This window comes from Aristolochia californica, unplaced genomic scaffold, assembly GCF_029961685.1.
Source record: "Aristolochia californica isolate CCGP_79_NKW_82.1479 unplaced genomic scaffold, dmAriCali1.0.hap1 SCAF_9, whole genome shotgun sequence".
Lineage (NCBI taxonomy): Eukaryota > Viridiplantae > Streptophyta > Magnoliopsida > Piperales > Aristolochiaceae > Aristolochia > Aristolochia californica.
Window position 1 is genome coordinate 29,625,755 of NW_027182290.1, and position 119,220 is coordinate 29,744,974.

The 119,220-nt window shown below is 38.1% G+C and overlaps 8 protein-coding genes across 11 annotated transcripts; 3 read left to right on the forward strand and 5 right to left on the reverse strand.

The window, feature by feature from the left end:
* Positions 1 to 1,767: 1,767 nt before the first annotated feature.
* LOC137941063 (ER membrane protein complex subunit 7 homolog) lies at positions 1,768 to 9,496 on the reverse strand. The gene is made up of 7 exons (XM_068786308.1): positions 9,273 to 9,496; positions 9,121 to 9,164; positions 5,530 to 5,638; positions 2,920 to 2,983; positions 2,722 to 2,838; positions 2,501 to 2,609; positions 1,768 to 2,120 (listed from the first exon to the last, which is right to left on the reverse strand). The coding sequence occupies exons 1-7, from the start codon at positions 9,359 to 9,361 to the stop codon at positions 2,038 to 2,040; spliced, it is 615 nt and encodes a 204-aa protein (XP_068642409.1). The 5' UTR covers positions 9,362 to 9,496; the 3' UTR covers positions 1,768 to 2,037.
* Positions 9,497 to 13,057: 3,561 nt separating this feature from the next.
* LOC137942206 (uncharacterized) lies at positions 13,058 to 14,204 on the reverse strand. Its single transcript, XM_068787909.1, has 3 exons — positions 14,145 to 14,204; positions 13,895 to 14,063; positions 13,058 to 13,267 (listed from the first exon to the last, which is right to left on the reverse strand). Exons 1-3 carry the CDS (start codon positions 14,202 to 14,204, stop codon positions 13,071 to 13,073), a joined length of 426 nt encoding a protein of 141 aa, XP_068644010.1. The 3' UTR covers positions 13,058 to 13,070.
* Positions 14,205 to 17,264: 3,060 nt separating this feature from the next.
* LOC137941495 (uncharacterized) lies at positions 17,265 to 22,400 on the reverse strand. The gene is made up of 4 exons (XM_068786937.1): positions 22,299 to 22,400; positions 18,710 to 18,770; positions 18,460 to 18,628; positions 17,265 to 17,819 (listed from the first exon to the last, which is right to left on the reverse strand). Exons 2-4 carry the CDS (start codon positions 18,767 to 18,769, stop codon positions 17,623 to 17,625), a joined length of 426 nt encoding a protein of 141 aa, XP_068643038.1. The 5' UTR covers position 18,770; positions 22,299 to 22,400; the 3' UTR covers positions 17,265 to 17,622.
* A 3,751-nt stretch (positions 22,401 to 26,151) lies between these two features.
* LOC137941446 (ubiquitin C-terminal hydrolase 22-like) lies at positions 26,152 to 29,737 on the forward strand. The gene is made up of 3 exons (XM_068786863.1): positions 26,152 to 27,342; positions 28,004 to 28,128; positions 28,356 to 29,737. Exons 1-3 carry the CDS (start codon positions 26,522 to 26,524, stop codon positions 29,108 to 29,110), a joined length of 1,701 nt encoding a protein of 566 aa, XP_068642964.1. The 5' UTR covers positions 26,152 to 26,521; the 3' UTR covers positions 29,111 to 29,737.
* A 2,318-nt stretch (positions 29,738 to 32,055) lies between these two features.
* On the reverse strand, positions 32,056 to 42,820 carry LOC137941150 (uncharacterized transporter C405.03c-like). Its single transcript, XM_068786439.1, has 8 exons — positions 42,523 to 42,820; positions 40,126 to 40,518; positions 39,163 to 39,380; positions 34,907 to 34,977; positions 34,687 to 34,788; positions 34,429 to 34,546; positions 34,207 to 34,342; positions 32,056 to 32,412 (listed from the first exon to the last, which is right to left on the reverse strand). Exons 1-8 carry the CDS (start codon positions 42,601 to 42,603, stop codon positions 32,350 to 32,352), a joined length of 1,182 nt encoding a protein of 393 aa, XP_068642540.1. The 5' UTR covers positions 42,604 to 42,820; the 3' UTR covers positions 32,056 to 32,349.
* Positions 42,821 to 48,427: 5,607 nt separating this feature from the next.
* LOC137942128 (VQ motif-containing protein 11) lies at positions 48,428 to 49,168 on the forward strand. The gene has a single exon (XM_068787814.1). It carries the CDS (start codon positions 48,600 to 48,602, stop codon positions 49,083 to 49,085), a length of 486 nt encoding a protein of 161 aa, XP_068643915.1. The 5' UTR covers positions 48,428 to 48,599; the 3' UTR covers positions 49,086 to 49,168.
* A 526-nt stretch (positions 49,169 to 49,694) lies between these two features.
* On the reverse strand, positions 49,695 to 73,639 carry LOC137940453 (protein S-acyltransferase 24-like). The gene is made up of 13 exons (XM_068785528.1): positions 73,133 to 73,639; positions 72,532 to 72,672; positions 61,055 to 61,167; positions 55,949 to 56,028; positions 55,671 to 55,834; positions 54,293 to 54,431; positions 53,767 to 53,866; positions 52,866 to 52,923; positions 52,248 to 52,325; positions 52,050 to 52,148; positions 51,858 to 51,936; positions 51,602 to 51,750; positions 49,695 to 50,324 (listed from the first exon to the last, which is right to left on the reverse strand). The coding sequence occupies exons 1-13, from the start codon at positions 73,382 to 73,384 to the stop codon at positions 49,881 to 49,883; spliced, it is 1,896 nt and encodes a 631-aa protein (XP_068641629.1). The 5' UTR covers positions 73,385 to 73,639; the 3' UTR covers positions 49,695 to 49,880.
* Positions 73,640 to 78,208: 4,569 nt separating this feature from the next.
* Positions 78,209 to 110,578, forward strand: LOC137940503 (uncharacterized). 4 transcript variants are annotated; one of them, XM_068785607.1, is made up of 17 exons: positions 78,209 to 78,311; positions 79,642 to 79,802; positions 80,835 to 81,124; positions 81,247 to 81,375; positions 81,632 to 81,839; positions 92,008 to 92,154; positions 94,082 to 94,156; positions 94,729 to 94,800; positions 96,304 to 96,375; positions 97,350 to 97,421; positions 102,875 to 102,946; positions 107,843 to 107,914; positions 108,068 to 108,139; positions 108,270 to 108,413; positions 109,487 to 109,558; positions 109,688 to 109,834; positions 110,060 to 110,578. In XM_068785607.1, exons 3-17 carry the CDS (start codon positions 80,927 to 80,929, stop codon positions 110,239 to 110,241), a joined length of 1,734 nt encoding a protein of 577 aa, XP_068641708.1. In that variant the 5' UTR covers positions 78,209 to 78,311; positions 79,642 to 79,802; positions 80,835 to 80,926; the 3' UTR covers positions 110,242 to 110,578. The 4 variants fall into 4 exon arrangements, with proteins under 4 accessions (XP_068641708.1, XP_068641706.1, XP_068641709.1 ...); XM_068785606.1 differs by lacking the exon at positions 78,209 to 78,311 and adding an exon at positions 79,126 to 79,536; XM_068785605.1 differs by lacking the exon at positions 79,642 to 79,802.
* Positions 110,579 to 119,220: the final 8,642 nt, after the last annotated feature.

The window sequence follows — 119,220 nt, forward strand, 5'->3', positions numbered from 1 at the left end:
ATAGTAGTGATCAGAGTACTGTCTAATAAAAAAATAAACTTTAAAAGGATTGGCTACCAATAAAATATGAAAACGAGAGAGTGTACTATCACCTGAATCCTGTCTCAGGTTTGCTGTGTTCAAAGGACCAAGGAAGTTAAGATAAAGGAAAGAGAAAAAGAAGAGAAAAGAAAACAAACTACGTTTGAATTATGGTTCTAAGGCAGGGATTAGAGAGGAGATGCAGGTCTTTAGGGAACTGTTCAAATATAAAAAGGGTGCATATAACTGATGTTGACAAGAAGAAGCTTATCCTGTTAGGAATTAGATGCTCTAATTCTAAATTAATGGAAACAATAATAATAAACATAAAAGAAAAAAAATGTTCACCTCAAGGTAGTCTTCCACTGTTGCAATAATCCACTATAAATATATAATAGTTTACAAGAGAAATCGTACATATTCATAGGTGTTTTTTTCTAACTTATCTCGGGCAGTAACTCAAGATCCTTCTCCATGATGATAAAACCCTAATAACAGTGCCCCAAATATAAAGAGAAAAAAACTAGGTCAAGCGTAATACAAGGTCGATCCGTGTACCGACTCAACGTAAGATATTGATTAGGTTTCATAACTTTAACATATATATGAAAAACGAAACAAGAGTATGATAACAAACTAAGGCTACTCTCAGTCACCCATTTTTAGGACAAAATAATGATAGAACAAAAGAAGAGAAAAAGAAAATAAGTTACGTTTGAATTATGGTTCTAAGGCAAGGATTAGAGAGATGCAGGTCTTTAGGGAACTGTTCAAATATAAAAAGGGTGCATATAACTGATGTTAACAAGAAGAAACTTATCCAGTAATCCACTATAAAGATTAAATAGTTTACAAAAGAAATCGTATATATTCATAGGTGTTTTTTTCTAACTTATCTCGGGCAGTAACTCAAGATCCTTCTCCGTGATGATAAAACCCTAATAACAGTGCCCCAAATATAAAGAGAAAAAAACTAGGTCAAGCGTAATACAAGGTCGATCCGCGTACCGACTCAACGTAAGGTGTTGATTAGGTTTCATAACTTTAACATATATATGAAAAACGAAACAAGAGTATGAAAACAAACTAAGGCTACTCTCAGTCACCCATTTTTAGGACAAAATAATGATAGAACAAAAGATAAATCAATCAGAAAAAATTAAGAAAAGAGATTTAATCCCTGTTACTCGAGTAACTATAGACATGGAACAAATGAACAGTAACTCTAAAAAAATTCTTTAAAGAAACATAAAAGTAGATTTTAAGAACCTTGAAAAGATAATTTTGAATCTTATAACTTCCGTGGAGAAAGGGTTGGAATCATTAGTTTAACCAGTTGAAGCAAAAATTGTTTTAACCAAAAGGACAACGGGAATTGGGAGCTCAAAATAGTAGCAGTAAATACTCACGTCAGTTAAAAGAACTCCAGCCACTTCAACCATCGCAAATCGGCAAGGTACATGGTCTGCCTGTAAATACCAACTTAAGCTTTCAGGATCCTCTCCTAGACTGCATCAAAGTTAGAAATTTCCCCCATTAAAGTGGAACAATCTGATGGTTGTAGCCTGTAGAAAAGAGGTAGTATTATGTTGGTAGAATTTTATAGGTCGAGCCACTCTCTTAGTTTTGTCAGTAATTCTTGGAAGTCTCTACTTTTGTGTAAATTCTAAATTTCTGTCAAAAAATGCTATGTAAATTCTATTGACCCCATTTAAGGGTAAGAATTTAAACTAACGAGAAGAACTCTTGAACCAAGTGAGAACAGGTTTCAGTTTGGGCTGTCAGATCTGTTTTCTGTCCGAACACAAGTTCTATACATCATGCATAATTATAGTATAAAGTAGACGGTTTCACAGAGGTTACAAACAAGCCAGGATTCTCTTATTTGACAATTCAAAACGGTTGCCCATGGTTACCTTTTGCAAGCAGTTAACATTGGAAGCATTAGGTTTCCAAAAGAAGCTATGAGGATGCCATGACACTGGTCATGCTCCGTTACAATAACATTTAAATGTCTCAGCTCCTTGGCAACAAACTGGAGAGCGATGGGACCCCTTGGCTTCTCATTTCTTCTTGGGCTCGTTTGATTTCTTCAGGATCTGACAGAGAAAACGAAATAGATCACTCTCAGGTCATCTAATATGACAGGAAAACATTGCCAGTCACAAAATGCTGGATCCAACTCAGAACTAACAAGGTATCTCAGAGAGCCACAAAGTGAGAAAAGATCATGATCCAAAAAAAAAAAAGGAAAGAAAATAGCAAATAAGTAGAACAAATAAAGGAGGAAGAAATAAATGTATAGCTATGAGGTAGAGAATGGTAAAACTGGCCGATTAAACCAATCTCTTTTAAGAAAAGACTGAAGAGGCAGTTGTCGACCAGGTGGGTGAACATTCTGCTGCACCCAGTTGAAAGCTATCATGGGTATGTTCAGTTAACTTCTGGAAAATGAACTCGAGGTCTTAAGAGTATATACCCATGTTCTCCATTAGCTTTGGCATGAGGAACACCACAATCAACATGAAACCCATCATCAGACCCATGGGACTCTTTAGAAGAGACATTAGGGAAAACGGTTCCCTTTTCTGTGAAAATAAGACGACAGAAAAAGAGAAATGTGAATCCAAAACAAAGTTAATGAATTAATATTATTGCCAACAACAGTAGACAGAGGCTAGCACTAAGTATTTGACTCACATCATAATATTGCTCTTCTCTCAGAGGCTCTAATACCAGCTCAGACAGCGTGTGTCTGTTCTCTGTTAAAGCTGCCTGAACCTTACCAGGGTTTCTAGCACTCAAATCAACCCGTACCTGCACAAATGAACAGACAGAAAGATTATCAGATCAAGCAAATTAAATTAATCTTAAAAAATACCACAAAATTAATCTCACCGGAGAAAAGAAATTCCCTATTGCAGCAACTTCAATCAGATGAGTTCCAGCTGGAACATTATGGCTTTAACAAGGTTAAGCAAAAACCAGTCACAATGATTAGAGCACCATTTTTAAATATATGAAAAAAAACTTCCACTGGATGCAAATTGAAGCCCGAATGAGGGTACAAGCAGGAGGAAATAGGAAAAACAAGGGCATAGATTGTTCACAAATCATTGTACTTGATCAAGATAATTGAATCCAATAAGACCAATGAAAAGCAAAACCTAGGATCATCTTTTATTTTTTGGCAACTACCATCCTTGCCTACCATAAAATTCTTTTCTCCTCTAAGTTATTCTTCTAAAAAAATAAAAGCCTCCAAGTTTTTTTTGAAGTTAGCAAAAAAGATTCATTAAAAAGAACAGAGCGAGATACATGAGAAACATGAATAGTAGACACTAAAAATGAATCCCAAAAGGTAGTCAAGTGAAAAGGTGTCTCTAACAACAAAGAGAGAAAGGCTGTTGTTGGAGACTCCATTCTGTACAAGGGAGCCAACCTCCGAAAAAAAAAAGAGCTTCATTCAAAATTTAATTTAACCACCCCTCATCTATAGAGATCCACTGATGGGCTTTGCCAACATGAGTGAGAAGAAATAACCACTAATCTCAAGTTGTCCAGAATAATTGCAATGGAGATGTAATGAGTTCAGGTAACTTACCTGTTCACAAAAGAACGTGGGGAAGGTTTTTTCAATGATCCCAGCTACAGTGCTGGAGCTTGCATATAAAGTATGCATGTTTCCTTCCTTCCAAATGGACCAGGACATGGCAGTAAAGGAAAGCTGCCAAAAGATCCTCTCATTATTGGGTGCAGGGCAATTGAAGACTTGTTGAATGGCATAAAAAAAGGTTGCAGGAAGGTAACAGCAGACACAAGGCATACATAAATAGGATCCTCAGTATAGAACAAGGCTTGCAAAGCCTGTCGTCAATTCTGTGACCTCTTTGGTTGAGTTGATAAAAGATGTGACCCTTAACAGCACACCGAAGAAAGTGGATGTTTTTGAGAGAACCAGGATTTCCTAGAAAGGATGCAAGGTTTGCTATTGATAAAGGCATAGGAGGATAGAGTGGAAGTACCAGAGAAATTTCATACCAGACAAGTTGTTCTTTTCCATGGCCACAAAGGTAATGAGCCTCGAGGTTAGTCAATAAGTCATTGAAACCTAAAATTTCTTCATCATCTAGATCATAATGGGTTTTAAGATACCAATTGACAAAGTTCAAGCCACAAAATAGATAAGAGCCATTTTCAACAGAGAGCAGAAGGACACAGGTACCATGGCACATTTTTCTTCGAAAGAGGCAAATTTCATTCAAAGCCAACGCATGAGAACAAAATTACAGATTTAAGGAGGGTCCCATTACAATGAGAGATTGGTCTGCTACATGGTGCAAATAATTGAGGAAAAAAGGATAGTGTAACAAGAAAGAAGCACAGTAATAGTACTATCCAGCAGAGAAGAATAAACATGAATTTCAATCTTCACATTAAAAACCAGAGTGCACTCAACAAGAGCAAGTGTTTGTATAGTGCAAATAATTGAGAAAAAAAGGATAATGTTATAAGAAAGAAGCACAGTAATAGCACTATCCAGCAGAGAAGAATAAATATGTGTTTCAATCTTCACATTAAAAACTAGAGTGCCCTCAACAAGTGCAAGTGTTTATAGATTATCAAATACAAGCAATAATAAGAGAAGACCAGTAGTCAAATCACATGTTTATATCCATTAGAAAATGTACAAGACAAGACTTGTAACCAGAGATATTGCATGTAGTATGTGATGCCAAAAGAATAACAAGGACCAACATTTGGGAGATCTCAGAAGCTCATCAAATTGATTTCTTCTTTGAAATCTCATATTGAATAACATGAAAACTGTCATGATTTTTGAATCCTCATCAGTTCTTGGAAAGGTCCAAAACCATTATTTTCTATCTTCAATGAAAACTACAAATGAGAAAGGTCCAACCCAAGTTCTTATACAAGGTTGTGAGCTACACTACTATCCATGTAGCACAATTCATAATGGCCCACTCCCCGTGTGTATTCGCTCTTAGTAGCATGTAAGATAGCATGAAGAAAAAGATCCACCTCAAGAACTCAAGCTTAGAGTGGAAAGAGGCCCAACCAAAGTTCTTATACTAGGTTGTCTCACTGCAGTACTATTTTCAACAATAAGGCATAAAGAGTACATGAGCGTTTATAGATATGATTGGCATGCCTGTATTTGGTTGGCATCTGATACCTTTGGTTAAGGTCAAGGTTCACAGACACCCAAACCAAAGCTAATAATGATCTTCTAAAGGAAGAGAAAGCTTTTGTCCGGATAATAGCATAGCTTAATACTTTTCGCTGCCTTTTTCTTTCTTATTGATAGAGATGCATGTACAACATGTGAAGATCCACTACATGACTGAATCTAATGAAGCCAAACAGGTAAAGATTCCAATTATAGAAAAGGGTTAGTAAATAAGCATAAAGACTCATTTCTCCTGGAAACAAGACACTCTCAATTCATCATGCTCAAAAGCAGAGTATCAAAGTGGAAAAGGATACAAAGAAAAATAACCATCAGGCCTAATAAAAGTAACCCTTTCGCCACCATTAAGTATGATTTTTGTATTTGTTAGTTTCCCAGGAAGACCAAGGCCTTCTGCTCCCACAGCTGCAAAAGCAAGCAGTAAGTTTAAATTATGCAACCATAACTTAAAGTGGGCAAAACAACCAAAAAACATAACTGCTCTCCAAAAAAGAGGAGTTATAGAAACATATGCATCAGCATTAAAAGAAAAGGAAGAAATATAAACATCAGGCACAAGTTTGTTAATGAAATCATAATGTAGTTTAGCAAAACTATCAATTTCCCTCTATCTAGAAAGTTACCTAGACTATTAATATGAAAAGTTTCAAATTGAAAGGTGCAAGGAGGAGGGAACATTGTAGTGAACAAAGTTGTAACGCTCCATCTAGGCCAAGGTAGGGACAGGGTGAGGAAAGAAATCTGAATTGGTTCAGGATGGAGATAGTTTTTCCTGACCTTGAACACAGGCTCTTATTGTCATATTACCCTTGATACAATCTTCTTCTTCTTCTTCTTCTTTATTATTACTATTAATATCTTTCCCTTCATACAAACTAAAAAGTGGCATAGCTTTTCATTTAAAAAATATAAATATATATTCTGAACTTCTAGAAGGGTCTATGAGGAAAAAAAAAAATATCAAAAATGTAATTATGCTTATGCCTTCTCTTCTGAAGAAAAGACCGAATTAAAAAAAAAAAAAAAGATAAACTAACTTAAATAAGGTTTTTTTCAGAAAGAAGGTTGGAATGGGCAATGGGTCAAGACAGCACAGATAGGATTGCGTCTCCAACCCCATCAAATGTTTTTCATGGGGACAGGTTTCATGTTGACTCATGAAGCAAGGTCGGGTTTTCAGAATCCCACCCAAACCCAACCTGATTGCACCCCTAGACAGATGCACGATTACCTAGAACAAAACCAATAACTAATAGGTTCTTATCTCCATGAGGGCATAGAGCTGTTCTGCACATTACTGGCCTTGTAGACTCATCCTCATAATGAGTTTCAGGTAGAGGATGTCAAGACTCGAGCACTACAGTACCCAAGTAGGAATACCATGCAATAGATAAGAAAAGATGGAAAGCATAAATGAAGTTGTCATCTTTATACAATTGAAAAGACTACACTACAATTGTCGCAGTATCCTACATGAATCATCATAATGAATCAGATCAATTAGATATATTTGATGTTTTTAAGAATCAGTTAACTGTATGCTGGAGCCACCCCATTTCAGTTACAAACTTTTGCTGGTGTCACCCAATCAATGTTGTGCTCATGCTCAAAGACATGTGTAATCATACTACTAACTAAATGCTGTGTCAATCTAGATAATTTGAACTGACAGTATCTGTATATCATTTCATCATCTGTCTTGTAACAACAAAATCTAAATTCAAATCCAACTTTCCATGCACATGATGCAAAACAGTAAAACATCTGGCACTTGGAGGAGGCAGGGGGAATGGATATTTCAGTGACTGAGGACCATGAATATGCCTAATTGGAACTGCTTCTGACTCCACTAATAGCATTAATTTAATCTGAGATCACGAAGTCTGACTCCTCCAGTTGGGTAGGCTCCATCTCAATTAAAGCCATGCACAGAGAAAAGGAGAAACACCCTACACCAAAAGGAGAACACTGTTTGCAATAAATGAAGAAGTTCCTGATTTTAAGCATTGTCTCATCCACAGAAACAATCATCTATTCACTTTCAGTAAACACTCTACACCATATCATTAACACCTCAAGTAAGACGAAGCTGTTCTTAAACCTCATCTTTCCTGCCTTTTTTTTATCATGAATCCAACATAATTTGCTACTACAAATAGTCCAACTTTCCGGTAAAACCTCTTGCCTTAGTGAGACTCGATTCTAGGACCTCATATTAGAAACTCCCCGTGTGACCATTGAGCCACAAGCACAATTTCCTAGGGAGATTATTACGTTTTTCTGAATGTTGATTACACAAACATGCTATTCCCCATACCCAGTTAGACTTGAAGCCACAACCTCAAATTAGAAACCCCTCTGCATGGCCATAAACCCAAGGTCCAAATTCATATTTATATTGCTAATTGTAAAAAATTGTTGTGGTTGGAAATTTGTTATTTGTCAAATTTCCCAAAACATGTAACCAATTTCCGGTATCATCTAGACTACGGTTATGGTCCTGCACCTGTGTTCACCTATAGCTATTATGCTGCTTATACTCCATCCTGATTGACCCATTACTATGAACTATGATCCTCACTCATGTATCCTGTGCTCATCTTCAAAATCCTTTATGAACTATTTCAGCCCATCAACCTCCTTTTGCATGTATAAGATATAGATCTCAACAAGTTGAGTGGCATCATACAGGACTCGGCACCTTGAGATGTAAAAGAAATCTTCATGTAACAAAATACCCAGAACATGTAGCAAAGTGGGCTAAATGTAGAACAATCACAAGAGCTCTTATCCTATTAATTATGATATCCACTCCACTAAAATCTCATTTCTATCTCACAAAAACACATAAGAATAAAAAGAATCACCTGTTGCTGATATCTCCTACTAAGTTTGCTTATAACAATAATATATGTCACATAAATACCTGGCTAAAGATTTTCATCTTGCTTTAGTGTATACAATGAAGTCTGCCAGCTCGCACCACCAACAGTGCAACTTGGGTACTTGAGCTTAGACCAAGTAATGTTATCATAGAAAAAATAATTGTGCTAAAAACATCTTCTGCCAAGTCAGCTTGTATCAATGAGATTGTTAAATGGATGCCTTATCAATAGGTTCCATCTTGCCTTTGAGTATACAACAAAATCCTCAGTTAGCTACTTTGAGTGTTTGCACTTCGCCAATACAGCCTACATCACTTAGTAGTGCAAGATGTAGGTTTGACCAACATATTTGGAAACTGAACTTCACCAGCTGATTACAATCGCAGACACTGGTTCCAAAGCAGTTAATTAAAGTGAACTTTTGGTGTAAATGACCAATTCATCATTTTCATGAATCACCTAAATGATATATCTGTCACTTAAATTATGACAAGAAACAACTATTATTAGTACGAACATCATGAATAACCAGATTCAACAACGAAATCCAAGCAACAGCATCAAGTGCCTCTTTCATCTTTAGATGTGAACTGTTATGCGCAAGGTGTTCATTAGAAGACCTTGAACGCGTCATCCTGATCTAGAAGTGACTTCTTACTTTTCATTCCAAGGTAGATCTCATTACGCGCAGAATAGCTGTGTGACTGACTTTTATTTGCTGCTTCAATGACCTAAGCTGGAAGACGTCCGTTTAGCTGTCTATTTTCATGGCACAAGACAAACGCTGGAACAAGTTAAAGTCAAACTTTGCCTTCAGAAACATGCCCAGAAACATGCCCATCATTTTCCCAACACGTTAAACAATTAACCAACTAAACCACCGAAGCACACCATGATACAGTGGATAAATTTGCTAGGGAACAAATGGGATTCATTTACTTGCATGAGAGCAACAAGAAACTAAATAAAAAATATCAAACGAAAGAGAAGAAAACGGCGTACCTTCAACCTTGATCCGACCATTAATAGTGCCACCTTTTCCATTCCTGAAACACCAAAAGAACGTGAACAAAATTTAATCATGTCTCGAAACCCTAATTCGAGAAGAAACGATTAAATCAAAGTCAATTCAAGCGGCATGAACGTAAACACACCCCGAGCAGGTTGCAGTGGCTGATGGAAGAAAACAAAAGCAGTATGGCAGAAACAGCAGTAAGTGTAGAAGCGCCATCCAATTCTCCATCCTCCGCAATAGCTTGAAGAGGTCAAACAATTAAGAGAATAATAGAGAACACCAATACTGTGGCCAGCCCGTCAACCAACCTGTTGTTGCTGCTAACCTAGTTGCCTGCGGATCTAAATTCATGTGTTACTAAAAAACGTTACGATGCATTAGAGGTTGTTGTCCCGCTATTAATGCCTCCTATGCTACATAATCCCTCGGCATGCCCCACAAACATGCCAATGTTAGAAAATCGGTTTGCTTGTGGCCAAACAAAGCTTGATGCTAGATGAATCTGTCAATATCATTTCCCTTGAAATGTTTCCATAACTCATTAAGATCAATATAGAATGGTGTCAAGATTAATAGTTTGACATTTAGCTCGAGCTCGATCAGAGTTTGATGCAATTGCTTTGGTGAAAATACTTGTAGTTTGATCCTTTGAGTGTGTTAGAAGGCAAAAATGGCATACTTATAATTTATCTTATGGTTTAGTCTATTTTTAGTCCCTAGGTTAAAAGGGCAATTATATAATATGTTAATTTTACTTCATTATATAAAGGTTGAGGGGAGGATTAGGGGATCACTTAAAAAATACTAATCACTTTTCACTCTTTTTCGCACTCGAGTTCTTCTCCTCTCTCCCATCACTTCGAACCCTCTTTGTTTTTTGCTTCTCTCACACTCAAAGGTTCGTTAAGGTATTCATAATGGAATCCTATGATTTAAAATGGTATCAGAGTAGAGGTCTTAGGATTACAAAGTTTGTTATGCTCAGTTTACGTAAAGTTGCATAAGACAAATAGGTGATACAAGGTTGGACTAGCTCAAGGTAGATAAGTACCTATTCTAATCCTTTGTTGTCTCTTTCATACTTGGAGTCTAAAATACACTTTGGCTTGGAGTCCGCTAATCAAACTTCCTTGCTATTGAAGTGATGCAATCCATTGTTAGATTCTAGGGTTTACTATGTATAAAACTTAGGTTTAAGGAGAAAAAGGAAGAAGAGAAGAAGGAGATAGGTGAGACTAGGGGACGAGTATGAATAGAAGGTGTTCAAGGTTTAGAGTGATCTCGTGTGTGTGAGCCTCCTCTCCCTCTCTTATTTATATAAGTGGGACAAGGATGCCCGAATACATATGAAAAGAAAACACTTACTCTTTAAACTAATTACAACATATGCAACTCATTCTCATAATTATATAAGATACAACTTATACTTCTTCAATACTCCCCCTCAAGTTGGTGAAAAAATATTAAATATTCCCAGCTTTGAGCATGTATTTGTGAGTGGTCCTATAGCAAAGGCCTTCGTGACGATATCTGCGAGTTGACTCTTGGAAGGTACATATTGCATAGATATAATCGATATGCTTGGTCCTTTCATGCAATACTGAATTGGTTGAAATAAGGATGGTTGCCTGATTATCACACTAAAGTTGCATGGGTTTGGTTGTTTTGAACCTTAGTTCAGTCATGAAGGATCTTAGCCATAATAATTCACTCACTGCAATTGCCATAGTACAACATTCAATTTTAGCACTTGATCTGACCACAACATTTTATTTCTTGCTTCTCCAAGTGACTAAATTTCTCCTAATTGTTGTGCAATAACCAGAAGTGGATTTTCTATCATCAGGGGAACCTACCCAATTTGCATCAGTAAAGCCTTTAATATCAATATGCCCATGACATTGTACAATATTCATTGACCTAGATTTTTCTTTAAATACCAGAGAATTCTTTCCAATGCTACACAATGGGATTGTTGAGGTTGATGCATATATTAATGATAACGTTAACAGAATAATATATATTTGGTTATGTGACTATAAGATAGATCACTTTTCCAACTAAGCATTGGAAGCGGCCAACATCAATATCACTATCAGTTTCAGCATAAAGTTTAACATTAGGTTCCATAGGTGTATCAATTGGTTTATATCCGAGCATCCTAGTTTCCTTCAAGAGATCACGTACATACTTCCTCTGTGATAGGAATATGTCATGCCTGGATTGAAAACCTTCGATACCTAAGAAGTATTTGAGAAGTTTGAGATCTTTTGTTTGTAAATTCATATTCAAGTCCTTCTTGACTTGTTGAATATCGCTTTAATCACTGTTAGTAATAACAATGTCGTCAACATAAACAACCATAAGAATGTTTCCTAGAATAGTATTTTATGTAAATATCGAGTGATCACTTTCATACCTTTTGAAACCAAGTCGGGTAACCAAAGTAGTAAATTTATCGAAACAAACTCGAGGGGATTGCTTCATCCCATAGACTGCCTTGTGTAATCAACATATTGTCTCCACTTCAACCAAATAACCAATTGGTTGACTCATATATATGTCTTTAAAGAGTTCACCATTTAAGAAGGCATTCTTTGTATCTAACAGGTGTAACTCCCACATAAAATTTGCTGCTACGGAGATAAGCACTAAAATTCATTTTGTAACGGGTGAAAAAGTCTCTTCATAATCAACATCATAGGACTATATGTCTATCCTTGAGCCACCAATCATGGTTTGTACTTGGCCCTAGTGCCATATGGATTATACTTGAGGGACAATACCCACTTGCACCCAATTGCCTTTTTATTGTGTGTAAGGGATATCAAAGTTCAAGTAGAATTCTTATACATGGCTTGGATCTCCTCATCCATGGTAGTTTTCCACTTTGGATCGCTTAAAACTTCTTCATAACTGAGTAGATAGAAAAGAAACAAAACTCGGAGATAAGCAATAAGGGGAAACATAATGGGAAATAGGGTGAGAAGTGGATGGAGGTCTAATAGTTGTTGAATGAAGCTATTTACAAAGAGCAATAGGTTTAGTATCATAAGGAAGTCCATAAGAAGGATCATAACATACCTCAAAGATCATCGAAGACTCCACGGAGGAGTGATCAACGGGTGGAGAGAGAATGAGTCTACATGTGGCTCCTCATGAGACTGGAGAAAATGGTCATTAAAATAATTGGTTTGGGCATCCCTTCAGAAGGTAGAAAACCAGGAGGAGAACTAGCTGAAAAATATGGTTGATCTTCAAAGAAGGGCACATCTACTAAAATAAATGTCTTATCTTAGAGTCGATCAATAACACACATATCCCTTTTTTTTTTTAATACCCTAGGAAGATACACATCTACTGCCTGAAGATTGAATTTATTCTAATGGGGACCTAATTTATGAACAAATCCAAAAATTCAATTGATAACTTCGTTTATTATCACGTGGCTTTGCATCAACCTCTACTCCCTCTCCTTTTCTATCCAAAATAGGGACCGCAAAACAATGTTTGTAATCAAACAATGAGAAAAAAGGAACAAAGTGCCCCTCTTCTAGCCCCATGTTTTTTTCTTTCCTCTCAACTCCTGTGGGGGGTCATATTTAATTAAAAAGTTATATTTATACTTTATTGACTCATATGCAAATGCAGTAGTTTTTTTTCTCTTACATCGTAAAATGTTTGTAGGTAACTAGTCAGTAGGTAGAAATAGTTCTTAAACATTATATGTCGCAATTTTCCGTTGCAATGAACATAATGTAACTCTTGGGGCAGGAGAAGCAATGTGAAATTTTTTTCAGCTCAAAACACGACGCAAATACAGGAATAAGAGAATTAAAAAGATCTCAAAGGATATGAAGAGGTCAGGGATAAGATTCACAAGAGTCTGAAGATGACGTAGGACTAATTAAGATGTACAAACTTAATTAGCCTCAGTTCATCGTCCCATTAGTGCAACACGATCTTTCTGAACAGCTTGTCCAAGATTCAGGTCAAAAAGCTCACACCTGATTGGCATTTCCATTTCATAAAAAGGATTTTTTAACACGTAATCTGTATACAGTTCATAAATGTGTTTTAGAAGAGCTCCCATGTGCTGCAAACCAGGCTCACAAACAACAAAGAACTTGGTTCCTACAAATAATACACAAAGAAAGAATGAATTCACAAAAATAAATTATAATCAACTGCAAACTAACAATCAGGGCAAATTGGAAAAATAACAACAACGGATATTCAGATGCAAGGGAATATTTGTGGTAACATTTGTGACTTAAGAGAATATTTGTGAGAACAATCAGCTCAAGTTGTGGGAACATTTTCATCCTACACAACAATCTCTACCAACCCCATCACAAAAGTGAATAGTGCAGTTTAACTGTACCAGAAGATACATCTGCGCCATAACTTCTCAGACCAACCATTCATCTATCTAAATACATAAAAAATTCAAACCTTAAAATGGGATATAAAATCCACCACCACTTACATAGAGAACAAAAGTCAATTACAGAGATTGTCACATAGAGAACACAAGTCAATTACAGAGATTGTCACATAGAGAACACAAGTCAATTACAGAGATTGTCACATAGAGAAAGATGTAAAATCCGTGCAATTGTAAGAAATAAGGTTTTACTCTTTAAGTTTTCAAAGCATACACAGAGCATAAAACATGTTAAATAATAATATGATAAATCATTCTGATTCTAATCGCCCCTAAGTAGCATATATTCATGTCTAGGGACTAGAGACAGTTACCAGTTAATGACTGAAGGCAGTGAAGATCAAAAGTATCAGCCTCAAGAAGTTCTATGCCAGTACAACCAGAAGTGGGAGGCAACTGCTGAGAGATTGCATGCATTGAATGCCACAAGCTAGCCACTCGCAAGCTATCATTCGTGTCCATGCGTCCAGCTGATCCATAATCCTGACATCCAAAATTAAACATAAGGCACCTTTACTCTCTGAATTAGAATCACACAAGCCACTAGTAAAACATTTGATTTACCTTATAGAAAATCAGTCCACCAGATTTGTTGATGATAAACAGACTGTAAATTGCAGCCATTCTGTTGTTTGGAAAAGAAAAAAAATGAATACCAATAAAATGAAACACAAAATATCATATACCTCGCTGAAATTTGGAAGACACGCTCAAACTGAAGGACTCTTTGGATTTGACACCATAAAGAAAGACTTCTCCGAAGAACTCAGAGGCTTGAAAAAGCTCATGCAATTGCAGTGAAAGAAAGATGAAGACATATAAAGAAAAATATTGTTAGGTAGATATCTGCTCAAGTATTAAGAAAGAAGAAATGGACATGATTGGGTGTTGTCAAATCTAGAGAAAGGAGGAAGAGGGGGAGGGGAATAGGTTTATCAAATCTTAATGGCTAAATTTTCAAATTCTAAATTCATTAAAACAGTCAAGTCATGCAATGAAACAAACTAACACAACAAAACACAGTAGATTTATAGTAGCTCACAACTCACAATCATGTTGCTATGTTCACTCCCAAAGTGTTTGCACCTCGGTTGAATCCACTAATCAATAGTCAAACGGCATCTATAACAGCAGACCACAAAAGTCTAATTACAACACATGTCCAACACTTAGGACTTATGTTCATAACCAACTAGATATAGGCACCTAGACCCACAAAGGGAATTTTAATAGTAGCTATTAATCAGCTTATCCAAGTCTCAATTGGTTAACAGCATAGCAAGGGTTATTTACTTTACAGTTAAGCTCAAAGCCCCTAATTCAAGCAGCACATAAAAGTATATTCAATCCTAGGTGATACTACCACAACACTTGGAAGTTCAATTCAATCTCAAACAAATGATCCAAAGTATATGCACGTTGAGATTTGAAATAAGCAGTAAATTTGAAAAGTTGTAGAAAGGACCTAAGAAAAGAGTCTCATGAGATAGATTTACAATCAAAGCAAAACTGAACTTAAATCAATTGATTTCAAAATAAGTTCAATCAAGTTCAGCACAAAAAATACCAAGTACACACTGAATTTTAAAATCACAGACTCGGGTACTTAGCTCTTTCGAGATACCTCCTTGCTTGGGAACTTTGAATTGTTTTGATAGTCACCAAGAACTAGGGATGCAGGGAGAGCTTTGTTTTCATTGCAAAAAACTTGGTGAACAGTGTAGGGCACAAAATCTTTAAGTAATTGCAATCAGACGGTCTAAAAACTAACCATTTGATATTTGTTTCTCCCAAAAAATGACACTTTGTCATTTGGCAAATATCGGCTAAATCAATTGTAAACTCTTCGAAAAAATAATGTAAATTCGTTATTGAACTACTAAACACAACGGTAGATACTTACAAAATTATAGTGACCTATATTGGTTAACTCATATCAGATATGCACCTTCTGCAATTTATGTTCAAGAGAGTCATTCGATCGAATAGGGTCTGGTCAATCAATCTCTATAACTTACTTCTTTCTTATTTCTTCAAGGCGGCCGATTACTAGGCCAAATGGGCACTTACAGTATCTTTTCTCTCTCATGTTGCAAGGTCAGATTTCGTCCGGTCAATTGGTCCTCTTTGTCATTCATTGTATCCTTTTGGCCTATGTCGCTCAGGCTGTTTGATCAAAGAAGTTCAATTGATCAACCTTCTCTGTCGCTTTACCTTCTGTATGCCTTAGTGTGTTGTGCTGATCCGGTTGTCCAAGCAAACTATTATAAACAAAATCTTTTCTCTCCTAACATTTGGTGGTATAACTGGTGGAAGGTTGGCCTTCATTGTTTCTCTAGATAGCTGCTCAGACTTTAGGCGTGCATCATGTGGTCATGCATGGGCTGATTGGACATATGTGCTACCAATTTTCTTTCCAAGACTTTTTTCACCTAAATTGCTCATTTAAATTTCACAGTTAGTTCCTAAACGTTTATTATCTTCAAAATAAACTTTGTGTGGATCTTTAGACCAATAATCTACCTCTTTTTTATGATAACAAAAACTTACTAATTAAAAAAAATATTCCGCTAATGAGTATATAATTGACTCATGAATCTGAAAATTTCCCCAGAGTTTTAACACTTAAGTCCTACATCGATTTTCTATTTTTTTACTTTTTTCAGTTCCTTCTTAGTTTGAATTTTTTAAAACCTTAAATTGGTTTGAGCTGAGATTTTTTGTTGCTCTGTTCTGGGATTTTCTTCCCCTTTTGGCTTCATCAATTTCATAGAATACAGAGTAGTATGACAAAAAAGAGAGATTTGTATTCCATTAAAAAAATTGTATACATGTTTTCAAGTACAAAGCAATCAAGTAATCCAGGGGACAATCATGTATCCTTGGAGATATCCTTAGTAATTTTGTCTATTTTGTTCAGAGTGTCCGCTAGGTACTGTGGATGTGCACGCATGAGAAGGGATTCTAGCACACAAATCTGTTCGTTTTTTTTTTTTTTTTAAAATGAACCATGTTCATATTTAACAAGCTAGGCTTAAACTAATGCGAAACAGCTCATCAAAGACACCACATTTGCTTGATCATGAACTTTGTCATAACTCTAAAGGCTTTATTGGAGATGATACAATGGAAGGTTCATAGACAAAAATTAACCCACTCAACCATTCAACATGCTTAAGCCTTCCATAACATAAACTTCTGTTCGAACATCTGAAGCAACTGATTCCATAACAATTTTGAGGTTCGTTATAAATAAGGGCATCCTAGAAAAAAGTCAATGCCGCTGCACTTACGACAAGCTTAAATGTTGAGATATCCACAGAGCTTCTACTGGTCGGAAAGTGTTTAACACTCCCAAACTTTCACAGTGTAGCAACAGGATCTAAATAACAGAAATGCCTAATGTGAAAACCCTGAGGAAGCACCGAGAAGGGCACATACTATGCAGAAATAGACAGAAAAGACTTTCGCTATCTTCTCAGATCTGAAATCCCACTAAAAAACTGTAAACACTAGACAGTGCGTCACCTGATGTGAGAAAACCACCTGCAAATTAATAGAAGTATGCTAACATCCTAAAGTGTAGCATGCACTACAGCAGAGGAATTGCTTAATCCAAACCAGCATAGGGCCAGAAACCGAATAAAGTAAGAAAAACCATGTTTTTGGTTCTCAATCAGATCAAAGCCAAAAAGAACTAGATAAACAATCAAAAATACCACAGTCAGCAACCTATCATACACTGTAGGGCCAAATTAACCATAAAATAACATAAAAAAAGGAAGAAAAAAAAGCGAAATGTGATAAAACATTGAAAAAAAAAACTGTTTAAAGAGCATACTCTACATGGTCCGTGGAATATCGTGTGCATTAAAATAACGGAGCGGTCAACTGAAACTTCACAGCTCAAAACACGACGCAAATACAGGAATAAGAGAATTAAAAAGATCTCAAAGGATATGAAGAGGTCAGGGATAAGATTCACAAGAGTCTGAAGATGACATAGGACTAATTAAGATGTACAAACTTAATTAGCCTCAGTTCATCGTCCCATTAGTGCAACACGATCTTTCTGAACAGCTTGTCCAAGATTCAGGTCAAAAAGCTCACACCTGATTGGCATTTCCATTTCATAGAAAGGATTTTTTAACACGTAATCTGTATACAGTTCATAAATGTGTTTTAGAAGAGCTCCCATGTGCTGCAAACCAGGCTCACAAACAACAAAGAACTTGGTTCCTACAAATAATACACAAAGAAAGAATGAATTCACAAAAATAAATTATAATCAACTGCAAACTAACAATCAGGGCAAATTGGCATAATAACAACAACGGATATTCAGATGCAAGGGAATATTTGTGGTAACATTTGTGACTTAAGATAACATTTGTGAGAACAATCAGCTCAAGCTGTGGGAACATTTTCACCCAATATTTTCATCCTACACAACAATCTCTACCAACCCCATCACAAAAGTGAATAGTGCAGTTTAACTGTACCAGAAGATACATCTGCGCCATAACTTCTCAGACCAACCATTCATCTATCTAAATACATAAAAAATTCAAACCTTAAAATGGGATATAAAATCCACCACCACTTACATAGAGAACAAAAGTCAATTACAGAGATTGTCACATAGAGAACACAAGTCAATTACAGAGATTGTCACATAGAGAACACAAGTCAATTACAGAGATTGTCACATAGAGAAAGATGTAAAATCTGTGCAATTGTAAGAAATAAGGTTTTACTCTTTAAGTTTTCAAAGCATACACAGAGCATAAAACATGTTAAATAACAATATGATAAATCATTCTGATTCTAATCGCCCCTAAGTAGCATATATTCATGTCTAGGGACTAGAGACAGTTACCAGTTAATGACTGAAAGCAGTGAAGATCAAAAGTATCAGCCTCAAGAAGTTCTATGCCAGTACAACCAGAAGTGGGAGACAACTGCTGAGAGATTGCATGCATTGAATGCCACAAGCTAGCCACTCGCAAGCTATCATTCGTGTCCATGCGTCCAGCTGATCCATAATCCTGACATCCAAAATTAAACATAAGGCACCTTTACTTTCTGAATTAGAATCACACAAGCCACTAGTAAAACATTTGATTTACCTTATAGAAAATCAGTCCACCAGATTTGTTGATGATAAACAGACTGTAAATTGCAGCCATTCTGTTGTTTGGAAAAGAAAAAAAATGAATACCAACAAAATGAAACACAAAATATCATATACCTCGCTGAAATTTGGAAGACACGCTCAAACTGAAGGACTCTTTGGATTTGATACCATAAAGAAAGACTTCTCCGAAGAACTCAGAGGCTTGAAAAAGCTCATACAATTGCAGTGAAAGAAAGATGAAGACATATAAAGAAAAATATTGTTAGGTAGATATCTGCTCAAGTATTAAGAAAGAAGAAATGGACATGATTGGGTGTTGTCAAATCTAGAGAAAGGAGGAAGAGGGGGAGGGGAATAGGTTTATCAAATCTTAATGGCTAAATTTTCAAATTCTAAATTCATTAAAACAGTCAAGTCATGCAATGAAACAAACTAACACAACAAAACACAGTAGATTTATAGTAGCTCACAACTCAAAATCATGTTGCTATGTTCACTCCCAAGGTGTTTGCACCTCAGTTGAATCCACTAATCAATAGTCAAACGGCATCTATAACAGCAGACCACAAAAGTCTAATTACAACACATGTCCAACACTTAGGACTTATGTTCATAACCAACTAGATATAGGCACCTAGACCCACAAAGGGAATTTTAATAGTAGCTATTAATCAGCTTATCCAAGTCTCAATTGGTTAACAGCATAGCAAGGGTTATTTACTTTACAGTTAATCTCAAAGCCCCTAATTCAAGCAGCACATAAAAGTATATTCAATCCTAGGTGATACTACCACAACACTTGGAAGTTCAATTCAATCTCAAACAAATGATCCAAAGTATATGCACGTTGAGATTTGAAATAAGCAGTAAGTTTGAAAAGTTGTAGAAAGGGCCTAAGAAAAGAGTCTCATGAGATAGATTTACAGTCAAAGTAAAACTGAACTTAAATCAATTGATTTCAAAATAAGTTCAATCAAGTTCAGCACAAAAAATACCAAGTACACACTGAATTTTAAAATCACAGACTCGGGTACTTAGCTCTTTCGAGATACCTCCTTGCTTGGGAACTTTGAATTGTTTTGATAGTCACCGAGAACTAGGGATGCAGGGAGAGCTTTGTTTTCATTGCAGAAAACTTGGTGAACAGTGTAGGGCACAAAATCTTTAACTAATCGCAATCAGACGGTCTAAAAACTAACCGTTTGATATTTGTTTCTCCCAAAAAATGACACTTTGTCATTTGGCAAATATCGGCTAAATCAATTGTAAACTCTTCGAAAAAATAATGTAAATTCGTTATTGAACTACTAAACACAACGGTAGATACTTACAAAATTACAGTGACCTATATTGGTTAACTCATATCAGAGATGCACCTCCTGCAATTTATGTTCAAGAGAGTCATTCGATCGAATAGGGTCTGGTCAATCAATCTCTATAACTTACTTCTTTCTTATTTCTTCAAGGCGGCCGATTACTAGGCCAAATGGGCACTTACAGTATCTTTTCTCTCTCATGTTGCAAGGTCAGATTTCGTCCGGTCAATTGGTCCTCTTTGTCATTCATTGTATCCTTTTGGCCTATGTCGCTCAGGCTGTTTGATCAAAGAAGTTCAATTGATCGACCTTCTCTGTCGCTTTACCTTCTGTATGCTTTAGTGTGTTGTGCTGATCCGGTTGTCCAAGCAAACTATTATAAACAAAATCTTTTCTCTCTCCTAACATTTGGTGGTATAACTGGTGGAAGGTTGGCCTTCATTGTTTCTCTAGATAGCTGCTCAGACTTTAGGCGTGCATCATGTGGTCATGCATGGGCTGATTGGACATATGTGCTACCAATTTTCTTTCCAAGACTTTTTTCACCTAAATTGCTCATTTAAATTTCACAGTTAGTTCCTAAACGTTTATTATCTTCAAAATAAACTTTGTGTGGATCTTTAGACCAATAATCTACCTCTTTTTTATGATAAAAAAAACTTACTAATTAAAAAAAATATTCCGCTAATGAGTATACAATTGACTCAAGAATTTGAAAATTTCCCCGGAGTTTTAACCCTTAAGTCCTACATCGATTTTCTATTTTTTTACTTTTTTCAGTTCCTTCTTAGTTTGAATTTTTTAAAACCTTAAATTGGGTTGAGCTGAGATTTTTTGTTGCTCTGTTCTGGGATTTTCTTCCCCTTTTGGCTTCATCAATTTCATAGAATACAAAGTAGTATGACAAAAAAGAGAGATTTGTATTCCATTAAAAAAATTGTATACATGTTTTCAAGTACAAAGCAATCAAGTAATCCAGGGGACAATCATGTATCCTTGGAGATATCATTAGTAATTTTGTCTATTTTGTCCGCTAGGTACTGTGGATGTGCACGCATGAGAAGGGATTCTAGCACACAAATCTGTTCTTTTTTTTTTTTTTTTTGAAAATGAACCATGTTCATATTTAACAAGCTAGGCTTAAACTAATGCGAAACAGCTCATCAAAGACACCACATTTGCTTGATCATGAACTTTGTCATAACTCTAAAGGCTTTATTGGAGATGATACAATGGAAGGTTCATAGACAAAAATTAACCCACTCAACCATTCAACATGCTTAAGCCTTCCATAACATAAACTTCTGTTCGAACATCTGAAGCAACTGATTCCATAACAATTTTGAGGTTCGTTATAAATAAGGGCATCCTAGAAAAAAGTCAATGCTGCTGCACTTACGACAAGCTTAAATGTTGAGATATCCACAGAGCTTCTACTGGTTGGAAAGTGTTTAACACTCCCAAACTTTCACAGTGTAGCAACAGGATCTAAATAACAGAAATGCCTAATGTGAAAACCCTGAGGAAGCACCGAGAAGGGCACATACTATGCAGAAATAGACAGAAAAGACTTCCGCTATCTTCTCAGATCTGAAATCCCACTAAAAAACTGTAAACACTAGACAGTGCATCACCTGATGTGAGAAAACCACCTGCAAATTAATAGAAGTATGCTAACATCCTAAAGTGTAGCATGCACTACAGCAGAGGAATTGCTTAATCCAAACCAGCATAGGGCCAGAAACCGAATAAAGTAAGAAAAACCATGTTTTTGGTTCTCAATCAGATCAAAGCCAAAAGGAACTAGATAAACAATCAAAAATACCACAGTCAGCAACCTATCATACACTGTAGGGCCAAATTAACCATAAAGTAACATAAAAAAAGGAAGAAAAAAAAGCGAAATGTGATAAAACATTGAAAAAAAAAAACTGTTTAAAGAGCATACTCTACATGGTCCGTGGAATATCGTGTGCATTAAAATAACGGATCGGTCAACTGAAACTTCACAGGTTTCCTATAGTAGAAAGGTGATTGGACAAAGAACTTGCAAGAAGTAAATCAAAGCTCCAGGATATAAATGGAAGCCGCATAATCACAACGGAATAGTTGCACAGAGGAAACAAAAAGATCAAATGCATCACAGATATAAGGACTGGATACATCGGAAAAGATGCGATAAAAATTGCCATACAGAGAGGAGAGACCAGTGAGTGAGAGAAGAGATCCCTGGGGAGAGGATAGAGGATGAAAGGAAAGTGTTACCTGAGCAGTCGACGGGAAAGATTATGTAATTCTCCGGACGGCGACGGCTGCTGTGAGATAAAAATCAGAGAGAGGAGAAAGCACAGAAGTTTTCGCGTCTTTCCCGACCGCTTCCAATTAATCACAAACGCACTTCGGCACTCCGCCCACTTAACAGGCCAAAGGCTCACGGCTCACGGCCCACGGCCCACGGGTGTAGGGACGAGCAGTGGCGAAAGGTTCAGGGAAAGTTAAGGGTAAAAATAACTTGAAACCCGTTAGTGCGCATAGAAAGTTAAGGAGAAGTCACTTTCACGCATTTGTTGTACTTCACTTTCTTACCCGTTTCCGTTGACCATTGACCTCCCCGCCTACTCTCTATTGCTTCTCCCTTCCCACCACTTTCTATTGTGCATATTAATACAAAAAAAAAAAAAAATTCATCGCACTTTCTATTGCATACACTAACACAAAAAAATACTTTTACTAGGTAAAATAGATATATATTGTAATTCACTTTCACTTGATAATCTACTTTCAAATTGTACTAACCCCCCTTTCTCCAAGAGGCGTTGTTCGAATTCTACAACAACATAAATTAATTTTCCCATAGAAAAATATAGAAGCTGCCTCAACCAAGATCTTATCTTTAACCACCGTTTTCTTAGGGTTTTTGCCTACAATAATAATGATGGTTGGGCACGAGTCACCCACCGTGTATATAATCCCTCCCAAATGCTCGGAGCACACCGACCCTCCCTGTCTAAAAATTCATTTTTGTTTTTACTAAATTTGTACCTAGTTTTCCATATTAGTATTGTCCACTTCATTTTATCTTTGGGCACTAGGGACGAAGGATTAAATTTCACTATGTTGACCGTAGGTTGACTCCTACGCTTTTGATGATAACAAAACTTGATTGAACTAATAACTTACAAATCTAAAGTATTTTAGATATTTCACCTTCAAAAACATCTCAAGGCCTAAAACGTCAAAGCCAAATTCAAGACATCAAGCACAATGGAAGAACATCTCTTGAAGAAGCACCCACAAGGAAAAAGAGAACAAAAAGACTCGAGTTCAAGCATTATAGACAAACATAAAAACTCAGTTATTTTTTGTAAGAGAGTATTCTAACTCCTACTTCTTAAGTACTTGTGAAATCAGAGCTTTAGGTTATAAATTACATATTTATGATCATTATACACATCACTTAGAAATATGTTAAAGCACTTGGAGAAAAATTCCTAAGCTTTACAAAATCCACATTTTTAAACTGACATTGGAATGATCCGTTAACCTTAGTTGATTGATCGATCATCCAGGACATGGCCAGTTCCTGCTATAACGCATGGTCGATCATCCCACTTGGATTGATCGATCATAGTTGTTCATGCAAGCAAAATTTTGATGAAATGATCTGTCATCCTTCCAGATTGATCGATCAGTCATAACCTTGCTAGTAAGGGACAATATTCTCCTTTTAGTTGTCCAAGCTTCCAACTCTGATGCATAAATTGAAGAAGATGTGTTACTTGTTTAAGAGTATGGAAAGAGAAAATTTGAGAGGAAAGGAAATAATTTGCAAAATGAGGATATCTTTCTCTCCAAAGTAGGCTTTGGAAGAATTTTCAAGAATAAATGTTTTATTTGTGTGGGCATGCCAATAAATGTTCATTAACTTCTCTAATGCATGTTTGGTGGGGGTATTTATAAGTTCCCAGAGCCAAACTAGTTACTTGACCATTTGTAAAAAACTGACATAACATTAATCAATCAATCTAAAGTAATGATTGATCAATCGAGTGTAACAACTATATTTTTAATTTGATTGATCAATATCTTCTCGTTGGGTATGACAACTTAAATTGATCAATAAATATGCTTGGAATGATCCATCAATTAGTTTTCCTACCAATGTCATTCATGTATGATCGATCAATACCATGGCAAACTTCTGTATGATTGATCAGTTTGAAGGATTGAACAATCATGCTTCATAGTTTTTCATTGCCTAGACACGATTGATTAATCCATAGGGAATGATCAATCATACTTTATAAAATATTTTTGCCAAGTTTTGATTGATTAATAATGATTTATATTTTTGGCATGTGTACTTTCTAGTTGATCGATCATTGCATTAACCTAATTATGTAATAGGTCATACTTAATTATTTATTTTAACTAATTATTCAATTAATTATATACACATAAGCTCATATTAGATTAACCTAACTCAATCAATATATAATGTGCATTAAAATGATCATAAAAATATTTATTATACTTTCATTAATTATAACTTAATGAGAAATATAAACTATATTTATATTAAAACTTTATATACTATTTTTTTTTATATTGTCTTATTCATATAAAGTTTATCCTTACTACTATCATTATTTTAAATTTCAAATCAATTAATTTTTATAATCAGATTTTATTTTTAAAATTTCAAGTTTAATTTTTTTTTTTACAATTATACTTACAATTTATAAACTATTTCAATTTTAAAATTTAAATTAATAAATAATTATTAAAAAATATTTCTAGGAATTTATCTCTTCATTTTGCAACCTTGAAGAGTAATATGTATACCACTATATAAAAATTAATTTTAAAAAACTTATTTTTTGAAATAGCCACCCAACCCTTAAGTAGAATTTATTTCTTGAATATATTACAGTTGATTATTAATCACAACAAAGTTCGTGATTATTAGATTAATTTTATTTGAATTTAAATTCAATATTTTTATTTAAATTAAATTTAAAAATATTAAATAACTAATTAATAAAATAAAAAACAATATGATTAATGTAAGTTAAATTAAAAATATAAATATACATATTAAAATGAATTAATAAGTGAATATTGAATTGCCCATTCAAACATATTTAACTTTATTTCAAATTAAATACAAACATTGAAAAATATATTTCATTTACTTGAATTTCATTCACTAAGCCATATATTATTAATAAGTATTAATAATTTTAAAGTTTATTTTTTAACAACTATATTACGTGAAAAAGTAAAACTAAATAATAATAAACTCAAACTAAAATGTGTAAAATTATATTTTATAGTATTTAAAATTAAACACATAATTCAATTAATTTTTTTACAAGATAAATTCCTATTTTATATAAATTATTTTAATTACAAATATTACAAATAAACTTGAAATAAGAAGTTTGAGTTGAATTTAAATTTAACCAAATTAATTTAAATAAGATTAAATTTAGACATAAAAATTATTAAATTATAAAATTGAATAAATTATTTATTTTATTTTATCAGTAAAATTTAACAGTGAATTCAATTCACTAAGCTATATATTTAATAAAGGTGAAAAAATTAAAATGATTATTTTTAAACCTTATTTGTGAAATAATAAATCAAATTAAAGGAAAAATAAATTAGATACACATATATTTTATTGAATTTAAATTAAAATATAAACATCAAAATATTACTTACATTATTCAATTAAATAATCTATTTAACATATTTTTATTTATTTAATAAATAAAAATTAATTAAAAATATTTAAAATGCAATAAAATATTTTCCCCCTAATATTTTCTATTGGAAAAATTATATTTTATCACCAAATAGTTATAATTATATTTATCAAATTAATTTATTGCTAAAAGTTTTGCCGTCTAAAGTTATTTTTTAAATCCATGTTTGCTAAGAATTCCGAGGGAGCGAGAGGAGTTGCCATGTCAGCAAACTCCGAATTGGAATTCCTCTAAAGTCCTATTGGCTATTTATATAGTAACCGTGTGTATGAGCTACGATAGCTCGCGATTCAAATTAAGCTCCTTTGTCGATTCGCTCCTCTATTTCTGGATCCAACGGAGAAGGAAAAAGAAAAAAAGAAAGAAAAAGAATATAGCAGCGGCAAAGAGTAACGAAGACCGGAAGGGGAAAAGAAGCAAAAACCACACAGAGCCTAGCTCTCTTTCTTCTTCTTCTGCGTCTGTTCTCTGTTACTAGGAATGAAAGTATAACGAACAACACAAATTAAATCGCTGAAGGGAACTATGTTGATTTACTCGCTGAGAGAAAATGAGCATTTGAAAATCGAAAAATGAAGAAATCGCCTTCACTAGGAATTCGGCTGAAATCAAGAGAAGGAAGATTTGAATAGCCTGATCGCTGAGAAGAAACTCCAAGAAATCTCCTTCGATCGATGAAGCTTGTCTTCTACAAATCTAGGGCAAACAGTCCAGATGAATCACCATCGTCAGCGGTTCCTGCCGCAGTCTTGTTCTCATCTCTCGGCCTTCCGATCGGCACACGGACCCAATCCCTTCCAATCGCTCCAGCCTTGCCTCAAGTCCAGGCCCCTCGGTCCTACGTCCGTCCGGCGGGAGCTCAACGACGCCGTCCCTCGATGCTCCCTCTGCTCCTCTTCCGCCGCCTCACATCTCTACGCATGCCTCGCATGCCCCGCCGTCTCCTGCTGGGCCCCCAACCTCCACTCCCCTCCACACGCCGCCGCCCACGCTGCCGCCGCAGGCGGCGGTCACGAGATCGCCGTCGACCTCGACAGGGCCGAGCTCTTCTGCTGCCTCTGTCGGGACCAGGTCTACGACCCAGATTTCGATACAACCGTCGTCAGGGCCAACCGCATCTTTCTGTCCCTCCCTCCGCCCGCTTCGCATCCCAAGGACAAGAAGAAGCGGCGAAGGGCGGTGGAGTATCGGCCATGGTCCCCAGACCCGCACGAACGGATATGTATAGCTCGAGGGTCCAGTCCATTACCCCCCGATTCCACCGCTGGATTGAGAGGCTTGAACAACCTCGGAAATACGTGTTTTATGAACTCTGTCTTGCAAGCATTGTTGCACACTCCGCCGTTGAGAAATTATTTTTTGAGCGATCGGCACAATCGGTATGAGTGTCAGCACAAAAGAGTGAAAATTTGTGCTACTGATAATGCCAAGAGTATGGCTGCAAGGCTGTGTTTGGCATGCGACATGGACGCCATATTTTCTGCTGTATTTTCAGGGGACAAAAAGCCTTATAGTCCTGCTAAATTTCTATATAGGTGGGTTTGTGAGGCTATATCTTGATTCTTTGTTTCCTATTTTCTTTCTCTCAAAAGTAAACTGTTTAGTTTAAGATATGGAACTTCTCTTTGGCTCCTGATTATACGTGAAACTGATTAAAACTTCATACATATTCGAGTTGGGATTTGAAACTTGAAAGAAAGTTCTTCTGTTCTTGAGGATCAAATTGTATTTCAAATGCAGGTTGATTAAGTGATATTCCCATCTCTCTTATAATAGCTGGCAAATGTCGAATGGTCTTTGAATGAGCAGTTGTAGATTAATAGTATGTCTTAATCAAACCATGCATGTCAATGGTCATGGAGTCTTCTACTCTGAAAATATATTGCTTCCAAACGTTTCTTATTAGACCTCCAGATCCTTGTACATCCCTCGTATTTCCCAAATGATTAAAATGTTCCTATATGATAATGTACCCTAAATTTCGCATTTCTAACTGTTGTCCAAGTATGGGCCGTTCATAATCTGTTTTAGCCAATGTTTATGAAGTTTATGCATAACCTTTGTATTTCCAACTTCTTTAGCTATTTTCATTCTTACTAGTCCATCTGCTAGTAACTAATTCTTAAATAGGTACTAGGTTCAGATTGTTATTGTTCTCAATCAGATATTTGAAATCCAATATTTGCTTTGGTGCAGTTGGTGGCAGCATGCAGCAAACCTAGCTAGCTACGAACAGCAAGATGCTCATGAGTTTTTCATTTCAATGCTCCATGGCATCCATGAAAAGGTGGAACAGGAAAAAGGAAAGCCCCAAACCCAAGGTGATTCTAGCTTGCTTCTTATTGCAAAGTTAAGAGATAGATAATGCTTCTATGCTTTTCTAGGTTCAAATAAAACTACATTAAATTGTTTAAATATATTCATGCCATATCTTTTTCTTATTCATGGTGTCCATAGCATGCTTTAGGCAATGGGTTTATGTGCAGTCAGTTTGGGAGTTACTATTCTGTTTTAAACTTTTGACAAGCCTATTTGGTTGGCAGCACAGGCAGTGGAGACTGTTGTATTGCCCACAGAGTATTCTCGGGAGTTTTAAGGTCCGATGTCACTTGCACCATCTGTGGTTTCACATCCACCACATATGACCCTTGTGTTGACTTTTCGCTTGACTTGGAACCAAATCATGGGCCTGTGAAGAATAATACCACAAAAACACATTCTTGCAATGGCGAGATGGAGTCGATGGTATCAGGCCAAGGTGCTGGTGTATCTACTCTGATGGGATGCTTAGATCGGTTCACAAGGCCTGAGAAGTTGGGGTCTGACCAGAAGCTCTTCTGCCAAAACTGTCAAGTGAGGCAAGAATCTCTAAAACAGTTGTCCATTCGGAAGCTTCCCTTGGTTTCTTGTTTCCATATGAAAAGGTTTGAACACTCTTCCACTAAGAAGATGTCCTGGAAGGTGGATAGGTATTTGAAGTTTCCGTTTTCCTTGGACATGGCACCCTACCTCTCATCTTCTATACTAAGGGGTAGGTTTGGAAATCGCATCTTTGCATTTGATGGTGATGAGTCAGATAGCTCCACAGAGTCGTCTTCAGAGTTTGAATTATTTGCTGTGGTTACTCACACCGGCAGGCTAGATGCAGGCCATTATGTGACCTACCTACGGCTAAATAATCAGTGGTATAAATGTGATGATGCCTGGATCACACAAGTAAGTGAAAATATTGTGAGGGCCTCTCAGGGATACATGATGTTTTACGTGCAGAAGGTACTTCACTATAGAAGGAATGAAAATTAGTGCTCTCTGGATCATCAATGAATGTTGAAGCATTTGAATTCTGCACCAGTGGTAATCAACGAGGCCAACTTTGATGAGTTCTTTCCAAATCAATTGGTGCACATAATGAGAAGCTTAAGAAGCTCTCCGAGCCCATGCATTTGTGTGGGTTGATATATCATTTCAATTTTGAGGGTAATGGGAGCCTAAGTTTTTGAAAAGGCACTCCTTCGGCAGATGAAAATTTCACCATGGGAGCTATATGATTTTTCTGTTAAAATGGTAATCTCCATTTCATAGAATGCGAGTTGAAGTGTTATTGGCCATTCTTTTTTCTACAGATCTTCAAAAAGCTGCAACCTCTACAAGTTGTAGTTAGCAGTGTATCTAATTGAGCACTGCAGATCAAATCTTCGTTGTCTGGGTTGAGTTTTTTTTTTTTTTTTTTTTTCCCTGTTCTTTCCATCTTTGACATAGGATTTGACAATTACAGTTTATACGAAACATGCAGCAATTTAGAGGGTCATAGACGAAGTCAAAAGTAGAGCAGGAGGGGAAAAAGTAAAGAGAGAGAGTGAGAGCAACAATGAAAATCGGCATCCAATGTCAGCTGGAATTTGTTAATGGCAAGCCGCAAGAGGCTGCATGCATATGGTCCTTGCACGTCTGGAGGAACATCTTCTCTAGGACATTAGATTGTGAGTTTTTAATAATATTGGTCATCTAATCAAGTGTTGCTTTTAATGTTTGGTCATGTTGTTTGTTGGACATCAGAGAGTAAGGAAGTGAGAGGAGAAGCTTGTGAAATTACCCTTACTCTTATTTTACCCATTCGCGGAAAATGTTGATACTGCCATAGCTTTTCTTCCTTTTACTCCTGAAATGTCAGCTCTCCTCCTTTCTTTTCTTCCCACTACCAAATCGAAGAAGGGAAATTAGTGAGCAATTAGAGAGGTTTCCAGTGAGAAAGAAGAGTTTGTTCGTGTAAAGAAGAAGAGAAGAAGCTGGCTTCCCGCTTGCTCTCTAAGGTCAGTTTCTTTTAAAATGGAATTCTATAATTGGTAGATGCTTACAAGGGGAATTAGAAATTGCTCGGACCCTCGACTAGAAGTTACATAGACGAGTGGTTTTTGTGAAGAATTGTTTGTAATTGTTCTAAAAGAGGGTGTGAATGCACGTATTATTTAACTCATCACTTGTGTATATTTGCTCTAATCAAAACACCTCTCTTCTCTTCTTTCCTCTCCTCTCCTGCCTAAATGGGGAATTTCTTCTCTTTTCTCCTTCGAAGATGGACCGTGTCTTCTTGTCATTGTTCTTGTTGAATATTTAGGCACAGTTATCAAAATGAAAAAAAGAAGAAGATAAAAATAGTAAATACAAAAGATACAATATGAAGACAAATAAATGGGTAAACAAATCTTTGGTCAAACCTGGGTAATGTAATTGGGTTCTACCATAGAAATCATTTTTTTCCCATATTTTGATAGATTTTTTGTACCTAATTATGTGGTTTTGTTGTTTCTCTTGAATTTTTATGCTTATTCAAATTACCTGATATTATGATCAAGTAATTTAATGAATCATTGAGTTCATATATTATTATGTTAATAAAATAACTTAATTATTACAACTAGTTCAGTAATTCAAATATAAATTAATTCTCAATAATAAAATATAATAAATTAATATTATATTAAGTCAATTTATACTAGATATTAAAATATTAAATATTAAATATAATATTAAGGATAGGGAGACATGATGAAGGAGATAATAGTAGTACCTCTAACTCTTGCAATTAACTGAGCCTCTATCTTAAAGGAATACTCGTCTTTGTCTAAGGTATAGGAACCACCGTTTTGTAATGTGTTTTTCTTCTTCTTAGTGGTTGACATACTATATGTCTAGTGGCCATATGATAGTGACTAGTTGTTCTAGGCCACTCTAAATTTTAATTATCCACATTTTTAATTTTATTCTTCAATTGTCATGATGATGCATTCAATTTATATTACTATTTTGTCAATTTAGATTAGTAAAAAATTGATTATAATTTTAAAGCATACAATTGTCATATATATTATAATATAAATACTTAAATTAAATATTCACCTAAAGTTTAAAATAAAGTATTTATAATTTTACTTAATATTATTAGTTATTAATAACATAAATAGACCCACTCTTTAGGTAGGTTCCGTATGATTAACCTAATGCAATCATGTTATAGTAAAATTTTGTACATGATTAAACAATCAAACCAAGTTTTCATTTTTCTTTAGTTCCGTATGATTAAATATAATTTAATAAATTTTCATTTTTCAGAAAAATTATTATAATTCATCAACTATTTCACATATAATAATGCTTTAAATTATTTTCTAAATATAAATTTTGATTAAGTTTTAATAATAGTAACTTCTTAATTATCATAAAAAAATTCAATAATATGCTACATATGAGCATAACAACTACTATAATAATTATGTTTCTAAAATAAAATCAAGTTTTTAATTTAAAAGTAAATTTTTTAAAATATATTTTTGTTATTAAATTATCTAAATGTACTGGGTTAAATTCAGAAACATATTTCATTAATTTAATTAACACTTTATTCAACTTAGATCAATATAAAAGAAATATATAAAAAATATTAACACTGTACAATTTTAAAAATTATTCAAATAAATTATTAATGATTATATTTTATCAAGTTTATAATAATTTCTTAATAATAATTTATTTATGATTGAAAATATTATTGTATTAATAATAATAATAATAATACAAATGTATTATTATTATAATTATAATTCAATATCTTAAATTTACTATATATAGTTAAGTAATTTAATATATATATATATATATATATATATATATATATATATATATATATATATATATATATATATATATATAATCGAATAAATAAACATAATAAAAATAAGAATCTTGCCCTCTTTACTCTCTAGAGCTTACACCCTTTTTCACTCCTTTCTAGTACCTAAAAAGAATGAAGGAGAAAAAAAAAAAAAAAAAACTTGAAAGAATCCTTTTCCTTCCTTTTCTCCAATAATTTGCATATCTAGACAAGCTCCTGCCTCACAAGAAGAGAAAAAAAACAAAAACTCAACTTGAAAGAATCGTTTTTTCCCATTCATTTGGAAAATAAGAATACACTGCAAGAATCACTAGAGGTAAAGAATGCAAACATAAAAGAATGTATGTATTCCACATCACCAATCTTTAAAGCGCTATAATCCCAATAGTTTTGAAAACCAGTCTGAAAGATTAGCAATTACAAAACCAGCAAACACCTGCAGCGTGACATGTACCCACATAAGCGTATAATAATTGTCCTTTCGATTATTAAGTGAAAGAACAAACTGCTCTTGTTTCATCCGGTGTGGTCCATTGCACTGAGTGTAGCAAACAGTTTTCAGTAGCCTGTTCATGAGGGTAAAACCATGGCCAACACAACACAACAACTGCACATTCTACTGATCCCCATTCTTCTCAATGTGAAGAGGTCTTACCCATGTTGTTAAACTGCAAATTCTGTCTTATGGATCCCCATTCTTCTCAATGTGAAGAGGTCTTACCAATGTCGTTAAAACCGAAGCTGTCATCAAACTGATAGGATGACTCATTTTGGTCCAATCGGGTTAGCAGGATTCAACCATTGGTTGGACCAGTTCCGATTAGCCCACCTTATTTTTTGTATACATATTATTTTGTTGAAGTTGGACATGAATCAATCTTTGGTCAGTTGATACTACCTTTTCTGTTCAGGTACTTAGATCATGGCTTTGAATCCTCTATCTAGTAAAAAAACTTTCACTATTTTTTCATAACAAATGATTGAACCAGACCAAATTAACCAGTCCAGTTCAAGATCAGACCACACCAACCAGCCATGTATGCATGTTATAAGCCAAAAACAGTCTACTTTATGTAAGAACTGGAAAAGGGTCCAATTCCAGTTTAATCTGGTTGAACGAGCTGGTCCAGTTTTAACAACACTGGGTCTTACAATGAACGTTTTCAAATCCTCTGCAAAACCACACTTTAGTGGCGTGGAATGAATGTTTTTAAATCCTCTGTCCATAGACCAAATAAAAGTAATTTGTCCTTATTAATGTTGCCCAAATTCACTCGGAGAGGCAATCAGGGCAATCTAGGAATATCCCGGAGTGAATTTGACATAGTTCGCAACACTTATTTAACTAATTTCTAAACATCAACTCAAATTTAACAATGTAAGCTGTCAGATAATTACTTGTAAAAGTCTTATTCTTGGCTTCGGTAACAAAAGATCATTTAATACTTTCTGAAGCAGGAAGGCCCTATGCACCATAACTAAAACTATTTGTACGCCTCCTTTTTGTGTTTTTCAAAATCTTGGGCCTTAGATAAATCCATGTGGCAAAATAGTCCAGGTCAACAAGGTTCAAATGCATGTTCAGAATATGGCTAAGAATTGATCATCAAGATGGTTGATCTATTAGATTCCTGAAGAGTAGATGCTGACCTGAGTGAATCCAAGCCCCAAATACATGTGGTTGGTGGTGCTTTGGGAGCAAATTTAAGCAATTGTCAATAAGAGAAGTTAGAAATAGAAGAGATAACTTTCGAAAATCTTGGAAACATTAGCCATGAAGAATTTAATAGTTATGGCATGTTGGACTAGGAAAAAACTCAGTTTCCAGATCTTTTGGTAATCTTATTGAAATGGTATACATATGCAGGCTCTTTTGAAAGTTGTTTTAAGTGTCCAATTACACAAATTACACTATTTCATCTTTTGATTGTACTTTTATTTCATCTTCTGAAAAAAATAAATTTCATTCTTAACATGTGTAAACGGGGGATAAATTAAGGAAGTAGGAAAAAATATTGAATTTTTTTAATAAAAAGTAACATTAGTGACAGCTTAAAGGCAGACCCCCTAGTCGATGATACAGGCATACCCACATGTCATGATACACTCAATGCACCTCTGGTCACACCTCATCTGATAATGTTTAGGTCATGTAAATATATTTTGCAACTAAAGAAGTTGAAAACAAAAGTTATCATTCAAAAGAGTAAAAAATAAAAAGCTTTTATACCTGAGCTGAACCAAGAATATAGACAGCAGAATAGTGGCGGCCATGAATCACCATATCAGCAATCATAGCAAGCGGTATGGTGAGGGACATGCCTAAAGTGGCTACCAACGGTGTAGTCCATACAACACACAATGCCCTATACATGAGAAAACATGTAAGCCACAACTGAATTCATTACTTCAAGACAATAGAGTGCAAAATTCATTAGCTTTTGATACTAACCAGAAGTAGTCTGAAAGTACACTTCCAACAAATCCATTAGCCAATACAACTTCATCCATTTTAAGTGAACGAGGAACCTTGAACTCAGGTTCAATTCCTGAGGCAGTCAATGGCCACACTGAAATGCAAATATTTCATCATTCAATCACTCTCAGCTTGCCATAGCAAATGTGACACATTGGAGCAACTACGTTAGAGGCCATGAGAGGAAGCCGAATATGTAGAAAGAAAAATTCGAAAATAGAGATAGGCACCTACCAAGCCACCAAAGAGCAACAAGTGTAAAAAGTCCTATATATCCAAATAATTTCTGCACATCTATCCTTTCTCCTTCAGCCCCAGCAAACTTCTTCAAAAGCACTGTGGCATCATTAATTTCAAATAAACATTAAAGGGAACGAGCACCTAAAAGCAAAACATTTTTAAATAAATGCAATTGCCTAAAAGGAATAGTATAGCACAAAACCAGAAATCTGACCAGTGAAAAGACCATATGTCATAGCAGAAAAAAGGCCAAAAAGATCTCCCACAAGAGAATGCTTTCCATTTCTGTACAAGAGAAATACAAATGAACACTACGAGCATATAAACGATATTACACAAAAAAATAAAATAATAATGGAATATACAACATACGAAAAGAAATAATAAACATGTATGATAATTAGAGTAATATACTATCTAGTTAAGTCTCCATGCTGCAATCAACTAGACACAACCTTTATAATTTTGGATTTTATAGTTTATTAAGAGTTTCCTCACCATGAGATGGCAGCAGTTAACAGGAAATCCCCATCCCACACTACACTACTCCACGAAGGGATGGGATCCTACTCTTATCCCATGGCTAGGAAAAGGTAATTCAAAAAATCACTGCAAGAGTTTGAGGCAGAGACAGGTTTTGCCGAGTCCATGTAAAGATGGATCTTTCCCAGCAGAAAAGGAGAAAAGGGGGAGGGCCCACCTCCCCCATTACCTCTCTCCTGGGTGCAAGAGAGAACAGGTGCCACCCTTGTTCTCCAGCCCTCTTTTGTTTTACACTAAAAATAGGAGGCTTCACTTGTCTGCATGAGAAGAGAAGCTCCTCTTCCATGCTCATGCAAAGAGCTCTTGGAGAGAGCTGCAGAGGAAGCTCTTATCTCACCTTTTCTGAAAGGAGCCTCTCTTCTATTCCCATGCTCACAAGGGAAGCCTCTTTTTTTTTTTTTTAAATGATGATGATTTTATTACTAAGGAAAGCAAAAGAATACATCAAGGGAGGCCTCTTTGCTCCGCTCTTCAGATTAGGGTGGAGGCAGAGCACGGGACAGGGCTACGATGGGGATGCCAGGCAATGTCAGGTTTTCAAGAACCTACCTTGATCTCAACCCATTGTATTCACTAGCCCACGACATAGTTGAAAAGTCTCACGTTATTGCCATCTCTAGCCCACTATAGCTTACGCAAATATCTTGTTCATGGTTGTCTGATTCACAAAGGCACCTCACATCTGACTATGTCCAAGATGAGTCAGAAGGATTGGCTCGGATCCAAGACAATCCAGTCTCAACATAATACAGAAGTCCATAGTTATCGTTATACTCATACTAGAGACATTAATTTACTGTTGTGCATTTTAAAAAATTAACTTGATGAAACATTATATAATGCCATCATAATTTTTGTTAACTAGATGAAACATTATATAATGCCTTCATAATTTTTCCTGCCTACATAAACTAAAACTAAGGTTTTAGTAAACGTGTCTCACAGTGAGCTTATATCTTCCCTGAACATTTCTTATGTTACAATATACAAGAAAATATTATTGAAATAATTCCAAAGATGTTGTTGAGTAAACCAAACCACCAATACCAGTAAACTTGTCTCCAACTAAATGATCTACTTAAGTATTAGAGCCAGTAGACTTGGTTACAGCTACAATATATAGTAAATATACAGACTGAAGCAAAGATTGTATACACAACATTTTAGTTTTCTTAAAATTCGACTTTAGATTTGATAAATGTGGGACCTTTTTTTGAATGGTGAATGTAGGACGAATATGATCAATAGGTCAAGTTTATTTTTTATTTTTTCAATTGTATTTTACCTTTTGACAGTTTTTTTTAAATAGTCCTGACAGCTTTTTTTTTTTTTTTAAATGTTCTGACAGTTTTCTTAGTGATGTTTAGTATCAAGTCCAAGAAATTCGTTTTTTTAATTATAAAAACGGCACAATTCATTGAAGACCAAACATAGAAAAAACAAATAATTGAGGGGGACCCCTTACTCCAAGAAATTTGTTTTGTTATGGCCGAGGCATTTCCAGATTTGGGTACCTTAATACAACAAGTAAGATAGGTTAGAACAAATTTGATCATGGCTAGAAAATGGCATCTCTGCCTCATTATCTTTACCGGCAGTTTTACAAACAAGCTACCTTCAAAAAAATGAGATAAAGATTCTTGTACAAGGAATATGAAACAGATATGTTACTAATCATCTAATGGTGGCCTATAGAGCTGTCTAGCTGCAGGGATTATGGCAAAAAGAAGTCTTTGCACCAAACTGGGCTGCTTTATCTCACACAATTGAAGATGAAGAAGTATAAATGATCCAACATACCATATAAACAAGGAGTGAACTAACTTTAAACTGAGACTTGAGAAGTTAAAATTTTTTACCACTATTGACTATCAAAGACAAGCAAAAAGTTATGGCATGGATCTGGGCAGATCCTTTGCCCCATTGCTCCCCATTTGTTCCTTGCAAAATGCCATGATTGCTGACTTCTGGACCTCCCTTGGATGTTGGAATTTCCATTTTCGGCGTGGGCTCTATAATCCGGAGGCTATTTTAGCTTCCCAACTCTTGTTTGACCTTCAAGACATGGATATTTGACCCACCACCTAGGATAAAATCATCTGGAAAATGATCTTAGAAGAAGAGGAAGACTTGAACTTCAGCCTCTTCATATCACCTCTATCGCTTGGAAGATAGTGACTCCTCCAAAGATTCAATTCTTTCTTTGGTGTGCCCTCTATGGCCGGATTCCCACGGCGAATAATCTTAGAAGAAGAGGAAATTCTGCTCCCTACACCCTCTATCCTTTGTGCTCCTAGGCTGATGAAACTATCCCGCACCTACACTTATACTATCATTTCTCTTGGAGAGTTTGGTTCCAGATCTTGCAACGCATAGGCATTACTTTGTGTATGCCTGAGCAATTATCTGATATTTGTCAATTCCTCCAGCATATCTCCCTGCCCAAGCTGGGTCGGATGTTGGCCTTTCCCTGCCTTGGATACATTCCTTGGCTGCTTTTAGCAAGAGAGGAACAACAAGCGGTTTAGCTCAAAGTCCCTCTCAACCGATGAGATCACCGATTTGATTGTTGGGCACATTTTTTAATGGCTCCCCACAAAGGATTCCTTCAGCACCTTCAGCGGTACCTCTTTGAGAACAAATTGGCATTGCAACACTCAAATGATAGGAAGCCACCGCCCACCAGCCTGTATTCCCTAGTCCCCCCTCCCCAAGGGGTTTTAAAGCTAAACTTTGATGGAAGTGCATGGGGAAACCCAGGCCCGGCTAGGTTTGGAGGCGTTATCAAGGATGCCTTTGGTACTATTCTGTTCTCCTATGCTGGCCTGATGGGCGATTTGGATTCTTCTGCTGATGAACTCCTGGCTTTATAACATGGGCTAGCTACCTTTTGCGAACATCTTCGAGGTCCCCTCATTGCTGAAAGTGATTCCAACATTGTCATCCACTGATGCTTCATTGCTACTACTCCATCTAGGAAACACAACATATTTATCACCGCGTTTCTGACCTCGCTGCCAACCTTACTTGTACCTAGTCTCATATTCCCCGTTCAGCCACTTCTTTGGTAGACGGTCTAGTTAAACACGGGACCTTCCTCCCTGCTCTTTTTGTAACAGGAGACCCACTTATTATGAAATCTTTCTCTTAATATTGTGAAGTTGGGTCCAAGGTCCATCCCAAAATGACTAGCCAACTTAGGATGCCTCTTTCCCAACTAATAAACTCAAGATTTTTGTACTCACTAATCCAAGTGGGACTATTCCTTAACACTCCCCCTCACATGTAGGCCCTCTTTTGTGGCTCTACGAGTGGATAATTTAGGTGTAGGCCCTCTTTTGTGGCTCTACAAGTAGATAATTTAGGTATTGGCCCTCTTTTGTGACTCTACAAGTGGATAATTTAGATGTAGGCCCTCTTTTGTGGCTCTACAAGTGGATAATTTAGGTGTAGGTCCACATATGAGTACCTAATCTAACACCATGTGAAGTTGGGTCCGAGGCCCATCCCAAAATGACAAGCCAACTTAGGATACCTCTTTCCCAACTAATAAACTCAAGATCTTTGTACTCACTAATCCATGTGGGACTATTCCTTAACAAATATATCATCACTTTTATCCACAAAAAGAAAGTTATGAAGCCACAAAAGTTTAGTTTATTTCTCCTACAATGTTTACTGTCTTTCTCTTTTTCCTTCTAATAAATTGTCTCACTTTTCAAACAAAAAAGCTCACCGCCATTGCACATCTTTCTTAGAAATTAACTCACTTAAAACACTAATTCACATAATGTACAACAAAAGATAAAAGTGATTTGTTCTTTCAATGGGGGAAAACAACTGCATTATGTCAAAGAGAAAACAAAGAAGGGATATCCATAAAATGATGCATTTTAAAAAGGTCAGTTATAGGAGAAAGAAAAATACCCAGATGCATTTAGTTCTGATTCATCAGTAGCCCAAGTCTTCCCAAAAGTTGTCATGACAACGCCAGTGATGCTGACAAAAACAGCTAGCACTTTTGCAATGTTTAGAGTGTCTTGTCCCAGCATAACCCCAATAAAAAGAGTAAAGAGCCCAGACGTTGAAGACAGCACAGTAGTGCTGGCAACGCTTGTACGTGCAAGTGCAGCATTTGATAAATACTGCAATTATGCCAAAAAGTCAAAATAAATTAGAACTCAAAAACTTTCAAGGATGTAAATGCAATGGCACAAACAGACATATGAAAGTTAGAACTATTCGAAGGAGAAACAAGGTCTACACTTACTAACATATTATAAAACAATAAAGGTTTTGCCCACCCCCTATGGAAAAGGAAAAAGTAATGCCGATGTTAAAGTTCGGTGCAGGTCCATCTCAAAATCACGACTAGTTGAAGTCAAGAGACATTTTCTTAACACTTAACTATACAGAACTATTCCTACTAATAACTTGTTTCTGTACAAACCAATAGTTTTCTTGTAGTAAAGAGATAAAATTGATAACTATCTCAGGATGTAAAAATAACAAACATGTTCCATGAGATGAAATAGATCTATTTTCAACTTAATAAAAAAAGCAATGTTTTAAAATTCAGCTACTCAATTATTGAAAATATGTGACTTAAACTCTTCCCTCAAACATGAATATCTGCCAAATCTTTAAAATTTGTCACACAACTTAAGTCAAATACTAATTTCAGCTTACAAGAACTCAAATAGAGATGTACAAATAAAACAACCGAAAATAAATTTGAAAAACAAATACCATGAGGTTTTGAGATGTCAGTTATTTTAATATTTTAACTCAGGATGCTTTACGCATTAGAACCAAATCCAGTAAATTGGAACTTTTGGATGTACAAAAAGTACTAGAGAAATAATAATGCACAAAAAAATCCCAGCTCACCTCTGTTATAAACCAAATAGGCGCAATATAAAAGCCATATTTAGCTATCTCCCCTGTTGAAAGCTCCTTGTTCTGTTTCATCATATCCACATCTTTAGAAATAAAGGAACTTGCCTCTTCTTGAGCAGAGAGGTCTGATTCACTGTCTTTTCTATTTAAGGAGGCATGCATTTCCATTTCCAAGACTATTTGCATTCCATTCAATTTTATCGGAGAATTAAGTCCAGAGGAGGTCTTATCACCAGTTTCTGCCTTTTTACCACCTTTAGAAGAGCGTTTTCTCAACAACCTACATAACCAATCCTTAATGAATGCTATAGGAAGATAAACTACCATAAGGGAAGCTCCTAAATAAGTGACTGCAAAGGGTTGTCTGTAATCTGTAAATATACCCTGCATGAAGAACATCAAAAGTTTCACAGTTAAAACATGGCCAGAGATTTCAAATTTTCATATTTATTTTTAATACAAAAATACAAATCAGATGTTCTTTCTGACAAAAACCACAAATCACTTAAAGTCTGTATACTACATGAATGGGAGAAAAAAAAAATGTACTTGAGAAAAGATATACATCTCAGGAGCATCTTCCCTTTTTAATCTTCTTTTGATGGATACCTTAAGAAAATTACCCAATCCAATAAATTATTCTGTTCAAAGCATAATTCTAAACATTAGCCAACAAAAAAAAGGATCACTATTTATATTGAAAAGGTACCTGCAGTAGATAATATGAATGTGGCATCATCAGTATCACATTCAATGCAGCCCTTCATTTTTTTTATTTTATTTTTTGAAAATGAATACAGCACTTCATATTACATGAAGAACTTTAATGGTATTGCTATAAAACCTAATGAACAATGTACAGCTAACAAAACTACCATCAATACTCAGGGAATGTATAAGAAAACTGAAATACCAACCAAGAATGATAATATGCAGATGTATGGAGTCCTTTCACCATGGAAGGCCATTTCATTCAAGAAATCTTGTAAAAAGGGTTGACAGCCTAATCCCTTCTTCAATTTTTTTATCCAACCCGTTCATCTCAAAGGTCATACTTTGCTTTTCATATTTTTGAAAGGATGGAAATTTTATTAGAAACAAAGGCCAAGGCCCAACTAAACAGAGTTTACAACAAGATGTTGAGCAACATCCATCCTTAGAAAAATCATCAGTCATACCATTAAGTAAAAAGGTTGTACTTTGACTTACATATTCATCACAATAAACTCGTGGGCAGTTACATTCACATTAACATTTAGAGGCTCTTCCTTAAGGAAATGGCATAAGAGAGTAAAAAATCAAAAGCAATGCTCCCATGGGAAGTTAGCAGGTAAGACTAAAACAGTCGTCTACAGTAAAAACCTATTTGATTCACATCTTTTTTATTCTTATCAACTGCCATCAGAAAAGAAAAAACATGTTTCAATTTAAAGCAATAGTGAAATCAAATCACATGGTCACTACATGTACATAGTTTCATAGAAAGAAACTTCACTGAGAATAGAATTTCAAAAAAGAAAAAAAAAGGCCCATCAGTGGCAGCAATCGACAGTGCTTAAATATGAATTTTTTTTATCATTTTTTTATATTTATTTTCGAAACCCACAAGAGCTAAGGTAGATACAGCCCCCACAGACTAGATGTCTTCTTATTTTTCTTTATTTTTTCCATAAAATTTACAGAAAAATGACAAAATACATTTCTCTCACTTATAATATTGATGATCTTCTAATATACAGCAATAGTAATGGATTTTCAATAGAACATAAGCTGAGCTCAAGGTTAGGTCATTCATAGGTTGCATATGCTTCTGAGTTAAATGGATTTCGAATGATTTTAACTAACAAGATTATGTCGACTTCAGTTTTAAAAATGATCCATAAAATAATAATAGAAGAGACTCTGTTGTCTCATGGCTCCATACTAACTCTGAGAGGAAAAAATAATCCCAACTTCCAAGGCTATAAGCTAGTCACCTAAAATAGATCACAGCACGTTACACATTCAATCTAATGAGAAACTCGTTTCTCGAATTTAGGTGCAGCTGAAAAATCAACTAATGGTTCAAGAGTAGTAGTCCTGTGAGCGTGTAAAGAAAAGAAAAGCAAAAGGAAAAACAACCGAATGAAACATAAATAGAATGATTCAAATAAAGAATTCAAAACCGAAAACCGAAAATCCAAAACCCACAAAGGAAGTGGTAAAAAGTAAGCAGCATTCCACGAATGCAAATTTCAGCAAAAAAACATGTCATGTTATTAATACCAAACCGGAATTCTCATTAAAAGACTTCAGAAATAAAGTCAAGCAAATCCGCAGCAAAATAGAAAAAATAAAGAAAAAAAAGGCGGAAGCAGATCAAGGATAGGGAGTATGACTAAGACTCACCTGCGTGACCTCCGCAGAGGAGACCCATATGATGACAACAGCAATAATGAGGAACAGTCCAGCTTTATATCTCCGACCCATCACAACCCAAGACTAGAATGAAGAGAGAGAGAGAGAGAGAGAGAGAGAGAGAAATAAAAAATCGAGGATCTCCCTCAGATATCTATTCAACTTGCTTCCATGTTGGCCGATATCATGAATTCATTCGCAGCTAAAGAGAGGAAGGGAGACGCAGAGCGCAGATGTAGTAACAATCTCTCTTGTCTAACTTTGGGGGGAGAGGAGAGGAAATGTCGGTCACAAGGTTTTGGGGTTAACACATCCCGCTGTAATCAACTATTTCATTTGTCACGCAATTCTTTAACTATCAGTAGCTCAATTAGAATTGAGATCCTCCGGACCTAAAGATATAATGTAAATAACAAATAAAGGTCTAGGCCTATTAAATAAACATTAAATACACTAACCTTGAAACATATATTGCGAGAGCACCAACTGCAATTGCCTTCATGAATATATTTACAAATTGATTCTTTGAAGGATGTGGTGCATATTGATGACATTAGCTTGAATTTATCTAAACAAAATGACAATCAATTTTAATGTGTTTAGTTTGCTTATGTAAAGTCAGATTCGTTGCTACATGAATAGTTCATTGGTTGTCACAATTAAGTTTCATAAACCTTGTCATTGGAAAACAAAGCTCAATCAACAAGGATTTCAACTACAACACTCTCTCGCAGTATGAACCATATCTCAAGACTTCGCTTTCATGCTCGACTTTGTTATAATACTTTGTTTCTTACTTCTCCGAATGACTAAATTTCCTTCAACCATGGTACAATAACCCAAGGTTGATTTTTTTGTCATTTGAGGAGTCAACCCAACCTACATATTCAAAATCTTCTATGTTATTATGACCATGACATTTATATAGTAGACATTGGGCTTTTCTTTAAATATCGAAGAATTCTTTCCAAGACTTGTAATGATTTTGTTGCAACTAATGCATTAATTGACAAATAACATCAATAACAAAAAAAATAACATGTCTTGTTATAGTAAGATAAAATGGTTTACAAGCTAGAGATTGAAACTTTCCCACATATCATTACCCATTCCAACACATAGTTTGACATTTGGGATCAATAGGCAGTCTACAACCAAACATTCATGTTTCTTCTAAAAGGTCCAACACATACTCCCTTTGAGATAATACGATGCCACGATTAGATTGTAACATTTCAATCCAATATAGTATTTCAATAAAGTGATATCTTCAGTTTGAAATTATTTACCCAATCCTTCCTTTACTTATTTAGTGTCATATTTGTCATTACATATTTACAAATTGATTCTTTGAAGGATGTGGTATGATCGATCAGGCCTTACATTCTTTCAATGCCTAGACAAGTTTTCACTCTGGATGATTGATCATTATCAGATAATGATGGATCAAGCCATAGCCAATTTTCTAAATTAGGCTTTTAAACATGATAAAAATGATCCTAAGGGTTTCTAACAAGCTTAAAACATTGATATGCATCGAAAAACCATGTTTTGAATGAAATATGTCCTAAACCTCCAAAAACTCATTTGTACCTCAAATTTGAAGTTTCGGTGTTATCCTCTTACATGATTAGACTTCTTGAGACTTTTCTATGCAACTTAAACTTTAATTTCAATTCTCCTTTCCTTCACTTATGGGTGCTTCTTCAAGATGATTGTACACGTGTATCTAGCTTGAGGTCTCGAGATGCATTTGTGGGTTCTTTTACTAAGACGTTGATTTTTGTGTCTCTTGAAGGCAAAGTATCTAAAATACTGAATTTATGATTTTTAGAACTAATTTTGTTATCATCAAAATATGAATGTGCGTAAACTCTAGGTCAACAATCTCCCTTTTTTTCTGAGGACAAAACTTACTTATAAAAAACAAAAATAATGTTATTCATATGCAAAGGAGTTTTAAAATTTATCAAGTGATTGAATTCAATTTATAATTAGCTCCCTCTGAATTTATGTATATAAGATTTATAAATTTTAGTTTTAGGCATAATTGAGCGTTCTTTCTCTCCCTTTTTTTTGTCATAAGCAAAAATAAGATATGAAATTGAATCAAAAGGTGGCTCAGGCCATTCATTTCATAAATAATAATTTTTATACAAATTTTGAATTGATTACAATAAAATTACCAAAATCAGATACAAGTATCAACTCTACGTAAACCTGGGAGTAGGGAAGGTTGATCCTAATACTGAGGTGGAGGAGGATGCGCTAGCAGGCTAATGACATTCTCGAAAAGAGACGGAAGCTCAAGTTGTCCCTCTTTGAGTTCTTGTTGACCAACCTTGAGTCCCACGATATCGCCCTCAACCCATTGAAGTCGGTCAGATGAGGCATCAGTTCTATTCTTCTTCATAAACTAAAATCGGTCTTCCTGAAACCAATCAGGCTCAACTCGTCTCCAACAATGGTCCTTCTAAGTCGGTCCTTAGGGACCTATCTTGAGGGGATACATAATGAGTCTAAGTATAGATCTATATGTGGTGTTTGTCCTGATGATTTTAAAGTATCCAAGCACATAATAATTAGTAAAAACTCTCTAAGTATAGATATGGATTTCAAAGAAAAAGTCCACAATGAAGTAGAATCAATTCCCCCCGCATTACATAGTTCATAAAAAATGGCGTTAGTGTAGAAAGAATTGAATTGAAGTGAGATTACACCGTTTCATTCGCTCAGGCAAAAACAGGGGAAAGTTGATTCCTACCTATTTTGCAAATCACAAAAATTTTCTCCTTATTCGTTGTTCTCCTCTCCCGACGATTTTTTGCCTCATCTTCTTCCTCTCATCTTCGCTCTCTCTCTGCTCCCTCTCGGCCTCTGTCACAGAGCACAGGAGGTTGATCCTCTGTCGCAAAGCCTCTCGGCCACCCAACTTCTCTTCTCCACCCCCCCCGTGTCGGCCTTCCTCCCTCCTCTCGGCCTCCGTCTCCTCTCCCTCTCAACCTTCGTCGCAGAGCACGGGAGGCCGACTATCGCAGAGCCTCTCGGCCTCCTGACTTCTCTTCTCTCTCGACTTCACTCTTTTCTCCCTCTCGACATACCGTCGGAGCGTCGCCTCCGTCGCCGTTGCCCACTGACTCGCCGTTGAGGAAGACGACGCACGCTAAGGAAAACGATGTTTAGTTTTTCCTAAGTTAGGAAAAATTAAACCATCATCATAATTGGTTTAATTATCCAATTAATTAAATCGTTAAATTTTCATTTTTTGTTAATATATTATTAATTAATAATATGTAAAATAAATATTATGTTATTGATAAATTAATATATTTATTTATTTATTATATATTTTTATTTTGATTTAAATAGTGAGTTTTTAATGTTAAACTATATTTTATGTTATTACAAATAGTTTATTTATTTATTATATTCACTTATGTTATTTTTAACTTTAATTATTTATTTTAAATAATTTATTCTAGTCACATGTAATTATTGTTTTAATTTATAATAAACTATAATCATTAAGTAATATAATATAGTTTTTCATTAATTAGGATATTAATATATTCTAATACTACAAGTTAAATCACTTATAAGTGTAGTAACTCATTTTATTTTGGTTAATTACATGTTTAAGTATATGTTCAATTTAAGTATATTATAAAAGGTTACTCATTCTCTTCTTTATATCATACTTTTCATTTGGGGGAACTAACACTGGAATCTGTTTTCCCCCTACTTGAACTCGTCTACACTGACACTCAAACATAAATTAAAGTTGAATAAATTCATTTCAGTTCAATTCAATTCTTCACTTTAATTCAAGTTCATTGTAAACTAACCAGTAACCCCCCTTAGTTGATCATATTGTAGAAACTCTCTAATTACCCAATGGACATCCAAAGGTGTTTCCCTAGCCTTGTTCAATTCATGATTTTATCTCTATTTTTTTTTTCTCTTGCCCTTCGTCCTTGTCTCACTCCCATTTACTCGTATCATCCCCCTCACTATAATTGAAGTGCAAATCTGGCTTACAAAGTTAAGATCCAACATTCTAAAATAGAGTCGTTAAGTTTGAAATGGATATTTTGTCTTTTTAAAATATTCGTTAAAAATCATGAGAAAAAATTTGAAATTTTAGTCATGAGCTACTAATCAAGTTGGTCGGTCCCTTGAACAGAGTGAAAAAAACCAGAAGAGCCGTGAGCTAGAGACCTAGAAGGCCCATTAAGAGTTGGATACAGGGAAGCCCTCGCAAGAGCTTGACAAAGTCCATCAGAGTCTCACGAGCCGCCGATTTGATCCAGGAACTCTCTCTCCGTTGTGAGACAGAGAAGCTTCTTTTTCAACCATGACGTCGGAGGTTCTTCAAGTGTTGAATTGAATCGCACTCAGAAACGATAAACGCTTAATTATCTCCTTATCTTGATGACTTTAAAAAGGTCAGATCTCTCATCCTCACCACACCCAGAACCCATAAATTATTTCATGGGCGACTAGTGGTCTTCTCTGTGATGATGTTGTCACCCACGAACCCTCGACATGATTGGGTTTCTTCAACCATTTTCAAATCGCCATTCGAGACCTGAGATCAGCTGTTGGGCCAGTTTCAAAATGAATTCCGTGAATCAGAGCAAGGAAAGAGCAATTTTATTTTTTATTTTCAGCTTTTTCTGTTCAATGGGGTTTTACTTTCCACTCGAAAAGGTGTTGAAAATACTAATGGCTGTTCTCCACATACAGCCACTGAAGACAAACGTCAGCCTCCCACCAGAGGATATATTCCAATTTACATGCTCCAAATAGAAATGAATTGAGATCTGGCTGAAATTGATCCTCAAAGCTTCCCAAAGGAGTAAGCAAGGTTTGAATTTGCAGAGAGCAACCGACATCTGTAGCTTCACTTCTGACGTTACACGGAAGATTAATCGTACAGTTTATTGCCGTAATCGAGCTTTAATGGCTTCGTTGCGTGAAACCGAGGAGCGACTGTGTTCATATCTGCTATGAGACAGGGTCTTCAGTCTTTTCAACTGATGCAGTTCAGTGGGTAGGGCAAGGTACTGACTGGGTGAGACAGCAGAGAGCACGGATTTGACAAGTCATGACTCTATGTTTCTCCCTGTGGAGGATCTCTACTATTGAATTTGATTATCTGAAGCTTCTCCAAAGTGGGGAATTGAACTCGAGTTTGAGAAAAACCCCAAATTCGGAACTAATCATAACAGGAAGAACAGTATCTCATCTCTTTAGAGCGCTGCAAGTAACCCATCTTCCCAATCAAGTAATGGATTGACAGGATGCTTGTTAGTCTTGAATCAAGGCAAACAGTGGAGAAAAACTAAACTACACTCATCATCAAAAGACCCCTGTTCCTTTCCTTGCCCGTCTCTCTTCGGTGGGAAGACAGAAAGATTAAAAAACGAAGAGGAGAAACATACAGGAAACTGCCTCGCCCATCCCCGCGGGACAACGAACCAGTTCGGAATTAAAAGGAAACAAAATCTTCACTCCTTCACGCAAACAAATCACACAGAAATTCAATTAATTAATTCGATTGCGGAAAGAAACCCTTCTCTCTCCTCGTTTCACGTTTCAAGGCGCTGACATCTGTTTCAACCGGCACGAAGAAAAAGCCATACGCTTTTCTCTGATCAACTGAAACTCCTCTGTATCTATCCTCCCTTCGAAATAATTTTTTAGGTACACGCGCGTGTAATTGGTTACTTGTCACACTCGAGGTCAAGAGACCTAAATTTCTGATTAGCCATTTATTTGACACATTTAATGGAAATATGGAAAATCAATGAAGAATCCTCAGAAAGTCAAAAAACCGCGTGTAGACATTACCTATTCTAGACACGCGTATGCAATATCTTCTTCTTCCCACTATTATAATGCAGTTCCCTTCCTCCCATGTCTCCGTTCCGCGGCCAATACCCATGAAAGTTGCAGGCGGGAAATGAAACTGAAACCCTAGCCTTCCCTTCTTTTTATATGATACAGAGAAGAAGGTAACCGGTAAACCGTACGCATCACATTTGCTCGCTCTGTCTCCGTCTCTCATGGCTTCTCCTCCTTCCGACCCGCCACCCCCTCTCACCACCTTCGTTCAAGCCGACCCCGCGACCTTCCGAGCTCTCGTCCAGAAACTCACCGGTTCAAACTCCTCGTCTCACCCACACTCACCCGGTTCTGCACGTTCGTCTTCAGAGCACCCCATCGGCCCTCGCAAATCCTCGTCCTTCAAGTTACATGAAAGAAGACAGAGTATGAGGAAGCTGGAGATAAAACTGAGCTCCGCGACTTCTCACAAGAACATTATAAACAAAGGAGGCGGTGCGAATCTCTTGGTTTCCCCAGTTTCTCCTTTGGATCATTTGTCTTCTTTCAGTCCAAAGACGCCCACTTCTCCATGCTTGACGGAGCTGGAAGAGGAGAGAGCAATTGCGGAGAAGGGTTTTTATCTGCACCCGTCGCTGATCAATACGCCTCGGAGAGGCGGTGATCCGGAGCTTCTGCCATTGTTTCCGCTGCATTCTCCCCGATAGAAAACTTGAAAGTTTTTGTTTCTTCATGATTTTACATCTTTCTTTTTCCCAGTTGAAGGATCTAAGTTTTGTTTGCGTGGTTTGCCTATACATGTTATATAATATATAAATAATTTATTCGCAGAGAGATTTAATGCTCTCTGTTCCAATGGCATTTGCCGATCGTGTTCCTTTCGCTTGCAATTTGCATTGAGCAATTAATGCAATTAACGTAGAACTCAAAGAGCAGGAAGCCAGGCATGGGATGAACCAGGAAGTTGTAGTCTGCACTCTCCGCTACATCCAGGTTACCATGATGAATAAAAGAAACGGGAAATTTAACAGAAAGAAATTATAGGAAAAACGCGAAGCAAAAGGATAGATTCTTGTGGTTGTCCTTCACCAATAAAAATTGGAGAACCCCATGATTGACTTGTACAAGAGGATTGGATGCTGCATATTCTGTGACTTGTAAAAGCCATTTTAGCACCCGTCAAATCCTTGTATGATGCTTTGAAATCCTAATAGTAAGAGACATTCCAATAAGAAAAGCTATTTGCTACAAAATATGTGAAACGTTACAAAAATGAATGGAACAAAAACATTAAAAAGCCTGAAATAAATATTTATTGAATTACTCTCATATATAATCAGGTAAAACTGGATACAAAATAACCCTTTTATCCATTTTCCATTTCATTTAATAAATAATAAATCCGAAATCGGGTAAAATTATCTAAATACCTAATCAAGTTATTACACCAACTAAAACACTACACTGTCACCTCCTTCCAGTTTTCGAAGGGTGCGACTTCCTCATGAATGTACAACAGAGCGACTATGCTGATGACCATTGTTTCGTCCAAGACCTAGACCAAGACCCAGTCCCAAAGGTACACCAGAACCAGAGTCACTTTTGCTGCGACTGTGGCTGTGGTTGCACTGGCCAGAATGCACATGCCCATGACTACTGGTGCTTTTCGAGTCCACCTCAATGGCAACATGGCCCTTGCCATTAGTTTGAGTCACGCCATTTTGCAAATTTGTGTTCCATGGCATCTCAACCATTCGAATTCCCTCGGCATGACCTGCCTCTGGCTCCACATTCTCAATATCTTCATTAGAACCTTTGATCAAAAACTCATAACAGTTCTTTCGGAAGCCATGATCATATGGGTTCCTGAACCGCCCACCCGCCCCTCTTAGATAGCTGTAGCGCAAAGCATTTGCCATTTCATTGGTTGTGATGTTGCGAGAGATCTAAAGAATCAAACAAGCAATCTCAAAAAGTGGTTGTGATGTTGCGAAAGATCTAAAAGAATCAAACAAGTAATGTCACAAAGCCACAGAAAGCAGACAAGTAAGTTATTTAAAAAACTTAAATGTCAGTATAGATAACCAAACACTTTGAAGCACTCTTCAGAAAGACATCCTTCAGGCATGTTTCAAGAACTACAGTAAAGCACCACAAAAGAACCACAAGTACTGCAGGATATTTCTTGATCAGTTAGACAAAGAAGATGGATGCATTTTGTGTCTGACCCCCACCCTTAAATAGTAAAAACCAGCAAAAGATAAGAGCACCCTACATCCTTTCATCATAAGTTGTCAATTTATTCTGTGTAGAAAAAAAAATATCTTCCTGCAGAAAGCTAATTACCAGAATTTTTATTTTTTTTTTGGACTGATTCAGCATTTTAATGCTGTGAACCAGCGGGTGTTTCAGAGAATGAAAAATAAAACAACTTAAATGTCATAAAGAAGCAAATAACCTTTATTTTACTAGTAGGTGAAAGTCAAAGGATACAAATTCCTCTTTGAAGTGCAAATGACAAAGACGAATTAGTCTTCTGGGAAATAGTTAACAAAATTATGTTTGAACAATCCAGAAAACAGATAGTAATAACTTGTAGCTCCTAGAGGTTCAAATATCTATACAAAAAGCAGTAATTGGTAATCAATAATTATATAGTCAACAAATTGTTGATTAAATGTTTTTTGGAGTTGAGCCTTTCTTTTTTCTTTTTGAAATAGGCAGTTGAATCTTTCAAGAACAAAAATCTACCATCTCTATTCTTTTTTTTTTTTCTCTACATTTTTCTTCAATATTTTCTTAAATCATCGTATGTACAGAAATATTATACAATTCATAAGGAAACAGCCATATGCCTTGGATTACAATAAAGTTAATGCCTAGCCTTACATTTCGCACATTCACAAAATATCACCAGTGAGACAAAGCCTCGGCAATCCAGACTGACAATGTTTAGATTCATTTCCTTGTGACTCCATTAAGTTTCTAATTTGCAAAGTATTGTCCTGATCTAGGTATAACAAAAAACCGAGCAGGTCTCTTAAACAAATCAACTAAAACTCAAAAAACAAGTTTTCCAGCATTCATTCATGAGCTGGTCAACGTAGCTAATGTTATGGTCAACCTTTTTAAAGTTATACAACTAGCAAGAGAATCATTTCATGAAGAATGAATAATGATATGAAAGAAATCAATTCCACTACAACATTAGAATTCCCCGTACCTGTGAAGCTTGTACAACCGTTAAGACTGCTACTCCAAAGAAAAGAAGACTGTCCATAATGAGAAATGCTACCGCACCAGCATGATGAGTACCCACATGGTTCACCCATGCTCCAAATGAATTTGAAGTCGTTGGATCTGTCCGGATCCCTGCACTTGAAAAAGGGAGGTTATCAAGAGATAAGAAAGCAACAATTGTTCAAGCCACTTCACAAGAAACATTACAAAATATCAAACACCTTCAAACCAACACATACGTATAAAAGTCACCACTCCAGTAACCAGCATGGCAGACACTTCAAGCATAAGAAACATAAAAAAATCCCACTTGTTTCTCTGCAATAAATTAGCCAATTTACATCAGATCACACAGTGTGGAACCTACGGCTGTCAAAACAGAGATCATGAAAGATATTTTGATCTGAAAAACCAGAGTAGACATAGATTACCTTGCCAATACAATTGGATACCCAAGGGCAATGATGATCAAACTGCTCAACACAGCGATCACAGGTGGAACAATGCTTTGCTCGCAGAGGCCTAACAATCTAAATGATGTAAAGAATAAGATTAAGAATTAGTCCAACAACGTAAACAAATAAACAAGAAGTTCCAGACAACTAAAGAATGAAAGTCATAAAGGTAACCTTGCACGTTGGACAAAGCTGAGACCAGTTACCAGCCAACAGGGCCGGATGATTCAGTTCTGTCTTCAGTAAAGGCTCCTGAGAGAGTAAAAAGAAGCCAACATTATCAGCTGCTTCTAAAGTAACACATGCTAAACAAAGAATGAATTTATAATAATTAATTTTAATATGAAAATAGAGAAAAATGTATGAGCTATATTTACATTGTACAAGTTAAATCAGCCAAAAAACAGTGTGCAGGTAAGGGCAGATTTTGTTGCTACTTAAAAAGTTCAGATTACAGAAAATCTTTCTTTTGAATTTTTTACTTAAAGACACAATATAATAGCTAATCATCAACAAAAAGCCTTGTACATTTGTAATGCTAGTGAACAGAATATGCAAACCAACATATGATTTTATCTATATTCTCATTGTACATTCTTAGCAACCTATACTGGCAAAGTTCTGAGAGTCAATAATAATATTTCAAGCAATTCATAATTCCAACATAAGACAAAAGCATACAGCAATCATAAGAATAGAGAGGTTCATATATAAGCAAATTAAATAGATAACGACAAAGCGAACCCACAAATCCAATATCTGATTTAACAGATCAGAACAAGTGTAACTCACATCATCTTTCATATTTTGAGAGTCACGTACATTAATTCTGATGAACCCAGGGTCCTTCCTGCATATATAAAATAAACCAAAGAATTGATTCAGTGAGACACAATCTACAAGGACTAAATCCTACAAAGGATTTGCAACCAAACATGAAATGACATAATGATAATAACAGCACAACAGGCCATTGAAATATAAGCAGTAAAATATTCTGTTGATCATCACATGCATAAGAATCTTATGAAAGGAAAATGTTGCATTGAGTTTAAAGAGTGGGACTACACCAAAATAGCATTTTGAAGAGTATAAATAATAATAATTTCACTCAAAAAATAATAATAATAATAATAATAATTAAAATAGCACAACCTGAGTTACAAACAGAACCACGATAGAAGGAATTTAAAATTGTTAAACATGAGACTGCAATAAAGGACATATTACCATACTTTGAATGAGTCAGGGGAACTACTATGATAAAGTTACTGAGAGGTAAAAATTGTTAACCAAGCAGCTAGTACAAAATCACCATCATAGACTCAAATCTGTTGCAGTCTACCTTCAAACCAGACATGTAAAATATCAATGGCACTTCAAACACAGAAAGCTTGGAAAAGAATTTCACAGTACATATTTCTGGCAGGGACATGGATTAGTGAGAGGTAGAGAACAAGAGGACAAGGGACTACCTACTAACACTATATATCAAGAAATAATAAATAAATAAACTTACAACCATGCTTTAATATGATCCAACAAACTCAAACTATCCTCAGTGCCTATTAGAGAACATCTTCCTAAGTTTAATGCAACCAAACTAGATTACGTAGTTTTTCCACTTCTTCATAGCTGAAATAAGTGATGAAACTTATTGATTTTGAGATACCATGTTTCATATGCTCCATACCTACTACACCTATGGAACATAATCAGCCCAGCAGTTGCAAGGAAGAAACCCGACCATGCAAAAAGAGCGAATGCAGCACTCAATTTGAAATATTGGGAAGCTGCAGCCAGAGAATTAGAGAAGAACCCATCATAAGAATAGTAGTCATTAAAGCATAGTTTTTAAAAGTGGCAAATACTCGAAGAATCAAAGGTTCCACCACATAAAGTACAGATAGTCCAGGATCACCAACAAAGAGGTCCTGTCAAGGTCCGTATATGGTGTTGATTGGGCAAGTGCAAGTACATGAAGCAGATTTTTTTTCCTAATACGGAAATTTTTAGTGGCAAGGATGAGCATATGAATTTATGAGAATTTAAAGGACAGCCTATCCATTTTGGATCCTCCAGTTGATCCATGTTGTTCTTGGATGGATGGACAATAAACTAATTAATATGCAGGTATTCTCAAAGACTTCTCAATAAATTCTAAGAGTGTAAAAGTAAAAAATAAATAAAAAAATAAAAGATGAAAAGCAAATATATACCAGTGATGACTGAATGAATATAGATAGTGAGTAGCATAAAAATCAGACACCAAAGTACTGGTGCAAGTCCTAATTTTGAAAGTCTTCCAAGACAAGTATTTCCATCACAGCGTTTGTCCAATAACCTTCTAGCATTTCCCTGCCAGGAGAAATGCCGTAAAAACATCACAAAATTGATTTCACCGTAACAGAAAAGCAATAAAAAATCAGCACCCTGTAACAACTATAAACTTCATGAGAACCTAAAATTGGCTCACAACTAAGATTTGGGTCCATCAATGTTCCAAAGTTCTTACACTTGTCATGTCTTCTTTTTCAGATCCTTAATTAGTTTTTTTCTGGAATAATTGAGTATTTATATACAAAAAAAATTCAAAAACAAATCCCAACAAAAATCATAAAATTTCCCATAAATGTATCATGGGCCTATATAATAGTTGCCATAATGAAGAAACAACAGAAAATTAAAAAGATTTTATTACAAACATGACATAACCTGATGAAACTTTTACTCTTTTAGCTGCCCCCAAAAAAAATCTCTCTCTCACCTGCTACTATGAGCCTCATCCCAACTATCAACAAAACCTCAAACTCTTTTAAAACAAACACAGAATATTCAAGATAAGGACCAAAAGACTTCTATAAAGAAGAAAAATAAGTAAATGCTCTGTGAAGATAGAAAATTAGCAGATCCTGTTGACAATCACAATTATACCCTCAGACATATGGACAGGCTAAGATGGTTTCCTGCTGACAGCTAAACCATATGAAAAAGTTTGAATCTTCTCTTTAGCAAACTTCAGCAATTCTCTGAACAACTTTAAAAGGAATGCTAGGGACCGCATGCAGATTTTCTCCACGCAGCAGGCCAGATGTAAAAAGTCACTGGTATCTTCACTGGGTTTAGCAATCTGCTAGATCTAAACATTTCCTTAACAGTATCCCTGCTGTACTCCACTTTTTACTTCAGAACAATGGTTGCAAAGAACTTAAGGTGTTGCTTTACATGCATTTGAATTCATCATTCCTATTCATGACAGTGGGTCACATTCTAATGATTCGAATTTTGCTAAAAATGCGGTGCTCCTGATCTTTATAGGTTGTCAAATCATAGAAAATGAGTACCAGACACCAGTAATTATCATAAAAGACAGATATAGAGAGACAAAATGTTATTCTTGAAAGACAGAGCAACAGCCCATAGTGATGCATAGCAGGTAAATCCATGACAAAACCTAAAAGACTACAGCTAGAGAAACATTACTGCTAGATTGTTCTAAAAGTCATACTCCCACTAAAAACAACATGCAACAAGATCAAGGGTTCCAAGAAAAGATCAATATCCAACCCAAGAATGTTTCAGTCATAGAATACCTACAAGAAAGAAAGCAACTTGCCGATGATTCTTATCAGAAGCTAATTGTGCTGGGGTAAAGCCAGTGTTATCTGTCACCATCAAATCCTCTTTCTTCCCTGCCTGAACTAACACTGTGCATGCCTCTAGGTTGCCTCTAATGGCAGCCCAATGAAGTGGAGTACAACCTAACATGGTCATGTAAAGGTCATTGACCTAAAAAAGGGAAGCAGCAGATTTTCTGCTAGTACATAGAGTGAATAATAAGGCAAATTTATAATAGAAAAAGTGAATTAGATTACCCTCTTTATCTTGTCGCCCTCTATATGCATCCAGAAACAAAAGAAGACGAATGCAATCTGGAAAACCTTTATAAGCAGCCCTGCAAACTCAAAAATTGGAAATAAAAACAAAAATCAATCATAAATTACTCCTGTAGTGAAGCAACACTAATAGCTTTCTGAAAACAAAACTTGCCAATAAAACTATCAGGAAACAAATATGCAACATGGACCACCATAGTATCTTTTCTTTTTGAGGAGAACCATGGTATCTTTCACTTTGTCGTACTATATAAGCTTCTAGCAACAAAAACATCTACACAGTATTTGATGATTTTTTTTTTTTTATGAAAGGTGATTTTATTACTAGAACCAAAAGGGGGGAGCTAACTCCTAACAACGAGAGATTACAAGGAAACTCCCTGCTTGGCTAAAACATCAACTACAAAATTTGCTGATCTCGGAATGAGAGACCAAAAACAGTCAAATAAATTGACAATTTCCATAATTTCAAAAACTGTGTCCCAATGACGCCACAAAGATGGTGAGGAGTTTTCACACCTGCCGATCACCACCTTTGAGTCTCACTTACACCTAGAATAGAACTTCTAATTAGAAACAAAGTAAACAACTAATACAGAGAACTAATAAAATTGAAAGACTTCTAAACGGAAACACCTCTGAGCAGTAACAACTTTGAGCTGTAAGACTTCTTCCCATGAAACTCTAGTAAGATTCTGCCATATTAATTCTTCCTCTTTGAGATTTCTTTCTATGAGAGTTATGTAAGACTTTTTTATATTTGCTCTTTAATACTTCCTCTCAGGTTGGATTGCTAACTTCAGCTTGCAAAAAAAAAAAAAAAAAAAATGGTCTTCAATCTTCTTTGTCCGCAAAATTCTTCAAGCCTTGATCTCTCATTTTCTCTCTTACCATGAACATTAATGTTTTTGGTCCACAACAACACCTTCGATTCATAATAATCTTCAGCCAGTACCAACATATCCCTCTACTTCTCCTCCTCAAGTAGGGATCAAAAGCATAGAGACCCCTAGCTTAGACGAAGAAGAAAACATATGCATCTCCCTCCAAATAACCAAAAAAGGAATATAAAAGAAAATAAGTGAAGACAATGATTCTCATAAAACCCAACCTATAGGGAAAAACCCAAAAAGGGTAAATAGAAGGACCGATGACAGATAAAATCGAAGCCAAATCTAGGACTCCAAATGAAAAATAACTTGAATAGGCTGGGATGCCACTTGCAGGCTCCAAAGCACCTTCAAGTACAAAAAAAAAAAAAAAAAAAACCTTTCCCATATCAAAGGGCAGCAAATAAGTCACTAAGAACATAAAAAATTCACACATATAAAATAAGAAGACCAACTCAAGGAACTCAAATAAAAAGGGTTGACTGACTCAACACCCAAAAACATGATATAATTTCTCAAGACAGCTTAAACTATAGATGAATAATAAAATAGTCAAACAAAAAACGAGTTCCAAGAAAAATAAGGAGTTTGATCTTTAGCAAATGAAGGAGAGCAACTTCAAAATATGAGATGGAATGGGAGACAGACGAAACATATAAACAAACAATCTGGAAAATTTATGGCCGTCCAAAGAGCCAGACAAAAAGCATTAAAACTCGGCTAATTGAAGCAAGGTCAGCTTGAATTACATGGATTTGGGTAGCAAATCACACTTCAATCGATTGTTTTTTTTTTTTTTTTTTTTAAATGATGTTGAATTTTATTAAGAGAGAGCTCAAACGAGCAAATTACAAGGGGGGGAAGCCTTCCCAAACAATAAGAGATTGCTGGGAGGTTCCGAATTTTGCCAATTTATCAGCCAAAGAATTGGTTGATCTAGGAACGAGGTTCCAATTACAATGAATGGATGACACAATGTCAGCAATACAATCAGTGATTGGCCAGTGGCAACCAGGGGGGAGCTATCTTTTGAACACCAACTGATGACAATCTTTGAGTTTCCTTCGATAAGCAGTTTGCCATGAAGGCGCTCTTTGAAGATTTGGAGGCCGAATAGAAAAGTACTCACTTTAGTAGTATTTGAATCAGTAATACCCACCGGCCCAGCATAGGATAGAATAGGGTCTCCCATGTTGTCTCTGAAAACACCACTAGCTCCAGCTGGACCAGGACAACCTAAAGCACTGCTATCAAAATTGAGTTTGATGCAATCGCAAGGGGGGGTGGATCCCGGGTGGCCATAACCGGATTCCTGCAGGGGCTTGCCATATGAGCGATCAAACCCCAATTTTCCCGAAGGAAAACACCCAATAGAGAGGCAAACTTCTTTCTAGTACGTAACCAACTCGAGATAAGGCCAACTGCCTGAGAAGTTGTATTATCCGGGGTGCTAGCCTTGGAGTTGAATCTCTGGTTATTTCGCTCGAGCCATAGGCACCATGGGACATGTGCAAGGCTTGCCAAGAGAATTATCTTGCCCAACCTAGGAAGGCAGATCCCCATAATCATCTCATAGGTGCCAAAAAGGTCCTAATGTAGCCCCTTTTGGAGTCCAATCTTCTGAAATATCTTCATCCAAACTTGCGAAGAAAAATCACAATGTAAGAGAACATGTTGGACTGTTTCGTCACACACACCACAAAGGGGACAAGTACGATCGGGGCTTGTAGCCTCTTATGGAGGTAGTCAGAGGTGAGGATCTGTTCCCTGATGGTCGTCCACACAAAGGATTTGATTTTACTAGGCGCAGAGAGCTTCCATGCCAGGTTAGTCTTCAATCGATTGTTGCTCTGTGATACACGTCACAAAAAGAGAAATTGGCTTGGCACTTTGAGAATCAATGTTTGGTTGACATTAAAACTATGAGAATATGATCGACAACTTCTCCACATGGATCAAAATTATGGGCAAGAAAATACATGAGAGCAGCTTCAGCTGTTTTGTCAAGGTCTAGAGATTTTGGAATGACCAAAGTGTCAGGCCAAGGGCAGAATTTTGACCACCCAGCATTGTGGGCAAGCAACAAGATAACAGCAGCTTCAGGCAAGAAGAAAATTCAAAACTGATAACGGCAACCTCAACCAGACAAAGATATCATATGGGAACAGCAAATAATCATGTTGGTTGAAACAAAGATCAAGCAAGAAGACAAAACTATGTAAAAAGTCAATTAGAAGCAGACAAATCCAACAAGGATGATTGAAACAAGCAGAGGAGACAAATGGATATAGTAGCAACTTCTGAGCTTAAAAGAACACATCACCAACAACATCAGAATAAACCTGAGATATGTCTGTTTTCCAGTGGACAGCAAACTAGCAGATAACAAGGAAGAATCATATTCCTCTATCATATCACGATAGTAGGGCTGAGATCAGATGACAGCAACCAAGTAACAGAAATGCAAAAATTGAGAACAGCATCCAAGCAGGATATCGCATACCTGAAACAAGCAGAATAGTGACAGCAGAAACAGTAGCAGAGGATCGCAACAAGCAAATCAACCATACAGCACCAACTTTGATTATGATTAAAAACACAGAACCTAAAGCTTCTTATCAAGAAGCCCAATTGAACATAAACACCAGCAAGCTGGACTTCAACAAGGAATATGCTTGAGCTCCCAACCTAAGAAAGAATATGCTTGGACAACACACAAAACTCCAACAGGCGCACAAGGAAAGACATGGAATGAGACGTAATGAATTAGGAACAACAAATGAACCCTTCTGAGGTCAGAAATGTCAGTAAGTAGCTGTTGTGTTAGCTTGTTCGATGGCAACAAAGGAAGAATAGCCACGTTCCAGCAGCAATCAAAAAGCCAGCTGCTGTTCTATTTTCTTTGCCTGGAGCTTTATAAAGTTAAGAAGTCCGATGGGAGTCCTCCTTGGAACATAAGTGTAACTCTGAGTTGGCAGGAAGAGAGACACATTCAATCCCTTTGTTGATGCTGCAGAATAATGAAGCAGATTTCTGCTAGAAACAATCCACTTCAGCTGCTAGAACTTCCGGAACATGTCGAGAAATCATAACTCTGCCGCAGGAGGAGGTTGAACAGACCAAGATACCGTGGGAGAACAGCACCAGCGGACCAAAGGAATCCCCTGAAGATTCTGATAGTTACAGGTCAAAGAGACCAGAAGAATCTAGTTTTGTGTGAGGCAGAGCTGATACTCACCATTGCAGAAAATTTGAAGAACTTGCTACAATTTTCGGCTAACCAGATCAGACAGAGAACTCAGCAATACAATCATGTCGGAGCTTCAAAAGACAGCTTCATATCTGTTTGCCAAACCCCACAAGCTGCAAGCAATGGATCCAAATAATCTCTGGATGTGATGACACAGCAGTGAGCTTGTGAATACTGCAGTTGTGGTTGCTGTTGTGGGGAACTTGTTACAGCAACAGTTGAGGTATCCCACCTACAGCACAAAGTGGATGACACTACAGGACCACTACTCCACCTTCACACTGTAGGCTGGCCTCATGAGGATTTTCAGAAAGATTGAATTCCCAATTCATCAGCAACATTTCGAGAATTAACAAAACGAATCATTGAACCAAATGCAGTAGCAGGAGTTGAGGCCGAGAATGCAAAACCTTCCTAAGGCAAACTCAAGGGGTGAAGGTCATGAAGGATACCAGTGTGGGTCTTGATACTAATGAAAAGGTGGATGTAGAAACCCATAATGGTATCGAGTTTGAAGAAGGGCAACTAGGATTTTCAAATAAAGGAGAACAACTAATACAGAGAACTAATAAAACTGAACAACCTCAGAACTGAAACACCTCTGAGCTATGAGACATCTTTGCATGAGACGCTTGTAAGATTCTGTCAAATTTTTTTGAGAAAGAAGATTCTGTCATATTAATTCTTCTTCTGTAAGATTTCTTTTTTTTGAGAGTCATATAAAACTTTTCTATATCTGCTCTTGAACACTTTTTAAAATTATCAAAAAGGCTCACATCGAAGGATCAGGATCCTCATATTTTAATGCAATTTCAAATGGCAAACAATGAGTGTCATTGTAATTCGCATGGAAGAAAGAACAAAAAAAAAAGTCTTGAGGCATCAAAAACAAATGTTGTATCATTTATAAAACAAAAAAGTGGCAAGGAAAAAAAAAAGCAATACCAATGCAATGGGCTCCTTCCATCATTATCAGGTATATCGGGATCAGCATTCCACTTTGTAACAACATGAAAAACGAAAGCTGTCTGACCGTATTGTCCAGCAACATGTGTTGTCTGCAACCAAAGGAAAATTTTGATCAACAAAATTCTTAAAAAAGTATTGACTTAATGGCTCGCAACAATTTGACACATGAATAATTTCTCAATACATCTACAAAATCTCAAAAAACATGTCATAACTCCACATAGATCAAAGTTCGATTATAAACTACCCAAAATAAATTAGATAAAATCAACTATGATACCTTGTTCCAAGCTCTATTACACTTAGATATTAATTTTTGGCGGCTTTTCATCTTTTCTGAATGGTGTTTTGACCATTCAATCAGCCTCCTTAGGCAAATTCCTTGTGTTTATCATGTGTTTAAATTGTTTGACATTTTTATCAATTACCTAGAATGTTTCCAATTGTGCTTGATTCGTGCAGCATTTTACTCTCTCATGCTTGAGAATTTTTTTGGCATCCAATGATATTTACAAGGGATTTTCCCTGGACAAACCCATCAAGCTTGTGAAACTTGCAGATAAACAATGTAGGAGAGGTTAGGGCCTATTTTTTAACTTAATCAACAGAAAATTACTTGTCTCTGTTCCATTTATACTCAGGAATCTAGTTTCTATAGAAAATACTTTTCTAAAAAATAAAGAAAAGTAAATAACTCAAAATTATAACTTCTAACACTCCTCCTCAAGCTGGAGCATAATGCTTTAGCTTGTTACAAAATGTCTCACATTCTAAGCATAAGAAAAAAATTACACCTAAATTAATCTTCAAAATCTGAGGTTTGTCATTGCTATGTGGCTTCGACTTCTATTGAGGCATTGACTCTTGAGCTTGCACGTGCAGGACAGTCCTTGGACTAACTTCATCTACACCAATACTCTTATACTCTTTTTCCCCCTCAAGATGGAGAATAGATGCCATTGATCCCAACCTTGAGCATAGAAAAAACTCAGCTTCATTCATCTCCCCTAAATAGCACACCACCTCAAGACATCCAATCGGATAAAACATATAAAATAGAAAATAACAGTGAAGAGGACTCTCACAAGCCTTATTGAAGGGTAAGACACAAGAAAAAGGTAGAAATATATTAATAACACGATTTGGAATAGGAAATCAACAAAAAATTAAATATATGATTTCAAATAGAAAATAGTGATAACTGTTAAGTAATAGTCCCACATGAATTAGTGAGTACAAATATCTTGAGTTTATTAATTGAGAAAGAGGCTTCTTAAGGTGGCTATAGTCATTTTGGGATGGGTCTTGGACCCAACTTAACATGGTATCAGAACAAGTACTCATATGTGGGCCTACACCTAAACTATTTACGTGTAGAGCCACAAAAGAGGGTCTACACCTAAACTATCCACTTGTAGCCACAAAAGAGGGCCTACACCTAAACTACCTACTCCTAAATTATCCACTTGTAGAGCCACAAAAAGAGGGTCTACACGTGAGGGGGAGTGTTAAGTAATAGTCCCACATGGATTAGCGAGTACAAATATCTTGAGTTTATTAGTTGAGAAAGAGGTTTCTTAAGGTGGCTAGTAATTTTGGGATGGGCATTGGACCCAACTTAACAATAACAATCACTAAGTATTAAGAAGTTGAATGAAACTGTGTAGGAACATTTCAACCACAGTCTTTCAAGCAGAAACAACCCAGATTCAGTCAGTAAGAATAAAATAGCACTACAACCACCTAACAGCAATAGAAACTACCCACTTAAGGACAATCAAAAGCCACCCACTTAAGGGCAGCAGAAAACCACCCAATTAAGGTAAGCAGTAAGATACCACCCACTTAACAGGGCACTAACACGTCACCAAGAACAAATCACTCCATATACCCAATTACTGGACTGTAGTCTGAAGTGGAACAGGAGAAATGTTTGAAGAGAAGACCCAAAGGGTACAAAGCCATATCTGCGCCAAACATGATAAATCCAAAACACAAAATATTATGAGCCCTCCAAGGTAGAACCACTAAAAGAGTAGCTCAAAATCAACCAGAATATTGACCACAAAACGACCAAAAATTCAGCCAGAATATAGCCACAAAATTGATCACAGAATAGACCATCAAATTTGACCAGATAATTAATACAACAATTACCGAACCAAGGTCGATTTCTGAGAAAACAAAAGAACGGCATTGGGAGCCTGTGTTTTCTGGATATATTTGTCCAGCCACCAGTGACCTCCTTATGCTTACAGAAAGAGGAGAAGAGAAGAACAACAATGCTGATTTGCATACTACTACCGAGGTTTTTAGTTCACTCTATCTTTCTCCCACCCTTCAATACCATCAATGGAATTCCAAAGCAGGAGTTCTTTTGCAAAGTAGCCAAAGGTGGCTCGCAATTAAGTTGGTTGTGCTGTCCATGCTCTTGTTTCGGAATAGAAAATTGCAACTTTCACCCCCACAAGACCCTGACACATTTATATGGTTAATGATGGTTTTGGAGATCTTTCAACAGCAGATGTGCTTGCCAGGCAGGGAGCTACCTTACAATCGCTGGTTGTACGGGACATGCTCCCCTAAATTTTGTAATTTCTCTCATTTTATTAATACATCTTTTTCAAAAAAAAATGATTTGGAGATTTGGTTCCCAATGTCCCATGCCCCGGCTCAAAAATTGATGGGCAGAAGCACGACAACAATGAAGAAAGCAATACAAAGGAGAAGTTCAAATCTGCCTCCTTCAACTATGAGGAGCTAAATAGTGTCATCCAATATGAATTACAAAAAAATTAGAACAGAAGCACTGCTTGAGAATGACAAGAACAATGACCTGGCCCAGTAAATCCAATTCTCCACCAACCTCTAACAACAATTGAAGTTCCTTAAATAAGAGAATGTACAATAACCAGCAGCTTCTCAGATGTAATCTTGATGCAATAACATCAACACAGAAACCACAAGAACTTCCAAATCCCAGAGAAACTGCCACACCAGAGCCTGCATCAGGCTCTGGAGATTTTACTCTAGATGTCAATGAAGATGGCCATGGAAAAAAACAAAGCCTTCACAATCACCATGGCTCACTCTATTAAAGTTTCTGTCAACTGATAACCAAATGTATGGAGAAGAATAATCAAGATGGCAACGACTAAAAACAGAAGTGGTAGAAGGAAAACAGACAATGCGGTAACTTCTTGGTCATCTCATACAATGCCAGCAGCTATCATGTCAAAACAAACCAGAACAATTCAAACCCAATCAAAAGCGCTCATAACTTTGGATTTTCTATCTCTGATTGGAAAGAAGCGCAGAAAAAACAGCTAACTTTCTCTGCTTTGAAAGACTATGAATCTGACATGAATTGGGCACTGAGATGAATTGGTTGTCACAGACCAGAAGCAGATCTTCTTCTGACAAACCAGACAGATGTCATAGAAAGAGTATAAGTGTTCTGAAAATTGAAATTGAAATTGAAATCAAAATGTTGGAGAGAAGCTGCTCGACATGATGAAGAGAGTTGGCAGCTACCAGGTAGAAGCAGTAGAAGAAAAAGATATTGAAGAAAAGTTGCCAACAAACACTGATTTTCACTGTTAGAAAACAGGGAGTGAACCCAAGTGGAAAAATTCGTAAAGCGTAAAAGGGAAATAAAACTATTTAGGCTAAACAAATAGAGGAAACTACTCTGCAGGAGTAGCACGAAAGAATTAGCTAAAAAGAAAAACAAAATCTATGGAAGAACCAGAAAAACTAAAAATGCTTATCTTCTTTTTTTCTTCCTCTTATGCTTCTTCCTCCTCTTTCCCTTCTTGTTTTTCATCATTTTTTTCCTTCTCCATTAGAACCGTTATTGTTCTAATACCATGTGAAATTTTCAAAAATAAGTAGAAAGGAGATTAAGGTTTAAAGACCTTTCTTCCCTTTTTATAACTTAATCAATTGGTACAATTCACAATACTTTAAACCCTAGGAAACAAAGGAGATTAAGGTTTAAAGACCTTTCTCCCCTTTTTATAACTTAATCAATTGGTACAATTCACAATACTTTAAACCCTAGGAATCTATTTACTAGAAAAAAATGCTTTCAGGAAAACGAAGAAAATTAAATAAACTCATTATAACTTCAAACAAAGCTATTCACAGTTGCTTCTTACCTCTTTAAATGGTTGTTACAATAGGAAGAGCTTTAGATTACATGATTGATGTGGATAACATATTAGTTTAACCTATTGAAGCTGGCCCAATGAGCTCAAAAGATTAATGCTTAGGTCAGATTTTAAAGCATTGGTCTCAAGCTTAGACTTTCTAGAGCATAGCTGAAGGATGGGTTTAAGAACCTGAGTATGTGCTAGGTCGGGTTTAAAGCATTGCTCCCAACCTTGACTTTCTAAAGCAAAGTTGAAAAATGGGTTTGACGAATCAATCAGCACCTTTGCTTTTCAGTGTGATTTCCTCTTCCAAATTCAACATCCTCATCATCACAAGGATAGTAAACCTCCGACAAGCAATAAGATTTCTCTTAGTTTCTCACTTTCCTCAAACCCCCAAGCTACTAGAGTCGTGAGCATATTTGTAGAAACACCACATAGTAAATGGGTTTTGGAGATGGATAGAAATTCTGGATCCATAGTTGTTTCCTCAACTTTCTCCTACCTGATAAAATGCTTGTGACTTTTCAAGAGTTCCAAAGGTCTCTGCCAAGGTGATCTTTTGTCACTTCTTCTTTTTAACAGTGTCAAATAAGCCTTATACGCCTTGCTCTTGACAGCTAAACACTGGGGTTGGGTTAATCCTATGTCAAAACATCCTAATTAGGGGTGGCATCGAGCCAAGCCGAGCCCGAACCTGCCTATGTTCGAGCCGAGCTTGATTTAAATATTTTGATCTCGAGCTCGAGCCCAATAATTTTAACCGAGTTCGAGCTCAGCTCGAGCTTCAACATTCATTTAAAATTTTTCAAAAAATACATGTCTCGAGTTCGATCTCCAACATACATTTAAAACTTTTCAAAAAATACATGTTAAATAAATTGTATATAAAATTATTCATACATTTTACATAAACATGGGCATGACCTCTACTTAAAATTGGGTATAAGGGTGGCATCGAATTGAGCTAAGCCTGAACCTTCCTATGTTTGAGCCGAATTTGATTTAAATATTTCAAACTCGAGCTCGAGCCTAATAATTTTAACCGAGTTCAAGTTGTACTTCCATTAAGAGCGGGAAAATGAAATGATAAGACTTCATAGTGAAAAGAGTTACTCGTGCTTTGCCACGTAAATTAATAAGGTTGGGCCCACTTGAAAACCACCTGGAACAGAAGTTACCCGTGTCTCGTCGGGGTGAGGGGAGTCAGTGAGCTACAAAAAGCGAATGAAGTGACTCACACTGTTTGTATGATCCAAAGAATGATGACGGCGTCTTACATGATCTTTTCCTTCTCCGGCAAGAAAATGAATCGACGTCCGCCGTAACGGAAGCCGCTTCGCTCCATACCGAGCGGTTATGGGCTCTGCTGAAAAGGCAACCGGTCGGCTAGTGCCTTGCTTGCAACTCGTGAATCTTGATCTCGTACTATGGCAGTTTGGTTGTTGGAGAGGCTTTGGGAGAGGGAAGAGCTAGATCTGGAGATTGGAGAAATGTTGTTGCGGATATTCGTGGCGATCTTGCTGCCTTTAGTCGGCATCGGAGTGGTGTTTTTGGTGTACTTGTGTCTGTTGTGGTACACTGTGAGCAGGGCGCCGCCGTCGCTGCCGGTGAAGGCGCGGCCGGCGAAGGGTCTGACGGCTGCGGAGCTGGAGCAGCTGCCGGTGGCTGAGAGAACGAGGATGGAGGAGGTCGAATGAACGGTCTGCCCGAACGAGGACGAGGAACGAGCCGGCTTGCAAGCTTTCAAGCCAAACCTTAATTCGGTCTAGCTCGGCCCGTTAATTTAAACGAGCCGATCCCGGATCTCGAACTCGGCTCGAGATCCAGGTATACCGAATCGAACCGAGCCGCTCGCGAACGGGCTCGGTTCGAAGCCACCCCTAATCCTAATGTTGCTATACCCCCTCTTTAGTTTGTTTGTTTTTTTTAAGAAGGGCGTGGCACAATTCGAACTCACGACCTGACGCACCTAATGTAAGAAGAATACCACTAGACCAAATGGCCATCAGACCCCCTCTTTAGTTTGTTAATAGACCAAGTCATCAAATATTAAAGCCCTTCTTTTATTTGCTACCATATCTAACAGAAAGTCAACTTTGGCTTTGGCTTTGGCTTTGGCTTTGGCTTCCTATGGCCACCATCCTTTAAACCTTCCATAGCTTCCCACCACCTATCCAAGCCTTTTTTCCCAACCACCCATCACTTCTTGCCCAAATACTACCCAAATACAATGCTTTGGAACCTGACCTGGAGAAGATGGAGTCTCTCTCTCTCTCTCTCTCTCTCTCTCTCTCTCTCTCTCTCTTAAATCTGGAAATCAAACTCTGCCACAAATTTAAAAGAGGACAATGTTTAGGGATGGAGGTGGTGGGGCAGGTTGGAATTTTCAAAACTCGAGCTGTAGTCAACCTAGTTGATATCGTGGTAAACATACATACACACGCGCTCGCACACACACACACTGCCCAAGAGATAAATGACAAATCTACAAGGTATATTCTTATGAACCATGAAATGTAGGTTCATGAATGAGAATGACAAGACCTAACCTCAAGAGCAGAAATCCAGAAGCCCTAAGATCAAGCAAAGCTTCTCAAATATGTCAAGGGTAGAGAATGCAATCTCTGGCCTTTATAAAGAAGGACCAGCTTCGCAGAGGTGCCAACTTTCTATTTTGCTTGTGTTTCCATACAGATAATGAAGACTGAGACCCTTCCATCAAAGAAAGGATGGACTAAAGGTGAGAGACCTTGCTGCTCGTTTGAATTCATATCATTTGTAATCCCCTCATGGTTATGCCATCCACTTCAAAGATCCATCACCAGTTATGGATCAATACCCAACCTCCAAGTAACCATGGGAATTAAAAAAAAAATCTGACAAGCACAGAAGAACACCTGCTTGTCAACTGGCGGGTTCTTTAAACAGAGCAAATGCTAATGCCTCCTTGAGATGAGGATATTCTGAACATATCATATCACAAGAAATTTTTTTATTTAAGAATAGTGTTTTTATTGATAATCGCAATAAAATGATACATAAAACATGGCACAAAAGGGGATAACTCCTAAATTACAAGGGGAGAGAGCTCCTAATGACAAGGTTGTAAGTCACAGGAAGCCCCCTCTCTAGCAAGCAAATCTGCATGGATATTAGCTGATCCAAGAATATGCTTCTAAAAGACCTCCGAGTAGAGGATAAGTCATAGACTTTATCAAAGATGTTACCGAGATGCCAAGGAGAAGTAGCTTTCTAGGACAACCCACTCATCACAGTTGCAGAATCTCCCTCTATGATTGCCAGACCCAAAATATTCTGAGCAAACTGCTAAACCCATTTAGAAGTACTTGGGCTTCAGCTTCAGTTGAGTCGTAAATTTCAAGTGGGCTGGAATACAAGAGAAGCGATGACCTATTGTGGCCTTTGATTCTGCCCCCAAACCCAGCAAGGCATGGGATCCCTAGTGAGGAGCCATCAAAGAAGGCAAAGCAATTATCTCTCAACAAATAATTGAGTATCGGTTTATGAGTTACATGCTTTAGGATCTTGCAGAGAAGCTCTTAATTAACCCAAGAAGTCAATTTCACATCTAAAAGCATTCGTTCTTGAGCTCCACCACTCCAATAGACTACTCCAGGATTCTTAAGATGAATGAAAAAACTACTTACTCAGAAAATAAGTCAATCAATAGCTAATAAATTCCCAGTCTATCTATTTCATGAAAGATCAACTCTCCTTGTCCATTTTGTGTGAGTGTGAGCATAGACACAATTTGGGTCCATTAGTAATGAACCCAGATCCATCTCTTATGAATTAGACTAAAAAGATGGAAACACCTTTCTTTGAATGTTACAAGTTATATTCTGCAGCAGATTCAGGCTAAGTCCGTCTAGCCCTGCGGAATATCTACCCCGTGCGGCCTAGCTCTTCCCAAGAACTAGTCAGCCTCCTTGTCTCACGGATCTTCCACCTAACCTCCACACTCGATGTTGCAAGCCAAAAGAACGACAGAGAGACCAAAGAAATGGAAGAATAATGCTAACTTTGTTTGGCCACCCACTCACTCTCTCTATACACTTGAAGAGCAAAGTATGCTAAGAATCCGATTTTTTTACAATGGGAGAGGCTCCTCCTATTTATAGCCTCCTCCCCTGGGCTTTAGAAGGCTCAGAATCTGTCCTGGCCCTTTGAAATCTCTAAAAACGCCCAAAAATTCGCCAGATCCCAAAAATTCGCATTCTGGCATCAGCTGGAGTCCTGGTCGTGCGGGCGGCTTGGAAACCCCATTTCGCGCGCGGGCTCCTGTTGACCATGTCGCGTGCGCGCGTGCGCCTGGAGTCCTGGCGCGCGCAACCCCATTTTGATCCGCCTGGAGTCCTACTCGTGCTCAACCCCATTTCTGTCTGGAGTCCTTGTCGCGCACGTGCGCCAGCGGATGCGCCTGGAGTCCTGGCCGCGCGCAACCCCATTTCGATCCGCCTGGAGTCCTAGTCGCGCGCAACCCCATTTCGACCTGCCAGCGCACCTGCTGGCTGCAACCCCATTTCGACCTGCCTCTACGTGCCTGTTGGCGTGATACCTTGTGTCTCGGCCAGCTGCCGGGATTGTTGCGCGCCTTGCTGCTTGGCCATCCGTTTGGCAAGTGCAAGTATGTCTTCTTCCTTTGCAGCTGGTTCCGGGCCGGCCATATGCGTGCGCCCCTCTGGGCCGTGCCATTGTACTTGGCCTTGGCCGTCGCTACTATTGTTGTGCACTAGACTTGCACAGTCTTCAGCCTTGGTGTCTCGTTATACCATGGCTTCATCCCCCGTCTCATACTCCCACCGCCATAAGGCAGACGCCCTCGTCTGCATCCCCTGGCGATAGTGGGCCACCACCTTCTCGGATTACTACAACTCGGCAGTGTCTTGCCATGTTGCCTCGCTTTCCGGTTGACCCTGCCGCTTTGCCAAGTATTGCGTCCTCCGGGGCTTGCCCCTTTTGCGCTCCTCTCGGTCTTTATAAGCTTCGTTTGGCCGTCAGTCTAAGGATGAAAACTAGTGGAAAAAATTTCAGTAATTCTTAATAGTTTAAATAACTCGGTCCAGAATTTTCCTGTGAATCTGGGGTCACGATCACTGATGATCGTTGTGGGCACACCCCAGTTCTTCACCACTTGTGCCATGAATGCTCGAGCAGCCTCCTCTGCTGTACAATCACTTGGCACTGTTACGAATGTTCCGTGATAGACCCAAGCCCTTCTTTCTTACGCAAACCAGAAATAAGTCCATTGAAATAGACTCCCACGGCCGTTTTGGAATGGGCAAAGGTTGTAACAAGACTCTGGGCTTTCTTTGTTCCATCTTATCTTGTTGACAGATAAGACATGTGTACACAAACTCCTCCATATCGCTTTCCATGTCCAGCCAATAATACTGGCCAGGGAGCAAGGCCAACGTTCCGTCTTTGGCCTGGTTGTCCTCCCCAGAAGGTATCATGGCATTCCCTCAAGAGGTCACGCCGTAGGTTATCGTACTTAGGCACATCAAGTCGATTACCTTTGGTCTTGAGCAATCCGTCGTCAAGCCATAGTCTTCTCCTCTCACCCAAGGTTGCAGCTTGCACCATGCTGTAGGCCTTGGCGTCTTGGTGAAGTCTAGTGCGAATCCGGTCTAGCAACGAAGTACTAACATGTGTAATTGCTGCTAAGACTCGTAATCGCCAAGTCGCATTTTCCGTTTCTACGACAAGATGGTCCTGCATGTGCGCAGGCACGCCTTGCACAAAACGCATGTCTCCTGCGCCTATGTGTGCGTCGTGCGCCTCGTCAGGTTCTGTTGCTACCACACCGCACGTGGTGCGCATGAAGCAAGTGCCGACGCATGTGCTGCGCATATATCTGTCTCGCGCAGCTGCTACAGCATCGCGCGTGATGCGCGTGAAGGGTCTACCGCTTGCCGCATCACACATTGAGGTTACTGAGCGTTGTCCGCATAGCGCCACACGCGCCTCTGCCTCTACTGCACGCACAAATTCCGTTTTTGAGCGTTTTTCAGCAATGCGATCTGGTGTTGTGCGTTGTATATGCGCCAATACCCTTGTGCCCTTTTCTCCATCAAAAGGCATAGCAGAATCCCTTTTTTTGCTTAAGGTATCTACAGAAGCATGGACTTTTCCCACCTTGTACCTCATCTCAAAGTCGAACTTGGCCAAGAAAACTTGCCACCGAGCTTGCTTCGGGCTGAGCTTACTAGCATGGAAGTATCCATCGTCGAGCCAGAATCTTCTCGTCTCATACTCCCACCGCCATAATGCAGACGTCCTCGTTTGCGCACCATCAACATACGCCACCCACTTATGGTTGGCTTGCTGCTTCTTCCAGCAGTTACTGGAACGCAGCACCGGATCTGGCGCCTTCTCTGCTGTCTCTCCCAGCAGCACCGGATCTGGCAACTCCATGCTACCTCTCCCAGCAGTTCCTGGAAAGCAGCACCAGATCTGGCGCCTCTCTGTTGTCTCTCCCAGCAGTACCGGAACTGGCACCTCCTTGCTGCCTTTCCCAACAGTTTCTGGAAAGCAGCACCGGATCTGGTGCCTTTCTGCTGTCTCTCCCAGCAGAACCGGAACTGGCGCCTCCCTGCTACCTTTCCCAGCAGTTTTTGGAAAGCAACACCGGATCTGGCTCCTCTCTACTGTCTCTCCCAGCATAACCGGAACTGGAGCCTCCCTGCTGCCTTTCCCAGCAGTTTCTGGAAAGCAGCACTAGATCGGGCGCCTTTCTGCTGTCTCTCCTAGCAGTACCGGATTTGGCGCCTCCCTGCTGCCTCTCCCAGCAGATCCTAATCTTGGCACATCCTTGCGAACCTTCTCCATTCGCAAGGGCTCTATCGCATAGGGTGAGTCTTGCTCCCACTTCTTTCTCTATGGTCTTAACATCTCCGTCCACTCTCTGGATTTCAGCTCGCATCACTACCATGGCACTATTTACGTTGTCCCTCTTGTTGCAACATCACCACTTGTAGACGCCATAGATAGAATGCTGCTCTGATACCAGTTGCCACGCGCTTGTAACATAAAAAAGAACAAAGACAACTGGTATGGATTCTATCATATTTTTATGAATTAGCATAAAAAAAGATGACTGCCTGCTGCCTACCCCTATATCAACTTTATTGTTTCAGCAGTGTGAGAACAAAGAATATTCTGCAAGGACGAGTTTTGAAGTGCACAAGAATTATAACTTACCTCAACAAGCAGAAAGAGATACAGAGATCAGGCTTCAAATATCAAAAAGCAAAATAAAATAAACTAGCTAACCTGATATCCACACAAGTCAGCAGCATTTACACGGGCACCCTCCTGAAGCAAAAGCTCTGCAACCTGAATTGCACCCCGAACAGCACTCCAATGAAGTGCAGTCTGCCCAGTATGGTCCACCGCATTCACATCACCGCCATGCTGTCCAGTAAACAACACAAACCCTCATTAACCAAAAATATTGATTCTTCATTTATCGAATTACTTGAACACAAAATTAGGAACCATGAACTACCATTTACAAGAGAGTAATAAACAAAACCTGTGCCTATAATCCTCTCTGCTTGAGGAACTTAATGAACTTATTGAAAACTGACATTTATTTTCTGTGCCTCGTAACTCAATTGGGTCTTCGAAATTGAAGGATACAAAAGTCACCAGACGTGATAATAGATAAAATTTTAATTTGTTTTTAGACACTAACTCGTCCATTTCTCAGTATCATCACCGACGTTTGCCACTCAAACGAAATATCTCTCAGGCTCTTATTAGTCCACTCTTTTTTTCTCAAAAAAAAAAAAAAAATAGCAACAAATATGAACATGAAAGTGAACACAGTCGGAAGTAAATTAAACACGAAAACAAACGAAAAATAGGCTACCTCAATTATATACAGTGCAGCGGCAGTACGATTGTTCAAAGCGGCCCACTGAAGAGCGTAATACCCAAGAACGTCTGGCTCCGAAACCGAACACCCCTCGCACTTCACTAGCTTCTGCAACTTCTCCAGATCCCCATATGCCGCCGCCGTGTAGATATCATTTCTCAAGATCACCTCTCCAGCGTTCGCCGTCGACGTGTCATGATCTCTGCCGGCAGTCCCGTCCCCAACAACCTCAATCTCGCTCGACATTTTTTGCTCCCTTTCTTTCTGTCACCCCTTCTTCTATCTACGAATGCTCTTATTGCATGATTTAAGTTTTTTTTTTCCTGGGGAAAAAGGAGGAGAAATGGAGAAGAGCTGTTGCTGTTGGTGTTAACTCGGCTTTTGGTTTCTGGATTTTGAGGGGAGATTATTAAACAAAGTAAGAAAAAAGAAAACACCAGAAACCAGACGCCTGTGACCGTCAGATAGGGCCATCATTTCAGTGCACTCTTTTTCTGATGCTTGAATTCTTTTCCATTTTTCTCATTTCTCATATCCCTGTGTTCAAAGGCGTGTTTCGTGTTTCGTCTTGAAGACAAAATTCAACTATTTCGATTGAATGCTTTCCCATCTTACATTTTATTTTTGTCTTTTATAGGTCCGACAGTCGTCGATCCTGTAAATAAGAATCTTAGCAAGTTGATCACGACTCACATGTATCCCAAGCCTCGCACCAAGTTGTCTCGCTCCCAAGCCTCGCACCAAGTTGTCTCGCTTGACCACATTAAATTCATAAATAAAAAATAAAATAATTAATTGATGTGAGTAAATTTATATTTTACCTAGTAAAAACAAAAATTTTGACATCATTTCAAACCCATTTATAACTACTTACAAATAATTTTTCATGATTTTGAAATAGTTGATGCTACCGATAATACGAAAAGAATTGATCCAATACGAAAAGTCATTTGGTGTAAAATGTTATCTCAGTCATCCGATCATGATCGAACAGCTGAGATAGTCGTTGATCGGACGACTGTCATAGCTATTGTTTGGACGATTGAGAAGACTGTTGATCGGACAGTTGGGAAAACACTACATGTGCAAATACAAGCCTTATGGCTTGTATGTCATTTAGAGATTCAATCGATATAAAAGCTAATGGCTAGAAGTTTAGGACTAGGTAGATGAAATGTTGGAATTTAGTTTCTTAGAAATGAGTTCATAGGGAACATTAATGCCAATTTAATTATTATAGTAGAGGTTTTCTCCCTAACAAACAAGTTATTTACAAGAGACATAAAAAACCCCTCATAGGAAAGTTGTCTCAAGAGGGTCAATTGGATGAGTATAAACCTCTTTATTTGCTTTTGTCATAAATCAATTTCTATTAACAAATTCATTCAAATAAAAACAATTCTCTTAGATTTACATTATACCTAGCTATTATCCCAATAATCTATATCCTAATTACTTATTAAATCCTCAAAACACTCCAATTCTATAGTCCCGTTAGTGCCCCTTGTTGGAAATTTACATGCTAATAAAAGGTAGAAATTGACCTTGTTAAATCAACTATTCCACTTTACATGTTATATCCCATTTGAGTTGTTAAATTGTAACAAAAATGGTTAGTTAGTTTTGTTTGTTCATTTCTCTTTATTCTCCCTCATATTGAGACTATGAGCTTACTAATTTCTTCTTCTTAATAATTTTCTTCTCCTTCTTGATATTGTCTAAATTCTACATCATACCCAATAACTTCTACTAGATCCTCTTTCGCAATCCCTTCACCATTACGATATGAAATTCATATAAATTTGTAACTAATATAACATGCAATCACAATTTTCACTTGAGTCTTGAACAGGTGCTTAAGTGTTCAATTCAAATTTTCAAACCATCGTTTCTAGAGACAAAAAATCCGCTCAATTATGCTTCTTGATGATGAATTTTGGTGGTTAAATAACTATTATGGACTATTAGGGAGGTGATTTTCATCATATTCATTTCAAAATAAGATGCCAAAAAAATAAGCAAGTTAGCATACCCATCATCTACCAAGTAGTGATTTCCTACGATGTGAAATAACAATAATAATAAATAAGACTAAAGTTAACATGCACAAAAATAAATAAATAACACAAACATATTACTTGTTGGGATAGTAAGCCCTGTTAGGTACATCCAATATGTGCATCAAAATGTGAGCATCAGTTGTCGATCCTTCCCTCCCAGCTACTACAAAAGTGAACTTCATATTAAAATTACAAAAACCCACAATTTGTGATGAGTGTTATTTTCAATTTCAAAACCTAACAATTTCATTGCCGATAATATGAACCTTTATGTGAGTCCCATCAATTGTTCTAATGCAATTCTAAAACTGCACATTAAAAGTCAATAGAAATATTCTTTTAAATAAATAAATACAACAATAATAGTTGCAATCGTTATTTACCTTGAAATATGAATAATACTTATCACTACATGTTATTTTTTGGATAAACATTTCTAGTTGAAAAATAACATATGTAATCATCTTTCAATTATAGTACTCTATTGAAATATGTATTAATCGTCCAAACTGAGCATGTGAAGCGTTCTATTGACACTGGATATCTTTAGCTCTGATCCATGATAACCATAAATATAACATAACAACCTATTATTCAACTTTAATGCTCTTGGTATCCACAAGAAGTCTCCTACTCAACAAATTATAAAAGTTAGTAAAAAATATACAGTCTCATTCTATAAACATGTTTAAACAGGTATTATTTATGCTATATGAGTCCCACTACCCAGTCGATTTTTTTCTAGGTGCATATACATTTTCAAAATAAATTGATATAATAACTAGAGGAGTTGCTAAAGCAGTAGCAACACCCTCAACTAATAATTATGGTAATCTTGACACTTGTATAATGATAAAATATTACAAAATATTTTAAAAAGTATAAATATCAAATTACATATCCAACACATAAAATTAAGAACTCATCGACGCCGAAATAAGAATTCACATATATATCTAAAAATTCATATATAGCACTAAAATTTTCATTATGTAAAAACAAAATTTTGACATCATTTCAAACCCATTTAGATCTTCATACAAATAATTTTGTATGATTTGAAATAGTTGATGATATCAATAATATTGCTATTATGTCATCATTATTGTTCCTTTCATGTTTTATTTATTGTATTAGTATAACTTTGATTTTCATCTATGTTCAAGGAAAATCATATTTTTCAGGGTTTTAAGCATTATTAGAATATCGGTTACAGTAATATGTGTTTTGAATACAAATTAAACTAGATTTTAGATAACTTAAATATATGTCTCAAAAGGGTCAATAGGGTGAGAAGAAACCTCTTTATTTACTTTTGTCATATTTTAATTTCTATTAAGAAACACAATTTTCCCATTTCAAATAAATATATTTTCTCTTAGATTTACTTTCAACCTAGCTATCATCCCTGTAATGTATATCCTAATTACTTATTAAAGCCTAAAAACCCTCTAATTCTATGGTCCCGTTAGTGCCCCTATTTTTTTTTGGGATATATATTTTTAGAAAAAAAACTCCAACATAAAATTCTATTAGTACTTTACTAGAAAATTACATGGTAATTTTTAAAATTTTCTTATAGCCATTAATCTATTTTTTAAAATACATAGAGATTATTAATCACTCTAATACATTACCTGTCTCATTTGGTAAATTTTATGTAAAATAAGATGTCAAAGATAAGATTTTAAATATTTTTTATCTAAAAATAAATTGGCCATGTTAAATCAACTATTCCACTTTAGCTGCTAAATTGTTACAAACATGGTTAGTTAATTCTATTTGTTTGTTTCTCCTTATTCTCCTTGTGCTGACTAATTTATTCTTCCTAATCATCTCCTTCACCTTCTTGATTTTGTCCAAATTCGGGATCATGCCCAATAACTTCTACTAGTTACTCTTATGCAATCACTTCATCGTCATTATATGATATTTGTATAAAATTGGGAATAATATAACATGCAATCGCTGTTTTCACTCGAGTCTTGCACGGGTATTAAAGTGTTCAATTCAAAATTTCAAACCATTGTTTACAGAGACCTAAAATCGTCTTAATTGTGCTTCTGAATGATGAAATTTGGTGGTTGAATAACTCTTATACAATATACGCCAGATGATTTTCATCATATTCATTTAAATGATATCAATATGAACAATAAGATGCCAAAAAACCCAGGCAAGTTAACTTACCCAGCATTTACCAAATAGTATTTTCCTACAATATGAAATAACAATAATGATAAATAAGACTAAAATTTACATGTACAAAAAATAAATAAATAACACCAACATATTACTTATTGGGATGATAAGCCCGTTAGGTACATCTGATACATGCATCAAAATTCAATCCTTCCCACACAACTACTAAAAAAGTGAACTTCATATTAAAATTACAAACGATAATCATATTTTGGGATAAGTATTATTCTCGATTTCAAAACCTAACCATATCTTTGCCAATAATATGGACCTTTTTGCGAGTCTCGTCAATTGCTCTATAATAATTTTAAAATTGCACATTGAAAATCAATAGAACTATTATTTTAAATAAATAAATACATCTATGTTTATAATAATATAGTTATTTTGACATCGTTAATGTTCATTTATATTTTATTTATTGTGTTAATATAACTTAGATATTCATCTATGTGTAAAGAAAAATTCGGGTTCATAGGCTGGATCGAGTTTTAAAAAATAACCCGGTTCGACCCTTGTCCTCGATCCGCTCTTCCCTCCCTCGTTTCAACAGAGCTGCGCCGTTTGCGTGTACAACGCTCCAAACGATATTATCAGTCCTGCCGATAAATTAAAATTTTATCATGGGTCCCACTTCTTTCTTATCCACGTTACGAACCATTGTCTCCGAGGCAAGGCTATGATTACAAAGCTCCGCGTGTCGAAGATCGAATGGTTCGGAAACCGCTTCGGCCACCAGCTCCTCGGTTGTTTGCGCGCTTTTCTCTTTTTCTTGCGAGTGCTGTTTTCGTCTCCTTCACTGCACCTTTCGTTCATCTCTGACGGTGCCGAGGAATTGCAGAATTTCTGATTTTAGTTGATGGTTTTCTTATAGCTAATTAGCGAAGGAATTTACTGTATCAAATTTAAAGGTACTTTTTTTTTTTTTTTTTTTTGGATTTTGGATCATGATCGTCGGAGAACTCTGTCTGGTTACTCCAAAAGTGCATACTGATAGTCCTCTTTTTCTCTCTCTTGATTTTTTTTTTAATTTTTCCGTCCTCATCGTCTTTTTTTGCTCCCGACTTTCTTCTCTTACTCTTATGTAATCTCTTGTTATTTTTTTCTCTCGCGAATAAGTTCGTTGTTAATTTTTTCTTTCTCGATGATTGTATCGGAAGTTCGGCTACTGAATTCTGTGATGTCCGTCATGTTACTTTTGAGTCTTGAGCAATTTTCATTCGTTCGGACGTTTAATTGAAACTTTGTTAATATAATTCATAATAAGAAAATTCGGATAAGTGATCGGGTTGTTTATTGTACCAAACTTGTAATGAACTCGATCATTGAGCCATTTTGATTTTTTTGTGTTTTTATCCTGAATTTATATCTCGAAGAGTGACTCTCCTCATGGGCTGCAGTTCTGTGTTTTAACTGCTTAAAGAACAATTGAAGCGATGAAGTTAATTTGTATCCACGAATGAGCCGGTGAAGTAGAATTTGTGCCAGGAGGCACGAGAATATTGCAGTAGTGGATGCCAGAAATTTTATCATTCATATGTGATGGTTGTCTTATTAGTTCTTATTTCTGCTCTTTCGGTATCTCATATTTCTCCGTATTTTATTTATTCGGATGCCATGTTCTGTTTCATAGAGAGACAGCAGTTCTTGAAAAGGATAGCGGAGTGATTGCCTTTCAGAAATAAAATTGAGGTGTTCTTTTCCATCCCGATCATGGTAACCACCAAAGCCTTATCCGACAATGCTGGGCTGCGTTTTTTTAATAATTCTGATGAATATGCTTACACTGTCCGACTCAAATCAGTAAGCAGACAAAAGCAGGCAAAAAATAAAATTACTTATCAGGAATTTTTTTTCTCTGTTTTGATGATATATTATCATCCACTATGGTTATTCACTTTGCCGTAGACCCTGACAATGTATGGTGTATGACATAGAAATGTTATTTTTCTCTCACCAAATCTGTAGCATTAGTATATCAAGAGAATGGGAGAGTGGGATACAAGTATTCATTCTGAAAACGTTTGCTAGAGAGCAAAATCATGAATTACCTCCTCTACTGGAAGCATGAAGTCTTAAGAGCATCACACAATTGGATAGGAGGCATGTTGAATGAGTGTTAAGGCATGCTAACAGGTCAAGACTGCAGCATTTGCACATTCTGTATAGCCAGTTTGACTCAGGGAGTTAGTGACTATTGATGATTTCTTTGTAACTGGTGAATCTCTTTTCATGCTTCAGTTGCTGACACCCGAATGATTCATGTCAAGGGTGATTATGAAGAAGTTATGTTAGAAGGCAAAATGTCTTGCACCCTTTGAACAGGAAGCCAACATCCAAGTTAGGTACCTGGATAGCCCGATAAAACCTGGCTTATCGTTTACCCGGTAGGAGACTGAATGGTAAGTCGGGATTTTCCAGATGGAGATCTGCCTCATCCTGAAGAACATTTGGTCCTGTTTGCTATATGTGCCACATGATTGCTGTTTTTATTGCTTTTATTTCTTTAGAAAATTTGAAAAAAATGGCAAAAAGTGAGAAGAACTCATGAACCAACTAATTGCTGCCTGAGAGTTCGCTTAGATAGAGAGGAAACGGTCTGATTGGAGTCTGGTATATCTCTTAAATGCTGCATCTGGTTGTTCTGTTACGGGGCCATATAACAAGGTCAGCATATTCATCTGTGCAATTGCATATTTAACTGGAGGCTGCAACTGGTAGTAGGCATTTTCATTTGGATGCACAGTGAGGATGTGAGAATCTCTGAAGGTGTTGCCCAAGCTTCAAAAGGGAAGGCTGGTGTGGGCCTTGAGTTAGATCTTTTTATTAGGGTTTTTTTTAGGAAGTAGGATCATATAAAAAGTTATTTTCAACCCAGAGTATGCATTAACCTTCTAATCTTAACAGCGGAGATGGAGTTTTTGGATGCCTTGACCTGCCTGTAGCTTATATAGGTGAAGTATCAAGACAAATAGGTGGAGAAAGGTCCAAGGAGCTGTACTAATCCTGATGTCCATCATAAATGAATTCTTGAAGTTGACCCTACCTGCTACTGGGATTAATCATTGAAGTGGCATGACTATGTATGTAATAGAGGAGTGCATGGGAAAACAAAACATTTAGCTAAAAAAGAAGAAGGCTTTATTTGTGTTTTGGGTCGATCTATCAATTATAATCATGTTTATAGAGAATGAAAAAATGTTCAATATATCTTATTGATTGGAATTGCAAAGTGAACTTATTTGTTGGTTCTAATTCAAAGTCACGTGTTTGTGCAACTCATTTTTTGGTTTAGATTTTGAAGGGTTTTTTTGGAAAAACTTTGACATGTCCAAGGAACAGGGGCTAGTACCTATTTCCTCAGTTGAATAATTATGCATGCTGTATGCATTTATGCAAAATATCATTTGAATTAGATAATTCACATTTTTCAGGTTGATGCACATCCTTTTGGACAAGATGAAGCATAATATTGTTTTGTGGATCTTCCATTAGCATGTTCTGATATTTGCAAGATTGGGCCTTCATGGGTGGAGCTTGCTCGAGGAAGAGAGACCAACTGGTCAATGAGGACGGAGTGCGAAGAGGATTATCTGCAAGATTTAGCAAAAGTGGCAGCTCAAAATGGTTGGGGAGCTCTGTGCCTCGACCTGGCATAGATAATCCACAAGGAAGAGGCAAGTGCCCCTCCTTGATGGAAACCTGTGTTCATAAAATATGTGAGGTATGATTTAATTATTTGCTTGTGTGAATCATTTCTTCCTTATTTTATTTTATTTTTTGGTTTCTGGGAATGGATTTCTTGCTATTACCTGATTACTCATGTTCTCTGTGCATACTGTACAGGACATCAGCAGATTCAATAACTTCAGCATGCTCCCAAGAGATGTTAGCCAGCTGATCTTCAATGGATTGGTGGCTTCTCAGTCTTTGGCCGAGGCTTCTCTTGAAGCTTTTCGAGATTGTGCACTTCAAGTAATGTTTCTAGTGCACCTAATTGTGTTATTTCAATTACGAGATCTTGGGTATTTGAGCACTTATCTGCTCACATTAATTTCAGTTGTTCAGAAGTAAAGAATCTGTGGTATTTCTGCCGCCACCCACCCCCCCCCCCCCCCCCCCCCCCCCACCCACACACACAAATTTATTCTATCTGTCTTTCTCACGTCACTCTACATGTAGACATTGAAAAAGGAAATTGAAAGCTATATGTTCCATTTGTTTTGACCAGGATATTTATTTGGGAGATTATCCAGGAGTAAATAACAGTTGGATGGATATCATTTCATCTCAAGGGCCCTCTTTGCTCTCTGTGGATATTTCTGGTTCTGATGTCACTGATTCTGGTTTGGCTCTCCTAAAGGATTGTCCCAGTATGCAAAATCTGAATTTCAATTATTGCGATCAGATTTCAGACTGTGGGTTGAGGAGCATCTGTGGTATTTGCTTCTTTATTTCGTTTTTTTTTATTTTTTTTCATATTGCAATCTTATTCCACCTCATGATGTCATCTTTTGTGCAAACAGTTCAATTACACTAGTAATAGACTTTCTTCCACAAATGGATGCTTCATTCTCTTTCTCCCTTGTCCTTTGTGTTCCATTCATGCAAAAAACTTGATTTTGATCTTCATTAACCTTATCGACTTGTATACCAATTTCTTCTTGCTGTGCTTTTCTTTGTTCATTTAGTCCATCCCTGACACCATACTGTTTAGTCAACTAATTCTGTTTTTCTGATCTTGTTAGAAATAATTCTAAAACCTTGTAAAACTCTTAAATATGCTGGGAATAGAAGAGAGAGATGGAAGAGGCTGCAGTTGGAATGGCAATTACAACTGCTAACTGTTTTATTAACAACTTAAAGTAAGATTTTGCTCTAGGACAAAAATGCCCTTCTTCTAAACACAATAAAACTAAATATGCGTACTATTTAATTACATAAAAAAGATAGAAACTCACTTGACCAACTTAATTTATTAAAATTGCATATTGTGAAATTACAATTTTACCCATGTACTTTCTAATAAAACTAAAAGGAGAGTGGGGAACACTCCTTCCCCCTTTCTTTTCGGGCGCAATTTCTCCAAGTGAGCCTCCCCCCTTAATGGATAGGAGAGAGGCACCTGCCTACTCCAGTATTTTTAATTTTTTCTTCATCGTTGGCAACAGAGGATTAGGAATATCAGGAATGTCTTTCCTCTTCTTCTCTTGCATGGAAATATGAGAGGAGGGAGGTTGGATGCCCCTCCACCCTCTCTGCAAGTGAGAGGGTGGAGCCTCTACTCTCTCCTTTTGTGTCTCTACGCAAAAAGGAAGGAGAAGCGTGTTCCCTTCCTTTCTCTACTTTTGATTTTTTTTTTTTTTGTCTTTAATGAGGTTGGGGGGGGGGGGGGGGGGGGGTGGGTGGGTGGGAAGAAGGGTCTCTCCTCTCTTCTAGACAGAGGGGGCAACATGGGAGAATGGAGGGGTGATAGGAGGTGGGCCCTACGAGACTCTCAAGCTCAATTTTGATTGTAGTGCCCTTGGATGCCTTGGTTTTGCGGGATACGGTGGAGTAATTCGTGTTGTGGATGGATGCACTCTTATCTCCTACGCTGCCCCCCTTGGTGTAGCTGACTCTACTATTACTGAACTCTCTATGCTCCTGCATGGCCTCAGACTCCAAAGTTGTCATTAGCTGGTGCTTTTCCTCCATGGAGGCATTGGGATGTTTTCTTGGAAATTTCTGATATTGTATCTTCCATTTCTTGTATTTGGTCTTATGTTCTTCAGTCAACCAACTTGACTGTTGATGCTTGTGTTAATTGAAGGATCTCTTTGCAATCCCTTATTGTAAGGTTTTTAAAACTTCCAATCAATGGCCCCACGTAGAAGGAAAAGTGCACCACACGGAAGGCAAAGTGCATTGCGCTCACGAGGGGCACGACGCTCCCTCCTCCTCCCCCCCCCCCCCCCTTTTCCCCCAACCTGTTCAGGTGGGACATAGCTCAGATCGCGGAGATGATCAATCACATTTGGAGAAGCAGTAGTAGCACTAGCATAAGAGAAACGAAGCGGGAAGAAGAAGAAGATCAAACTCAGCGAAAAGATAGCGACCTGGGTTGGCAAACCATTATCAGCCGAAGCTCGAGATGAAGAATAAGGTTAGACGAATCCTCCGAATTTGATTTCCGAAATGGAAATGCAGTCGTTTCCTTCCGACAAATGCGAGAGAAGAATGTGGATGCCATTCGCATCCTCTCGATTCGGCTCGAAGATATCCTTTTGTCTCTCTTCCAGTCAGAGTTGCGGAAGCCTTCTTGGCCATCTTCGACAAGATCCAGACTGGTAAGACGGGCAGGAGCTTCGGAAGGTCCCTTTTCACGGGCGATCTGGAATTTCAACTACATACCCAATATCACGGAAGCCATCTCGAATGCGCCATCACTCAGCGTTGCGGATCGTTGACAATGGGTATGGTTTTCTTACCCCAAACGCCTAATTCCCGACTTGGCTGGACAAATTTCCGCCTAACTTTGCTTCGAATCCTCAAAAATCCAACAACCTGCCCCCCACTTGCTACCCCCATCCAGGAAAATGCTACCCCCCCCTCCTTAGATCCTACAACATGAAAAACATTATTCTCTTACCCTCCTGGCCCAAGCTATGACTGAAGAAGTTCGCCGGCTAACCCTAGCAGTAGTCATCTTTGTCCATCCAGCCAGCAACTCTGGCAAAAAAATAAGACACTGGATTCATGGAAGTGCTCCAATGATTGCAGTCCAAGACACTTCTCAGATTCAGGATAGACAGTGGCTTATAGTCTTCAACTCGGCAGAAGCCCGACAAAAAATGCATAAACTGAAGAACGAAGTGGGATCTCCAATTCTGAACATGGAAGACTAGACCTCTGGCCTCACAACCCCCCTTTCAGGCCACTGGGTGGTTGTTCGGGGCATTCCCATGGAGCTACGATGCAGACACACTCTGGAATGCCTCGCGAGCATCTTTCGGAGAACTCATCTGGGCAGAAGATCAGCCGATGCTCCTCAACTGGGAGAAATTCCTCCTCCTGCCAAAATTTTCGGTAAGTAGAACTCACTATGTTAATTATCTTCGACGAGACCACTACTCGGGTCATCCTGGAGTTTGAAAACTTGGTAATCCTCCCTGCCATGGTTTTTTACTCAAAAGGTCTCCCGTCGAGTCCAACTTTGTCTGGGTTGACTCAGAAAATCCAGAGTTAGCTCTGACCCTAGCTGGCCCCGAGTCAAACCGAAACCGAGCAAATAAGGAACCACCTAAGGAACCTATTGGGATAGTTGTCCCGAACCCAAATTCAAATTTCCCCACCTGCCCTAGCCCTGATACCTCACCTGAACACTCAAGCCATCCCAAACACGTCACCTGTCAGATCAGCACTACCTGCCACATCGAAACCTCTACCGCCCTCGGTCAAATCTCCTTACCTCACCCCATCACTAGTCAATTGGGCCGATATCGCCCAACTTCCAAGAAATCTTCTCCTTGCACCTTCCTCGAACTCCTCCCCATACCCATGCCCCTCAAATCCTGCGCCAATCAAGTCAGATCACCAATCCCTCCTCCTAGAGCCCCGCCCCTAACACTGGTCCCATCCATACCCTCTCAGCTCCCTACTCTAGTAACTCCTTCACCTACTGAGATATCCATCTCGAGCACCGCCCTCCCCACCTCCTCGACTCTTACGCTGCCTGCCCTGGTTCCGAGGAATACCTTCTCCCCGATCAATGGCCCTCCCCTGAGCTCTGAAAAGACCCCTCCCCCCCTTCCCAATGCTACCTTACCCCACTCAAGTACTGCACCCTTTCCTCATCCTCCGAAAACCCAAACCTCCCCTGCCCCGCCGCCATCCAATCAGAATTTTTTTTCGAAATACCCACCCATTTTCTATGATCTAAACCTACTTGATCCTTTTGTTTCTTGTCCTGTTGAAGGACGGGAGATTGTTTCGATTGCCCCGAACTTGACTCTATCTACATGTCATCTCACACACACTCGAAAATTCTTCGCCACCTCTGCCACATCTAGCCACCAAAGACCCAACTACCTAAATAGTCCTTTCAGTACTGATATTTGGCAATCCCCCACCCTTCCGTCTTCCATCCAGAATAATGATTCCCTAGTTGACAACAGGTTAGACTCACGATCCTTCTATGATGTAGAAGATCGGTGGAACTCAAACCCCAAGGACTATCCAAATCTCATTGAATGACACAATCACTTCACCCCGCCAAATAAACGGTTGCCAGCTTCTTTAAAAACCCACTCCCCCCACATTCTATGTCCAACCCCTCTAGCAACTGTTAAGGCCAAGTCGAATAATCCAATGGAAGTCTCAAGTTTCGCCAACAAATCTCCCATCTACCGTTTTGCTCTCACATACTCTCGAAGAACTCCGGAAAGTAAGCCTCCCGTCACCCCTTTTGCTTTCACTTATTCCTGAAGGAAGAAGAAGAACAAGGCCAAAGAAGTAGCTCGCCAAAACCAAGCACTCCTAAAAGCCCTCTACCCATTCCCATCCCTCCAAGACCTGATTATCTGCTCAAGATGACTTCATCCAGTTCTTCAAAGATCAAATATTACCACGACTCTCTCCTATGCCCAAAGGAGGATCTCACCCCATCCCCCCTTCAATGATTGTTTTCTCATGGAACGTTAGAGGAATCGGTTCGCGCTTTTAAGCGCGCGATTATCAAGGCGGCCCTTTTTGAATGTAAGCTATTGTAATATTGGTTGAAACTAAGTTACGATCTTTTGATATCTCTATCGCTCGTGATCTCTGGTACGATTCGGACCTTGAATGGGCGAAGGTTGTCGTGATTGGGCATTTTGGTGGCATCCTTGTCATCTGGAACCCAAACTCAGTTGAAGCCATTCTCTCTCAGCCAAGCCAATTCTCTATCGGTATCCGATTTCGAGACCGATCCTTGGGGACATTCTGGGCCCTAGCTGGCATTTATGGCCCGACTCGCTAGAATGACCGTGCCTCCTTTTGGGAAGAAATCCTCCTCCTCATCCAACTCAGTGACTTGCCCTGGCTCCTTGCTGGGGATTTCAATGCCATTCTTCGATGTTATGAAAAAAGCCCTCCCGCCATTAGAACCTCTTCCACGAGAGCCTTCTCGGATCTCATTGCTAGCCTTGAACTCTCTGAAATCCCTCTTTTTGGAAAAAAATTCACTTTGTCAAATGGCCAGAACCCCCCTTCCTCTCCAAACTTGATAGATACTTTTTAAATAATGAGTGGTTACATTGTTCCCCAACAAGTCAGGCCATGTCCTCAATAAAATTGGCTCCGATCATTGGCCGATTCAAATCAATACACACCCCCCCAGCTTGGGGTCGATCTCCGTTTCGATTTGAGAACTCCTGGATCCTTGATGAATCCTTCAATTCCGATCTTGCTGTCTGGTGGCAAGAACTTGCTCATCACCCTAACCCGGTTTGGTCCCTCCCCATTAAACTAAAAGCCCTGAAGGCGAAGATCCGCACATGGTCCCTCAATCACCGCACTGCTGCTGCTTCTCTAAAAGATTTGGTCCACCGCCGTATATCTGAGCTTGATCTCCTCGAAGAGCAAATATCCCTTTCTTCTCCCGATTTACTTTTCAGAAATCATTTAGATTTTGAGTTTTCAAATCGTCATTGAAATGATACTATACACTGGAAACAACGAGCTAGATTCCGTTGGCTGGCCGAGGGGGATAGAAATACAAAAATTTTCCATGCTATTGCCTCGGCTAGAAGGAGGGCTAACTGTATCACATCTCTTTGTCATGGAGACCAGGTGATCACGGATAACCTCTCTATGTCTAACATTCTTGTCAAGTTCTTTTCAGATCTTTATTCAGAGGAATGCTTCAACTGTCTTACGCTATACCAGCTTGAATATAAGCGTATCTCCTCTTCTGATGTAGATGAACTAGAACGCCCTTTCAGTCCTGAAGAAATTGGTTAGGCCTCTCTAGGCCTTCCTAAGGACAAAGCCCCTGGTCCAGATGGTTTCAACGACGAGTTTTATCTCAAATTTTGGGGAGTAGTAAAAAATGATGTGTATGCCTTTGTTCAAAATTTCCACCAAGTTGGTATCACCCACAAAGCTGTTGGTGCCTCTTTCATTGCTTTAATCCCAAAAAAAGCCAACTCAGCCCTTCCCCAAGATTTTAGACCTATTAGCCTCACCACTAGCTTTTACAAAATCATAGGTTGAATTCTTGCTAACTGCTTCAGATCCCTTCTTCCCAAAATCATTAACCCTTGTCAAAGTGCTTTTATTCGTGGTTGAAATATTCTTGACTCTGCAATGGCGGCCCATGAACTCTCCTTCAAAAAATCCAAGCTGCCCAGATTGTCCTGAAACTTGACTTTGAAAAATCCTTCGACCGTGTCGACTGGAAACTAATTGACCATCTTGTTGACAAAATGGGTTTTGGGACCCTCTGGAAATTCTGGATGAGAAGTATCTCTACTGTGTCGTACTCTGTCCTTGTTAATGGAAAACCTTATGGGTTTTTTACGGCAACCAGAGGCATTTGGCAAGGGGACCCCTTATCTCCTTTCCTCTTCACTCTCATTGCAAAACATTTGGCGTCCATAGTCCGTCTTGCTAAAAATTCTGGTTGGCTTAGCCCCATCTCTGATGACCCCAGTCAAGATATTGCCCTCCTTCAGTATGCTGATGACACCATTCTCTTTGGCGAATGCACAATGAACCAAATTTCTCATATTAAAGCTCTGCTCAATTTATTTGAACTCTCATATGGACAAAAGGTAAGCTGGACAAAATCCTCCATCATTGGCTTCAATATTGATCCAAATGTGTTGAACTCTATGGCTTGTTATCTGGGATGCAAAATTGCAACAATACCCTGTACCTATCTGGGTCTCCCCTTGTCATCTGTTCTTCCTTCCAAAAGCTCTTGGCATCCTGTTATTGAGCGTCTAGCTTTCTGGAGAGGAAGATTTCTCTCCAAAGTAGGTAAGCTTGTTCGTATTAAGTCTTGCCTTCACGGTATCCCGTCTTATTTCCTCTCATTATATCGATGTCCTGCTTCTGTCCAGAAAAGAATTGAACTCCTCAAGAGGAGATTTCTGTGGGGAGGACCGAACGGTGAAAGGAAGTATAGTCTTGTGAAATGGGCTGAGGTATGCAAACCTAAACTCCTTGGAAGTCTCAGGATCTGTGATATGCTACCACTAATTCTGCCTTGCTGCTTAAATGGATTTGGAAATTTAATTTGTATCCTGATTTGATCTGGAGGACTTAAGTTGCCGCTAAAGCAAATATATTATCTGGATGGTGGAGTGAGGGTGGGAGATGCTATAGGCTGTCCCCCGTATTGAAAAAATTTGTAATTTTGTTGCCAAATTTGAAAAAGGCAGTCAAATGCTACATTGGTAAGGGAATATGGAAGCCACTATCTTAGACCAGTGGACTGATTCTGGAGGATGGAGCTTAGATCTCTTGAGAGCGCTTTCGGACTCATAGAGGCTCTGTGGCATCCAACCTCTTCACTTGTGTATCCTCGGTAAGACCCCTTGCACCCTAGGTACTTTTTCCACTTCCTCTGCTTATAATTTTCTGAGCTGCCCCATGCCCCCACAAACCAATAATCCTGCAGCCATCGCATGGACCTTGCTTGCCCCTCGTGCAAATTTTTGTATCTGGAGAGCATGTTGGAACAAAGTCCTCACATCCGATTCTTTAATCCGACGAGGAACCCCTGTCCAAGACCTTGTGCCCCTTCTGCCAAACTTCTCTCGAAACAGCCATCCATGTCCTCTTACTCTGCAATTTTGCCCACATTGTCTAGACTAGCCTTCTCAACAAAATTGGTTTTCAGTATTGCCCCTCTCAAAACCTTACATCCACAATCCTCTCTGTTACTAATGTTAGCCTCCCAAAGCTTAGGAAATTACTTATCTCTTGCTGCGTTGGTCATATCATTTGGGTGTTATGGAAGGAAAGAAACAACCGAAAATTCAATTTAAAATCTATCCCCAGTGAAAAACTGATAGAAAATATTGTTGGCCAAGTTTTCACGTGGATCTTAATGCGTAAGGAATTCCGAAATTTAAATGGCTCCAACCTTCGTGGGAACTGGCGGCTGATAGCTGGCATGTCTTATCCTTCTCGTCACCCGACTATGGAAATTTGGTCTCCCCCTCCGATGGGCCGCTACAAATTGAATTTTGACGGTAGCGCTTTTGGATATATTGGCCTTGTGGGTTTTGGTGGAATTATCCATGATAGTAACGATAGTCTTCTTTTCACCTTCACTGGGCCAATTGGAATCTCAGACTCAACCACTGCTGAGCTCTTTGGTTTGCTTAATGGGCTGCAGATTTTCCAACGCCATCTGGTGGGACCCCTCTGCATAGAAGGCGATTCAAAAATTGTTATCAATTGGTGTGCGATGTCAGCTCCTCCTCCATGACGACATTGGGATATGTTTTTTGATATATGTAATTTAATTTCTCTTCTAAACTGTAATTGGAAGCACATTCCTAGGTCAGCTAATCATTTAGCTGACACTCAAGCTAAATTAGGTGTTTCACTCCAACAACTTGTTGTGGAGGAAGGCCCTTTTTAGCTAGGTATTGTACTCTTTACTCATTTAATAGCTTATACATCTTCATTAAAAAAAAAGGGGAGTGCTCCCTTAGCTTTTGTTTTTGCTCTCTTTGCTTGAACAAATCATCACTTTTTAAAAAAAAAAATAAAATTGAGAATGGAGGGGTGATAGGGTGTGGGGCCCTCTCTCTCTAAACTTTTACTTGCCTAAAATTTCTTAGTTTAGAAAACTTAAATATGGGTGATATGGTAAATTTTCTTTTTCGATTATGTACAACAAAGCTATATTTGTTGACTAGTTTCTATTTAATGGATGTATTTCTAAGAGGACAATATTTCAAAATTATCACTACTGTAACTTAGGGGGTGTAATAATAGTATCCAACATTTTGGATCTCTTGGACCTTCATCGGACTAATAAGGTATTTGGTAGAATTTTGAAAAAGAATCAGAATCGAAGTGTCTGAACCAGATAAATATTCGGATCTGAAATCAGTTGGATTTGGAGGATCTCCCTGCAATCTCTCTTATATCTATTTCATGTAAAAAAATTTTATTCTTAGTTTTCAACTGTTCCCTAATTTTTAGGTTCCACTTGTTAAGTTTCCCTCTTGAGAATCATTGTTGCCTCCTCTTTTCAAGCTTAGGCTTTCAGGGGAGTTCCCCTCTCCATATTGTCCAGTGGCGGAAGTAACATAAGATATTCAGAAAATGTTCCTCTTCCTTTACCCTCCAGCCATCTGTTTGAACCAGGTTGTCTTCATCTTCATTCTCCCTCCGTCTTCTTTAGTCTATTGAAAAGGGCAGACGTTGAACAAGGGAAAAAGTCTTCTTTCTCTTGCTTTGCAGTATAAACAAAAATGCCAGCAGTAAGAAGAATCATCTCCATTCTTGCCGGTTCTTTTTTTTTTTTTTTTACTTTCATTCTGTTTTGATGTAGAGCTTCTTATGTGGAAAGACCCCTTGATGATCCCTTCTTTCATTCTGTTTTGATGTAGAGCTTCTTATGTGGAAAGACTCCTTGATGATCCCTTCTTTACTCAACTGTTTGGAGACCCTTCCTTACATTGATGCTGCACATTGGCAGAGATTTTGTTGATATGGGTTTGGCAAACTGGTCCCTTATATTGGAGAAGAAGGCTGGTTGGATTTTTGGATCCAGATACCGAGTGTGGATTTATCAGATGGATCAGCTTAGGTGATCCATATTCAGATAGTTCTCGGATATTTGCAGATATCTAGGTATAACAAATGGTCTAGATTTAGAATTTCCATGTCAGGACCAAATACAGTCCATTTACAGCCATACTGTAAATTACTTCCCATTCGTAAAATGTGTTAGTTAGTTTCTGATCTGAGGAGGTTTGGGAAATTTAGTAACTAGCAATTTCTAAGAACCTGAGTGGATTGGCACTGAAATCAATCAGGTCTAACTTTAACAGGGATCTTGTCTAATTCTTACAAATGTAAGCTTTTGTTTTACTGAAAACTGGCTGACTCAGCCTGCTTGACCAGTTCGACTACGGGCAAATCGGCCCGCTTGAACTGGCCCAGTCATATTTAGTAAACTCATCTTCTTTTGGAACTTAAAATTCAAATCTTGAATTGTAAAATTGACCTGTGTAAGATCTGAACAACGAGCATTAAAAGTATGACAAGGTTCCTGGCCACCTTTAAATACTTCAATTTTTTGGGTAAGGTGGAAAAAGATACGTATGGATTTCCAAATAAGAACTATATAGCATTTTTTACTAGTTATATTTTACATGCTTAGCAACACAACCTTTAGAACAGAAGATAAAACTAACATATTAGCAACTTAGTGCTGTGGCTAATGCCTCAGAATATTCTCGATTCATAGTGCTGTGTTTTGAAGATCAAAATTCTTTTCATCTATTCTGTTTCCATGGTTTCACTGTCAGCATTAGGGTGTGAATCAGTTTACTGTCTTGTTCAAATAATAGTCTCTCTTACATATTTTCTGATGTGCACAGTGTTTTGTTCTTCCAGGTCTTTCAAATTTGACATCCTTGAGTTTCAAAAAGAGCGGTTCTATCACTGCTCAGGGCATGAGTGCTTTTGCCAACTTACATAACTTGATAAATTTGGATCTTGAGAGGTGTTCAGGAATTCATGGTGGACTGATTCATCTTAAAGGTTCTCTTACTGCCTTCTTTCAACTTCTTTTAGAACTCAATGTGGAGAACTAATGTGTAGTTTATGTCATAGATTCTAATTGATGTGGGGCAGTGGATTTATTTAATTCAAAATAATTTTGGCATTCAAGACTTACTGAGGAATGTTGGGAATTGATGTTTGGTTAGGATTATGTGTTACATTTAAGCTTATTGTAATGGTAGTAGGGCTGTAAACGGATCAGATTCGGTCCGGATATTGCAATTCTGAATCCGATCCATTGGCAAATCTTCAGATATCCGACAAACTATCCAAAGTTACAGTTCTGAATTCAGTTCTGCCAGATAGATTTTTAAATTTGGATAATATTTGGATATAAAATTGTACATTGAAAATAACAGAAACAATCAAGATGTGAAATAAAACCCCCCCGAGAAATCTGGTTCTTTGAGTATCAAGATGCTTAACAGGAAAACAAAGAAAAAATACTCTCCCTCTATGAAAGTGAAAGAGTAAGGGCTGAGAGAAGGGAGAGATAAATGAAGAGATGAAAACAGAGAGGAAGTGTGATAAAAGGGGGTGAAAGAAAAAGAGAAACAGAGAGATGGGGATGGGCTGACAGAAAAAACATAGTTAAGTGAGAGAAAAAGGATGACAGAAGAAGAGAGACATAATGGCTGATAGAGGGATCGTCAGGTGAGATTAGAGAGAGAACCATTGACAGAGAGAGTTAGGCAAGAGAGACGAGAGAGGAGGGGAAATGAGAGTTGGGTTAGGTGAGAGGGGAGGGGAACGAAAGAGACTCTCAGAAACAGACAATCCAAGAAATTTAAAACTTTGGGAAAGTGAAAGGATAAATAGTAGGCTTGTAATATTTTGGATCCGGATATTTTCCAGATCTGAATCCATCAATTCTGATTTGAATTCAAATTGGACATCTTTTATACATCCGAAATCGGTCCAAAAAACAAAAAAATTGGGTTTATCCGAAGTTTCAGATTTGGATCCGACTAAAATCCGAATAATATCCAGATCTGTTGACACCCCTAAATGCTAGTGAATGCCAATGGGGAGCCTTAATTAAGAAATATGGATCTTCACAAAGAATTGGGGTTTAAACATGTTCTCTCTGAACATTTGCGGCCTTGGATCAGCAAGTAGACATAAGAAAACCCCTCCTCCACTCACGCATGCTGATGGAACCCAGGTTGTCATCAATATGTATGATCTATGGCTCTGTAGATGGAGTATGAAAATGATTTTAGAATTTTTTTTTTTTTTTTTAGCTGTCCATGGCATAAGTAAGATTTGGTTTGGTGGTTTTGGTTGGTAGATTTAGGAACTCTGGAACCTTAAAGAGGACTATAAGAGAGTATGAGTTCCATCCAGTGGACGCTGGTATCCAGGTTCAGTCATATGAATGAGGTGCTAAATCTCAATGGTAGTTTGGAACGCAACTTTATAGCAGCAGGTTATGTTGTATATTGAAAGGAGAGCTATGAAGAAAGTCAAGAGTACCAACCTTGGCAAGAATGAGTTCTGATGAAGTTATGACTACAAATAGTGATAACTGGAGGGAAGGCAAGAAATCTTATCCATGGACTGAAAGAGGAATTGATGATTTTTCAGACTCAAAACCCATTTTTTTACTGTCTTTGATGTGGTTGCAAAGCCTGCATATTGGAATCTTGTTCAGTGATGTGCAGATTCTTCTTTTCATGGGTTTTCCTATTAAGTAATAGTCATTGTGAGATGTGCAAATTCTTCAGCTCATGAGGGAGGGAACACCCATCACTTACATTTATCTTGTTTCCTGTGCAAAGCTGTTCTTTATTTTTTTAGCTTGCCATAGAAAGCTAATCTATTTCTGCAAAAGAATTATTTATGTGTTTTTTGTATTGGGAAACGGTTTGAATGACATTTTTATGAGAGTTGGCCATTTCTACAGGTTTGACGAAACTTGAAAGTCTTAATATCAAATGCTGTAACTGCATCACAGATGTGGATATGAAGCCCTTATCAGGTATCATCTATGATTACACCTTGTTTTTCATTTTTTAGTTTTCATTTACCAAGTTTAAAGGAAAAGGTTACTTGACTAATCATTGTGTTTCCAAGCATTGATTTGTATCTTCAATGATGTCATCTTCGGTCGTGATTAACTTATTATGATGTCACTTATAATATCCACTTGAACTTGATTGCATGATATTTGTGGAATAATGTGGACATTATATAAGGACTCCCAATTCTACAAAGTAAAAGCACAAGATCTAAATAACAGAGAAAAGGGCCTTGGTTGATTCTCATGGATTATAATGTGAGGGGACTGAAACTGGCAGTCCCATATATAGAGAGAAAATCCTTCATAAAAGAATAATGTTATAAATTGTTAGTATTTTTCTTGGGTCTTCCTTTGTGAATATAATGTACATTGTAGATAATCCTAGTCGAGTTCCTTGTTTGAGTGAAATATTTTGCAGATATCGTCATTTCGTTTTGTTTAGATGATCCACCTCCGTGATTTTACTTTCTGTGCTTTATGATGTCAATGTGCTGTTAACTTTTGATTCTTCAAAATTGTCCTTTCTTCAGGCCTTACAAATCTGAAAGAGCTGCAAATATCGTGCAGTAAAGTTACTGACTGTGGTGTTGCTTGCCTGAAAGGTTTGGTTTCTTTTGCTGTATAAGTTGGTTATTTTATTAACTGTTACTGGGACTCCCAGTTATCCTTAAGTCACTCACAATGCATCATCCATAACCCATTATTGTCCTGTTTATATGTTTTGTCTCTTCTCTTGTACGTATTTGTCCTTTTGCCACTTTTCTGTTTTTCCTCGTTGAGAGTGCTGATTACATGTTAAAGTTAAAAGTGTTTGTTTAGATCAAGGGTAATTCAGCCTTTCCTGTAATCAATTTAAGCAAATACAGTATATTGAGAGAGGTTCAACTTTTTTTTAAGATATAGGGGTCAAAGTATTATGACCTGATCTCTTGGTTTGACTTATCGCTGAAATTGCTGTTCTTTGTTCCAAAATTCAATGTTTCTTGAATTCTGATTTTCGACGCTCCTCTTAACTAGGGTTGTTTCTCACTATTTTCAAAAGTGTGCTGTTATTTACTGTGGGGGATGGGGTGGGTGGGGAGGGGAGAAATAAGTAGAGTTGGGAGGGAATGAACTATAGATGGGACTGTTATTATCATTAATTGTTGAAAATCATTTGTGGGCTTTATCATTATTTTCTTGTATTGACATAGTAAATGTTAATTTTTGTAGATCTATGAGGTGCTGATTTTGTCTCGTTTTTACCTTTGCTTAGTGTATGTTAAAAAAATTATTTATTTTTCGTTAATGAGATATTGGATAGGGAAAAAAAGAAGGGATTTTTTTACTTCTAATAGAGTTCTTGTTTATTTTGCCTTTTGTCTTCACGGGATTTTTCAAGAGTTCCAAACCTAGCCTAACCTGCCGATCCACTGCTAAATTCTGAGGTGGTGGTTAGAGCTGATCTGATGTGTTTTCAGGAAATATTGGTCTATGGAATTTCCAGGATGACCATGGGTTCCACTTCTGAAGTTGAAAATGGGTGCAGTATTTTGCTTTTAAGCTGTAACAGGGGAGCAACAATATTGCATGCTATTTAATTTCTTCTTACAATGTCTCCTAAATATGCATATTCTATTTAAATTTACTTAACTCATTGAAATGTGAACAAAAAGTTTATCATCTTGTAGTGACTTCTTTGCTGCTAATTTACACCATATATCACGTTCTTTTTCTTAGGTGGTATTTTCTTGTTAGGCTTTTGCTAATCTCTTGAGCAATGTTTGAAGTAGGAATCTTTATATTTTATGTTTTAAAATTCTACCCTTGGTTACTTTTATGAGGAAGGGGCAAAATAGAGTATGCAGGCAAGCATGATCAGCAAAGGATACGTGGACTATTGATCTTTTCAAACATTTAATTGAAAAATTGTTTCATATTGAACCTACATTTGCTTTTCATATTTGTGGGTTGTTTGTTAGTTGGTATTTTCACTGATATATTTTTCTATTGCTTAAAGTTATCTTGATATGGGCATGAATTACAGACATTAGACTTTTACACTGATTTTATCTTTTGACGTGAAACCTTATGGATTTTTATTGATATGTATGATTATGTGGCAGGACTGCATAAACTTGCTGTATTGAACATGGAAGGTTGCCCTGTTACAGCTTCTTGTTTGGAGTCGATTTCTGGTGGGAAACTAGATCAAGTGAATTGCTAGTGTGCTTCGAGTTTTGAAATTGATAAAACCCTTAAGTACTTCTTTGCTCTTTAATTATTTTGTTGTTAGCATTTCTAACTAGAGGATTGTTAATGTTCACATGTGCTGCTATGGAAATGCAATCTATATGGAGAATGCCTTGCACTCAAATGATAAACAATATTTTTTATAAAGAAACAGATCCCTCTTCTTGGTTCAGAAGAAAAAAGCTTTTGAATGTTGAGTAATTTTAGTTGGAGAAAGGAAACAGGAATGCAGAAAGGACTGGAACCATATAATCCCCTTACATTGCATTGCAGCAATGTTAAAATGGTGGAGCTAATTTGTGACAAGCTTTTATGCAGCAATTCCTTATTTGAGCCAGTACTTTGAGAGTTTGCTTCTCATTATTAACTTCTTTCAGAAGCATAACTTGAATGAAACTATCTTTGTTTGATATTTTACATTTCTGATGTCATAATACTTGTCTTACAGCCATCTTCTTAAAAAAATACTTGTCTTACAGCCATGCTGTGGGAGTCTCAGTTCCTTTTAATCAAAACTGGGCTTGAGGATTCTTTCCTCCTTTTCTTTCTGTTTATTTGTAAGAATCATCATTCAAAAAATAAAAACACATCAACTGCATTTTATTTCTCAACTATAGCTAAACAAAATCAATTTTTGTTTTTTTGTTTCATGTTCTTTATATATAATGCTGAATGAGCATAGAAGAATGTGCAAAGAGGCTATGTTGTGGTTCATTGTAGTAAATATAAAGAGTGCATCCACTGGTTTGCTTTGTATTTCTTGAATGTTTTTGGGATCCTCTCTTGCGTGCATGAAACACTCATTTTCACCTTGTATGATCTGCAATGTTGTTTTTTTGGGGCTTCTATTGGATTATGGTATGTGTAATAACTGGTTATTTATGTTGTGATTTCCTCCACCCTGTTGCATATCCTGCAGGCCTTGTTGCATTATCTTATTTGAACCTTAACAGATGTGGTGTATCTGATGATGGATGTGAGAAGTTTGCTGGTGAGCAGCATTCGTTAATGTCTTCCTTTAACTGCGTTGATATTAATTTGTTTCTAGGATTCTTTCAACTTCTAGCCTAACAATGAGTTGCTATCTGCTGTGAAACTAATGTAAATTGTACAATGATATCATTGATATCTGTTTAGTTGAATGAGTTCTATTACATATGCACGCATGTGCTCAAAAGTACATACCTGCGTTTTATGTGCTCCTATAGTTTCAAGTGTTTGCGTTCCTTAATTGGGAGATAACTAGAACTGGCATTATCTTATATTTGGATCTTGAGAGGGTAACCTACAAGAAAAGAATGTCTAGTGAGAAAGTGAGAGCTGTCATAAAGGTGAAAACAATTATGATTTAGAGCAAAAGCTGATATAGAGTGGGCTGCCGCAGGTTTCTGGTGTGGGAACTTAGTGAATGGTAATGTGCTTATTGAGCTGAACTGGGGCATTGTGCTGGGTTGTGCTAACCTAGTATGGGGTAGGTGAATGGCCTTCCATTTTCCATTAGTTGTACTCCATTAACGTCAGAGACTTGGGAAAATTGGCTTGCTAACTAATATATAGCCAATTATAATTGTTATATGTTGGAAAACATTTTTAGTTGAACATGAAGTAAGGAGAATCATATAGATGATTGTTATTAATTGTATGCTGTTTGAAGAAGTGGAAAAAGAGGAAATTGAGAAGTGTAACATTTCTCAAGATGAGGAAAATTGCCCACATTAATCTGTTCCAGCAACTGAAATTAGGGCAAATGATCCCCTGTTAACTTGAGTATCTGGAAAATAAAAGACTAAATGCCCTTAGGTTTACGTAGTAAAATAGGTTGCTTTAAGTTCAGTGACAAAAGTACCCCTTATTGATACTGCACTTAACATGAAAGAACGAAAAGCAAAATATTACACTAATGTCACTCTCTATGTACTCTTCCTCAAGCTGGTGCATAGGTAACAAGGAGTCCAAGCTTGTCACACTATGTAGTAGAAGGTTTCTTCAAGAGTGCTTTAGTGTAAGATGTCTCCGAGTTGGTCAGTCGATTCTACAAGGGGTGTAACTATTTTTCCATTGATCACAACTTCTCAAATAAAATGGCAATCCACTTTGATCTGATTAGTTTTCTAATGGAAAACAAGCTTGCTAGCAATGAACATAGCTGCTTGATTATTACAAAATATCTTCATTGGACCACATATAGGGAACCCAAAATCTGTCATCATGATTTAATCCACATTAACTCACAGCTAGTATGGGCCATAGCCCTAGACTTAGCTTCTAGCAACAATTGTTTGTTTCTTACTTTACCAAGTTATCCAATTTCACCTATAATGTGCAATAGCTACAAGTCAACCTCCTATCTAATTTTGACCCAATATAATCTGCATCAAAGTTACCAATCTTGTCCTAAGTGCTGATGTGGCTTGTAGGTCAAACCTCTCCGAGGTGCACCTTGGAGATATTTTAAAATTCTGACCACAACATATTGAACTCTCCTAGGTTCTTCCAACTTCTGACTGACTTCCCAACCAGATTTCTATATTTGGTTTTATCTTCTAAGCTTGGACTAAAAACATCATGCAGCTCAACATTTAGATCCATAGGAGTTTCAAGTGGCTTGGCTTCAATAACCTTATCTGAAAGAGAAGATCTGTGATGCATTTTTTTTCCTGATAAAACAATCCCTTTACTCTGTGCCACTTCTATACCAAGGAAATACCGGAGTTTTCTGAGGTTTTTAGTTTGAAAATTCTGCTTGAGATGAGCCCTGCTATGTGTCCCTCTCCTTGACGAAAACAAAGTGACTAGAGTGTTAAACCAAAATCCAAAATAATCCTGCTGAAATTATCATACCATGCACCCGAACTTTTTTTAAGTCCATAAATTGCCTTGTTTAACTTATACACTCCAGGAGGTTGCTCTTTATGGTAATCCTCTTAAAGATCACCATGCAAAATTGCATTCTTAATATCTAACTGATATAGAGATCAACTTTGTTCATTGCAACTGAAATTAGAACACATATAGAACTTGTATAGAACTTAATAACCTGACTACTCAAGGGAAAGTATCAAAATACTCTATCCATACGTTTAGAAGTATCCCTTGGCAACTAGTTGAGATTTGTATCTCTGTGGAGAACCACCAGCATGATACTTGATAGTAAATACCTATTTGCAACCTACAAGATAAGGAGGCTCACATAGCTCCCAAGTTCGATGAGATTGCAAAGCTTGCATCTTTTCTTGTATAGTATTTACCTATTTTGGATCACTAAGAGCTTGCTGGTATGTCATATGTACAATGTGAGGAAACAAACTTGGAGTTGCAGAAGACGACTTGGCGAAGGACACGAATTTTGATATAGCATGACGAGTCTAGGACCTTGCCCCTTTGTGAGGAGTAATAGGAAGATCTATCTCATTTGTAGGAGCAAGAGGAAGGTCTACCTCATCTTTATGACGAACAAAAATCTGAGGAGGTAAATCAGAAAGGAAAGGCCATCAAATTGAACATAAAAAGGTAGAGAAATTTCAAAACTTGAGACATATGCAGAAGCATACTTTTTATTTATGACAAGGATCATAGCATCTGTAACCTTTTTGTACTCTGGAGTAGCCAAGGGACTTAACAGCCCTTGGAGAAAGTTTTGCCATACCAGGTTAAATAAAATGGACAAAACATGTGCATCAGAAAACACAAGGATGAGACAAAGGTTGATGTGGAACAAGCACCTTCACTGGTACTTGTCCATGCAAAGCACATGAGGGTACCCTGTTTTTCAAATAACAGGCTTTTTTTTTTTTTTTTTTTTTATTTATTTTTATAAAAGTGATAATGTATTAACAAAGAAAAAACTACAAACTAAGGGGGCCTCCTGATACAACCAATGCGGGGAGGGAGGTCCCATGTTTAGCAAGCCCGTTGGCCAAAGAATTAGCAGAACGGGGAATATGTGACCAAGTACAAGAAAGGTTGGCAACAATGTCCAAAACACGATGATAAATAGGCTGGTGTCTCCAAGGAGGGGTAGAAACAACAGATCATCAGTGAATAATAGCGTTGGAATCTCCTTTAGTAATGAGGGGGCCGTGGAGATGATCTCTGAAAGTGGCTAAACCATGATATAAGGCCTGGAGCTCTGCAGCAGTGGAGTCTGAAACTCCCATCGGCCCCGCATATGAGAAAAGGATATTACCCAAAGCATCCCTGATAACTCCTTCAAAACCAGCAAGTCCCGAACTACCCCGAGTGCTACCATCAAAATTTAGCTTGAAAGTTCCATGGGGAGGGGGGGACCACGGAATGCATGCTGGAGGTCGTCGGTTTCCAGATGTCTATGCAATGCATCGCTAGTTGATCCACAGAGAGGAGCCACTAAATGTGCTGGAATCCTTCTTGTTGTTAAGCTAAGCTGAGATCTGTCCCACAATCATTTTCGTGATCGCCTCGATTGAGAGAAGTTTGGAATTGAAGCGCTGATTATTTCTCTCGTACCAAACCAGCCAAGGGATGTACCCAAGGCTAGCCGATGCAATCATACGCCCCAACTTAGGCATGAGGAGGTGTTGGAGAAACAGACCGACATCCGATAATTGCTGAGGCATACAGAATGTAATGCCAATGCGATGGAGGATCCGAGTCCAGATTTTCCATGAGAAATGGCAATGGAGCAGCAAATGCTGGATGGTTTCGTTTTCATGAGAGCATAGTGGGTAGAGCCTACAAGGAGTGGTATTGCCTCTTCGCCTAAGATAGTATCTTTCCATGAAGGGCCCTCCATAGAAAAAAATTAATCTTTGGGGAGACCAGCGTCTTTCAGGCAACTGAGTTGATGTGGGGAGGCTGTGGCTCAAGCCTCCCAATGATGAGCAGGTAGGCAGACGAGACAGAAAAATTTCCATTGCTATCAGGCACCCAAATGAGCTTATCCAGAGTAGTGGGGGGAGCTATATTTAAAACACTAGCTGATGACAATCTTAGAGTCTCCTTCAATTAGCAGCTTGCCATGGAGACGGTCCATGAAGATTTGGAGACCGAATAGAAGAGCACTTACTTCAGCAGTATTTGAGTCAGCAATGCCCACCGGCCCAACCTAAGATAGAATAGGGTTTCCACTACTATCTCTGAAAATGCACCTGCTCCAGTCGGTCCAAGACAGCCTAAAACACTGCCATCAAAATTGAGTTTGATGCAGTCACAAGTGGGAGGATCCCATGTGGCCATAACCGAAGTCCTGGAGGGGCCCGCCATATGTGCTATCAAACTCGAATTTTCCCGAAGGGAAACACCTGATAGAGTGACAAACTTCTTCCTGGTATGTAGCCAGTTTGCTAGCCGTATTATGGAACACTACTTGGCTTACAATTTGAGATTCCATGCTGTTCAATAACCAAGACATTACTATGTAATTGTATGTTTCCCACTCTTCTGTCTTGGTTTGAGGGGATCTTCTTTCAGCTTCTTCTTAGACCAAAGGAAAATTTGAACTGCCTAAGCCCAAACCACATGATTCTTATTGTTCAATTTTACCGAGGTAATCTAAGTAACGTTATTCTCCTTCTCTTCCCCTTTTATGCTGGCTTTGTGGCTCGGCCATAATTCCACTCATGTAAAAACCACAAGCCTCAAGTAACACTAATAACAACCAAAAATTAACACTTGTAGAACAATATATGAGACAAATAGGACTGTTCAGTATTTCTGTAGTACTTGAGCAATAGTTAAAACAGGCAGAATATAAACAAACACATCAGAGAGACTTGTGCAGGCACAGGGATAGGAAGGCGGGCATGTAAAAGGCACAAAGGCAGAAATCAGACAATCAGGTAGTAAAAGAGCATACATAGATATGCAGGCATATAAAATAACCTTCTCAAACACCTTGAATCTTGATCTAGAGGTCAGGCAGGCTTAGAACAATGCTTAGAATGTCAGATAGACACTTAAACTATTACTAGAAGGCAATGGATTCACCACAGGATAAACTTGTGTGTTGCTGCTGACAGAGAACCAGGATGCTATGTCGTAGGTCAAGGAAGAGAAAGAAAGAGGGATAAAGGAGGGAAATCAGACAAAAAGATTGTTTGAAATTGCTCTCTGCGCTCTGATACCATGAAGAAGTGTAACAAGAGGAAATCGAAAAGTATGGCAGTCTCAAGATGAGGACAACTGCTCAATTCAGCAACTGAAATTAGGGAAATTCATGCCCTGTTAACTTAAAGTATCTGGAAAATAAAAAGACCAGTGTACCCTTAGGTTTACATAGTAAAAGTGACACAGCACTTAACATAAATGAACAGAAAGGAAAATATTGCACTACTGACTCTCTCTCTCTCTACACTGCTCAATGGCTGTTTTTATCAATTCTGCTTTTTTGTGGCTCTTTAAAACATCTTTTTGTTGTCAGAAAGAATAGTGTCAATATATTTTCTTACAAATCTGTGATGCTTGTAGGGATGAAGAACTTGAAAGTGTTAAACTTGGGATACAACAATGTTACAGATGCATGCTTAGCTCATCTTAAAGGTGATCTCTAGTTGCATATCTTTTTATGCTACATCCACTGAGTAATGTTGATGTGTATTTGTTTCTTTGTGAGAAAAGACATGTTTGCTGGTGAAAACATGCTAGTTGGGGTAATTTTGTCGACTAATTGATAAGCAATGATCTTAGATGTTTGAGTTATCAGTAGATCAGGGGGAAAGCTTACTTGCCTGATGACTGAATCTGCCAGTTTTATTTGGTTATTTTGTTCATCACTATGCCAGCTTTGTTTGGTACTTCGTTCACCATTGAAAGCCCAAATGATCCTAAAATTTAATGTAATCTATTGGGCTAATTTTTAATGGGCTTTTCTTCTAAAGAGGAATTTGTACAATGGCTGATGGTAGTTCTATATATACAGAATTATGCATCATTGGCTAAATCAATTATAATGTAAGTTCCTTGCCTGTGGATGTCGATTATGCAGCCAAGTTTCTCCATACACCTGTGGTACTTGATACCAAAGCTTCATGTTATTTTTACACCTGTACTTGGTTATTGGCTTATGGTGAAGCCAAACTCTGTTCACTGACAATGCTGATATCACAGAGCTTACAGAAACTGCTTTTCCCAATGCTGTTTTGGTTCTGGCTTTTGGTCAAGTGAAATTCTCCCACCACCAGTTACACTGGCAATTCTCGTCTTACAAGACTTTTTCTTTTTGAAACACATCTTTTCCTAATATTGTTACGATTTTTACTAGAAGGACTTTTTCCTTGTTATTGGATTTAGGGAAGTCCTTCTCGAGTTCAAGAAATTTCTCATAATAAGATGAACATTTGTATGAGTATTTCAAATTGCCGATTCAATTTATTAAGATTGACCCGCTGCTTGTTATCCTGGACAGCACAAAACCATCCTGCCTTGCCTAATTCACTAATTCGTGGGAAGATACTGAACTTTTGTATTTTCAAAATCTTTCAGAAGGTATCTCTGAAGTAGATGGGGATTGGTAGATGTGTGTTCTATGCGAGAGGATGACTTTGTTAAAGGTCTTTGTCTTACTATCTTTTGTCATCAAATTTATAATCCAAATAGCATTGAACTGCCTATTCTTGGGGAGTGTCCAAAGTGAGGGGAGTGAAATCTTCACCAAGTATTCTAGAACTTCACCAGCTAGGTTTGAAATAATTATTTGGAAGATCTCATTTCTTGATTTCCCAGGATGACAAACAAAGTATCCAGCTCAAAAATAAAAAAGAATAGGCTAGCTCCGTACATAAGTGGTAATGGCCCGAATATGATGCCATTAGACGCAATTGTTGGCTGATGCTAAAGTTCCTACCCTAAAAAGGCATATCTCGGGTGCTGAGTGTAGGAAGTGCTGTTACTACTGTGACTGATCAATCTGTTAAAAATACAAATGCATTAGCTATTAAAATAACCCACAATCAAAATAGAAATGAGAGGGGTAAAAGTCATGGGGTGGTAGCAGAGTTAGGGCCATGACGAAGGAGGTGATGGGGACTTAGATGATGGAAAGTGTCTCTATTGTGGTCAAAATGACCACTGGTCTGATAAATGTTGCGGCAAATATGAAAACCAGCATTGCCAAGCTGTTAGTGTTGAAGGAGGTGATTCAGTGGTAAGTGGAGAAGTTGAAGCTGGCGGTGGAAATAAAGATGAGATCCAAACGTTGGTGCAGAAGTTAGCACCACCACCTTGAATGCTCAGCTTGGTACATAATCTTTAGCCTTCTCAGGTAGCGATAAATTGGTTACTTATTGTAGAGCTTTTGCTCATTCAATTGGTCCATATTCTGACTTTTCTACTCTTTTTCAGTCTTCATCTTTTATGTCTATTGTGTTAGCAGATGAGTCTGCGTCTCATATTTGTAGTGAAGGTGTGGTTCATGATGGGTCTACATTTTATATTATGTATGTTTAAAAGTTTCCAGTTAAATGAGTAAACATTCAGTTACCTTCCTTCCTTCATTATGTGTCTTTTAGAAAGACGAAGATGATTGGTGGTGGATGTGAGTGAGACAGATGATCTTAAATTATGTATGTTTAAAAGTTTCCAGTATGATGTTACCTTGAAGATGTTTTGCGGCTAGATCTTAAAGCGTTACATGTTGACATTTCATAGTGTTGGTGGTATTTGCGTTTATGACATTCTCACCAGCTCATCAACTTGAGAAGCATCATAGGCCACCTTTTGTGTTAAGTAGTAGTCAAAGAAGTTGTCTCCTTTTGAAATTAGTCCATATCCCAATTTCTTTGGTTTTAAGTATTTCTTATCGCTTATTGATGACTTTCTAGTGAGAATAGTCCCACATAGATACGTGTTAAGAAAAGCCATATAGTTATTTTTTGGGAAAGGCCTCCAAACTTGGGCTAGTCACTTTGGCATGGATATGAACCTAACTTTAACAGGGTATTAGAGTGGGGTGTCTGCCTTGTTGTGCCCAATTTGTTTCTGTCTAGTTTGTACACTTTGTGTTATTAATGTGGTAGGCCTGTAGTTTGTCTGAGTAAGCTTGAATGCAAGAGGGATTATCAGTGGAATAGTCCCATAGATTAAGCATTAAAAAATAATCTTATGGTTATTAGTTGGAAAATGACCTCCTAACTTGGCTAGTCATGTTTGGATGGACTTGGACTCAATTTTTCATGACCTTAGTAGAGTTAGTTGGGTATATCTTTTGAAAGAAAAGTAGAAGTCTTTGATGTATTTTTTGACGTTCTATATAGAAATCAAAACATGTTTTGGTGTCTCAATTTGCACGTTGCACTATGACAATGGTCTTTGAGTTTGTGCAATCAATAATTTTCTACTTTTTTCATATCAACTATAAACATACTTCCTAACAGCAATACTTCTGCAAACGCCATGCGGGAAGTCAAACCAATTACAATGATAGTCACCTTTAACACTGGGGGGTTGGCAAAGTAATTATGATAGTCTCAGTTAGTGGAGAAGTGTGCAAGGCTCAGCCTCTATGGAGTCAGGAACTCCAAATGGAGCAGAATCAACAAAGATGATCTTCCCAAAATTATCACAAAGCATATCATCATCAGCTGCAGTTAGAACAGGGATACCCCTAGAGATACGTCATTGAGCTTGAATTTACCCAGACAAGGGGGATACCATGCAATGGGCCCATCATTTCATTGGGGGCATAGGTTGGTGAGATTGTTGAGTAAGGGCAGTTTTCTGCTCTAGAAGAGGGTGTAGTCATCGGTGCTCTCACGGACCTCAGAACGGTCTCAATTTGGCATCAAAAGGCATAGGAATTCCTCTTTCCCAATTGCCCAACAAATTGCTAAGAAAGAGAGAAGCTAGGGAGTTCTTATTTTTTGTCCTTAAAAACTTTAATGCAAAACTGTAAATTTTTTTCTAAAATAAGGGGCATACATCCTACAACAGCTGACCACCAACGTTGTGATGAGAGAACCTGCCTCCTCAGTGCTTGAAATTGTAAGAATCTTTAAGAGTTGAAGATCAAAATGAACTGAAATTATTACTGTTTTAATCTCTTGAATCGAAATTATGACTGTTTTATCTCTTCTTACTGGGATATAAGACTTCTTAGGATTAAGAGGTGCCAATGGAGTTGCAGGTTGTTTAGCCTGGGACGGAGTCTCCTGCCAGGAGCTTTTAACCCCTCCCTTCTCCTTTGACTTCTTTTGTTTTTGCTGGATTCCAGCTTTTCCCCCCCTCTTATCTGGTTTTCTAGTTTTTTGTACATTTTGAGGAGTTGTGTGCTCTCCCTGTCTTGTACTTTCGCCTTTTGTGGGTCTTCTTAATGAATTCTCCCTTCTCAAAAAAAAAAAAAAAGGCTTCTTAGGTCTTGATGTCTGCCGTATGTTACTACTTAGGATTTGGTGTCTGGATGGAAGTCTTGGGTATGTTTTGTTTTGGAATGTTAAGTCTTGGGTGTATTACTAGTTTGGACTTGGTGCCTGTGCTGTAGGTGTGGGATATGTTCAACTTCACCTCTCTAAAAGTTGATGCATTAAATGATATCTGGTGTTGATCTCTTCAGTGCTCTGCACCCCTAAGCACGAGGAAGAATGTCCACTTTTATGCAATAAATTTTAAGTGGGGATATGAGAAGTTTTCTACCCTTTTTTAGGGTGGAATTTTTTTATAAAGAGAAACACAAAAATACAAAACTGAGTCCTGGAAGCCCATTTGTTTACAAAACCTAATTACGAAAAAACAAGAAAAAAGAAGAAGAGCGGAAGAGAAAATTAACATAGAAACAACTATAGGGAAGACCCCATAGAAAACTAGATGTTGAAGGGAAATCTCCCCTTTTGCCTAAGAGTTTACTGCTGAATTTGCTGATTGATGTATGTGCTGCCATGTAACCCGAAGTGAAGCTGTCAACTCCAAAACTTAGGAGAATTTTTCTATCAAATCAAAATCAGCCGTTCCCTTTCCCCAAGAGATTGCAATCATGGAGTCGCTTTCAATAATCAACAACACAAAACCTTTTAAAGATAAGGAAATGAGTCATTGTTATAGGATATTCTTGGAAACTAGAATCTGATTACTCTATTGCTTTGGATGTAATGAATCAATGCAAGGATATGTAAATAAATGAACAAATATCATTTAAAAATTGAATTCTTGGAACGGTAATGATGAAGCTAGCTAACCACAGATCTTCTCAGTTTTTCTTGTCCTTTATTTTTGTCTTCCACTTTATTCTGACAATTTATTTGCTAGTCTTGTCCAACTCAAAAGAAGTTTCTGTCTACCTGTATCTCATCTTCTTGGATCGATTATTAGTTACTTGATTTCAAAACGTACAACTGCTTTGTACTTTTTGATTTATTTTATATGAGGCCAGTATGTGTCATTATGATAATGTCTGTCTTCAAAAGTAATTCTATGAGGGTTTACAGTCCTTTTCCAATTTGTTGACAGGGTTGACTAATTTGGAGAGCTTGAACTTGGATTCATGTAAGATTGGTGATGAAGGGCTTGCTAACTTGTCAGGTTAGTGGAAAATTTTCATTTCCATCTTTTTACCTGTTGATCCAATTCTCTGCCAGTGTGATCTTTAAATTCCTTCACTTTGCAATGTTTGAGGGGTTTTCCTTCTAATCTCTTTGGCTTTTTGGTTTCTACTTGTTATACTTTTTCTAACAGGACTTCTGCGTATAAAATGTCTGGAGCTGTCTGATACTGAAGTTGGAAGTAGTGGTCTTCGTCATCTTTCTGGTGTGCCTTTTAGTCTTCTCTGTATTCATGCTACATTTCTTCTATTAGTATCTGTTGAGTTAAAGTGCTGTCGAATGCTTGTGCACTTCAAGCATTGAGTTATGCATCAACATCTTCTTTTCATTTCCAGGCTTGAGTAATCTGGAGATTATAAATTTGTCATTTACACAAGTCACTGATAGTGGCTTGAGAAAGCTAGCTGGATTGACATCCATCAAGTCCCTTAATCTTGACACTCGACACGTTACTGATACTGGGCTTGCTGCTCTTACAAGTGCGCTTTCTTTCCTTCATTTACATTTTTAATTCTATTTTTAGTTTTTGGTTTGTTCATTTTACTTGTCTTCTGAACTTTTGACCGGTTACTATCAATTTTGGAAAGATATTGTTGAATTCATACTGGGATTGATGTTTTCCTTCATTCTATTTTTTATTTGTTAGTTAGAGTCTCCTTTTCTATTTGCAAAAACGTAACGAAAATAAATGTCCAACCCAAACAGTTTGGTGCTATTATAGCAGAAGCTTTTGAAACTGTCCATGGTCAAATGTTGATCAGACCATTTTATCAATTTACCTAAGCGATACTAAGTCCTTCTTCAAGGTGAAATTAATTTGATGGTCTATCTGATTAGTGGGCGGGTGCATTTTAGTAGTTTATTTCCTTAACCCTCAGCAATATTTGGCGATGTCTACCTTGTTTTCGGCGGTTATTTTGGTCTGTTTGCTTTATAAAGGTACAGTGCCCATGTATCAGATGGGAACTGCTTAAGCAATCCACATGTGAACGGCTTTTTCTGCTCTGCCAGACTTCCACATTACCTTTACCTAGGAGGACTTGAATGTTTATGCAAGTGCTTAATCTTTCAATGTATTTAGGTGTTTTACAGTTCATGGCAGTATCCTTGTAGTGGGACAGGTCCTCAACTTCCTTTAGTTTTGGATATTATGTTTATGATAGCATGTGAAAACTGAAAATTATAGAAGATGATGAAGTGTTTGATAATTGTAGTGGGATTGGTATTCTTTGGTCCTTCGTCTTTTTTTAGCATGGCAAAATTGTTGATAGGTGGCAACAATTCATACCATAATATACCATCGATTGTTCAAGTAAAACCATAGGTAGGGTTTCTTGATGTATCTTTCTTTCGTTTCTTGGAGTCGGTATCTTCCTTTTGTCAATGTCGAATATTTATATTCATTTCTTCATTGTTGTGACTTCTTTTAAGTTTTGTTAAATTTTGCAAGTCGTTATATCCCAAAAAATCCTTGGTCTTACCGATAATAATATCTTGCAAAAATTATAGACGGTGATTAAGTGTTCAATTAACTACAGTGCATACGTGGCAGGTATGACTAACTTGACCCATCTAGATCTCTTTGGAGCACGTATTACAGACTTTGGGACAAGTTGTTTTCGATGTGAGTTCAGAAATTCTTTCTTGTCCTTTGATGCCGTAATCTTTAATTTTTGGAGTTTTAATTGGGTATGTATTCCTGCAAACGTGAATTGTTAATATGCATTGGGTTTATCTGTTTTTCTTGTTTCAGATTTCAAGAACCTGCAGACTCTTGAGATCTGTGGGGGGTCAATAACTGATGCTGGTGTAAAGAATATTAAGGATCTTTTCTCCTTGATACTGTTAAACCTCTCCCAAAATGGTGGCCTTACCGATAAAACCTTGGAACTTGTTTCTGGTAGGTTTTCTTGTCTATAAAATCCTTATTTATTGGCCGCTTTGTGATGCTTCTGTGATCGGTATTGTCCTCCTTACTCTTTAGAAGAGCAGCTATCATGTGAATTTGGGTTTAGAGATGTTCATGCCAGGGCTGGGCCACCTGAAACTGCACAATAAATCGATTTTTGAAGCCATTGTATTCCTCAGCCAATCATCTATTTTTTCTCATAAATGCGTACTGCAGGACTGACTGCCTTGGTCTCCCTAAATGTTTCAAATTCGCGCGTGACCAATGCTGGATTGCAGCATCTGAAGCCTCTAATAAATCTCAGATCTTTAACCCTTGAGTCTTGCAAAGTGACAGCCGTAGAAATGAGGAAGCTTCAAATGACTCTTCCAAATCTGGTGAGTTTTCGTCCAGAGTAAGAGCTGCTTCTGATCCAGAAAAGCAAAGACCATGTATATAGTGTTTATAAGTAATGCTGGTAACGTTTGGAATAAAACGTTTTGACTGTAAATATTATGATGGGAAACTTGCAAAGGCGAATTGGTTGTTAAATATTTTGCTAAGAACTAGCGTACACCTCTGTGTCTGGATGTGAAGCTCGTTTCACAGGATGTGATAACCGCAGGAAAATGTAGATAAGCTTCCTCTGCACGGATGTGGATCCAGAATTTGTAGTAGAAAGTACATTGGCCGCTGTATGTAACATTCATGCAGATTGTTGGCAAATCCTGGATAATGAATGACATTTTCAATTTACTGTCCGAATGTCTTGTATAAGATTATTTGCAGCTGGTGACTGGTTGCGTTAACCAACATTGGTTCGATGTATGTTGTAGTCCACAATTGAGTATTCAATTCTGAAGGGGGGTGAAGCTACCCAGAAGAATAATTCTGGAAAGGATATAAAGTGTTTTATTTTGTTGTTTAACCAAAGAAATTAAGGTTTACAATCATAAATATTTGACACCCTTAAAGATTAGCTACGTGCAGTCTCAATTCGATCTGACAAAGTTTCTATCAGTTTGGAAAAATATAGTGCAGCCTCCAAATTAAATAGAGGGATTGATGTTAAGGAACCTACTTACATGTTACTCGTCATAGTTCCCTGATTATTTGGAGGACCATAGAAAACTTTGGGATGGAATTTGGTTTAGATCAATGTTTTAACTGTCAGGGAGTAATGGGCCGTTGTCAGAGAGGTGGGCCTAAGGGACCCGGATGTCACGGGACCTAGGCCCATTGTCCACCTATTGGGCCAATTTGAGGATAGATAGAAGAGGTTCTAGTCCAAGTCCTCTATAGATGGCCCAACACATGCTTTAGAAGGAAGGATCTCTAGAAGCTCTCTAGAAGGTCCCGCACATACACCAAGTAGGATCCGGTATATGTACATGGGCATACACCCTAGTATTGTATATAGGAGTCTAGAAAGGTCGTGGAACAGTCTAGAAGGATCCAACCCATTGGATCAATGACAAGTGTACATAATCTAGAATATTTCTTGCTCCCCCTCAAAACTATAAATAGGGGAGAGCCTCTCATTTGTACACAACTCATTGGAGTGTAATACAATCTCTCTTGAGCAAGTCCCTTGAGTCCTCTTAAGTTCTCTTATTGCTTTCATCGGGCGAGTGAGTGTAGCCCTTGCAAGTAAGAGTGAGAGTTAGGCTGACTTGTGTCTTTGCAAAAAGGAGCTTGCACACAAGTGCCGCACGGGTAAAGCAAAGGAGTTGCGACCCCGTGACAGTTGGTATCAGAGCTTCGGTTCGAGAGGGGGAATTGCTGAGGATTGTTGCTGCGTCATGGCCAGCGATTCGCAAGTGACCAACGTGCCGGTGGAAGGCCAGTCTTCAAAGACGAAAAGAGATAGGTCAAGGGACCGAGGTCGGGAATCGTCGTTGGATGCTCGTATGTCTATATTGGAGGCTCGGGCCGGTAAGTTCGAACAAACTCTCTCTGAGTGTTTGAACAAATCGAACGCTTTTGTAGATGCCTTGCATAGTCTTGAGGCCGACATGCGAAGTGCAGTAGAGGTTTTCAAAACCTTGAATGAAAAGACAACAGAGAGGGTTGAAAGCATGTCGGAAAAGCTTGAGACTATGGAAGGAGAAATGACTAGCCTCCGCGAAGAAGTAGCTGAGCTCGAAGATGTGAAAATTCGATTGACCCTACTGGAGAAGGCGGTAGCTTCTGGGGGAGGGCTTGGACCGAGGGAGTTTGCTCCAAAGGTCAAAGTCCCGGAACCTAAGAGCTACAATGGGAAACGAGATGCCAAGGAGTTGGAGAATTTTCTTTGGCAAATGGAGCAATACTTCAAAGCCGCCAAGATTTCAGAGGAAGCCTTGAAGGTAGATACAGCCACTATGTATCTCACCGATGATGCAATGCTATGGTGGAGACGGAGGTACGGTGATGTGACCGAAGGCCGTTGCACTATAGCAACGTGGGAAGATTTCAGGAAGGAGATCAAGTCTCAATTCTTCCCAGAGAACGTGGAGTACTTAGCTCGGAAGGATCTAAAGCGGCTAAAACATACGGGGTCTATTCGAGAATATGTCAACCAGTTCACAGCATTGCTGCTAAATATATCTGACATGGCTGAGAAAGACAAGCTCTTCTTCTTCATGGACGGTTTGCAACCTTGGGCAGAGCAAGAGTTGCAAAGGCGGGGAGTTCAAGACCTGGCCACCGCACTCTCAACAGCGGAGAAGTTGGTTGAATTCACAAAGAAGGTTGAGGGCTCAAACAAAGACAAAAGGGGCAAGCCTAACCAAGGCAAAGGCGGGGGAGACAAACCGAAGTACCAGAAGGAAGAAGGTAAGAAAACCAACTATGATCAAAAGGGCAAAGGTAAGTTCGTCCCTCGTCGCTCTGGTTGTTTCATTTGTGATGGAGACCATAGAGCTTTTGAGTGCCCAAAGAAGAAAGCTCTCAACGCTTTGTTGGTGAACATGGAAGGCCATGAGGAGGAGAGCGAGAATGAGGAGGAACCTAAGATGGGGGCACTTAGACTCCTCAATGCCATGAAGGGGCAGGCTCATGTGGAAAAACCTGCTGCCCATTCAGTCAAGGACCTCATGTACGTAGACGTGTGTCTAAATGGCAAAAACACACGTGCTATGATTGATACGAGAGCCACTCACAACTTCATCTCAGGAGAAGAGGCCAAGAGGCTGGTTCTCAAGTTGGAGAAGGATGTGAGTAGGATGAAGGCGGTCAACTCTGAGGCTAAACCAGTGATTGGAGTTGCAAGGAGCATCGCCTTTAAGCCAGGAGAATGGCAAGGCACCATTAACCTGACAGTAGTGCCCATGGATGACTTCAAGGTCATTCTCGGAATGGAGTTCCTTAGCTCGGCCAAGGCCATTCCTATGCCATGCTTAGGTGTGTTAAGCTTTCTGGATGAGAAGGCACCTTGCATGGTCCCGGTGTTGAAGGACGGCAAGAAGATAGGAAAGATGTTATCGGCTATGCAGTTGGTCAAGGGTCTCAAGAAGGGTGAGGTAACCTACTTGGCCACTTTGTCAGAAGAGAAAAATGGGATGCCCATGCCGCGAGAAGTTGAGAAGGTCCTTAGTGATTTTAAGGACGTCATGCCGCCAGAGCTGCCCAAGAGATTACCACCAAGGAGGGAGGTCGATCACCAAATCGAGTTGGAGTCCGGCTCAAGACCCCCTGCGCTAGCCCCATATCGAATGTCGCCACCTGAGCTGGAGGAACTAAGGAGGCAACTACGAGAGTTGCTGGATGCTGGATTTATACGACCATCGAAAGCCCCTTGTGGAGCCCCGGTATTATTCCAGAAGAAGCATGATGGGACCCTTAGGATGTGCATCGACTACCGAGCACTCAACAAGGTAACCATCAAGAATAAATATCCGATTCCGCTCATAGCAGATTTGTTCGATAGGCTGGCTGAGGCACGCTACTTTAGCAAACTTGATCTTCGATCGGGGTACTATCAAGTGCGGATTGCTGAAGGAGATGAGCCGAAGACTACTTGTGTCACCAGGTATGGAGCTTACGAGTTTCTAGTAATGCCCTTCGGTTTAACGAATGCCCCAGCTACGTTTTGCACTTTGATGAACAAGATCTTTCATCCATACTTGGATCGATTCGTGGTGGTCTACTTGGATGATATCGTAGTCTACAGTCAAACATTAAAGGAACACTTAGACCATTTACGAATTGTTTTCCAAGTACTACGGGAAAACTCTCTCTATGTGAAGAGAGAGAAGTGCTCTTTTGCCTTGAAGGAAGTCTCATTCCTTGGGCATTGGATCGGAGATGGGCGGATCTGGATGGACAAGGCCAAAGTCCATGCTATAGCAAAGTGGGAGGTACCCACGAAGGTGACAGAGCTCCGGAGCTTCTTGGGCCTTGTCAACTACTATCGGAGGTTCATTGAGGGATACTCGCAGCGTGCTGCTCCACTCACAAATTTGTTGAAAAAGAACATCTCATGGCTATGGACGGAGCAGTGCAAGGAGGCGTTTGAGGACCTAAAGAGCGCAGTAATGGCTGAACCAGTGCTCAAGTTGGCAGACCATTCCAAAACTTTTGAGGTACACACTGATGCTTCTGACTTTGCCATTGGAGGGGTATTGGAACAAGATGGGCACCCTGTTGCATATGAAAGTCGGAAGCTGAATGAGACGGAGCGAAAGTATACGGTTCAAGAGAAGGAGATGATGGCCGTGGTACATTGCCTAAGAACATGGAGGCACTACTTACTTGGCTCTCGCTTCGTTGTTAAGACGGACAATGTGGCTACAAGCTATTTTCAAACCCAGAAGAAGTTGAGTCCGAAGCAAGCGCGTTGGCAAGACTTCTTGGCCGAGTTTCATATGGTGATGGAATACAAGCCTGGACGGATTAACCAGGTTGCGGACGCCTTGAGTCGGAAGGCCGAACTTGCCACCATGAAGCTCGAACATGTAGCCATGGTAAGCAAACTGAATGAGACCTTGCCAGACCGTATACGGGAAGGGCTTAACAAGGATGATGTGGCCAGAGGCATCATTCAAGCTATCGAGGGTGGAAGGACAAGGAGATTTTGGAAAGAGGATGGGCTTCTCTACACCAAGGGGAACCGCCTCTATGTACCAAAGTGGGGCACCCTCAGAAGAGAATTGATGAAGGAATGCCATGACACCCTGTGGGCTGGCCACCCAGGACAGAGAAGGACCCTTGCTTTGTTGGAGACCAGGTACTATTGGCCTCGGATGGCAGACGATATAGACGAGTACGTGAAAACCTGCCTAGTCTGCCAACAAGACAAGGTTGAACATAGAAATCCGGGAGGGCTGCTGGAACCATTGCCTATGCCGGAATGACCATGGGAAAGCATCTCCATGGATTTCATATCAGCGTTGCCTAAGATGGACGGGATGGGGTCTATCTTAGTTGTGGTAGATCGGTTCTCCAAGTATGCTACCTTCATTGCTGCTCCAACAGATTGCACTGCAGATGAAGCAGCCCGGCTGATCTTGAAAAACGTGGTGAAGTATTGGGGAGTCCCTAAGACGATTATAAGTGACCGAGACCCTCGGTTCACTGGGAAGTTCTGGACGGAGATGTTCAAACTTTTGGGGACAGAACTTTGCTTCTCCACAAGCTTTCACCCCCAAACAGACGGACAAACAGAACGTGCAAACGCATTGCTGGAGGAATACCTAAGGCACTTCGTGAGTGCAAATCAGAAAGATTGGGTGAAGCTTTTGGATGTGGCCCAGTTTTGCTACAACTTGCAAAAGAGCGAGTCAACAGGCCACAGCCCCTTTGAGTTGGCCACCGGCCAACAACCGCTCACACCATTGACGGTAGGGACCAGCTATGAAGGCAAGAGCCCTGCAGCCTACCAGTTTGCTAAGAATTGGCATGAACAAGCTGACATAGCAAAGTCTTACCTACACAAGGCTGCTAAGAGGATGAAGAAGCACGCGGATGGAAAGAGGCGGCCACTTGAGTTCAAGGTGGGGGACCTAGTCATGATAAAGTTACCACCCCAACAGTTCAAGGCTTTGCGCGGTAAGCACAAGGGGTTGGTAAGGAGATATGAAGGGCCCTACCCCATCATCAAGAGAGTAGGAAAGGTTTCATACCAAGTCCAACTCCCACCGTCCCTCAAGATCCATCCGGTCTTTCATGCAAGCATATTGAAGCCCTACCATGCAGATGCGGAGGATCCCTCACGTGGAGTTAGCAAACGTGCACCACCGTTGATGACTTCGTCATTTGACAAGGAGGTGGAGTACATCATAAGCGATCACGTGAAGAGACGAAGGGGAGTCTAGCCTAAGACTGAATACCTAGTGAATGTGTGGATTGCCAGAAAGTGAGGCTACATGGGAAGAAGCTGAGGCGCTGTGGCAGTTCGAGGACCAGATCACGATGTACAAGGAACGCAACGAGGACGTTGCGTGAATTAGGCGGGGGAGAATGTCACGGGACCTAGGCCCACTGTCCACCCATTGGGCCAATTTGAGGATACATAGAAGAGGTTCTAGTCCAAGCCCTCTATGGATGGCCCAACACATGCTCTAGAAGGAAGGATCTCTAGAAGCTCTCTAGAAGGTCCCGCACATACACCAAGTAGGATCCGGTATATGTACATGGGCATACACCCTAGTATTGTATATAGGAGTCTAGAAAGGTCCATAGTTAGATGGTAGTGGAATAGTCTAGAAGGATCTAACCCATTGGATCAATGACAAGTGTACATAATCTAGAATATTCCTTGCTCCCCCTCAAAACTATAAATAGGGGAGAGCCTCTCATTTGTACACAACTCATTGGAGTGTAATACAATCTCTCTTGAGCAAGTCCCTTGAGTCCTCTTAAGTTCTCTTATTGCTTTCATCGGGCGAGTGAGTGTAGCCCTTGCAAGTAAGAGTGAGAGTTAGGCTGACTTGTGTCTTTGCAAAAAGGAGCTTGCACACAAGTGCCGCACGGGTAAAGCAAAGGAGTTGCGACCCCGTGACACGGAGGACAATTCCCTTTGCTTTTTTGCGTGTGCTAGAAGCTCTTGGCATTGCGACTCTGTTGCCGAAACAGAAACCCTCAGGACCGAAAGGGAGAGTGCTCGGAGGCAAAGCTGTTGCCGGAAGAGAGAGTGCTCGAGAAGGACGACGTTGTTGCCGTCGCCGTTGCCGGTGCTGCTGTTCGACGCTGTTGCTGGAAGAATAGAGTATGGGACTTACCAGAACAGAGAGGCTTACGAATCTCTCTCTCGGGATTTCGTATCTGCCCCTGTGTGTGCTATAAGAAGACGAAGCAGGGAGAAGCTTCAGTCTCGCCAGGATGATGCTGCGGTGAGGAGTTTCAGTCTCGCCGGAACTCGGCAGCTTGCAGAGGAGGACTCGGTACTCGTCTCAGCTGTAACCGAGACTTTCTGAACTCGTTTAGAAGAAACAGAGAGAAGACTCTCTCGGGACGCTGCATCTGCGTCGTTGTGTTTCTGAACTATTGTACTGTGATTCCTCATTTGAAATAGAATCCTTTGCGGCTCTCGTAGACGTAGGCAATTTACCGAACCACGTAAATTTTGTGTCAGTGTGATTACCTGTCTCTTTATTGTCATCATCATTTTCATAACAACTGGTATCAAAACGAGGTTCGGGTATGAGGGAAAACGATGGCTAGAGACGAAGTGAAGGTGTTGGGGATCAAGAAGCTCGATGACACGGACTTTGGATACTGGAGGATGCAGATTGAGGACTACCTCTATGGGAAGAAACTCCATCTTCCACTGTTGGGGAAGAAACCGAAAAAAATGGAGGAGGTCGATTGGAATTTGTTGGATCGACAGGTTCTGGGGATTAGTCGGCTAACCCTGTCGAGATCTGTCGCACACAACGTTAGCAAGGTGAAGACGATTGCGGGTCTCATAGAGACTTTGTTAGGTATATATGAAAAACCTTCCATGAATAATAAGGTTCATTTGATGAAAAAATTATTAAATTTGAAGATGGCAGATGGTACGTCTTTTGCACAATATCTGAATGATTTTAATACTATCACAAATCAATTGTCGTCTGTTGAAATTGAATTTGATGATGAGATACGTGCACTAATACTATTGGCTTCATTGCCAAATAGTTGGGAAGCCATGAGAATGATTGTCAGTAATTCTGCCAGTAAATCAAAGTTAAAATATGATGATATTCGTGATTAGATTTTGGCTGAGGAGGTGCGCAGGAGGGATTCAGGTGAGACCTCGGGTTCGAGTTCAATATTGAATGTTGGTTCTCAGGGGAGATCACATGACTGGAACTCAAATGCAGGCAGATCAAAATCAAAGAATAAGGGCAAATGCAAGTTAAGGCTTGGTTAGCAGGCAACTTGCTAGAATTGTGACAAAGCTGGCCATATAAAGAGGAGCTGTAAAAACCCTAAGAAGACCGAGAATGATAGTGCTAATGTAGTAACTGAAGAAGTACATGATGCACTATTGGTTGCAGTCCATAGTCCAATTGATGACTGGATACTGGATTCAAGGTTTCCTTCCATACATCTTACCATCGAGAGATAACGCAAAACTATGTTGCAAGTGATTTTGGGAAGGTGTATCTGGCTAATGGAGAGGCATTGAACGTGGTGGGGATAGGAGATTGACATTGCACTCCCTAACAAGAACAAATGGACTTTGCAAAAGGTCAAACACATTCCTGAGTTGAAGAAGAACATTATTTCTTTTGGGCAGCTTGATGATTATGACCATTCAGTGGGTGTTCTCAGATAGCACCTGGAAGGTCACCAAAGGGGTAAGAAAGTTGGTACACTCTATTTGACTATTGGTTTGACTAACACTATTACTACTACCTTTGCAGAGAGCATAACATATTTGTGACATTGCAGGCTTGGTCATATGAGTCAGAAGGGCATGAAAGAACTTTTGCCTAGAGGCAAACTACCAGAACTGAAATCAGTTGATCTCAGTATGTATGAGAGTTGCATTATGGGGAAACAAAAGAAGGGCAGTTTCTTGAAAAGTGGCAGAACACTAAAGAAAGAAAAACTGGACCTTGTGCACACAGATGTGTGGGAACCTTCCCCAGTGGCATCCCTTGGAGGTTATCGTCACTATGTCACGTTCATTGATGATCACAATAAGAAGCATAAATCTGAAGTATTTAATGTGTTCAAAATTTGGAAGGCCTTGGTTGAGACAGAGACATAGACTTGAAATTAAAATGTTTGAGGTCTAATAATGGTGGTGAAACTTAGACATCTCAGATTGGTGGGTTGTCCGTCCAAAAACCAAAACCTCAATAATTCTAACAATTCATAAAGCTGACTCATCTCTCTTCCATTCATTGATAGTAAGGGTGTCGATTATTTATTTATTTATTAATCATTAAATAGAATTATTTTATCTAATTATTAAAATGGACATG

What these genes read in the sequence shown, in the direction of transcription:
- LOC137942128 (XM_068787814.1), top strand. Translation starts at nt 48,600, where the DNA reads ATGGCTTCTCCTCCTTCCGACCCGCCACCCCCTCTCACCACCTTCGTT.
- LOC137941150 (XM_068786439.1), bottom strand. Translation starts at nt 42,603, where the DNA reads ATGGGTCGGAGATATAAAGCTGGACTGTTCCTCATTATTGCTGTTGTC. An exon ending in CCTCTGCGGAGGTCACGCAG is followed by an intron (nt 40,519 to 42,522) that starts GTGAGTCTTAGT and finishes TTCTTCATGCAG; the next exon opens with GGTATATTTACAGATTACAG. An exon ending in GACATATGGTCTTTTCACTG is followed by an intron (nt 34,789 to 34,906) that starts GTCAGATTTCTG and finishes ATGATGCCACAG; the next exon opens with TGCTTTTGAAGAAGTTTGCT.
- LOC137940453 (XM_068785528.1), bottom strand. Translation starts at nt 73,384, where the DNA reads ATGTCGAGCGAGATTGAGGTTGTTGGGGACGGGACTGCCGGCAGAGAT. An exon ending in CTGACTTGTGTGGATATCAG is followed by an intron (nt 61,168 to 72,531) that starts GTTAGCTAGTTT and finishes CTTTGGTTGCAG; the next exon opens with ACAACACATGTTGCTGGACA. An exon ending in TATTCATTCAGTCATCACTG is followed by an intron (nt 53,867 to 54,292) that starts GTATATATTTGC and finishes CTCTGGCTGCAG; the next exon opens with CTTCCCAATATTTCAAATTG.
- LOC137940503 (XM_068785607.1), top strand. Translation starts at nt 80,927, where the DNA reads ATGGGTGGAGCTTGCTCGAGGAAGAGAGACCAACTGGTCAATGAGGAC. An exon ending in TGGGTTGAGGAGCATCTGTG is followed by an intron (nt 81,840 to 92,007) that starts GTATTTGCTTCT and finishes TTGTTCTTCCAG; the next exon opens with GTCTTTCAAATTTGACATCC. An exon ending in ATGCTTAGCTCATCTTAAAG is followed by an intron (nt 102,947 to 107,842) that starts GTGATCTCTAGT and finishes ATTTGTTGACAG; the next exon opens with GGTTGACTAATTTGGAGAGC.
- LOC137941495 (XM_068786937.1), bottom strand. Translation starts at nt 18,769, where the DNA reads ATGGCTGCAATTTACAGTCTGTTTATCATCAACAAATCTGGTGGACTG. An exon ending in GTGGACTGATTTTCTATAAG is followed by an intron (nt 18,629 to 18,709) that starts GTAAATCAAATG and finishes TTTGGATGTCAG; the next exon opens with GATTATGGATCAGCTGGACG. An exon ending in CTGCTTTCAGTCATTAACTG is followed by an intron (nt 17,820 to 18,459) that starts GTAACTGTCTCT and finishes TATTATTTGTAG; the next exon opens with GAACCAAGTTCTTTGTTGTT.
- LOC137941446 (XM_068786863.1), top strand. Translation starts at nt 26,522, where the DNA reads ATGAATCACCATCGTCAGCGGTTCCTGCCGCAGTCTTGTTCTCATCTC. An exon ending in CCTGCTAAATTTCTATATAG is followed by an intron (nt 27,343 to 28,003) that starts GTGGGTTTGTGA and finishes GCTTTGGTGCAG; the next exon opens with TTGGTGGCAGCATGCAGCAA. An exon ending in AGGAAAGCCCCAAACCCAAG is followed by an intron (nt 28,129 to 28,355) that starts GTGATTCTAGCT and finishes TTGGCAGCACAG; the next exon opens with GCAGTGGAGACTGTTGTATT.
- LOC137942206 (XM_068787909.1), bottom strand. Translation starts at nt 14,204, where the DNA reads ATGGCTGCAATTTACAGTCTGTTTATCATCAACAAATCTGGTGGACTG. An exon ending in GTGGACTGATTTTCTATAAG is followed by an intron (nt 14,064 to 14,144) that starts GTAAATCAAATG and finishes TTTGGATGTCAG; the next exon opens with GATTATGGATCAGCTGGACG. An exon ending in CTGCCTTCAGTCATTAACTG is followed by an intron (nt 13,268 to 13,894) that starts GTAACTGTCTCT and finishes TATTATTTGTAG; the next exon opens with GAACCAAGTTCTTTGTTGTT.
- LOC137941063 (XM_068786308.1), bottom strand. Translation starts at nt 9,361, where the DNA reads ATGGAGAATTGGATGGCGCTTCTACACTTACTGCTGTTTCTGCCATAC. An exon ending in TGGTCGGATCAAGGTTGAAG is followed by an intron (nt 5,639 to 9,120) that starts GTACGCCGTTTT and finishes TTGCTTTTGCAG; the next exon opens with CTGTGGGAGCAGAAGGCCTT. An exon ending in AAAGCTAATGGAGAACATGG is followed by an intron (nt 2,121 to 2,500) that starts GTATATACTCTT and finishes TTTCTCTGTCAG; the next exon opens with ATCCTGAAGAAATCAAACGA.